Source organism: Cyprinus carpio, chromosome B14 (genome assembly GCF_018340385.1).
Source record: "Cyprinus carpio isolate SPL01 chromosome B14, ASM1834038v1, whole genome shotgun sequence".
In the NCBI taxonomy this organism is placed as follows: domain Eukaryota; kingdom Metazoa; phylum Chordata; class Actinopteri; order Cypriniformes; family Cyprinidae; genus Cyprinus; species Cyprinus carpio.
Window position 1 is genome coordinate 6,421,214 of NC_056610.1, and position 144,179 is coordinate 6,565,392.

The following is a 144,179-nucleotide window of genomic DNA, read 5'->3' on the forward strand; positions in this document are numbered from 1 at the left end:
TTTTTGGTTTAATTTTGCCACGAGTTTAATGCATAAACAAACCCGCGTGACCATAGCAACCTGAGATTATCAGAGATTGATCAAATATTTTTATCCATCCCACAGTACGTTGATCGTGTCTTTTTATGTAATATATGTGCATATAAGGCTTTTATCATTTTTATCATTATATATATATAATATATCCAAGTGGATGCTGCACACTGCTGGTGGTTGAGGAGAGACCCCCCACATGATCGTACAGCGAATTGGGTGTACAACAATACATTATAAAACGCTATATAAATGCATCATTCATTTATTCATATAGGCTAACCGTATATAATAATTGATAATAATATTATATTAAATAGGGCTATATTTTTATATTTATTGTTATGCTTATTTCCCCTTTTAATTCGTGTATTGCTTACCTAATTAACGTTCTTTGTTAAATTAGTGTTTTCATTTACAAATGAAACTAGCAAATTATTCATTTATAATTCTAGTATTTATTATTATAGGGTTATTGTTAAATTCATCCTCTAAAGTGCACTTTAATGAAAAAGTGTAATGAAAAGTAGCAATATTTTACATATGATTTACAGTTTTTTTTAATAATTATCAAAAAATATAAAAGTGTGTGCATTATAGTTGACACCTGGATGAACAGTTAACAGTTGTTTTCATGACTGTTAGTCATTCTCCTTGCATGCTATTGACGTTAGAGAAGTGTATAGTAGTTTCGCATGTAACTTTAGAGACGGTCCCCTAGATTTGCGAATATCGAACGTCCAACGTCAAGCCAACTTTATGCCAGTAAAAGAGTGCACATCGAGAGAAATAAACAACAGATGTGCATGGTAACAACTTCTTTAACTTGAGCAAACGCTGCTAATACACATATACATTTGTTAATAAAGTTAATAAAACGAAACCATGCATGTTTTAATGCTAGTGAATAAAAGGAAGCGATCCACTGGCATGCATCTGCTCATCATGACAGTACCTGGATCAGTGAGCTGCGTCTCGGGCCGATGACTTCACTTCCAGGGAGGCATGTTGTACACGCCCCTGCCCCTTGACTCCACCCCCACGTCAAAAACAGTTCACAAAGCGAGACGCGCAGAAAAATGAAGCGCACAGGAAAAACTGCAGCGCAAGCTCAAACTAGACTGAAGCGCAAAATAAAATCAGTGTTGCAAATAAAATTGTAGATATGACCATGTAAAATATGTATTGCAAAATCATTGCTTTCGCGCGGTATTCATTTATGTTTTGCAATTCTTTATTTTTGTTTGCAAAAAGCAAAATTATTTTCCTCAATACTTTAATTTTTGTTTGCAAAACTTTATTGGTGAAGAGTCATCATCACATTTCAAAAAGAGTGAACAATCCCCCACTAATAAAATTGAGCCAAGTTTCAAAGTGAGGGGGCACGTGCCCTCTCAGATTTTTGAGCCAAGTGGATTTTGAATGCAGCTTCCAAAAGACAAAAAAATAAAAATATATATATATATATATATATATATATATATAATATATATATAAAAACACAAAGGGCGTGAGAACAGCAAGTCATATTATCAGCTGCTAAATTCAGATCTGCGTTCGCTGCAGCGCCGGCGCTGTGGTGGGGCATTCGAGGGCCGTGCCCCCCCTAGCGGTCATTGATGCCCCTCCTAAAGGGCCATGGCGTGGCCCAAAAAAAAATATCCCTTTTAGTTATTATTTTAATATTCAATGTTCAAACTGTAACTTAAATTAAATAAAATAAAAAGAATGGGGAAAATGCATAATTTTGGTTGTTCATGGCACGTTACTAGCAGAGCCGGATTATCCATAAGGGCACTTGGGCCAGTGCCCAGGGGCACCAACCATTCACAACCACTAGGGGGGCACCACATGACACAAGCTTTAAAAATATTTTTCGTAAATTGTTTTATTATTAACTTGAAATTCTTGAAAGACCATACATAACTTGTTTATGAACACTAACTTAACAACAATAATAATAATAATAAATTATAAATAAATAAAGATTACATGACTACTATTTTTAACCTTAAATAATACTGCCAGCTGAAAGGGCTCTCTGTATGTTTACAGCATTAGGTGAGATTTATTTTTTTTCTTGAGAAAAATTAATGCCTATCTTGTGTACCTAATATTTATCCAAATGAGTAAATATTAAATCAAATCACAATAATTGAATTGAATTAAAATTGTGAAATTTGTGTCAAGCAATAATAAAAAAATTTAGCTTACCAGAAATTGTACCATGTGCAAGTTTGGAGCTGTAAATATCAATCAATGTATTTTTTCTCTGACTTCACATTCCGAATATATTTTGGATTGAGACATTTGAATATAGTGCTCACTGCTTATATGCCTGCATGTATGTAGTTGGACAAGTTAATAAATTACATTTGAGAAATCACCTTAATTATGTCTGATGGGGGCGGGGCTTTTGAGGTATAGTGCCCAGGGGCACCACACTGTCTTAATACGGCCCTGGTTACTAGGCTTCGTCATGGTGAATGCTTATTGTTCGCCGAGTAAACTTGTTACATTTTGATTTGCAGCACGCGTGCAAAATCCATTTCAAATTGAAGAACAGTTTGTCCGTCTATATTATAGACAGTTGTTGGCAGCTAATTTAAAAAAATTCTAAAAAAAAAAAAAAAAAAAAATGGATTTACGAAAATGGTTTAGACCTTCGCAGCCTCGTCAATCAGCAGACTTAGATACTCCGGCCACGACCACCAGTACCATTGGTCTATGAGAGCCGAGCTGGCGCTTCTTCTGCAAATGCTAGCTCCGGGCAACCGCCAAAAGATTTAATACGCAGACATTTGTGTGATGATGTCCAACTCGTTTTATGAAGAAAAAAAACCTTAAGTTTTCAGAAACATCTATACGAAAAAACTTTGTCTGATGGGGACATTTTTTTTGCCGGTGTTTCAAAGCTTCAAACTGATTCAGTGTTTTATTTTTGTCGTCGTAATTTGTTAATTATTTAAGTATAAAAATATATATTGCTATTTATTGTAGGCCTATTTTATGTTTTTTATTTAGCCTATATATTTATATTTATATTATTATTTTCTGTCCTGTTCTGTTGTTTAGGCTATCTGTTCTGGGCCGGGTTTCCCGATAACGATATAGCCTAGCCTATCTTAGCTCTTAAAAGCTCTCTCTACGTGCAAGATTATAAACATTAGCCGCAATTCCTCGCGCGTTTCCCAAAAATGTAGGCTACTGAACTTGTAGAACGCGAGAATAGGCTACTACGTGCTACTTGAGTCGCTGTCCATTCGCAAAGTGCTGAACTAGGCTATACTAACCTTATATGGAATCGTATTCTGAACGTTTTAACTAACAATCGTCATCTGTTGTGTATTAGGAATCAAGACAGGTAAAAATAAAAATAAAAAAAATTATACAATGACATTCTTGTAATAATAAAAAACTCAATAGTCACGGGAAGAAGGAGGCGGGAACCGGCGAACATTCAAATAAAATTTTAATAACCAAATAAAGATAAAACAGCGCGACAGCCCCTCACGGTTCGACTTGCCGCGCACAAACAAAAACCAAAACACAAAATAAAGCCCAGGCCTGGTCCTCTCTCGTCCTTCGCTGTCGTCGCTCCTCTTTTGTATCCTCCCAATCTCCTCCGTGGGACTCGAGACCGGTGAGTGGAGCAGGTGTCGCTCATTTCCCAATCACTCCACCGGCCTCGCTCCGTTCCCACGGCTCTCGGCCCCCGCCCCACTCGTCACAATTCTATATAGATAGATCATTGGAGCTAACATTCTAGGGTAGAATGTCATTCTATATAGATCATTGGAGCTAACTGACTCTTGCCGTATCCGGTCGACAAAACAGCAAATTTCAGCGCTGTCTTCTGTTCCTCTTTTAGATAAAAACCCAAGTCTAAATCGTTCATTGTCATTCTATATAGATATTTCAGATTTAGGTCTGGATTTCCATGCTACTATGATGTTGCCAATACGTCAAAAAATATTTATCAAACGACAGTGCCCCCCCGCCGATGATCCAATGCCCCTCCAGTAGATCTGCTCTGACGCCGACTCTGGTTCGCTGGCTGGCACTGAGCCAGAGACAGAAGCGTTTTTACAGCACTGCGCATTATAACCAATAACACAAGATTTCTGTTGAGCTTATGAATGCAATGACCAATCAAAGGTGTTCCGATGAGTCATCGCTAAAATCCCGGTGCTTTCACTCGCTCGCGGACTGAATAGGCCTACATCTTTCTGGAGAATTATCTCGTAAGAAACAAAGTGCAGATGTGTGTACGAATCTGTAAATAAGATACTGATTTCACAGTGTTAACAGTTTCAGTGATTTCAATGGGAGTTTTTGAAGGTGATTGCACTCTAGACTGTCAGTGTAAATGTTATTTGATAATGTAAATGTTATTTGCTCTCTTTCTGTAAAATGAAAGATTAGTAGCCTAACTTACAACCTTTTTATATCACATTAACTTTCAATGTTATATTCACATTTAATATAAAGATATGAAATATAAAAATATGTTATGGCATGACACCCATATCTGTTACTTAAGTAAACAGACAGGTTTTTATGCATGGTTAATAGATTACATTATTAGGCTACTTTGACCATCGCATATATTATCTAACATAATCTATGAAGGTGAGAATCAGATATTTCATGATATAGTTCATGTGTCTGGGAATGTTTCTAATAAAAAATACAAAAAATAAATAATGCTTAATAATAATATTGCTGTTGTGGCTGCTGTGTGTCACATGAAGACCCCCCCCCCCCCCAGAAATAATGAGTGCATGACTCCCCTGCTTATACATTAAATAAAATATTATTTTTACATTTAATAAGCCATCACAGAGTATGAAATAAATATCCTTTGATGAATAGAAAGCTAAAGAGAACATCACTGATAGTAGATCAACATATTGGAATGATTTCTGAAGGATTATGTGACACTAAAGACTGTAGTAAAGGCTGGTGAAAACAAAATTAAATTAGAAACATCGAAACTTTTCAGAACGGAGCAAGTGCGCCGCTGGTCATGCACATCCTTTCCCTTAACAAAATTGAAAGCTAAGCCAAAATGGAGAAACAGCTGATCATAGCTGTACAAGGATAGCCATTTTTTAAAATGAATTTATTAGCAGAGCTACTGCAAAGGAATTTTTAGTGCTGGAAATCCATTTATTTTTTGCTGAAACTTCTGCGTCTTCATGGAGAGCAGGTAATGGTTTCTTAGCAGCAGCAGACGCCACTGGAGCACAAGCATAGAGCGCAGGCTACAGAGTGCTTTGGAAAAAAGGAGAAAGCGGCACGCCTAGTGTTTTCCACATGTTTTCAGGCGCGACATGCAAATGTGGTTTTGTTTTGAAGGAGAATTTATTTTATTTTATTTTTATTTTTTTTGCTGGACTCGGTCGAGACCAACGAGAACATTTGGCGAGTCCAATGAAGTCCGACTGCAAACACCAACGAGTCCGAGACAAGTCCGAGACGATAGAAAAATGTCTCGAGTCCGGACTCGAGTACTACAGCCCTACTTAAATCTCACTAAATACTCAAAACAACTGACTAAAGTTAACTCAATAAGTTATTATCGATTGTGAAGTCGATTGACGGTACTTAAATTACAAAAATATTAAAAATGTATTGTCAGCGGAGAGCTCAGAAAAATATGACTACTCCATGATCTGCGCACGTGCGCCCCCCCTTTACTGACGTTCATGACCACTGTTTCTTACTGGTGGAATGACCTGCCCAACTCGATCCGAACAGCTGAGTTTTAAGCCATCTTCAAGAAACCGCTAAAAAAAATCTCTCTATCTTTAACCCTTTAAGGCCGGGCATACACTGTGCGATTTCCGTGTGATTTCAGCAAGGTACCAACTCACACTCTTTGAGTAGATCGCATGTGATGTAAAGCCAAAGCTAACGATTTATGTGCTCACACAATGTGAAATACACAGATTGCGCAAACGATGACACCGTGTATGGCACCACGCAGACAGTACCGTCGTGTTTCCTGTAGATGGCAGTTAAAACACAGAGAGTTAGGTCAAATGCTTCACTGATCCCAACTCCAAACGTTCAGTTTGATGAAACCTTATACATTTTCCTGTAGATGGCAATATAAACTCAGAAATTTAATTAATTGCTTTTTAAACCTAATCGTAAACGAGACATATATTTTGATGACGTGTCGATGGCGTTTCTCACGGTTTTTCTTTTCTTTTTCTTCGTCTGCTTAGATGTAAGCCCACTATGTATTTTTTGAATTATGCTTGACAAAAGAAATTGAATTTATCTATACGAACCTTCTTTTGTGATGATGTAAAACTGTACACATTGCATTCCACATGTATGATTGTTTTCTTAGTTCTCACATTAGTTAAAATTGTATACGATGTTCTGTAACCATCTTTCTCACAATGTTAATGGACATTAAAATAATATCAAAGTAAAATAATATTATGTTCCGAAGTAGAATTCAATAACGGGCAGTGAAATATAATGCACTAAAATAATAACAAAAAATATTGCATGAAAATGATCCTGTTGTATTAGATTTAGGGTGTTTATTTGGACAATTTCAATATTCAAGCATAAATGTGTAACACATTCACCATACATATGTAAAAATATTTAAACAGATTTTAATAAAAGGAGTGCAAGTGAGCTTGAATAAAAAGATATACACAAATAAATAAAATAAAATATAAATAAAGTATACATAAAAACTAAAAATATACAGAGCATAAACAAAATAAACATGATACAAATATGCATAAAATGACGAGAAATGCAGTCTTTGCTTGTTTTTAAGGACTGATTGATGATCACAAAAAAAAAAAAAAAAAAAAAAAAAAAACTTTATTGCATTAGACATTGGATCTGTGTCTGTAATTATTTAAAGTATAACATGCTAAATGTGGCTCAATTTTACCTCATATGACAAGTCTGTCTGTGATAATGGCCATCATTGCATTTATTAAAACAAGTACTAATACTACTGCAATTAATATTATGTATATAGCATTCAAAACATCCTTTTTCTGCTCCAGAAAGATACCATTTGGATTCAATTTCTTAGCACGACTTCACTTTAATCTCTCTATCATTCTTTTATTTCAAATTAATTAAAAATAGCATTGACGTGTAAAATGACGTTATGAGAGACTATTTTGAGAGGCAATATCAAGTAAATTCTCAAAGGTAAGATGCATGTCCCCACTGCAACACATCTGACCATACAGTGTTAGGAAGAAAGAGGCGACTCTGGACTGTTAGCTTGGTTTGGTTGTTGTCACTGCAAGTTCAGTTTCCCACTGGACTCCTGCCAGCACTTTAGTGCTGGGAATGATGGATTCAGGCCTGTCCTGCACTTCTGGTCGGTTAAAATGTCTCAAGAGGGTATAGAATTCTTAGAGCCTGGTGGGTATGGTAGGATGAACTCAAAGTTTTTACAGAAGAGAGCCTATCAGGCTTCACCACCAACAACTCCTGGTTACCAATATCCAGGGGTGCTTTAAGATATCCAGAGGCCCCGGGCTACAGCATCACGTTTTTTTTTTTTTTGTTTCCTTACAATTACATATGTCAAAATGTGAGTTTACAGGTATGATTTAAACACCATAAATTACACAAAATATTCATTATTCAGCATCAGTAGATTGAAACAAAAGTTGGCATATATGTGTGCTATTTGATGATTGCTAATTTTGAAACATGCCGTGCTCATGTTTGATTAATTAAATCATAGCCATTTAAAGTATAATGATCACATTTAAGCAATACGTTTTTTCCATCCCCAGATTTAAAATTGAGACTTTGAAGCAGCACCTCTGAAGGAACACAGACTGAACCTAAAACCTTCAGCTGACACAGAGATTATATCCACACATTTGTAAATTACTGAAGTCGCACTGTATGATGTTACAGAAAGTTGTCCGGTCCAGTTTCTTTCACACAGCACTGTTGAGTTACTTGTTAACCTGCACATTATAGAGCCCGGCCGTGTCCGAAAACTCAACAGAATCACCTACCAAAACAATTCACCCCCACACCCAATGGCAAAAAAAATATTATACTACTGTTTCAGCTGTTAAAATAGTTCAGTTTTGTATGTAATGGCAAAGTGATTATATTTCGTTTAATTTTTTTAATTAAGTTAATTTAGAAAAAACGTTTGGAGCATTTTTTTTGTTCGTTAAATATACATTTTTGTTTTTTAAAGTATAACCACCAAGCGGCCAGTGTTAGACAGTGAGCCTATGTTTGATCAATTTAGCCTTCTCAAATCATCACGACTTGCCTAAAATAAAATCTATAGATACAAAAAAGTTCAAGCATATAACAATGTTTAAACGTTAAACCTAGATAAATGTGCGCTATATCCAATATTGTGCAGAGAGTGGAAGCTAAAGTGTGCTTTGCAGGACATGGAGGCCAGCGGAATCACTTGCATTTTTTTCAGTGGATACGCCGTCATTTTTGCTCATAAAGGTAAGGGTAATACACTCATTGTAACTGAAAAGGGTCTACTTTTATTTGTGTGCAATCACAATATCAACAAAATGTTGTGCTTTTATAAAATAAAGAAAACAAACATGATGCGCTTTCTGACGTCTTGTCTTGAACAGGAGCTCTACACAAAAATAAACCGAAACTCAGCGAATACATGCCTCACAGACATGATAAATATATCTATAGAAAGCTTCAAATTGCTGCTTAACGAAATAAAACAAATCAAAAATAAAAACTCTTTCATTATAATAATAATCCGTAAAGATGCACTTCTCTCTAAAGGCACGTCTAATGAAGAGGTGGCGAGTCAGGATCGGCAACTTCATCATTTTTTCACAGACTCAGAAAACACTATTTGTTAGTAAATAATTCAAATATCTCCTTACTATTTCCCCCTGACACATTTATGGTAATTACTTTTGCCAATGCTTTGCGGCAAGCATTAGCCTATTGCATGCATTTGAACGCAGAACACTTCTGCTGCTGTGGGACACTAAAAACCATCGAGCCGCTCTTGACAGTCGTGGTAGCAAGGTCTCATGTGGTTTCTACTGGTGTGTTAATTTTTTTCATCACTAATTGATGGATGTCTAAAATAGAAAAATAAGGAGAAGCCTTAAATAGGCCCGAGGCCCAGCCCGCGTCTGAACTATGGCATGAAAATTTGCCCGAAGCCCGGCCCGAGGGGCGTAAAAAAGTCAGGGCCCGTCGGGCCTGGCTGGAATGCAGGACTCTAGCACGTTAACATAGAGACATGCACACAGAATAGTGCTCATACTAGGCTTCTAACTAGCGCTTTGTGCATTCCACACTTACAGCATATCGGTGGAACATACCAACTGTATAAACTGTGTGGGGGAAACCTAAACTGAACCATTCACTACAAACACTACAAGCAGGGAGTGTGTAAGTTTGTTTACAGAATGCTGCTTTCACTGCTGCAAACTCCCATATATACAAATAATTATTCGAAAAATATAATTTTCCAGTAGCCAGTGGGCCCCTCCCAAGTGTAGGCCCCTGGGCTTCAGCCCCTCATAGCCTCTGCCAATATCATACTGTGGTGGGATGACCTAAAGAGGTCAGTAGTAACCAGGCAAAAGGGGCCATGAGGTGACTTTGATAAACAGGCACATTTTTATTCAGACAGGTCAAAAGTATTAAAACATCACATCACCAATCTTTGATGCAAATACCCACATGAAAACAAAATCAAAATAAATAAGAAACCATAAAAAGAAAACCAACTATAGATGGCCACAGGTTACCCAGAAAGTGAAGACAGAAGTGGCACGAGCAAAAGTGTTCTCACAGCAGTCAAGCTCACAGCAATCACACTGCAAACCTACAGAAAAAAAAACAAAGATAAAGTGATCAAACCACCACACAATCCCAGCCACCTCACCATCGCCATCCACACAGTGAGAACAACTCAGTGGCCACCATTGGCTTAAGAAACCAAAACTGAACCTACAAAAGAAAAGAATAAACAACTTAATTAACAGTGGGCAATGCAGGTGATACAAACACAAGTCGGCATTGTAACACAATCACTATTAACCCAGTTTCTTTGGGGCCTAATCTCTCCTCTGACACTCTGGGTCCCAAAGAACATCACAGAACAAAAGAAAAAAAAAAACAATAACAAAAGTATTAAATCTAAAGTAAACGGTAACCGTGCATCCCTAAAAGGGAAAACACAGTCTATTACAACAAAGGAACATAAAGATTTAAAAACACATCAATTAAAAAAAATGCACTCACTATAAATACTACAAGTAATTTATAAACATAAAAAGCTCCCTTTATATTAAACAATACTTCTAACATCCACTATTTTCGACTGGGACAGTCAAGCAACCATCAGTCAGGCAATAATCCAGCCACAAGACTAAAACAGAGAAGAATAATATCATTAAAACAAACTCCTAAAAACTAGGTCATCAATATTACAAAACTACTACCTCCTTAATCGGTACATAATATGTTCAGTTCTCAATGAAGCTGTATTTAATGTAACTGCTTATCTGCTGCCATTCTTTTGAAGTGCTATATCTGAATGGATGGTTCAAGGGGACTGCCGTTGAACCATCCATAATTTGAAGCAGCAGACTCAGGTAAAGTTTGAGCTCATCCACGCATCTCTACACTGATCTGGGTCACCAGTAGCAAACAATGGAGCGCGGACAAACTAAGTAATTAAAATATTTAGAAGCATTTCATCTGTGTCATATGTTCTGTAAAAATGTTCATATTGGCGGCATATTTGCTGATATCGATATATCTGCGGCAGGCTCATATTGGCCAATAATATCGACAAAACAATATATCGGTCGGGCTCTAAATTAGGTTTTATTAACAAAGTTCGGGAGGAGCACGTTCAGACAATTAACACAGGTGGAGAGCACTCAGCAATCAATGGTAAGAGGTATATATACAGCAGTCTCACCTCAATTAATTTGACAGTCTCGCAGCAGTTTAGTAGCTTCTTAGGTCTCAACGACTAAACTCTTCATCCGATGAGGAAGTAAACATCACCAGGGATGCACCTTTGCATTCTGCCGGTCCCACGACCATCCCTCCTACGCTGGACGTCGCACCTGAGCCCCAGGCTTCTTCACGCGGCCGCCCACCGGCCTGAACAGCCCTACGCTCACCAAGACGCCGAGGCCAGTCTTCACCGCCCCCCGCAAGGCTTCCACCTTCTTCCCCGGCCTCCTCCTACCACTCGGCCGTCCTGACGATCCCACCTATCGGGAAATGGACCGTAGCTGGATTAAGGGAAGCGCTGGGCAACTCAGACATACAGGCTTCACGAAAAATTAACAAAGCGGAGCCGTATGATCTGTACGTTTCCTTACAGTCAACTCCCAAAACGACCCACAGGCAGAGCAAAACCCACAGGGCCCAAAATTCGCCTGCCCTGCCCAGCCAAAATTCGTGTTCCCGCACAGGATCCAGCCACGCCCCAGATTCCGCCATGGCAGGTCCACACCCACCTCTCGATGAGGCCCAGCCCTCCACCACGGTTTCTGCTGCTGCAGTGCCGCATGCAGCCGGGCCCAGCAGCCTCCCCACAGCCACTCAGTTTTATACTCCCGCTGTTCATAACCCTTTTCCTTTTCAGTGGCCTACAGCCCCCGTTGCAGACACTAGCTCGAGGCCATCGCTGCTAGCAGCACAGGCCCATGCATATCAACAATTCTATCCACCAGGTTATAACCCCGCCCACTTCCAGTGGCCTGCAGCTCCAGTAGCTCAAACAAGCGCAGGCCCGCCTCCGCTTGCAGCTCAAGCCCACACTTCATCATATAATCCTTCAAATTAAATCACCATATTCTTTCTTCACAGCAACTCCGATGCCCATTCCATCCAACGCAGTCGCCATGGAACCACCACCAGTATCCCAAAGTATCCGCGCACAGATCCTCTCAGGTGCGGATGTAGACCTTTCCTCTCTTCTCCCTCTACTCCCAGCAGCGGAACCAGACCACCAAATAGATTACGGTGATTTCTCAGTTACCCTGAAAAACACAAACACTCACTTATCTCGTGTTCTTTCATTTTCTTAATTTTCAATTGCTTTTTCCCGTTTCACTGAAATCATCTGTTCAGCTTTCCCCCACAGGCGGCGCAAACTGAATGATTATCAAGCAATCATAGCCGACGCACATCTGTAGCTTCTGTGGCGGCGCTCATGCCCGCATCGTATGTCCAGTTTACAAATCTGTGAATAAAAAAATCTAAAAATTATTTGGCGACTCCTGTAAATATTTTGCAAATGCACTTCGAACTAGCTCATCACCCGGACGCTGAATTTACTCATTATCTGCTGTCAGGCCTAAAAGATGGCTATAAACCCGGCTTAGAATGCCCGCTCTCCCAAAACATCACATGTAATAATCTTCAATCCGCCCTCGTAGAACCTGGAGTTGTAAACAAACTGATCAAAAAAGAAGTTGAGTCAGGCTTCATGATCGCCCCGTTTGACAATCCTCCATTTGATCTGTTTCGTATTAGCCCCATTGGAGTGGCTATAAGAAAATTCTCGGGTAAAAAACGCCTAATAATCGACCTGTCAGCCCCGCACAATTCCCCGTTCCCAAGCATAAACAGCTTGATCCCTCTCAATGAAACCAATCCCAAACACCACTACACAAATAAAAAAATCAACAAAATCAAAATCGCAGGTCGGGGTGCTTGGCTTGCAAAAATTGACATTACATCTGCTTTCAAAGTAATGCCCATCCATCCAGATTCATGGCACCTATTTGGAGTTCACTGGCTCGGGAAATATTATTTCACAGTGTGTTTAACTTTCGGATGCAAAAGCAGCCCTAAAATTTTTGCCATGCTAACAGAAGCCGTCTGCTGGATTTTGGCGAACAACTACGCCATTCCCCACCTCATTCACCTGCTAGACGATTTTTTAATAATCTCGCCTCCCAATGCCATCCCAGCCGGGCACATCCTCACAGTCCAAAATGTTTTTTCTGAGCTAGGAATTCCTATCGAAGAGGAAAAACTATGGGCCCTGCAACATCCATTGAGTTCCTAGGAATTAATTTGGATTCAGACAAATTCCAAGCATCCCTGCCCAAAGAGAAAATTGACCGAATAATTCTCGTCTCTTCTACTCTCCTTGAAAAATCAAATTGTTCAAGACGCGAACTCCTGTCCCTGCTCGGACATTTAAACTTCGCAATGCGCATCATTCCGCAGGGCCACCCCTTCATATCGCATCTCCTCTCACTCAGTTCCTCCGTTCACTCGCTAGAGGACCTCATTTCCATAACTCAAGCATGTCGCGACAAACTCAGGCTATGGTTAACATTTCTAAACCAGTGGAACGGCCTATCCTTTTTCTATAACAACTTGGATTTCAGCTTGCGACCAATTCATCATAATTACTAAACACATCCCTGGGTCAGAAAACCAAATCGCTGACTCCCTGTCTCGTTTTCTGTTTCAGAAATTCAGGACGCTGGCTCCAGAGGTGGATCAATTCCCAACTCCAGTACCTCGCTATTCAGAACTAATATTCCCGTAAATCATCCTTTAAAATCCCTGCTTGATGCATCGCTCGACACTATCCTCCAAGCAGTTTCTCCCAGGACCCTCCAATCCTACATGACTGCTTGGAGATGTTTTAAAACATTCCATGTCTCTTATAACATGGCTTTCCCTGATTTTTCTCTTCTTTCAGTCACCTCTTTTATTTCCTACCTTAATAGCATTAAGGGCCTTCAAGTCGGGTCCATCAAAGGTTACTTGAGCGGCATCCAGTTTTTCCATAAATTGATGTACGGCGCTCCTTCCCCTGAGATAAACAACTCACAAACCTCCCTCAAAGGGATTCAAAGATCCCAGCCCACCTGTCCCGACGCTAGACAACCCATAATGCTAGACATTCTCACCAAATGTATTCACGTCCTCTGCACAGGCTACCAGCCCATCAGTACCGCTCGCACACTCAACACTATGTTTATCCTAGCCTTTTTTAGTTTTCTCAGATGCTCGGAACTAGCCATCACTTCCAAATTCGACCCAAAAATCCACCCCACCATCTCAGACTTATCAGTACTAGATGGTGAATCAATTTCATATTTGATTAAACAAAGTAAGACCGACCAAACCAAAAAAGGTCATTTCATCTACATTTTTAATCTCTCATCGCCAGAAACACCTCAAATCTGTTCTCCAACAGTCAGGCATTCCAGTAAAGAATTTTTCAAGTCACTCATTCTGTTACACTGGAGAGTCAGAGACGTTCGGATCCAATTGCAGTCTTTATTAACAGAATGGTCAGACAGGTGGAAATCAGGAATGGCGTCAGGTATGTCAGGGATAACCAGAATCGAAACCAGAAACAAGCAGAGATCGGGGCAGGCAGCAGAGAATCAGAGTCAGAATACACAATCCAAGAGTCAGACACAGAAGAACAAACAAAGGGAAACCGCTCGGAAATGTTAGACAGGGCTAAACAAGACTTCGCAGTGTGATGGTGTGAGTGTGCTGCTTATATGGGTGTGTGTGTATTAGCTGCAGGTGTGTGTGTGGAATTAGGTGCAGGTGTGTGTGTGCAATCAGTCCCAGGAGTGAGGCAGGATGGGAAATGGAGTTCTGAATGAATCCTGAGTGGAGTGCCCTTATGTTACTGTTGCCATTACCCCATATAAATATCGTGACACATTCCGTATTGGGGCACCAACTTCAGCAGCCCAAAAAGGCCTCTCCCAACAGCAGATCCAAGCCCTTGGGAGATGGTCCTCAGATGCTTTCCATAGCTATATCAGGACCAACCGATTCCACATTAAAAAAGCTCACCAAACCCTTATTGAATGAGAAAAAAACAAAAACAAAAAAAAACAGCATTTGGTCTCGCAGCGAGAACATTCCCGGTAGAGCACTTATGTTTTCTCTTTCATCCAGTGAGCGTTGGGTCTCACAGCGGACACAGTGTGAGAAAATCTCCCGGTTAAGCTCTCATTTTCCTCTTTCCTGTTTTCTCTTTCTGTCCAGCGAGCATTTGGTCTCACAGCAGATGCAGCGAGAAATTTCCCAGTAGAGCACTTACGCTTTCTCTTTCGTCCAGCGAGCATTTGGTCTCACAGCGGACGCAGTGTGAGAAAATCTCCAGGTCAAGCTCTCATTTTCCTCTTTCCTGTTTTCTCTTTCTGTCCAGCGAGCATTGGTCTCACAGCGGAGAAGGTGCAAATTCGCCTGATCGGTCGCTCCAAATTACAACTGCTCCCCGTTGCAGGCCAGCAGGGCCCGTCAGTCCAGGTGCAGTGAGCAGCCATCACGGGCCCCCTGGCCAAACATCCAGACCCTTTCTCGAGATGCCAGCCCGCCAAACTCGGCACTCATTTGGGGGGGTCTTTAGTTCAGCGGCTGTCCTCTGCTCTTTAGCTTTTGGGGGGAGTACTCTGGGTCCGGGCCGAACTCCGAGCTCGGAGCCCTCCCTCCGGACAGCATGCCAAATATGCATTAAACTTTACCCCCTCAATTGTATGTAAGTGTGAACTCGTGAAATTAGGTTTTATAAACAAAGTTCGGGAGGAGCACGTTCAGATAATTAACACAGGTGGAGAGCACTCAGCAATCAATGGTAAGAGGTATATATACAGCAGTCTCACCTCAATTCATTTGACAGTCTCGCAGCATCCCCCCACCACCCCTTCTCCACACTTCTAGTCCTAAACCATTTACATAGGGGGGAGTACTCTGGATTTGGGCCGAACTCCGAGCTCGGAGCCCTCCCTCCGGACAACACGCCAAATATGCATTAAACTTTACCCCCTCAATTGTATGTAAGTGTGAACTCGTGAAATGACAGTCTGCAAAACCAGAAGGATGGGCAAACAAAGAGGCTGAGATGACTCAAAGCTTGTAGTCTTTACTTGATCTTAGTCTTCAAATAGAAATAAGAGAGTAAGCCAAGCTTCCACAAATAAACAAAGAGGGGCAAATGGCAACAGAGAAATAATGCTAAACTCTTGAATTTAATTTTTTTTTTTTTTTTGCCCAGTTGTCACTAGGCTCTCTGATTTGTTTTGTTTTATTGCTAGATGCTGCCTCAGAGGTTTTTCTAAACCTCTGTATTTGAATGCTGCCTGTAAACCCTAGTGAAAAATATATAGGCCTATACTAAAATGTATTTGAATTTATTTATTTTAAGCTAAGTATAATTATAAAGTATAATTCTAATTTTTATATCAGTATGTGTCAAAATCTGTTCCATGTTTTGTCTTTGTTTTGCTCTTCATATCTTCCCAGTGCTCTGAGTGGATTACCACGTCATCCAGATAAGTCAGAGCGTAGGACTGGTGCAAGATATTCATCATGCGCTGGAACGTGGCGGGAGCCCCGTGCAGCCCGAAGGGAAGGGTCTGGTATTGCAAGTGCCCATTGGGGTTCTAAAGGCTGTTGTAGCAGGTGAGCTCAGAATGTGAAAAAGCTTACATTCAGTGAATAGAAAAATTGCTGTTACATTGATTTTGTGAGGAGATAAGATGATCTGTTGTGTAAGTTGCATTACTTTACTCTGACGTTACATGGCTTGCCCTCATCCCTCTGATCCTGATATAATAAACTGTATAAAATATTTTTAGAAAATTAAACACTTTCTTACCAACTTATACGATTTCTTTTGACTAAATACATCATGGAATATAATCGTATATGGCTAAAACAGAGAAATTATAGCTACAAATAGCTTCAAGCTACACATGACAATTAATGAGGTAAATACAACACTTTTACTTAAACGTTACTCTTAATCACCATTGAGTGTCCTTAATAACTTCTGACTGTGATCCAATGTGGATTTGAAATGAAATGATAAGGCAGAAATATATTGTTAGTAATATTTTGGAAGAGTATTATGGGGAAGATATGTAACTTATGTGAGGCATGAAAGAAAAGTAGTGCAACTAATTACTGTTGCTAGAAATTAATAAGTAATAATATTATGTTTGAAAGGAGTAATTAATGAATAATATTACATTTTTTGAGTAACTAACCCAACACTGGTACTGATGTGCACATGCATATATTAGTGGAACATACAAAGTGATTTAAGGTTAAATGCCAAAATGGGGATTAATGAAGCTCCGATACCACATTATATTTGTTAATAGTGGTAACTTACTAAGCTTACCAATCTCTCTGGACAATGATTAATAGATGAGTTTTCTTGCACAAGCTATTTCCATCCCTGAGGCCGAGTGCATGAGTGTGGTCTATATTTGACACCCGAGTGTTTGGTTCAGCCGTTTACTGTGGAGTCAGCTGTGTGCGATGGACAGACTGTAATGTGAGATGCACCTTATACCTACACAGACGACCTGCAGTCAAGCTAGTCAGTCTCTTCACCACTAGCCCAGTCTGAGTTCCTAAAGCTTCTTTTACTGGGCAGAAGACGTCCAGGCAAGAGGGGGGCAAACAAGACGTGCAGTGCACTCTCTTTGAGAGGGAAAGAGTGCAACAAGCTGGTCTTCCTCACTTCTTCAGCCTTGCTGCTTCAGCCCAGGGGAATTAGTTGTCCCTCCACACTAAGAGGATACACTGGTAAGGCTCAGGGCTGTGAAACAGGTGCACTGGTGGGACTGAGAGGTGGCAGACTAGTTGCTTTGACGTATGGTATTGTTGTGTTCAGCCTATAGGCTGTTCTGCTGTAATTATAGATATCTATGCTGACTTGCTGCAAGAGGAACTTCATGTTTAGACATTACATGGCTGTGCCAAAAATATATCTGGCTTTAATGCTAATAGTGAAACATCTGCTCATAGGTGTTACACTTTCATTCCACTCTTCTAAAAGTTATATCCTAGATGCATTTTTTTTTTTTTTTTGAGAAAATAAATAGTGATCCAGTACTAAAAAGACAAGGTGTATTTGAATGCAAACTTTGATGTCAATCATATGCAGTTTAAGCAGGTTTTCTTGCTCTTATCTGTCTGTATGGGTTACGGAGTTGCTACTGTATATGGTTCTTTGGAGTTCTTGATGTTTCATCACATTTGTGTCCCTGGACCACAAAACCAGTCTTAAGTCTCTGGGGTATATTTGTAGCAATAGCCTAAAAAACATTGTATGGGTCAAAATTATCGATTTTTCTTTTATGCCAAAAATCATTAGGATATTAAGTAAAGATCATGTTCCATGAAGATATTTTGTAAATTTCCTACCATAAATATATCAAAACTTAAAATTACATCACTAATACACATTTATAAGAACTTCATTTGAACAACTTTAAAGATGATTTTCTCAATATTTTGATTTTTTTGCACCCTCAGATTCCATATTTTCTAATAGTTGTATCTCAGACAAATATTGTCCTCCAAACAAAAAATACAAAAAATGAAAGATTATTTATGCAGCTTTCAGATGATGTTCGAAAAATTGAGACTTCAGACTGGTTGGGTCACATATTTGCTTTTGGATTATTTACCGCACCATTACAACACACTTCCTAAAAATCAGAATTAAATAAACCATCTATTAAACAATTCATAAAATTCATTATTTATTTCTATGACATCAGGCTGAAAATGCTTTTTTATCTGGACTTGAACCTTTATTTTTAAGTTATGCCTGACCGTAGAAGGACTCTACAGTGAAAGCACTTTACAAACACAAGGTGATTCCTGATCAATATGACTTCAAACTGTTACAGTAATGAGGAATATTTCTGCTTATTTGTTTAATAATAATAAAACAGCTCTTTATATTTTATTATTTGAGATGGCACTTTCCAGTCCAATGCAGGGTGAAAGATTTATCCTACACCATGTGTTTCTAAATGCAACACACTGAAGGCAGAACCAATTTAGCCCCCGGGAGCTGCTCAGGTTTCACGCTTCAGGAGGGGAAGACTCAGTACACTGCAATGGATAAAGTCAACAATCTGTTTACAAATCTTGCTCTTGAATAATTAAAGCAGAAGAGTTTGAAAATGCAGAAAAGAGAAACTTCAGATTCAGTGGTGCTCATTTCCAACTTTAGTGTAACTCTTGCCCTCAGATTTTATTATAACGGTATTAAAGGTGTGTGAGACTTTAAGAACAGATACGACAGATTTCACCACTACCGCAAACTGTTATAAACCCATTAAGACTAAATTTATACGTAAAACAAATGTGTGACCCCAGCTGAAGTCATTTTTTGTGATTTACTGTTTTCTACATAAAATCATCCTTCGGTAAAGAACACTCTGTGAAAATATATAACCTTGATATCTTTAATACTAACCGAGTGAGGTCTTGTCAAATTTGAAAACATAATGGAATTAATGTTTGAAAGCAATCTTTGATGCTTAATATCTCATAATTAGATTTTGAGACTTTAGCCTGGATTTCACAGACAGGGTCACATTTATTTAAAGAAATGAACATAATGAAGCACTCATGCCCATCTGTTGTCATTAACTCAGTATTTTTATGTTTTCTTGAATTTTCTAGTGCCTTCTACTGGGCTCACCAACACTCTTCTGAGATCAGGCAAACATGGCACAGTAAGAGACACTCCGTGCTTTCATTATTATTTAATTCTGAAAGCTTCAGCAGATCTCGGAAAATAGCGAGCAGCACAGTTTCAGTTACAGACCAGAAGTTCTTCTTTTGTGTATGAAATGACACGTAAATGTGCCACTGAATAGCAGTGCCATTTATTACAAATTCAATGAAATTAGTTAAATAATGCAGTTGTGTTCTAACTCTTTCAGGATTCAGAAAAAAACCTCAACTATGTCCCTAACGATATCATCGTGCTCCCGAGACACATCCTCCTCCTCTTCATCTTCCTCATCCTCGACTTCAGTACAGCAGAGGCACTCCAGTTCAGCACAGCCTGTCTGCATCAGCCCTCAGATGGTAAGAACAAAGAATAGATACGTCTTTCATCAGGATCAGAAAAATATGCAAGTTTTACAACATAGAACATGTGCCTTCAAATCACAAACCATTTTACGTGCATCCTCATGAACACACTCCACATTACATTTCTTGTCATTTATGTTACTCAGCTATTCTTCCTGTCGTGTTGGAGCTAAAATAAGTAGTACTCAGTAGTAAACAACTTTACTTCACTACATTCCAAAGTGTGATGTCATACTTTATACTGCACTACATTTCATTCATTAAAGTTGTTTGTTTTACCTTTAAAACTTAAGAACATTAAACATTTAGCACTTTCTTGTACTCAAGTAAATCTTTGAATTACTTTTGCTTGAGTAAAAGTAAGAAAGTAATATGAATAATATGTCAAGTTTAATATGAAACGTAGAGCAGTAAAAAGTACAATGTTATGCTTTGGAATGTTAAAAAAGTAGTAATGTAGTAAAGTTTTCTAAAGAAAAACACTGATGAAGTACAGACACTGGAAAAGTAGCAAAGTAAAAATGAACATGAATACCTAGGTACAAATATTTCATATGTTTTTATTTTTGTTTATGTGGATTTTTATCATGCAGTGTAATGCTGATCAGTGTATGTGTCTTTATCTGACTGTGCAAGTATGAATTACAGTAGATTATTTTTTTTTACCGCATTCAAGCATTAAACTTGAGTGACGTGTAGGTATTTAAAAAGTGATTGATCTGTGTGTTTGTTCAGGTTCAGAACACAAACCAAGGTTCAGCGAACACTGGAGTGTCTCCAACCTTTGTCAAGGTAAAGCAACAAATCCATGCTGTATACCTTAAAGTGAGTGGCCAGTGGCAGGCTGTTATTGGTGTGGTCGTGTCTTCACAGGGTCTTCATGACGTGAGTACAGTGAAGGGGCAGCTGGTGGTTCTGGAGTGCAGGATCAGAGGAACGCCTCCGCTGCAGATCTCCTGGTTCAGAGAGAACGAGCAGATCATCGACTCCGCAGACTTCCGGATTCTTAGAAAGAGTGAGTGAGAGCTCAGACTGATTACAGCAGTACTTTACATTTCCTTTAAAGGAATAGCTCAACCCAAAATGAAAATGTGGCTGAATGGACTATGACTTCAGCACTATATTCCAAGTCATCTAAAGCCATACAATAGTTTTATTTGAAGATTTGCATTTTAGAATTAAAAAAAAGATGACAAAACTGATGTATTGGTATCAGTGACATTTATGCTTTTTTTAATGGATACAAAATATGCAAAAATCACCAGCATATAGGTTCAAATTTTCAAGAAATTTAATTTGAACCATTTCTATAAAAACAAGAATCAACATAAGACCACCTTACAAGTTTCATACAACAGTTTCTTACTGTATTTTTTTGGCTTTTTCAGAGGCAAGTTCAGCTTCTGTTCCTGGTGAGTAAACATTCATCTCAAAAGATGGTAAATGAAGGGATGGACTTACTAGACATTTAACACTTCTTTGTTTTATTAAAGAGGAATTGTGCACCCTCGTGATCACAGAGGCGTATCCAGAAGATTCTGGGATATTTAAATGCACAGCATCAAATCAGTTTGGAACAGTAACATGCAGTGCCATGCTTGAAGTATACACAGGTAACTTTATTCTTTGATTCTATGCATGCTTACATGGCACAAATAAATCTAAATTCATGTATGTGTGTCTTAAGTTATTCATTTTACATTACTTTTGTCATAAGTCCTGTTATTTTATAAAAAGATGCATAGCCTTTTCCCTGCCTTTTGCGTGTTTGTACATTAAATATTTCAGCCAATTTGATGATACTTTCCATCTCCAATAATATTTGTAATACAGAAACAGAAAGCAGCAGATTCCTACCAATGAACTAATCTTTACTTCTTTTTATCTAGAATTTTTGCTGTCACCATTTTGCAAACAAATACTAGGGTAAAGGATAGAAAAATAATACAATATTTAATCATATGCTTTTGTTCTTTGAGACTTAGAGGAGGTGTTGGGAGAGGAGGATGAGCCTTCGTCTCTAAGCTCAGCTGGACTAGAGCCGGATGACCAGCCTGATGACCAGGATGACACACTAATTCCTCCTCCAGAATGGCCTGACAGCTCTGAGGAAGAGACTGCCGCCCCTGTAGCACGGTAGGACATTTTTCAGTTTTTTTTCAGTGTTGCCAAAATGTTAAGATGTTCAAGTCAACATGTAGTCCAAAGATCAGAGTTAAAATCTATAGGTTGAAATTCACAGAAAGCTCACAAACACACAGTATAGTAATGCTCCAAAGACATCTACAAAAGAGAAACTAAGCTGCCCAGGTGCAGATGACGATTTTGCTTGGTGACTTGCTGCCAGACAGAAAATACAGGAAGCCAAAAAGGCCAGAAGAAAAAAGTATGCTAACTAAACTGCATAAGTGCACAGCTGCACTTCTGATGCAGAAAAAAATAAGGCAGAAGCAGAGGGCAGAAGCTAAATGTGTGGAGAAAGCCATTTGATTGCATTCTAATGAATGATGAATAACTGCAGTGTACGTGATTGTTTTATTATCATTTCATAGAAGCAGAATAATGGGAGCCAAATCAATCACTGTTGAACTACTCGAATGCTTCCTTATAAAAGAGCTCAATAGGAGAGGCAATGCAAATTCAAAGACATGAAAAAAGTAATCATGGCTGATACGTTTAAAAGGAGAGTGGCTTGATCAAGTGGAAACAACAGATTATTTGTGCAGCACAGTGGCAATCGTTTTGTTTTGTTTTGTGTGTGTTGGTGTAATGGATGTTTATGACTATAACTTGTTAATATTGATAACATTTAATACTGTTTAAATATGTTCATTTGATTATATCATATTAGCTATATTAACATTTCATTTGCAAGTGAACTTTCTTGTTTTTAATATATTTACATGCATTCATGAATACTGTAACAACTATAATGTTGTAAATTGAATAACAGGTACAGGTTCATCAAAAGTGTTAGTGATCAAAAAATGTCAAGTCAAAAATAAATCAAGTTAAATTAAACATTGTGCTTGCACACAGATAAATTGTGTTATATAATGACACCAAGACACTAAGAACAAACAACTGATAACAAGATATAAGGAAAATAAAATAGGGCCCAATACAGGACCTTGAGGTACCCCACAGGCAATGGATTTAGGCAAATAGGAGCTGTTCCCTATTCTAGCAGTTCTTTTCTGTTTGTAATGCAGGAACCACAGAAATACAGAGCCAATAAGTAATATAACAGATTTACTGAGGATAAAAGGGGTCCAGCAATGTCTCTGAAGTTTCAGGAATACAGATTGCTTCAAAGACCTAAGGTTGGTAATCAGAATAGGAACAGAGGATAATGATTACAACCAAAGCAACTAATATGTGGGTAGACAGATATCTCTGGTAAACTTGGCAACCACTGGATGCTGAAGAAGATGAAAGAAAATATAACTTGCAACAAGCAAAACTATCATATAGCTGATTGACAGTTGGCTGTTGAGGCATGCAACATTCACCTTTAGTCTTGACAACAAGAACAAATCAAGTTAACAGATTTATTCACTTTTGCTCAGATGTTCTCATTATTCGGTGTGCATACATTGTCCGTGGGTTGAATGGGTGGTTCCTCAAGAATGGTGGGGGCGTGAGTCTTCTGCTCATGACTCACATAGCTTTCTATAGATAAACAGCTCAACAGTATCTCATTGAGAGAACAGATGCCAGAGAATCGCTCTACACCTTCAACCTTTCAAACCAACTTTACATACAGTTGATCTTTCTGGCTAGCAAACTCATTTTAAAGAGCAGGTAAGCAAGATTTGTAATCTGGATTATAATCTGTTACACTTGCAATCAGAGTGACCCAAGAAGCAATACATCTGCGATTTTGATCTGTTTAATCATTTTATTAATGCTTGATCAGTCCTTTCACATTTTGTGTTCAGTAGGTAAATTTAAACATGTTCTTTGCTTTATAAAATTCTAGATTCTGTAAATTTGACCCCTGTAGGTCATACTTTTTTCACCCTTCACTCGCTGCTGTGTGTTTGTATAGGATGCAATCGCTGGTTTTGAAACTATTTAATATGTTGTGTTAATGATCTGGTCCTGGTGTTGTGATAAAGAAAGACTTTTTTAATATCATTTACAAGGCTAAAAAATTAAAATTGAATGTAAACTTGCAAAAAAATCAAACTTTTGACTGCGAACTCCTTTGTACAGACAGTCAGACGTTTTTGCTTCCACTGAAGCACAAGTTGCTCTTCTATATATTCTTAAATTATGCTGCAGATCATGATCAGATGTGTTCATACACATCAAGTGCTGTGGTCAGTGAAGTAAAAGTGACATTTCAAATATTAGGATATTCTAAAATGTATTCTCATATTAAAGTTGGTATACTGATAATTTAATTTATTATTTTTTTTAATCCATTTTTGGACACCAGGTTATGGTGCTAACATTATAAACGGTTATCACAATCAAACACTTTCTGACTGTAGCTGCTATTTTAAAGAATTTTTTTGTTCCATTCCTGTTTTATTTCATGAACACTTTGCTTGCATACTATTACATATTTATATCCTGTTTAATTATAAAATAATATAAATATCAATATTCACCTGCTTTTATGTTGAGCATTGCTTTTACCATCAAATATATACATTGTTATATGCTACAGAACTGTTACTGAAGTGAATGACATTTAGTGAGCTCGGCCTTTATTCACAATGACCTCCAAACAGGGTAAGTGAGTGCCAGCGTGGCTGTAAATGAACTGCACCTGCCACGTCTGTCAGTCAGGCCTCATGACACTTTTTTTAGCCACATGGCTCTCACAGAAACACCAGCAGTATGCAGTTATGAACCCCTGCCATGTTCATTAAAGGGTAAAAAAGATCATTTACTCGTTGAATGTGTTTCCAAATGTTAAATGTGTACTTGGTAGTTTTCTTTACGTTAAGTAAGTAATGATTTCAGAAATTAAAGATGGCTCTTAGGTTGCTTGTGTGTGTGGTGCTATGCATATATGATCATTGGTCATTTACATAAGAGGCGTTTGTAGACACACACAAAGGCAAACATATGTATTTTATAAATGTATGTGTTAGTGTTCTAACTACTGTGTTATTTAGCCTTGTTTCCCATCCTTGAGGGATGGAGTAGTTGAGAGCAGCCTTACAATAACATTGCTTGTTTGTTCGAGCTGCCTAACCAGCATGACACAGCAACACAGAGTTGACCAATGGCGTGAGTTTGGGGCGGAGCTATGTGTTTGGGGCTAAATCAGTTATTTAGTTTTGCATCCATCCAATGCAGAAACGTACTAATTCTGTCAGGATTTACTAAAGCTACGCTGTGAGCAATTAGTGATGAAAAGGCATGGACAGTTAATTTTGCGGCTTGTATATGCACTTGTAGCAGTTTCCCTCTCAGAAGCAACATTTATATGAGGAGAGTATTTAAATGCATCGTGCGATGTGATTTACTAAGATTTATGTTTGTCAGTTTACTGGTATTTGCACCATTAATTGATGCCAAAAAGCGAGTCTTAACCCAGTTTGAGCTTTGCAAATTAATTTCGCACTGCTTTTGTAAGATTGTGTTGGTCATTATGGAAATCTTGCTGCGTCTGTGCTCTTTAGTTTGCTTATTGTCAGTAAATCAGCTGCAAACCTTTCCACTCCCACTGGCCATTCTGGTCTGTCTCATGATATTTTAGTAAATCTGGCCCTTAATGTTTGTCATGCAAAGTGTTACTTATTGGGCTTATATTAATTTCTTTGGTTCCAGTTTGTGTAGTAGAGGCCAGTTAGTAACAGATAGCACAGGTAAACTTACATCACTTACATTCTAAAGCAGGGAGGTCCAGTCCTGCTAGAGCAGTAATCAAGTACACTCCTAAAAATAAAGGTTCTTGATTTGGCAATGGTTCCACAAAGAACCTTTACCATCAGTGGACTCTTTTTCATTCCACAAAAGGTTCTTTGCAGTGGAAAAAGTTCTTTAGATTAATAAAAGGTTCTTCACACTAACAAAAAGTGTTTTTTTAAGGACTGTTCACTGAAAGGGTTCTTTGGGGAACCAAAACTGGTTCTTCTATGGCATCGCTGTGAAAACCCCTTTTTGGAACCTTTATTTTTGAAGCTTGTAATCAAGATACTCAAGATCTTCCAGGCATGTATGGTGGGACAAACTGGAGCTAAACTCTGCAGGACCAGGATTGGCCTAATATCTACATTCCTTTTGTTTAAATTCATTCACTTGACTGCAGATCATCAGTGTGAACTGCCGAATCAAATTTTTCCAACAGGGTGCCGGAGTCTCCGGTGGACACGGAGAGCAAACAGGTGACTGAAGCTGCAGAGCTCTCCTCCATGAGCAAACCTGATCCTCCAGCAGAGGGGGTGAAAAACAGTGTCCCACATCCATTCCTTCCCACCAGCAAGCTGAGTAAACCAGCGGAGCCCAGAGGCAGTGCCATGAACATGGCTGACCTGCCCACCTTCTCGCCATCGCTGTACCCCCCCAGTGCCTTTAACTATGAGCGCCCTCGCCATTTCATCCAGTCCCTGCCCAGTTTCCACACACCTGACAGTAAGATCAGCAAACCCAACAACCTCAGTCCCCCGGCTTCGACGGCTGCTCCGTTACTGAGTCCTCCTCAGCCTCGGACCTCCATGAGTTCAAGCATGACTTTGATTCCTAAACCACGGAGCTCTCCAAACAATGAGAAACTATCATCAGCAGCTTTCCTCTCATCTGTCCTGCCTTCCCTGCCGAGCTCCCAGGCCAAAAGCATGTCCACACCTCAGTCTCCATCTCCACGGCGCTCCCCTAGATCCCCCAGCCCAACACCGAGAGCCCAGGAGCAGCCTCTGTCTCCTCCGAGTCACGCTCCTGCAGCTGTCCCACCACGGATATCTCCAGATACTCCAAAAACAAGCCCTCCACCTCCACAGCCCCCACCTGTGTCTCACATGAGCTTCACACCCAACACGTGAGTGTGTTACGGCTGACGTTTATCTGAAACACTGTAATGCATGGTTATATCCTCCTACGGGAAAGAAGACTCAGAAATTAGACCTTTTTAATGTCTTAGTTGTTTATTCTAAAAAGACAATGAGATTTTTACTTAAGCCATAGATCTTAATTTAATAAAGTTAATACTTTGAAATATGAAAAATGACTAAAATCGCTTCAGAGCTTAAAAGGGAACAGTTCACCAAAAAATTAAAGTTTGCTGAAATTGTGCTCACCCTCAGTTCATCTGAGAGTTTGTTTCTTCATCAGGTTTGTAGAAATGTAGCATTGCATCAGTGTCTCAGCAATGGATGCTCTTCAGTGAATGGGTGCCGTCAGAATTAGAGTCCAAACAGCTGATAAAAACATCACAATAATCACAAGTAATCCACAGCACTCCAGTCCATCAGTGAACATCTGGAGAAGACAAAAGCTGAAACTAATCCAGCATTAAGATGAGTCCATGATAGAGTCTACAATCCAGTGAAAGTTATCTCTCACATCAAAATCCAGACACATAGAGCTGTTTTGGGCTGTTTTGGTAATCAGTGCTTGATCTGTGCAGATTTCTCTCCTGATTTACACCAGAACACTTTTTCACTGGAGGAAGTGTTATTATGGATTATAGACTCTATGTATTTGAGTTAAAAACATCTTAATGCTGGATGTGTTTCATCTTTTGTCTTCTCCAGATGTTCACTGCTGGACTGGAGTGCTGTGGATTACTTGTGGATTATTGTGATGTTTTTATCAGCTGTTTGGACTCTCATTCTGACGGCACCCATTCACTACAGAGCATCCATTGATGAGACACTGATGCAAGGCTACATTTCTACAAACCTTTAAAAGAAAAATGCTTCAAAAAGTAATATTTTCCCATGGACTGTTTTCACAGCTTGCCAAGGCCGATCTTGAAGAAGACTGTTTCCCGACCAGTGTCTCGCTCCACAGATGAAGAGATCCAGGGCTCTAAAGACGCTCTCATGCAAGACCTTGAAAAGAAGCTACGGAACAAAGCTCCTCAACAGAGGACCATGCAGAAGATGTCTTACGAGGAGCGGATGGCGAGAAGATTGCTGGGAGCAGATAATGCCGCCTCAGTGTTTGATCTTGAAAATTCATTCAGTTCACAGCCTGCACAGGTATTGTCATTTGAATTTATTGGATGTCTAATGCAACTGCAGAATACCTTTTAAAGCTTGAGTCACTAATGTTAGAGCTTGTCCAGAAGAAACACGTGCGATCACGGCTTTATAGCCAGGTGCTCGTGATCTGCCATGTGTGCAAACAAGCTAAAGTTTCCTACAGAGAATCCCTGTTACATGATATTATATTAGTAGCACCACAAGTAATGCTAAAACATCAATCAAGACACAAGAGTGTCAGTTTATGCAGTGCAGCTATACTTTATTAGCATTGGTTGCCATCACTCTAGTTGCCAGGAATTTTCGAGGCCAGACCAAACAGATAACAGTGTGTCCATGGGCCTAAAATAGCACGAGCAAAAGCCATGAGCTCCGCAGCTATCCTATTCATCATGATGCTATTATTATAATGACACCACATGTTTGTCTGACTGTCTATCTATCATATTTTGTAATGTTATTCAAGCAAATGTTATGCACTGTTCTAACAGCCAGACTCTCCAGAAGGTCTCCAGCCTGGAGGAATATGGTAAATGTCTCTTTGCATTAGGAGCATCAGTTTGGAGTTTGTCTCTGAAGAGCTTGCATCTTATTCTCGTGCATCTACACCTAACACTTCTGACACATTCTAGAGTTGATGAATGAACACTGGCTGACATTAGTGAATGTGACACAATCTAAGACACACTTTGTGCTTGTTGTGGGTGATCATCAGTGCTCTGAGCCCTGCCTGTGTTGATTATTGAGTTTGTTTTAATGAATTTCTGTCCCATTCAGTTCATTTCCATCTTTTCTTGCACAGGTCCAGAAAGAATCGTCCCGGAGGAGACGGTACAGATGCCTCGACCATCCAAGAGAAGTGTTTTGCTCCTCGTTTTATACAAGTGCCACAAGATCTTTCTGTTGAAGAGGGACGATTCTGCAGGATTGATTTTAAGGCAGTTATCATTTATTGATATAATAAAACATGCTGCATGCATTTGTTTTACATATTACTCCAACGCTTCTGGCCTTCTTAAGATGAAATATAAACTGAATATAATATAATTTTAATTTAGTAGTCTAGAATTTATGAATTTTTTTTAAAGAAAACAGTTGTAGTAGTATCTTTACAAACCAACATTTTTTTGCTTTTCTTTCTTTCCTGCAGGTTGTAGGTTTGCCAACGCCTGATATTTCTTGGTATCTGGATGGGAAACTCATCCGCCCTGATGATTACCATAAGATGCTGGTGTGTGAGAAAAGCGTGCACTCCTTCATCATTGAGATCGTGACCATTCATCACGCAGGGGTTTATGAATGTGTAGCAAAGAACCGTGCCGGAGAGAGCCACTTCTCCCTGCGTCTGGATGTGATCGGTGAGCAGTCTTGTGTTACATGGATAACGTTAAAAATAAAGTTTACTTTTGGTTGCATTTTTTTTTCATGCCTTTTTATTTTTCCCACATTTTGTCCTGTTGCAACCTTGTGCTAAAATGCTTAAAAAAATCACATCAATCTACAACCCTATTTCTAAAAAAGTTGTCCAAAAAAGGACACTGTGTAAAATGTAAATAAATCAGAGTGCAATGATCTGCAAATCTCATGAAGCCATATTTTATTCACAATAGAACACAGAAAACATATCAAATGTTCACATTGAGAAAATGTACCATTTTAAGGAAAATAGCTCATTTTGAATTTGATAGCTGCAACACATCTCAACAAAGTTGGGACGGGGCAACAAAAGGCTGGAGAAGGAAAAAAGAAAACAACTGGAGGAGCATTTTGCAACTAATTAGGCTGATTAAAAACACCACAAAAACAACACTGTATAAAAAAGTATCATATAAAAAACACCACCATTAAAAAAAACATCAACAAAAAATCGAACAACCATCACAGAACAGTGTTCCTCAGCATAAAACTGCAAAGAATTTCTTTATCTACAGAACATGGACAGGTGTGTGGCTTTCCAAGTCCAATCAAACTCCAAACTTCTCCAAGATGATCCAGAGAAAACGGCTTTGGTTAAAAGCTGCTTGAATATATTTTAAGCGTCATAGATAAAGGTTTGAATGCTTAAGCAATGTAGTTATGCCTTTTCATTTTAATAAATTTAAGCTATCGCTAATCACTAGTTTTTTGTTTGTCACTAGCATCGAGTGAAGTGTAGATTAATGTTAAAATAATTTAAAACAGTTTAGCATAAGGTTGCAACATGACAAAATGTGAAAAAAAAAATGAAGAAGCACGAGTACTTTGGCATTGCAAACTGTCATCCATTATATTATGTTTTAATCATTTTGATCATGATCTGTTATTTTCACATGAGTACTAAACAATAACCACCGTATGTAACCTAATGCATGTCTGAAGCTGGCACCACCAGCAGCATCAGTGGAGCTTGACGTCTTGTGGACGTGGTGCAGAATCCAGCGAGGAGTGCATGATGCTCCCGAGTTAAAAAACATTTTATTAAAGTCATCTCTGAACAGGCTAGCTTTGAGTTAAATGAGAGAGTAACCACATTTAAATGTTTAGATGGAAAAAGACGCGTTTCTGTAATACTCTCTACATATTAGAGTTACTAGTTACTGGTGACATGTAGCAGAATTACAAAATAAATGTAACTGTAATCTGTTACAGGTACTGAGAAAATAGGTTACACTTTATTTTAAGGTGTGCTTGTTACAGTGTAATTATTCATTGAAGTACTGAGTAATGTTAATTAACTACATGTACTTACTATATGGTTAGAGTTAGGATAAAAAATGGCTGTCAATTTAACAGTAAAAGACTGTAAAAATGCTACAGTAAAAACCTGTTTAATGGTAAACGGTAGGTTCCCTGACTATATACTGTGAAAACTGTATTTGACATGTAATATTACAGTAGTATACCATTTTTGGAAGTGAAAAAGAACATATAATTTACAGCGAATAACCGTAAATTCACATCCCCAGAATTTCCTGCGTTACATTTCAAATGTGTGTACATTAGGGTGGCATGTTACATCTAATGTTGCTAAATTAATGTTTATTGCATTATTTGAGTTTGATGTGTGTTATCATGATGGTGTTTATTGTTTGTGTGAAGGACACTGTGCCCCTTCTATTTATGTTAATATTTAATAGCTGCTTGTGATTGGCTGTGGTTCATCATGTGACTTTCTCATCAGCACCTACTTTTGGTGCAGTGTATTACAAGTATTACATAGTTAAAACGGTAAAACCTAAATGCTGCTACCGTATTTTTTACGGTAAAATTCTGGCAACCACAGCCGCCGTTTTTACTGTGAATTTGACTGATTTTTTGTTGTAGGGTTTGGTTTAGGGTAACTTGCATGTATTTATGCATAATTTATTGTTATTATAATAGTAATGTAACATGTAACAAGGACAATCTGTGGCCTTCATTCCATCCCTCCTGCATGATAAGATTGTTTAGAAACTGATTTTAGTGGGTTAAGTGGTATTTTGTGAATTGTTTTGTAGACCACAATAGATGCACTTTTCAAAAAATAAAAATAAAAAATGATTCACGAGATCCGCTCCGTGCGGAGTGTGCGAGTATTTCAGGTTTCTAGAAAGCTTCTGAAGTAAAGTCCTTTGAGTTCCTTCATACAGTGACTGTGAGGTGAATGTGGTTGCTGTGGTGTCTCCTCAGCTCAGGAGCAGCTCTGTCCTCCCTCGTTTGTGGTGAAGATGAGGAACTCGCGGGTTCTGGAGGGCGACGGCGTGCGGCTCGAGTGTAAGGTGACGGCGTCTCCAGCAGCGCAGCTCTACTGGAAGAAAGACAAGGAGATGCTGCGCATCGACCCCAGGAGGATGAGGTCTGGCCTGACACTGTGGTCCCAAACGTTTTATTCTATTCACAGACTATACATATATTACATTTACATTAAGTCATTTAGCAGATGCTTTGATCCATATTTAATGACATGAGGAAAATTAATTCTAAAATGCTTATTTCACAGATCTTCACACATTTTCTCTATGAAATTGTGCGGTTCAGCATTCAGAGACTACAAACTTGTCTCTCATCCAGACCACTACAAACATGACAAACACCGTTTCTGAAGAACTGAGCTTTAGAAACACATTCTACCTGCAGAAATGTTCACGGCCGTAATGCAATTCTCCCTTGAGCTTTTAAAACAGACGCATCGTTGTCTCGGGCGGTTGATTTACAGTGCACCTTCTCTTCTGTAAGCTTCATTACTGTGGTCTCTGTAGTTGTGTGATGTCTGTGTGTTTGGTGTGTCAGTCTCTCTCAGGACGCTTCAGGGAAGCAGTGTCTGGTGATTGATCCGGTGATAAAGTCTGACGCAGGCTGGTACACGGTGTCTGCCATTAATGAAGCAGGCATGTCCACGTGCAACGCCAGGCTAGACGTGGCCAGTGAGTGCACTCACTTCATCTTTAAGACTTGTTTGAAAGTTTGTTTGCTTAGACTTTTGCTGAAAACTCTTTATAAACTTACATTTAGATGCACTGACATTATAAAACTTAATATTTTTGTATTCATAAAGTTAACCCTCTGGTGCGGTTTGGTCATTTTTGACTGATTTTTTTTTTTTTTTAAGGTTATAAGACACACACAAACACAAACACAAGCAAAAAACAAAAAACAAAAACCAAAACAGTTGATCTTAAAAGAAATAGGACCAATCTTTCGCAGTCCATATTGTTCGCAGTCAAAAATGACCACCGTAGGAAATTAATTAGAAGTGAATTTCATCTAGTGGAAATGTTTGTTACAATGCCCAAACAAAAGCTGACTGAAAGCACATTTTTTTGCAGAATCAACCTCAAATTTCAAACAAAACTTGTTTAGATTTATGCCTTTGATTTCCGTGCAGTTTTACAGAGAGAGAGAGAGAGAGAGAGAAAAAAAACATTTTGGAAAATATATATTTCTTATAAAATTTTCTTTTTAACCAAAGCATTCACTGTTTAAGTTGGAAATTTAATTTTTAGTTCTAAACGTAAAAAGTGCTTAACAGGAAATTTTTTATTATTTATCACATTTTTACATAGCCCTGTTTGACAAATTAATTTATGAATCATGATTTCATAAAACCGAATGTATAATAATGCACAAATAAGTTTAAAATATCTTGATATGCATGTCATACTACAGGACACTTTTGTCACTAATGAACACTGGGCCACTCCACTTTATTACACAGAACTTAATTTCTGAACTTATTTGTTTGTTTTCTTTGTATGTATGGATTACTTGGATTATTATCGACATCTGGTGAAAATTTCAAGTCAACAGCACCATTAGAAATATATTTACCGAGAAAAATACATTACTTATTTTACCGGCTGTATTGATTATTGTCTTTGTTGAGTCTCTCATTGTTAAATGTGTTTTCCTGCAGCTCGGCTGAATAAGTCTGCTCCGGCTGTCAGGACACTGAAGACTCTTCCCATCTTCTCCACACTGAGCGCCGAGCCGGCTCCTCATCACACCGCGCCGCTCTACGAGAGCGAAGAGCTGTAGACGCTCACATCTGATGTCCTCATGCCCTTCTGAAGACACGCTTCAGCCTGAGGAATGACTGGACGAGGGTTCATCATCGTCCCTGCACAAGCTGTTTGGTGGGACATGGATTACTAGTTTCATCAAGCTGCATATTTAAGACACCCAATACAGAAAAAATAATGTATCTGATGATTGTTTGTTAGACTAATGTTTGATTGCTGTATGTCTCTCCACTGTGTGCAGTGCAGTCACTGATACACTCACAACTACATTATGATCGTATATATATATATATGATATTTGTTGGAATTTTTGTTACTAGTACAAAGGATTTACGGTCCTCAACACAGATATCATTTGTGTTATATATGATGTGAGATGAACATTTGAGTAAATATCTTTGTGCAAATACTATACAATTGTCTCTGAGGTGTTTTTTATCTCCTGCCATGACATACTTTCAGATGAGAAAACACATAATACAATATATTTATGTGCTGTCAAATGAATAATCACAATTAATTGCATCCAAAATAAGTTGTTTTTTTCACGTTATATGTGTGTACTGTGCATATATATACATACAGCATATATTTTGAAAATATTCACATATTTATATTCACAGAATTTATATAATACAAAGTATATTTAATAAACTTGACATATTTTTCTTAAATACATGCATGTGTTGTATTTATATATACATAATAAATATACACACTACACACACAGATTATGTAAACAAAAACTTATTTTGGATGCGATTGTTTATATATATATATATATATATATATATATACATACATACATACATACATATAAAAAAATATATATAATGTGTTATAATAAGAAGTTAAGAAGTTAGAAAGGCTCTTTTCCAAAAGATTTATTACAGAAACATTTTATAAACAAATTATGAAAAGGTCAAGAAAAAATATTCTGTTAATCATAACCACTTGGATACAGGAAATACAGTATGACATGATCTCAGTACAGATGCAGTATTAATACTCTAGAGCTGGGCTTTGATGAACAGAAAACACTGCTGTGACAATAACAGCTTCAGACACCGAAGGTTCATCCGCTCAGCTGTACGGCTGAAGGCCAGAGGTGATCTTCAGATCTCCACGTCACTCTCTTTATCATTATCATGGTCACCATCGTAAAACTCGTTCGCTGCTTCGGGCCTGCGATCAAACAGAAGACGGTCAGAAGATCAGGACCTTCAACATTCAGTCCAGCAGCTCACATCATATCTTCTGCGTCAGCACAGTACAATAACAATAGATACAAACAAGCTGTTTCTGAAAGACATTCATACTTTTAGCAAAGATGCGCTGAATGTATCAAAAGTGATGGTGAAGACATTTATAATGTTACAAAATATTTCAGATAAAACCCCTTAACTGTCACCGTCCCACCTGTGGGACGCTTGGCGCTCTTTTTTTGTTGTCCTTTTTCTCTATAAAACCTTTTAGTAATCATCATAAATGTATCATTTGAAAGCTTAGAAGCCCAAGATTCATCCTGTGAAAACGATTTTGAAATCGGACATTGCGTTACCATGGAAATGGTACTTTAAAATCTTATCGGACTCCTCCCCCTTGGACAGTGGACAGTGTCATATTACAAACTGCATTACGGTCTTTTAGAATCAAAACTTTTTATAATCTTGGCAACAAACATATCATTGGAAAGGTCTGAGTCTCAGGATTCCATATTTGGTGGTTATTTTGAGTATTGAAGTAAAATTGACAGAAATCTTGGGAAAAATTCATTAAAATTCAAAGGAGTTTTGGTGGCTCCCGGTGGCTGTTTGTGGTATGACGCCCTAAATAAAATCTCACAGGAACCTCAATTTTTTTCATATCAACTTCAAATTTGGAACATAACTTATTTAGACACAAGGCTTTAATTTTATACCAATATTAGAGTAAAACCTGTTACGTAAAATACTTATAATAAATAAAAAATTAATATAGTGCATTTTATTTACAGTACATTTAAACTTCTATAACTTTTTGATACTTTAATTTTTTGAAAAAATTCCACTTTTGCCAAACTCTGCTAATTTTCTTCTTTAAAAAGAGACCAACCTCAGGTCTATATTCCAAAGTGTAAATAAAACACAACAATTTAAGTTCGGATAGTGCACTTTAATGCCTATTTTAAAAAATGGGGGGTGACAGTTAAAGGGTTAAAGAATCCTGTCTCAGAGTTTCCACAAAAATATTGTGCAGCACAAGTGTGTTCAACATTGATAATAATCAGCAGCAATTCATCATATTAGAATGATTTCTGAAGATCATGTGACACTGAAGACTGGAGTAATGATGCTGAAAATACAGCTGCACATCACAGAAATAAATTACATTTTAACAGAGATTCACACAGAAAACAGCTAGTTTAAATTATAATAATTTCACTGTTTTTCTCTTGATCATAAATCAAGCAGATGGGGTGTTGGAGGGCAGACGGGGCGTCAGGGCAGGTGTTAAACACCAGTGTTAGTGTGCGGTCACCTGGAGAAGTTGTCTTCTGACCCGCGCTCGTCAGGGTCAGCCTCGTCTGGACGCTCGTAGCTCAGCAAATCTGAGGGAACGTCGTGGATCTGAACGCTTGGGGCGTGATTCAACATCTTCAGGTTCTCAAACACTGTTTGACGAATCTGCTCCAAATACTAGAAAACACAGAACACCACACTGCTCACTGCTGAAGACACACGCTCCAACCTTAATAATACAGCACACTATAATACCCTTCAACTAATCCTAAGTGTTACATTTTGATACGGTTTTATTTATTCTTTCACTTTTTTGCATTATTATAATTTAATACAAAATGAAAAGTTCAATTAAAAAAACAAACAATGCACATGGGTTTGATATCATCTTAGTACTTATCTGACATGAAGTGAACCTCCAGAGAGCATCTGATTTCTCATTATGCAACACTTACTGTTTTTTCTCAACTTGTTTATTTCCAGGTTTAAAATGCACTCTCAATGTAAAGACAGACACATAACATACGTGAGGGAAATAACTCATACTTGTCTAGAATTTTGGTTTTCTATCCTTGTGCTGACATCTGGGTGAAGTGTGAAGTCTGGAGCAAAATATTCAAAGTATTCTGCGCAGAGGACAAACACAACAACAGAAGTCACATGAGGCTGACTGAAGACAGACACGCGCTCTTCTCCAGAGACACAGTCACTCTCTCACCACTGTACGGCAGCTCATCACTGATCGACTCCTCAACCAGCAAAGACGTCTCATAGGTCCTGCAAGAGAACATGCACAGGGACAAGTGAAGACTCACACATTAGCAGCATTCACTGAAATCAAGCAGCTTAGAAACTGACAGTCTGAGACTCAACAGAGCGGAGAATAAATCGTAGGATAGTGAGTTAATCACAACAGTGGAAATGAACAGTAAACTGCAGTGAAAACTATTTTATTTATTAGTGGACACTGGCATTTTTAGCCGGTTTCTTTCTTTCTGAGAGTAAGTGCCTCTCATAAAGTATTAATGGAGATATGACCGGCTGCTGCAGGGGACGATGCTGTGGGCATAAGCCGAGACAAACGTTAATAAGAGATTTAGATGATGCTTGGTTTTGTTCTGAGAGAAGTGTGCATCTCAAAAAGCATTCGTGAAGATCAGAGGTTCTCTTGTGAAAAATAGACATCTGTCAAAAGAGTGTGACGTGTGTTTAACACGTTCCAACTTTAGCAGCTTTTTAAGTTAAGAAATATTTTGAATTGAAATATTCACAGCTTAAATATACAACTAAGTTGGGTTTGAGCCAACAAAAATTCAAGCCATATAAATAAAATTCATCATTTATTCAAATACAACATTCCAACATGCTTTTTTGTTTCAGACATTTGTCATTATTTTTCTTCCATATATGGTATGTGTATTTGCAATGTGTATCTTTGTTCTTATTTTTAAATATTTAAGATAAAATAGATCTTTGGCCCACTTTGGCCTAAATATCCACCTATCTTTTTTATATTTTGTTTCCCTGAAATGCTTTGTCTTTATAACAGGGGGATTAGTTTGGTCTTATTGTAGTTTAAAGAGGAAGCTGCTCTGAAGGTTCAGCTGCATCTAATACAACGTGTTTGCATTTTCATTTTGATAATTCAGACATCTCAACAAGGCTATTATTGAAGGACAGGAAGTTACACATTTACTTGACTTGACAGCAAACCTGTGTGTTAGTGATGAAGACACCTGCGCTCATGGCACAGAAGCAAAAACACTTCGGTGAACAAAATCATATGATACTCATTTGATTTGATATGACTCCTTTAAAGGTTACTTCATAACTCTCTAGTGAGTCGTGAACGTACCAACATCTGGCGACGTTTCGGACCGTGTATCCTCCTCCACCCAGAACGAGCAGCGGGATCTTGAAGCTCTTCACAAACTCCACACAATCTCTACAGACACGAGGAGCTTGAGCCGAGATGAGGATTTCAGATCAGTGTGTCGTGTGAGAGAAGAGGTCTTACCCGTGTCCTCGTATGCTGAGATTGAAGCATCCTAACCGGTCACAGCCCAGAGAATCAGCTCCACACTGCAGAGCGATCACAGAGATGAGCACAGCACAGCAGCACGACTGACAGAGAGAGAGAGAGAGAGAGAGGCCTCACCTGGAGAACGATGCACGTGGGCTGGTAGAAGTCCACCACCTGCTTGATGACCGGCTGAAACAGGTGTCTGTAGCCTGGGAACATCAACACAAACATCTCTCTGATCAACACAAGAGTAAAAGGAAACGTTTCCACACACCACTGACATACGTGTTCTTGTTTTAAGCATAACCTCGACTTTGTTCAATGTTTCAAGACTTGCATCTAAAGTAAACATATGCTGATTTAGGCATGTTTAGATATTTGTAATAGAAAATAAAAATACTGAGAAAGATATATATATTTTTTTTTTTGTGCAGTGCATGAAAACTTTAATGCCTTGACTTTCTGCTCTGACCCTTTCAAACCTCAAATTGTGAAAAGGGCAAATCAAAGGCTAAAGCTACTTAATACTCCCGCAGATACTCTCTCAACATACTGGTGCATCCTGGGAAGTTTTTATTTTACAGTAACGGTAATGTTTGCCATAAAGCTGTTTTTCTCTAGTATCTGCCCAGTGCAGTACCAGCAGGTAACTTGATGTGGTTAAACTGATTTTGCACATTTCTAAGTGTAATTGCATGAAGACTCTTATAATTAAGGACTATAAGAACGAAGAGGATGAATCATCTCACTCTGGTCATCGATCCCGTCTCGCAGGGGCACGTTCAGACAGTAGTAGCGGCCGCTCTCAGCTCCCACCTCATACATGTCACCTCACACGAACACAACAGACACATTAGAGTGCGTTCTCATTGTACTAGGAGCAACTTGTATCAGGCAGTATAAGAACCACATACCAGTTCCTGGGAAAAAGTAGTTCCCGTATTTGTGGAAGGATACGGTCATGACTCTGTCTGTGAGATAAAACGCTTCCTGAACACCATCCCCGTGATGAATATCAATGTCAATGTAGAGCACGCGCGGATGATACCTATCAGACACACACAAGCTGTAGCTGACGTGTCCTGGTGATTGTGCAGCTATGGAAGCAGCTTTCAGGAGGTCATGTTTAAAGCGTGTCATCAACAAACAAAACAATTGCAAAAAAATAAAATAACACCCACAATACTAGTTAATACCAAAACAGCTAAAAAAAAAGTAATTTAAAATGGTAAGTTCCCACATACATTCATGAATGTTATTTCTATATCATTTTGAATGATGCATTTTATAAAAAGAGTGTGGCAGGGTACCACCTCTGTCAACCTTGTTAAATTTCCAGTTCTACTGGCGGACAAATATGGACATTGATTCCGGTTAGAGAATCAGGCATGGTCGATGTGAATCCTTTCAAGCTTTTCTTTAATAGTACTTTCAGGTAATCAGAGATATCCATTACAACATCATCTGAAGATGTGATGGATCAAATGGCAGTATTTGACACAGGTTATTGCGTTGTGGTCTGTGAAACAGATAAAGAATACAATATGAATACAAAATCTGTATATATTCACTGCAAATTAACTCACAAAATATCAATAACTTATTAAATCACTCATCACAAACGAATACTCAACTATCAGATAATATATGAATATTATATAACAAAGTAAACTCCAATACACGGCATGACGCAGCATGAAATACAACAACACGTGTGAGTTCAATGTGATCAGACTAACGCGGCTTATGGAATTAGCGCCTATCCGCGATCACATCGCGATCGTCATTACACGTCTCAAAACATTCCACAGATCGCCAGACATTCACAATTATAACTACAAAGTGTTAATGAAATATTTACATGATTACTCACATTTGTTTGCATAAACGCACAACACTGAACAATAATGGAGAGCGCACGTCTGTATCTGGCTATTGCATCAGTCTACTGGAAGTAGCAACTACAATATCAGTCCGTCAGAAACCGTTTCTTAATTTCGGAGCATAGAAACATATTACAATTGCCGCCCCCCAATTACCGGCAGGCTAATTGTAGCCCTTAAGAAAGGCCATCCAAAGTGTCTTTATCCTCATCCCTCTTTGGAGGAAGTGGAATCAGTTTCACAACAGGACGCAGATACATTTTGTCCTTGACTTTGACTTTAGCTGTCCGAATCCTCTTGTCTGCTTCTGCATAGGTCTCTGTCACAGTACCCACAGGCCATAGTGCTCGTGGGAGTTGATGGTCAATTAGGAGCACCACTTGTCCTACTGCCAACCCTTTGCCATCCGATGTCCATTTCTGTCTGCCCTGTAGTTCTGGTAGATAGCTGCGTATGAAAGCAGTCCAGAACTGATCAGCCAATACCTGGCTATGTCGCCACCTGCGTTTGCCCAAGAGCTCGTTGGAGTCATAAAGGACTTGTGGTAAGGAGGCATCACGGCGTCCCATGAGTAACATGTTCGGGGTCACAGGGTCCGGGTCTGCAATGTCCGATGAAACATAGCCAAGTGACTTGGAATTAAGTGTGCCCTCTACTTCCACTAGTAATGTTTGCAGCACAGATTCAGGCACGGATTGTTCCCGTAAAATGACTCGCAAAGCAGTCTTAACTGACTTCACCTCTCGCTCCCATGTACCGCCAAAATGAGGGGCGCTCGGTGGGATATAGCGAAACTGGATCTGCTGTTTAGCCAGTTGTGTCTGAAGTTCAGGTGTCATTTGACTAAAGTATTCTCTTAACTCATGATCGCCTCCAGTGAAGTTGGTGCCGTTGTCACATAGTATCTCAAAGGGCTTCCCTCTGCGGGCTATAAAGCGTCGTAAAGACAGGAGAAAGGCGTCTGTGTCTAGGTGTTCAAGGAGATCATCTGGTTGTCAAGCACTTATATAAGATCCCCCATCTCTTTTCTTGACGTCGACCTATCTTCACCTGAAAGGGCCCGAAGCAGTCTACGCCAGTGGAGAAGAATGGTGGCTTGAACAGACGTAGCCTGCAGGGTGGAAGGTCAGCCATCTTTGGGTTCTGTGGCTTAGAGCGCCAAAATTGGCAATCCTGACAGAAATGTTGGTGTCTGCGCACAGCTTCCCGGCCTCTAAGCACCCAGTATCGACGGCGTAGCTCTGCTAGTACTCGTTCTGCACCAGGATGATTGAGCTGTTGATCTATGTCTTGGATGAGCAACTTTGTGACCTGATGTTGAGGGTCTAGGACGATAGGGTGAATGACATCAGGAGGCAGGGTTTCAATACGACGAAGTCGTCCTCCCACTCTGATAAGACCGGTATCTTTGTCATATTCTGGGGCGAGAGACCTCAATCGGCTGTCTGTCGAGATGAATTGTCTAGCTTTCAAAGCCCGCAATTCTTCTGGAAATGAATCAAGCTGTGCCTGTGCTAAGAGGAGCTTCTCTGCCTGTATATACCTTGAGGCTTCAGAAGAGTTGTCAGAGTTGGCCGCCCCATCACAGGACTCCACAGTTGCTTGAAGTAGCTCCTTCCAGGTTCTGAATTGACTGAAGTCTAAAGGCACTGGACTGGGAACAACTGTGATTGCTCCAACAAAGGATGCTCTTTTTATCTCGCTCAGGTCTGGTTCAGACTCTGCACTGGGTAATGCTGGCCACTTATTCTGTGGTTGAGTCAGGAAGGAAGGACCGGATCTCCATTGGTGAGGGCAAGCTAGTTCCACTAAGGTAAGACCCCTGGTGATGTGGTCAGCGGGATTTCTAGCAGAGTCAACATACCTCCATCTGGAAACGTCTGTCAAAGTCTGGATCTCGGCTACTCTGGACCCTACAAAGACTTTGTATCGGCAAGATTCTGATTTTAACCAATGCAGCACTGTGGTTGAATCAGTCCAGTATGTGACTTGGTGTATGGGAATGGTAAGTTCAGTCTGTATGACTTTAGCCATCTGAGCTCCAGAGAGCGCCGCGCACAACTCCAGGCAGGGCATAGATAGACATTTCCGAGGGGCCACTCTAGATCGAGCTAGGACAAAGGTGACATGGACTTCATCACTCTCGTCGGTGACCTGAAGGTAGGCGACAGATCCATATACCCTCTCCGAGGCGTCGCAAAAGACATGTAACTCTCTGACAGTGGACGGTGTGTCAGACTTGCCAGGAGCATAAGGTCGAGGGAATTGTAGTTTGGTGATACTGGAAAGCTCTGCAATCCATGTGGACCATTTCTCACGCAGATGTAAGGGTTCAATAGGGTCATCCCAGCTTAGGTTGTGTTTCCAGAGATCCTGGATCAGAGTCTTTGCCCTCGTGGTGAAGGGTAGGATGAACCCCAAGGGGTCATATTGGCTTGCCAAAGTCTTATACAGGTTCCTCATAGTGGGCTGAGCAGGCTCTGCTACACCTTTTGTATACCCAAGGGTGTCGTCGAGGCAATTCCATTGTAAGCTGAGTGTAAGTTCTTGCAGGTCAGTGCTACTCTGAGACAACCAGCACTCACTACTAGCTGATCTGGCTTCCGATGGGAGGTGCCTGAGAATGGATGGCACATTGGATGCCCATTGTCGGATTTCAAAGCCTCCCTGTAGCAAGGACTGACGCAATCCATCTATTATGGCCTTGGCCTCACCTTGATCAGAGGTACTGTGAAGGCAGTTATCAACATAGAATGAGGTCTCCACAATGTCAACTAGTCCAGCCATGGTATGTCGGTATTCTTGGGCATGATACTGAAGAGCATAAGTGGCGCAGCATGGGCTGCAGGTCGTACCAAAGGGAAGTACCTGCCACTCGTAAATGTCTGGGTGAGCTTCCTGGTTCATGTTCCTCCAGATGAATCGCAGGACCGATTTGTCACCAGGTAATAAACGTACTTGGTGGAACATGCCTTTTATGTCCCCGCTCACTGCAACTGCATGTTGCCGGAACCTCAATATCACGCCCAACAGAGATGTCCCAAGTGTTGGCCCTGTAAGGAGTTGTTCATTCAAGCTCTGACCATGGTACTGAAAGGAACAGTTGTAGACTATTCGATCCTTTCCATTGTGGTGCACTATGTGGTGGGGAATGAACCACGACTCTGTGGACTTGTCTACCTCATCTGGTGCTATCTTAGCAATGTAGCCTGCTGATTCAAGCTTTTGAATCTCAGAACAGTAAACTTGTGCTTGCTCAGGATTCTTGGCCAGTTTTCTCTCAATGTTTCTTAAGCTGGGGAGCACAGACTCCATACCTGCGTTAAGCAAAGTGATAGGAGTGCGCCTCAGCAGTGGAGTAGCATACCGCAGGACACCATCCACGTTCACTCTGACAGTGGCAGTCTGCAAAAGGTTATAGCACTGTTGGTCTTGTTTCGATCTTGTTATCACCTTTTCATTGTATGGAACAGTGTCAACTTGCCACAAGCGCTCAACATGCTGATACAGCTCGTCACGTGTTGGGGCTGTCATAATATGCAAACATTGTTGCAGACCTTTAGGGGGCTGAATTGGACACATTGGGCCTTGCAGTACCCAACCAAGCTTGGTACATATGGCAATGGGGCTGCTCTCTGCTCCTCTTCGCACTTGCTGAACTGGCGTCAGGAGGTGTGGCATATCAGACCCTATGAGGAGTAAGGGTTTGACGTTGTCAACTGGCTGTAAGGGTAGACCTCTCAAGTGGCGATATGCTTTCTGGAGTGTTGCCACAGGGTAAGTATGTTCAGCAAGGCTTAAACCAGAGGCAGTAAAGGCGTTTCGAATGACATACCTCTCTGTAGGTTTGGTGAGAGAAGACACCTCAAAAGTTACTGTGGACCCCATCAAGTTTGGTATGGCTCTGGTGGATTGTCTGCAAGGGAAGAACTTCTGGAGCTCCATCTAGCCTGAGCTGTCGAACCACTTGGGGAAGGACGATAGTTCTTTCAGAGCCGTCATCTAAGACAGCGTGAGCTTCCATTGTTTGGCCACCATTGTGCAAGAGAACTCTGACAACTTTTAGCATGACTTTCTGTGAGCGGTTGGGTCTATCTAGATAGATCTGTGTCGATGGTAGGCTCACCATAAGCACTGCTCTGGAGGTGTCATTAATCGAGTCATGCAGCACGGTAAGGTGAAGCTCCTTGCAGACTTTACACGGTCGCTTGAGGTTACAGGAGTCAGCTGAATGATTCCGACCACACTTCCAACAACGTTTGCCCTCTGCGATCCAGGTGATGATCTGTGCAGTGGTCAGCCTTTTGAATTTATCACAGGAGTTGAGATAGTGATCTTGGTTGTCGCAATGAGGACAATAGGGCTTTGGCTTGGAGATGACTTTTACCTGTGCCAGTGCAGAAGGCTTGACAGATTTCTCTGATGTCAGAAGTATAGGTGTTGAACGCTCTCGATGATATGGAGTGTATTTACTCTTCCCAGATGACTTTGTAGTGTCGGACTGAAATACAGCGGCTGCTCGGCTTGAGATACGTTTAGCTTGTGACTTCGTTTGTAACCAGGATGCGAAGTCAGGGAGAGTATAGGTTCTGTCTGTACCGGTTTGTAGAATTCCATGGCTCAGGCAGTATTCTACAAAGCCGTCTCGGTAAGCAGGTGGCAGTTTACTCAGAAGGCGGTCTACGTGAGAACCACACATGAGCTCATACCCATTTTGACCTTCCAGTGTTCTCAGCATGCCTACTAGGGATTGGACAGATAAGGCGAATGAGTCAAATGCATTGGAATCACCCATATTAAGGGGTGGTGTACTCATGATTGCACCTAACTCAGATTGCACAAGCTGCCTGGGCTGGCCATACTTCTCCTGCAAAGCTTGCAAGGCTGTGGTGTATGGCTGTGGGTGGTGCATATATGCTTTAGCCAGTTGTTGGGCACTAGCAAATTTCAGGTGACTCAGCAACACTTGATATTTGTACTGCTCGCTGATGTGGGTATGGTGACTTAAGAGATTATCTAAGGCCAACTTCAACAAGGCAAAGTCACTTTCAGTGCCACTCTCAAACACTGGTAGTGTGGGGCGAGGAATGCCATAGGCTGCTGCCATCAGAAGTTCTGTCCCGGGTTGGGGTATGTAACCAGCTTGAGGAACAGGTAGAGGTGAATATGGCTGAGGGCAGATGGGTGTGTTAGATAAGAGAGGTGCTCTATGATGAGTGGTTGGAATAGGCTGAGTCTGACTCGTAAGAGGGGCTGACTGCCTTGGTAATGGAGTATTCACATGTGAGGTTGATGCAATGGGTGCAACAGGAGGTTTAGTCTGTGATATCAGAACACTACCTGTGTATGGTGTCGCAAGCTGAGTCGCTGCTTGTTGCACAGGGCTGAATGGAGGTAGTGGTATTGAGACTGGGCTTGGCTGCTGCAAGACATGTGACATATTCTCCTCATAATGTGCTACTTGTGATCTTCCTTGGGTTTGAGTGACTGTACATGCGGACAACTGTGCGGTGTAAGCTGGAACTTGTAATGGCATAGTTGCTTGTAATGTCAATGGAGGATTTTTGAGTGACTGATCTATGCTCTGTGCCTCTGATACAGTCTGCGTGGCTTGGATCATGGATGATACGGGGCAGGGAAATTGCTGAGGTACAGGAGACTGGACTGGGCTGGCATGAAGTAACTGCGATGGTGGCACGGTTGTGTCTGGAGATCCTTCAGGACCTGCATCGTCCACACTCAAGTCTTGGCTGAGCAAAGAATTCACCAGTTTGGCCACTTCTAGGTCAGTCTCTGCCTTTTTCAGCTTACGTCGTCGTTCTAATTGGTTAGTTAGTGCTTCCTTTGCCACGAGAGCCTCTTCCTGAACACGTTGAGCCTCTGTAGCTTGTGTTTGCAGTTTCTGATATTCTATTTCTGCCAGCGTGTCCTCCTCTATCTGCTGAAGTAGGTTGTCATACTGCCTCTGCTTGATTCTCTCATCCACCATGGCTGCCTGACTGCTTGTGAGTGCAGAAGTAGCTTGCACACCAGAGATAATGGAATGACCACTGGATCTGGAATGAGAGCTGGCTTTACTGTGGGACGTTTTCCTCGATTGGCTCTTATGTTGGCTGTGACAGCGAGAAGAAGAGATTGGAGGAGGGTCCACTGGGGGTATGTAGCCAACCTCATAGTCACTCAGATGTGAAGGTGGTTTACTTTGTCTCTTGGGTCTGACCACAGGCTCCGCTGCATCACTAGCTGCAGTGTCCATATTGTTTGCTGTTGCCAGGTTCCGGCTCGAAGGACCAATTTGTGGCAGGGTACCACCTCTGTCAACCTTGTTAAATTTCCAGTTCTACTGCCGGACAAATATGGACATTGATTCCGGTTAGAGAATCAGGCATGGTCGATGTGAATCCTTTCAAGCTTTTCTTTAATAGTACTTTCAGGTAATCAGTGATATCCATTACAACATCATCTGAAGATGTGATGGATCAAATGGCAGTATTTGACACAGGTTATTGCGTTGTGGTCTGTGAAAACAGATAAAGAATACAATATGAATACAAAATCTGTATATATTCACTGCAAATTAACTCACAAAATATCAATAACTTATTAAATCACTCATCACAAACGAATACTCAACTATCAGATAATATATGAATATTATATAACAAAGTAAACTCCAATACACGGCATGACACAGCATGAAATACAACAGCACGTGTGAGTTCAATGTGATCAGACTAACGCGGCTTATGGAATTAGCGCCTATCCGCGATCATATCGCGATCGTCATTACACATCTCAAAACATTCCACAGATCGCCAGACATTCACAATTATAACTACAAAGTGTTAATTAAATATTCACATGATTACTCACATTTGTTTGCATAAACGCACAACACTGAACAATAATACAGAGCGCACGTCTGTATCTGGCTATTGCATCAGTCTACTGGAAGTAGCAACTACAATATCAGTCCGTCAGAAACCGTTTCTTAATTTCCGTTCCGGTGGTCTTTCTGACAAAGAGTGATGTCACTTCCTGTCCATCTCTCACTTACTTCAAAAGTTCAAGAATACTGATGACAATATCATTCACGTAGCAAAATCCAGACGCCTGGAAACGGAAAATAAATTAATATAGAGGCTTTTTAGACACCTGATGTGCTTGATGCTGTTTTTCTTCATCTTTGTATTAATCTTAAAAAAAAAAAAGAGGCTTACCTCAAACTTTTTTGCGTGATGTAAACCTCCAGCCCAGTTTATGGCAATGTCACATATCTATGCAATCAACAAATTAATCATCGAAAACAACTCATGAATTCATTCAGAGTTTAAAACCTTTTCTATGTTTCAAGTTTTAGTTTCATTTTTATTTACAAATCTTATGTTTTAAGTTAAAATAGCCTAGTCTTTCACATACTGAATGCATTATTTTCAGGAAGCAAAAATTAATTTTCAGGTTCAGAATGGTATGCGGTATGATTCTGTGCAAAGCCTCTGACCTTGTGGTTTAACTGCGTCGCTCCCTGCAGAGAGGCACCTGTGTATCTGGAACAAAACTCAAACAGACCTGGAAAGACAGGACTGGGAACACAAGGACCAGCGATCAGAGAAACAGAACTATATATCAAACCAAAAACATCCGCTACTTTCATGAAAACATGACTTAAAATCTCTGATAGAGAGAAGGAAACTGACCAGTCGTCTCCCACGTTGAAGGCGTTGAGGCTCTTGGTGAAGCCCTGCATGTTGTTGGGACTGACCTTCTGCAGGAAGTCGATGTAGTCCTCCGAGTGGAAGCGGCACATGTCGTGCTGGGACGCCTTGTACGGCTTGAACACCTGCACAGAGAGCTCTGCTCGTCAGGACCTGGGGTCAGTCAAGTGACTGGACTAAACAGACCGAGCATACCATCATCTTCTTGTAGAGCCCGTAATGCAGCACAAGACTGTGTGTGAGGGACAGCCGGTGAGGCTTCATGGGGTGGCCAGCACCTGCAGGAAAACACCAAATAATATAAACGTTCAGATACCTGAGGATGCTGCTGAGCTGTGGTCTGCGGTCTGCTCTATTCAGATTCATCAGACTCTTTCATGAAGGTCATTTTTTTGAAACTGAGATTTATGCATAACAAGCTTTCCATTGATGTATGGTTTGTAAGGAGCACAATATTTGTCTGAGATACAACTATTTGAAAATCTGGAATCTGAGGGAGCAAAAAAATCTAAATATTGAGAAAATCATCTTTAAAGTTGTTCAAATGAAGTTCTTAGCAGCTATGCATATTACTAATCAAAAATTAAGTTTTGATATATTTACAGTAGGAGATTTACAAAATATCTTCATGGAACATGATCTTTACTTAATATCCTAATGATTTTTGGCATAAAAGAGAAATGTATAATTTTGACCCATACAATGTATTGTTGTTTATTGCTACAAATATACCTGTGCTGCTGATGACTGCTTCTGTGCTGCAGGGACACAGATATTCAATTTCCTACTAGACACTACAGTATACATCTTAACTTAAAAGAAATGAATTAAAATAAATAAAAAAACTCGTCCAAGGCTATATATAACGTTACAAAATGAACCCAAACCACTTTTTTTGTAATAATAATAAAAAAAAAACGTATTTCCGAAACCGACTCATCAGAAGTGCCCTCTGCGGGGTAGTTTTGAATGAGTCTGTCTCAGCAGCCGGTCATTTACACTCTGCTCGCACATATTTGTTACTGAAATGCTGATTCTGCTGTACAGTGCACACACGTGCTGAGTGTTGAGAGCAGTGTGTGCTGATGTGTGTGTGTGGGTTCTGACTGTAAACACCGATGATTATCCGCCGCTGCTGCTGACACACAGCGCACTCTTACCGTAGTGGAAGTTCCCCACGTCTGGGTCGTAGAAGTACGCCGTTCGGTTCATCATTTTGTCGCAGAGCCTGAATAAAAAGGGTTATTTTTGAAACAATGAGAGAAAAATGTTTTCATTTATTTACTCTTTGCATCGGTCGGCATCTTCATTTTAGAACCGGAAGTGCGTTCTTCCTCGCGGCTGCTGCTGCCTAGAGCTCGTGCTGCACAGCGCCACCTGACAACTACTACAGTAAACACACACTTCCATTTCTTACAGTGTGAAGCTCTGAAACCATTGCAAATCATTAGTTTCAAACCAGAGCAAAAGGGTCTGGCTGCAGACTTGCACTTGCACTCTCAGACTTGCATTCTCAGACTTGCACTCTCAGACACTTGCACTTCCGGTAGTGACATTACTTGCAGTCTTTATTTTATATTTTGTTCTATTTATTTATTATTTTTTGTTTGAATCTCTCAACATTTTACAACAGCAGCCAGGTATTGAAGACAAGAAAAAAGAAACTAAATTACGAAGTCACTTGCAATCACCACTTGCACTCTCAGCTACCTGCGACGTCACTTGCAATCAACAGAAATCGTGCATGTTGCCAATGGAGACAAAAACGCTGTGGTGATTAAACGATTAAAACTAATTTAGTACCGTCACGTACAGGGGTCCTGCAAGAAAAAAAACAAGACCCGCAAATCCGCGGCCACAGAACAGCAGAATATGAATGCAATGCGCAAAGTCTCTCATTAAGCATTTTCCTCCCGTAGAAAACATAAACACTTAATATGGCTTAATGTATTAAGATGCTATTCAAATATCAAATTCAATATAGTTTATTAATATAATGAATAATGTATAAAACATGGCAAAACATGGCATAATGTGGCATAATATCAGACTAAGAAGATAAAGAAGAAACTCAATATGCTCCTCTTCATTATTAAAATATACATAAATAATATGTAGGGGAGCGCGGGGCACAACGTAACACTTTTTGGATTTGGCCAAATAATTAACAAAGTAATGGGGTTAGACAAACCATATTTTTAAACCAACAACATGCAAGCCTCTCTTACAAATGAGCACTGTTTGTATGTTCGTCGGACCTACCATTCCTGTGCTGTATCGCCCAAAGCGGATAGAGTCAAATGTTACAATTTACCCCGTGGGCGGGGTTAGTTGTAACAGACAGAGGGTTAGTTGTAACGGTTGCTGGAAGAGTCAGATTTCACACAATAAACTGGTTCAATAATTATAATAATTTATTTTAATAATTTAATAATTTTCTTATTACAGCCAGCATATCAGATAAATACATTAATAAATAAATAAATACATTAATAAATAAATAAATAAACATGAAAAACATGTCACACTTAACATTTATGAAGACATTTCAACCTCTTCAACTGTGTGATTTAAGGGAGATTAGACAACAAATCATGTCAATTTCTTTTTATTTTACTTTTAAAACAGACCTGTATATAGGCCTTAGTTTCATGAACCGATAGGCTAACATTTTAAAAATCATGTAACTTTCTTTTTTTATCTTAAGACATTTTAAAATGTGCATAAACCATTTCATTTCAAAAGACATTTAAACATTTGCTTAAGCTTTTTCAAGGTAAAGATCTTTTCACACCGTTTCTGTATAACTGATATTTTGAATAAATTGAATAACTGATTATTTTGTATCCGTACTAAAAAATGATAAATCTAACAAATATTCATGACATAGTAAGTGGAAACATTTTCAACATACCACTGTATGACGTGTAGCCTAGAAACTTTACTCATTAAAGGGATGGTTCACCCAAAAATGAAAATTTCCCCATGATTAACTCACCCTTTAGTCATCCTAGGTGTATATGACATTCTTCTTTCAGACGAATATAATTTGAGTTATATTAAAAAATGTCCTGTCTCTTCCAAGCTTTATAATGGGAGTGAATGGGTGTATTTTCCATCACAGATGAATGTGCTCTGATGGACTTCCAAAAAAAAATACTCATTAACTCTCATTATAAAGCTTGAAAGAGTCAGAACATTTTTTAAATACAACTCGAATTGTATTAGTCTGAAAGAAGAATGTCATATACACTTAGGATGGCTTCAGGGTGAGTAAATCATTGGCTCCTTTTCATTTTTGAGTGAACTATCCCTTTAATACAACTTACTCTTCATCACAGACGTGACAAACATAATGTTCATTTCCCTCTGTGCATAACTCATGTGACCACCCATCACAAAAGACACATTTAACCCATTTCTCTCCAGGTGCAGATGATGTAAATTCCTCCCCGCACACAAGGCAGTCGACTGAGTTACTTGATTTACTTCGCTTTTTCACACCAAGGCTTCTGTTCTTGGGGGCTGTCTTTTTACTCTTTCGAACCTCTTCCTCTGCAACGGCTGGAGTGTCTGTGAGGATGGCACTTATCTTCTTTCTGGGCTTGGCAACTTCTTTTCTTGGAGGTGCCTTGGGAAAGGGCCTGACTAAAGCAGGAATGAATTCAGGCACAGAGGAGCCCTGGTGAAGAGAGGAGGAGCCCTGGTGGAGTGTGGAGGAGCCCTGGTGGAGTGTGGAGGAGCCCTGGTGGAGTGTGGAGGAGCCCTGCTGGAGTGTGGAGGAGCCCTGGTGGAGTGTGGAGGAGCCCTGCTGGAGTGTGGAGGAGCCCTGGTGAAGAGAGGAGGAGCCCTGGTGGAGTGTGGAGGAGCCCTGGTGGAGTGTGGAGGAGCCCTGCTGGAGTGTGGAGGAGCCCTGGTGAAGAGAGGAGGAGCCCTGGTGGAGTGTGGAGGAGCCCTGGTGGAGTGTGGAGGAGCCCTGGTGGAGTGTGGAGGAGCCCTGGTGGAGAGAGGAGGAGCCCTGGTGGAGAGAGGAGGAGCCCTGGTGGAGAGAGGAGGAGCCCTGGTGGAGTGTGGAGGAGCCCTGGTGGAGTGTGGAGGAGCCCTGGTGGAGTGTGGTGGAGCCCTGGTGGAGTGTGGAGGAGCCCTGGTGGAGTGTGGTGGAGCCCCTGGTGGAGTGTGGAGGAGCCCTGGTGGAGTGTGGAGCCCCTGGTGGAGTGTGGAGGAGCCCTGGTGGAGAGAGGAGGAGCCCTGGTGGAGAGAGGAGGAGCCCTGGTGGAGAGAGGAGGAGCCAGCTGGAGTGTGGTGGAGCCCTGGTGAAGAGAGGAGGAGCCCTGGTGGAGTGTGGAGGAGCCCTGGTGAAGAGAGGAGGAGCCCTGGTGAAGAGAAGAGGAGCCCTGGTGGAGTGTGGAGGAGCCCTGGTGGAGTGTGGAGGAGCCCTGGTGGAGTGTGGTGGAGCCCTGGTGGAGAGAGGAGGAGCCCTGGTGGAGAGAGGAGGAGCCCTGGTGAAGAGAGGAGGAGCCCTGGTGGAGTGTGGTGGAGCCCTGGTGGAGTGTGGTGGAGCCCTGGTGGAGTGTGGTGGAGCCCTGGTGGAGTGTGGAGGAGCCCTGGTGGAGTGTGGTGGAGCCCTGGTGGAGTGTGGAGGAGCCCTGGTGGAGTGTGGAGGAGCCCTGGTGGAGTGTGGAGGAGCCCTGGTGGAGTGTGGTGGAGCCCTGGTGGAGTGTGGAGGAGCCCTGGTGGAGTGTGGTGGAGCCCTGGTGGAGAGAGGAGGAGCCCTGGTGGAGAGAGGAGGAGCCCTGGTGAAGAGAGGAGGAGCCCTGGTGGAGTGAGGAGCCCTGGTGGAGTGTGGTGGAGCCCTGGTGGAGTGTGGTGGAGCCCTGGTGGAGTGTGGAGAGCCCTGGTGGAGTGTGGAGGAGCCCTGGTGGAGTGTGGAGCCCTGGTGGAGTGTGGAGGAGCCCTGGTGGAGTGTGGAGGAGCCCTGGTGGAGTGTGGTGGAGCCCTGGTGGAGAGAGGAGGAGCCCTGGTGGAGAGGAGGAGCCCTGGTGAAGAGAGGAGGAGCCCTGGTGGAGTGTGGTGGAGCCCTGGTGGAGTGTGGAGGATCCCTGGTGGAGTGTGGAGGAGCCCTGGTGGAGTGTGGAGGAGCCCTGGTGGAGTGTGGTGGAGCCCTGGTGGAGTGTGGAGGAGCCCTGGTGGAGTGTGGAGGAGCCCTGGTGGAGTGTGGAGGAGCCCTGGTGGAGTGTGGTGGAGCCCTGGTGGAGTGTGGAGGAGCCCTGGTGGAGTGTGGAGGAGCCCTGGTGGAGTGTGGAGTAACCATGGTGGAGTGTGGTGGAGCCCTGGGGGAGTGAGGAGGAGCCCTGGTGGAGTGTGGAGGAGCCCTGGTGGAGTGTGGTGGAGCCCTGGGGGAGTGTGGTGGAGCCCTGGTGGAGTGTGGAGGAGCCCTGGTGGAGTGTGGAGGAATCTGCAGAGGATGTCAAGGTAGTTGGCTCTGGTCGGTCGGTTGCATATGCAGGAGCGAAGTCATTTTCTCCAAACACATCAGGGCTGTAGGGCCAGATACCAGTGCACCTAGATAAATAGACAGATAATTTATTCATCCCAAAGGAAATTAAGAATTTTATTATTTTATATTTAATAGATAGATACCTGAAACCCGACATGATGTTCTCAGGTGTTGTTGCCTGTGGCAACGCTTTTGCAACAATCCCAGGGAGGTCGTATATTGTGGCGTTCTTGCCAGGGTGAGCTTTCATCCAGGCGTCCAGGTGCGTGTTGACCCTCCCTTTGAAAGATCGAAAAACTGTTCTGTCCAGGGGACAGAGCTTATGAGTGCAATGTGGTGGGAAAGTAAGTAAAACGATGCCTCTTTCTCTACAGAAATCCATGGCTGGCACAGACAGGTGGGACACATGATTGTCCAGCAAGAGAAGTACCTTCAATTCTAGCGAGGGCTTCGTATGGTTGGCAAAGTGGTGAAGGAACTGCAAAAATTCCTCTGCCTACATCCAACTAGACCCATTTGCTGCTCCAGCTGATGCAGGTGGCCCTTCGTTGATGAAGTGAGAGTAAACTCGTTTACGGAGAAAAACAAAAAAACGGAGGCATCAAATTCCCCAGGGCATTAATGGCCACTGCCACAGTCACAAGCGTACCCCTTTCTCCAGATGTCATTGCTCCGATCTGGCGCACTCCTTTTGTCGCAATTATTTTTTCTGGGGTGTGAACTGTGGTCACACCAGTCTCATCCATATTCCATATGTCATTTGGCCTAAAATGGTGAGTTTTGTATACAGTGTCTAAATTGTTAAAAAAAATTCCTACATTGTGAGAATTGAAACTAGTTGCTCTCGCCATACTGGTGGCTTGTGGTTTTCGTAATGAAAGAGACCTGTTCCTTTTGAGGAAGGATGTAAACCAGTCTTTGCCTGCCATTTGGGTTTTTGACCAGGATTCTGGGAATTTGCAGTGGAACTTGACTGCGCATTCGAATGCAAGTTTTCGAACCTAAAAAACACAAAAATATAAAAGGGGGGAAAAAAATAAGTCAACTACATGAATTGCTTTTACATACATCCCACAAGGCATCCTAAAATTGCTTATTCGTGTAAGTATATATGCATACTTGTATGCATGTGTGTAGCCTATGTATGTATTTATGTGTGTGTGTGTGTGTGTGTGTGTGTGTGTGTGAGAGAGAGAGAGAGAGAAAGTGTGTAGGCCTATGTATTAAATAATTTATTCTAAGCATTCAAACAAACGAACCTACCATTTATAACAGAAACAGGCACTTGAATGTGAACAGAATTCAACAGAACAGAGCAATAATTCCTAGCTTATCCTAGTTCAACCAGCCTACCTCCTTGGGGCTCAGCCCATAACACATTGCTGCCACACGACTCAAATACGCAGCAAGCTGCTCCTCCTGCTCTGAAGTAAACACCTTTTTGTGTGAAGAGTAACCCACTGGAGGTAGTGGTGATCTTACTCCCTGCTCCTGCAGTCTGTGTTTACGTGTTATGAATCGGTGTAGAGTAACATGGCAGATGCCATAGCTACCTGCCACGCTCTGCAAGGACCTGCCTCTCTCCACCTCTCCGGCTGCCAAACTAAAAACTTCCCTAGTAGTTTGTCCTCTAGTTGTTGACTTTCTACTATTTCTAACCCTGTGAATAAAAGAAATGCAACAAGTGTTTGTGCAAACTGTACTTACTATAATACAAATATAAATTAACAAATTTATATAAATAAAAAATAAAAAATCTACATGTGTGTGTCTGTGTACACACACACACAGCATTTATATTTAACGTTATAATCTATATATACATACATATGTATAATATGCATATGTATGTATAACGTTATATAGCTTATAAATGATATATGTGTTTGAGTGTGTACACAAACATAATTTATAAGCTATATATATATATATATATATATATATATATATATATATATATATATATATATATATATATATATATATATATATTTTATTTATTCGCTAAATGTACTTGATACAATCCGACATTGCCGATTATTATGTGCGGCTTAGTTGTAACACCGTGTTACAACTAACCCCGCTGTGTAGTGTTTACCTCAGGACTGTTTAGCAGTCACTATGCGTTTTTCACATCTTTCAAAATGGTAACATCTTTTAGCCAAGAAGACGGTAATCACATCAATATAAGGTTGGACTAACCTACTTTCATACATAATTTAAAAATCGAAAAAACAACTATTATAAAAAACAATACTTACATGCTGACGAAAGAGTTTCTCCTCAGTTCTCATCGGATATGTGACGAACTTTCTCGAAAGTTGGCGGGAAGACGTCTGCCGACAGTGCGGTGAAAAGCCCGGGAGAACGTCATAGTTAACCCTTTGCAACTATCTAAAATGTCTGTGTTACTTTTTACCCCGCGTTACTTTGTGCCCCGCGCTCCCCTACAGGCAAGCAGGTGAGCCCAGAATAAATGCAACATGCAAAGTTTCGCGTTGAGCGTTTTTCCATATAGAATAACTGTCTACAGCTCTTTTATTTCTTTGTCTTTGTACATTAAGCTATGTGTTTTATTTATAATGATTTTCTACGGGAGGAAATGAAACGCTTAACGAGAGACTTTGTGCATTGCGTTCATATTCTGCTGTTCTGTGGCCGCGGATTTGCGGGTCTTGTCTTTTTCTTGCAGGACGCTGTACGTTACGGTACTAAATTAGTTTTAATCGTTTAATCACCACAGCGTCTTGTCTCCATTGGCAACATGCACGATTTGTGTCTATTGCAAGTGACGTCGCAGGTAGCTGAGAGTGCAAGTGGAGATTGCAAGTGACATTGTAATTTTGTTTCTTTTTTCTTGTCTTCACCACCTGGCTACTGTTGTAAAATGATGAGAGATTCAAACAAAAAGTAATCAATAAATAGAACAAAATAAAAAAGACGGATGTCACGAATGGAAGCGCAAGTGTCTGAGAATGCAAGTCTGAGAATGCAAGTGAAAGTCTGCAGCCAGACCCTTCTCAACCAGAGACACACAGCATGCGTGAGACTGCCGAAGCGATATTTCAATATTGAAGCTTTCTTATATTATGCAAAATCCACTTTTAGATGGTGTTTGAACACAAGTGTGTGCTGCCCGTGTGAACACAACCACCCTACAATCACAAAACTCCAAACAATGCTTATTTTAATCCTCATTAAACCAAATCTCTGAAATGCTTTGAATGTCAATGGTTTGCTGCTGAACACATGAACCAGTGTAAAATATGTGTTTTTACCTGATCTTGTGCGTTTCATGCTTACAGATGTCATAGAAATGAGACGAGGCAATCTTGTGTTGACGTAGTGGTGTTTATTTGTTAGTACCGGACCGGCCAGGGCAGTCTGATATGATATATGCTGTAGAAAATGACTGGTTTGGCCCAGCAGTTACTGGTTGGTTTCCACAGGCACTACGTGGTGTGTGTGAGGAACAGAGCGGCGTTCACAGTCTGGTCTGATCCGTGTCCTCCTCCTCCTCTGATACAGAGGACTCTCTCTGGACGGCAGTGGCGCCCCCAGAAAAATTGTAATAGGGGTGGCCAGATGAGGCCACAGTAAATCTTGGGGTGGCACATCAAAAAATAAATAAATAAATAAAGGGTTTGCAATATTGACAAAAAAATGACATCTCTGTGATTTCTGGGATTTTATCGATAACGAAAATTAGACAATATTTTGCTGTGTGTGTTATTGTGCTGATATCTTATTTCTAAGTGTACTGACAGCTGAGGCTTTTTTTTTTTTTTACCTTTACGCCATGTTTTTTCTAAAACTGTGCACCCATCTTTTAAGTCAGACACTTGCATTTGGGCTGTTACCAAGCAAATGCAATCAGTATCAACAAAATTGATCTTTGCAATACAGAGAAAACAGAAACTGCATCTGAAGTGCCATTTAGATGTTTTTACACACTGTTTAATGGAGCTCTGTGGGACATGGGATACTTTAACCTGGAGTTACAAATTAATAAATAATGTTTTGATATTTTAAACATAAAACATTGAAAACTGATGTTTGAAATTGTTTAAAAAATGAAAAGGTACCTTAAATGTGAAATTAAAACAGCCAGTAGGTGTCAGCGAGTCACTGTTAATAAATGAGTCATTGCGATTGAACCGAATCATTTAAACGGTTGATTCATTCAGGAACGAAACACTATCATGTTGCACAGAGACGCAAAACAGTGGCTGTGTTTGGAATGATTTTTGTTTTTAGAAATAGAGCGCAAACAGTGAATATGTTGTCTAAAACGTAAAACTCTTGATATTAACTTCTTGTTTATTGAACTGTTGTATGAAATCAATGTCACATTTGCAATTATGCAGACTTCTGGAGAAAAACGTCACTCTTCGTGTGATAGTAACTATATTAAATTATATATAAATTATATAGATCTAAAATTAATAGATTTAAAATAGATTTAAAATTAATATTAGCCACTGCAAATCATCCTAGGGGTGGCCACAGGGGTGGCCAGAGTTTATACGGCCACCCCTGGCCACCCCTTGGGGGCGCCCCTGCTGGACGGTGGGCGTCTCTGCACCAGACTCGCTGTGGTTGGTTCTCCAGCCCCAGGGCTCTCACTCTCTGAGGCAGACTGGCTAACAGCTGCTGACCACACAAACACACCGATCACGATCTGACTTCGTCCACTGCTCGTCATCTGTTTGAGTCTCCTCACCTGCTGTTTCGTTCTGTCTTTGTTTTTCACAGCGATCAGCAGGCTTCTGGGGGAGCGCTTCAGCTCTGAGAACTTCTGTTTCTGGCTCTGCAGCTCTTTCTCAAGAAACTGCACTTCTTCATTCTGAGGAGACAAATCACACACATTTAAACAACCGCTCCACAATATTTCTGATCTTCTCCTTTTGACAATAAAGGAGTTAGTCTAAATAGAGCTGTGTCTGAAAGATTAATATAATGTGATGATAAGGTTTTAAAGGCAATACGGATTACATAACCTGATAATATTTGTTTTCAATTTGAACTGGTTCAATTGAAAGTAGAATTTCATTCTCAATAGATGTTTTTCATGTCTGTAAGGTAAATATACACAGTTTCTGAAGTTCACAGAGACCGAGATGGCAGAAAGCGCATCCTGTTGGATTTCAGTATTTTACAAAAGCGTAATGTTTTGTTGTTATTGTGAGCGCACACAAATACAGTACAGTCTTTACAGATTCAAAAGATGTATTACTCTGGTCTGTATGACCAAAAATGGAGTATTTTATGAACAAGTAGCAGCGTCTCCATCTGTCCTGCAGTGAGCGCACTACTCTTCACACTTGAACAGTGCACATTTCTCTAGATTAACATTAGATTGAGCAGCCATGTAAAGTTGATAATACTTACATATATCAGATGATAAGCCACGTTTGAGGTTGATGAATGATAGACGAGTGTTTGGATGTCCTGCCCGATGTGCTATATTACCACAAAGACCAGCTGTTAACGATCTGTCCGTCACGGACTGCGTGAGTTCGCCTGTGGATTTCTTTTGTTTGTTTGTTTTGAATAATGGGCTAAAAACATTGGGTAGACCAAGCCTCTTCTGGTCGACTAACAGTTATATTGCGCGGGTCCCGCAGTCCCATGATTTAACACATACCAAGAATGATGGAGTTACATGAACAGGTGTTTACATAGTGTTTGGTCGTTCACCGATTACATTACTTGCCCACGGTGATACTGCCCCCAACTATAGTTTTGCTTTTTTATAGAAATAGAAATCATTTACTTCAGCTGGAAAATGTATGTTACATAAACTGAAAGTATCTGCTCCATACAGCAAGGTTTACCAAAACTAGCCCATGCCAGTCAAAAACAGCCCAAAGTAGCAATATTTCAATCCTTTAACCCACGAGGGGAAATCAACCCATGACATCAGTTTAAAAATTGTAAATTCAGCACCATTTAACTTGCGGTTATTAACACGGTACAACAGAGATGTATTTATAATAAATGTTACTATTATTACTTAAATATTATGTAATAGATAATTTCTTAAAGTGATAGTTCACCCAAAATAGAAAATTGTCATTTACTCAACATCGTGTCATTCCAAACCTGTATGAGTGTCTTTCTTCTGTGTAACATAAAATAATTCAAAAAATGGTTTCGTAACGTTCCACAAAAATGACATGAGGGTGAGGAAACGATGACAGAATTCATTAGCAATAAATTTCCCACATTCTAGCTCAAAATCAGTGCTTTACTGTCAGTAATATGAAACCTTCATGAAACCTTTTATGGTTTCACTGGCACGCCATGCTACATCACATGACTTCCCGATGGCCAATGAGATCGATGTGTTTTCACACATGCTTCATAAGAGCCTTATCCACCACTTGGCAGAATGATTACAAGTGGACTGAACACTCTTCTGGGCCTGGATGCAAGAAAACCATTAAGTCATTTAACTTAAGGGAACCTCTTTTTAAATAGTAATAAGCATGGGATCAGTGTGCTGGAGTGTGAAGTGCTAGATGGTTGGGTGGTTTTTCACCAAAACTGATCAGAACACCTATCAAATGATAAGTGAGCTATATGGACATCATTGTGTGCTTTATTAGGCATTAAAGTGAGAAGAAAACAAGTCATTTAGGTTTGGACTGCAACTGAAAGGAGAGCACCAATTACTTTTTTATTTCTTCTGAATCCTTCAGTGACCCAAACTTAGACAAATAGATTTTCTTATTTACGCAAGAAAAAAAACAACAACAATAAAAACAATTTGAAATCAGACACCTATTTTTTTTCCATAGGTTAAGTTTGGTATATATATTATCCAGAGATAATATGAGAAAAAGTCATCAAAATATTTTTTTTATTCATTTAAGTTTTTAAAAGTTATGAGTCCGTACCTTTTTTGGTGGTGATCCATTACCATCCACAGGGTGAAGTCTTTTAAATTTGACTATTTTGGTCAAATGTTCAGACCTCAATGATTGCCACATTCACTCAGAATGATCAAATGTAAAATACAGTGTTGTGTGTGATAAAGTGATTTTCACATCCATTCAAAGAGTCAGCGCAACACTGTAGCTATTCAAGCATTGTACCTCTCTAATGTCAGCTGTGCATCTTCCACTCTCAGATTTGACCGATTTTAATGTTTTATATCGATTAACTCAAAATGGATTCATTATGGAATTAGCCTGTTTACTTGACAAAGTAAATTACCTTATGACAGTGAATTCAACTCTAGGGAGCTCCACAGTCGCAAAAATACACACAACCGCATACAGTTGCATTAAGGGTAAATAATAGGTAAAAGAGTGACAGCATAGACTTTCCTCCCCAATCTTTCTCTTTAAATGTATTTTGCATCAAACAATAATTCTTGTTTAAAGTAATAAAAACATCAAGTTATGTGTCAGTAAGGTAGGATATGCTTAAAAAAAGAAAAGCCAGGTGGCAAAATGCTCTAAGAATGTAAACATCATTAAAAGAAGAAGAAGACACAAGACACGCTTGTTGTTAGCATGACTCCTGGACTCTGTCATCAGATCTTACACATCTGTAAAACCTTGGCCTTGTTTTAAAAAAGTAGAATCTAAATATGGCAGGGCTACAAATAAAAAAAAAAATTACTAGGAAGCTATTGATGCCTAAAATAAAACTTAGTTATTGTTGATAACTGTAGAACCACTCAAGAAAGTGCTTCAGTTCAGTGAGTGCATATCTTCCTACTTCAGCTTTTAACAACTCACTGGTATGTTAATGAATATGCACCTGTAATTACACAACAAATCAGTAAATATGATCATGTATGTATTACATTACAGTAATGTTTCCAGGTTCATTTCTGAATCAAACTCACAGTTCAGTGAAGGAGCCAGTCGTTGGTGACGTTGTGGTGAAGCTGAAGATTATAATGACGGTGATGGACTGGGAGTGTGGGAGGTTATATCTCAAGCTTGTTTGTTTGTAGCATGTGGACAATCAAAACTGACTGAGTGAATTCACATTATAAACAGTTTATTGTAGAGGTAGCTAATCTCTGCTCTAAACTGATGTGCTGCTACACTGCACGCACACACACAACACACAAGCTCACACACACATACAAACATTCAGGAGTGCAGAAACACTGTCCTGTGATTTATCATTTATTAGCTTTAAGTGAAAAATAGTAGGCTAATATTTATCCCTTAGTTTTAGAAAATACCCTGTGTTTGAGAATATATTGACTGTTTTCTGACAGTGGACAAGGTAATTTTGGTCTGTAAATACCACATTTATACATGCAAATGGAAGAAATGTAAACCCTCCTTTACTATATTTCATGATTTTGTGAGAATATTTCAAAGTTTGCTTACAAATACTAAGTAAAAAGATGGGAAACTGTTTTAGTGCTGTCCTGATTTATGTCTTCATTAGTCCATTATATTTCAAAGCTTGCTTTTCTGTCAGTGTGCTGTGCCAGCTATAATAATAAGAAGAAATGTTTTTTTGAGCAGCAATCAGCACGAGTATCAGGAGTAATGGAGCTTTAGCATGAGAGGAAAACAGAAAGAAAAGAAAGCAGTTCTTTCAAATTGTAGATGTACTGTTTACTGTTTTTTAATCAAATAAATGCAGTCTTACTGAGCAGAAGAAATTTGTTTTAAAAGCATTACAAATTTTTACTGACCTTTTTTTTTTTTTTGAATGGTAGTGTATATTATAGGCTGTATTATATTTGTAATATTAACATATTTTAAAAGCATGTATTTTATCCCAAATATAACAGCCTACAGTAGCCCATAAATAATTAAAAAAATATGTCATTGAATGCCACAACATTTGACTGGACTTGACATATCATTATCATTAGTTTCCAGAGGAGCAAAAATAAATAAAAAAGCCATGTGAATATAAATTATGCAATATTTATGAGCACTGAATAGGCCTAAACTCTTGAAATTTGGCATTCAAACCAACCGCAGGCAAGCAGCAAACAAAAAGCACCCCCCTTTCAAAAATATTGGTTCCAGCGCCCCCCGAATGCCCCGCTGAGAAACACTACAGTAACAGATCTGAGTAATGAAGTGTTTTCTCCAAACACTCGGACTAACATGATGGGTTACTACTATTGTGTGTTTATTGTCACATCCTGGACAGCGCATGGTGTAAAGGGAGATATGAGTAATAAAAGAGATAATCTACCCTAAAGTGAAAGTTCTGTCATCATCTACCCCCCTCATCTCATACCGAACTCATGACATTCTTTTGCGTTTTCTGCAGAAGAAATGCATACAGGTTCTTCATTATCTATTGATTCTCATGCAGCTCGTGACTCTCTGCTTACCCTGAACTCTTACCCTGAAGAGGTTTTGCATCTGCTCCATCTCAGTGGTCAACATGTCTCCATCATCATCATCTTCGTCAACGATTTCAATCTTCTAGAAGAAAGTTTCATGCTTGAGTCAGAGTTAGCATTAAACTAGTAAACGCTGATGAATGTGTGCTCATACCACATGTTTAGCAGGTGTGGAACCATCTGATTCATCGTTCACATCATCGTTTTCTGTCAGATATAAATCACTGGCTCCATCTTTAACAGAGGCAAATGTACAGTTACTAGACATAATGGCTTAAAGCAGTACTGTTTTCTGTGTTAATGATGTCATTAAACTCAACAGCATGAAAACCATCCCCACCGTCAGACAGACAGACACACGACGACGCTGTGTTCGCTGGCCTCTCCTCGCTCCGGAGTCTGACGCTCGTCTTCAAGCACGTGAGGGGAACGATCTGGGAATACGACCGGCCCTCCTTTAGGAGGAGGGATCTCAATCCCCATCAAACGGTACTTCCTTCTGCGGTTACCAATCCACGTCTGGCAGATGACTTCACATACAGACAATGGGTTCTGAGAATAATGTGAGATGCATGTAAAAAGGCATAATTTAATATGAATGAAGTCGTTTGATTGAGAAACAAGGTTATGTGATATCACGAGGAAAGGGATGGAGCTGAAGGTGAATGAGATCTGCTAGCTAATGATACAAGAATAGACATGAAACGGTTCTTTTAATTCTTTCAAATAAATAACAGATAACTACATCAATTATTCTGCTCACACTTTAGAGTATAATTCTCACTATTAACTTGAGTTTTGCCTCAATATACTCCTAATTACTGCTTATTAATTCTTAGTAAAGTAGTTGTTAAGTTTAAGAATTGGGTAGGATTAAGGATGTCTTGGAGAATAAGACATTAATATGTGTTTTTTAAAGTAATAATAAACTGACAATATCTAGTAATATTCATGTTAATTACTAACTAGTTAATAGAGAGAACTGGAAAGTGTTTAAAGTGATTTAAAGCATGCATTTTAAGGTTAGACTTTACATTTATTATGTTAAGCCCACTATTGTATTGTGTGTAAATGTTCTAATGTCTATAACAAACAACAAAAACAGCATGCTTTCTCAAAATTACTATTGGGAATATAATATTTCATCAGTGTTTTCAAAAGTTGCACTGCAAAAACTCACATTCTGAAGCAAACTGAAACATACGGTGCACTAAATATTTGTTTGAGATCATGATATGTTTTCCCTTAATATTCCCAAAATATGATTTTTGTGAAGAAATCATTAGACACATATACTTGTCATCAATGCACACGAAGCGTACCCTACATGACAGAATGACTCTTAGATCTAAAGCGGTCCTGTACGTGTGATGTGAGTGCAGACCCTGACCGTGATGATCTCAGTGTCCACTCGGAGCTCGCTGGCGGCCGCGGAGATCTTCTCTCTGCACAGAGAGCCCAGGCTGGTCATGCCGTGATCCCAGTAGCGCTTCAGCGTGTACACGTCTCTGTCGCTGAACTGCGTCCTGTCCTGCAGCTTAATACACACTACACCTGTTATTAAAGCCACCATCAGAAGCTGACAGTACAGTGATCTCTGATGTGTTAAAGAGCGGCAGCACGTCTCAGGCACTCACCGGTCTTTTCCGCGAGCTACTGTGAAGCCAGGGAGCCGACATGTCACTCATTACCTACACAAATACAAAGGAAAAACTCTTCTGTAGCTGTTCAGAGATTTGATTCTGTCAGTGATGTGCTCATCTCAGTGATTAAGGTCAGACATAAGGTGATTGATACTCTCATTAAATACTGAGACCAAATGTTTTAAAGCAACTCTATGTTTAAGGTTTTCTTTGAAATGTCAGTTTCAGAATCATTACAGATGTTAACTGACTTCTTATACGGTGTTTCTTTCCCTTCACTCACTCCAAATGTCTGTTCTGGGAATATTATCAGTTTGGTGAGCAGATATGAAATTCTGTGTAAAGGCAGCAGTAAATGCATGTGTACAGATAATCAGTGTAAGAAGTCTCTTCTGCTCATCAAGGCTGCATTTATTTGATCAAAAATACAGAAAAAAAAACTGTAATCTTGCAAAATGTTATTACGATATAAAATAATGGTTTCTGTTTTAATATCCTTTAAAATCTAATTTATTTCTGTGATCAAAGCTGAATTTCCATCATCATTACTCCAGTATAAAGTGTCACATGATCTTCAGAAATCATTCTAATATGATGATTTATTATCAGAATTATCAATGTTGTGCTGACAATTTTTTTTTTATTCTTTGATGAATAAAAAGTTCAAAAGAACACCACTTATTCAAAATAGAAATCTTTTCTAAGAATATAAATCTTTATCACTTCTTAACAATTTAACACATCCTTGCTGAATAAAAGTTTTAATTTCTTTAAAAAAAGAAAAGAAAAAAAAAGAATACAAATTTACTGACCACAAACTTATGAACTGTAGTGTATATTGTAAGAAAATATTTCTATTTTAAATAAACGCTCTTCTTTTTAACTTTTTATTCATCAAAGAATCCTGAAAAAAGTATGGCAGTTTCCAAAATAATCAGAACAGTTTCAGCACTGATAATAAATCATCATATTAGAATGATTTCTGAAGATCATGTGACACTGAAGACAGGAGTAATGATGCTGAAAATACAGCTGCACATCACAGAAATAAATTACAGTTTAATTTATATTAAAACAGAAAAATGTTATTTTACATCATAACAATATTTCACAATATTAAATTTTTTCCCTGTATTTTTGATCAAATAAATGCAAACTTGATGAGCAGAAGACACTCCTGTAAAAACATTTAAAATCGTTCTGATCCCAAACTTTAGACTGGTAGTGTATGTCACAGTGAATTAAACGCAAAAATACTAAACATGACTACATACAGTTGCTTTTCCGGCTGCACAATTAATCAAATTTCTAATCGTGATTACAATTATGGATGCCACAATTACGTAATCATTCAAAGCGGCAATTAACCGTTCAAAGTCCACTAATGTTATTCTGCATGCTTAAGATGCGGTTTTTTTTTTAATTTTGTTTTATGTTATCTTAAGGGTTTTCCCCAGTATTTTAAATTTTAATTCTTTCATCATCAAGTTTTCCAAACTTTCGTCTGTTGAACACAATAATGTTTAACAGTTGGTAGCCACTGACTTGTTTGAAAAATACTAGTAAACGAAGAACATCAACTAATTTGTTAACCAAATTTTTTTAAACTTAAACTTTTTTTTATTTATTTATTTTACTTTTTTAATCTTGTTTTGTGTTCAAAAGAAAAAAACAAACTCACACAGGTCTGGGTGAACTATCCCTTTAACTATTAGTAACATTACCAATTTATGGTTAAAAAATCATGTAAAATAAAATATATATATATATATATATATATATATATATATATATATATATATATATATATATATGCAAAATGAACTTTAAGTGGAGAAAATGAACTGACAGCCCTCATTCAAAAATATTAACAGACATTTTAACATCATAGTTTCAGGTGAACATTGTTTTAAGCTTACTTTAAGTTGTTGTAATTCTTTTTAATATTCTGAAATTGTTTATATATGGTGAAACAGATTTGTCGTTCAATTATACTGTACTGTTGAATGGCTATAATTACTAATTTTATCCCCATAAACTGAAAATAAATAAATAAATAAATAAATAAATTTAATAGGTGAATCAAGATCAGTGATTCTGTCCTTCATTCATAGTACTTAGTAAAATATGTTATTAAACAAATATTTAAAACATACAGTCTTAATGTTGTTTTCACATTTCACCTCCAAAGTGAAATGAACTCATATCATAATAACACATTTTATATGGAGGGGTTTATTAGTTATTTTTCTCTTAAATGATGGAGAGACCTGGTGTTGACCTCAAGGGTAAAGGTCAAATTAATTTCCATCAAACTATGAATTCTCCCTGTTTATGTATTAATGTAAAAGCCATTAATATCCAAACTAGCTCTGTACAACACCCACAGCAGCATACAGATGATCCTCACAAAGCCTGTCACGAAAAGTGCCTGTGTCTTGAAATAAACATGTAACGGTATGAACATTTCTTATCATGATTATAGTGACCAAAATTATTATGGTTATCAGTGTTATAAGGGTTTAGTTAAAATGTGCTGTGCAAACTCGGTTTTAATGATAATTTAAATATGAATCTCGTGATTTATCATCAAACCATTAATCGTTACATCCCTACTTTGAAACAATCACTACGTTTACATGCGCAAAAAATAATGTGATTATTTTTCAATAATCAGACTCAGGATTAATCAGGATGCTTACAAAGCTCTTCACTCCCGTTTACATGCAATTTTCATGATTCTTATTATTCGCTAAGAACTGTGGTTCATTTTTTACTGCCATTATTCACATACCCCACTGCACAGCACAGCCAGGTGTTACTGATCACTGTTCTCATTTATTTACATCTAATGCAAAACACTTCTGTATGGTTGTATTTCATGCTTTTTCGGCACCATAGAAATGTGATGGCAATTCGTTTGCATTATTTGGATCGAAGTATTGCGTTTACATGAGATAAAGTTTAATCGTAATATTGTCAAAATCTCATTATAATCAGTGCATGAAAACACTAGGGCTGCGACGATAAATCGATGCAGAATCGATTCGTGGATTGATTCTGAGATCTTCCGAATGCATCGCGATTCTCTCTGGAATCGATTCTGAGCTTAGATTTTAACAGCAGACGGCGCTCTACTCTAGTTTTCATCCTCACACTCAAACACTGATGAAGAAGAGCCGAAGAGCACTTGTGTGTTCGGCTGAGTCTGTAATTTCACCTCGGCTCAGAATGCTTTTATGACGCCAGATTAATGTAAACACAGCCCACTGTGAACACCCTTGTAACTTGCTCTATCTTTATGAATGATTGTTTTAGGTTCAAGCGTGTGTAAGGATTTGGAAACGAGCAGAGTACGGCTGTTTCTAAAGCATCTGCTGTTCAAAGAATCTCCATGCATTCAGCAAATCTCAGATTTGATTTGTTGTCCCAGTTCTAAAGCACTGAATCCCCGTGTAACTATGACACCTTACGAGTGTGAAGAACTGGAGCTGTTTCATCAGAGGAGGAGGATTTTTAAACAATGCTTTTTACTATACAACTAAAATTCATAGGCTCAAAATTTGAGAAGAGAGAACCATGAAAGTATAAGCCCTTATCATCAGCATACAGGCTTTGCGTGACACACAGATTTATACTTTCCGGAGCAGACACTATAAAATAACTCAAAAATGATATGTAACACATTTACAAGTGATGAATAGTTTTCACTTTACTAACCAATGTCTTTGCTACTGACCTTCAATGATCCAATTCAACCATACTAAGCGAAAATAACACATCTGTGTTTGATTTGTGTGATTGCTGAATAGTGTTGAACTTTCTTCTCCTGCGTCATATTCTTCATGTGATTAGTTTGAGCGGCGCCCTCTACTGTACAGACGTGTATTTACACTTCCTTCAGCCTTAAGCGGAGACATTTCACTTTTGGTGTGAAAGGGCTTTTACATTTGTTAAAGGAGAACTTTTTATATTAAAAACAAACAAGCAAGCCCTGCCAAGATTTAAAATGTACCTCAAAAGTAAACTAATGCATTACTTTCCATAAAAAGTAACTACTTAACGTAATTAGTTACTTTTTTAGGGAGTAACACAATATTGTAATGCATTTCTTTTAAAAGTAACTTCCTCAACACTGCTGACTAACCACGTAGTAATCAGGAGGACTTTACATCACCCCTTACACCTTATTCTGAAGTCACTGTTCTCTGCAAAATGAGACACTTGCACTAAAGAATTTAGTGATGCGAAGCTTATTTTTTTCAAGCACTTAGTGTTACACACAGAAAAAGTTAGTAAGCAATTTTATTCACAACCATTTTCAGGCTTTCAGTGAATAAAGATTTCAGATTCTCTGCGTTTTATTTTATGTTTGGCTATTTTGTATATATCTGTATTGTCCAATCACCACACTCACATTTTTCATTGATTTATCCTCCTGTCCTTTAGATATGGGCATCAGTCACTGATAAACACACTAAATACAACACAAACAGCTCAAACCGTCTGAAATGAAGTGTGGCATGAATGAAGGGAGCAGGCGTACTCTGACCACGCTGAAGTCGAGTTTGGTCTCCTGCGCACACTGCAGGATGAGCTGGAAGCAGCTCTTGCTCTGATTGGTCATGCCGCTCTCATAGTAGCGCTCCAGGATTCGCTGCTGCTCGGCGGTGAACACAGACCGCAGGTTCACCTGTAAGACAGGACCACGTCATGCACACTGGGAAACAGTCAAGAACTTCCAACGGGCAAAGCCATGTTATCATCTGTCTGCATTTGTGTTAAATGATTCAATAAAAACCTATACATTATTTGAGCTTGTAGTGGCTGGGATGATGAATGTTATACTATATATATTTCCAGTTTTGTCCCACTAGTCTCATCTTATCATAACATCATGTCCAATGTCTTGAAACCGTGGCTGGGTTTCCATCGAGCGTGTGTTTTCTGAATGTTTCTCCCACAGCTGTGTTCAAGGGAATATCAGGCAGTTCAGTCCTCGTTATCTGAGCTATTCACTCACTTGGCACCGTCTTCCAGCAGTATGTATTACACTATTTATAACCGCTTTAATACAGCATTGAGGTCATTCAGCTGCCCGGTGACAAACAAGGACAGCACACTTCATAACTTGCTTGATTTTATTCTCATTTTCATTGAAAACTATGAAACACAGAGATGACTCAAAACTGTATTCACTTGTAACATGTCAGATACCACTGATAGAGTTTAAAGCACTGAACCCTCAACAGTACTTCTGTGTAACTAACATCTGATCAGTTACACGTCTCCATTCGTAATAAAACCCCAGTGTGAGTAACATATTGTTGCAACATTTTACAAAAATCCAGATCGAATATATTTGGTCATAATCCCATGTTATAAAAGATGAAGTGCTATGCAGGATATTTAAGACAGTACCTGGCTGATTAGAGCTAAAATGCAAAATGCCCTCTCTCTCTCTTCACCGTTCCCACATCTCAGACCTCAAATACATGAAATATTAGCCTTTTTAGACAAAACTGCACTGAACTGCAGACTCACAGCGTGAATGCTCCTCTTTTCCAGCCATGTTTCCATCCCTCTGATGGATGTGCCGAGAGAGCCCAGGAATCAGGCTGAGCTGCGATTAATCTCAACATACAGCGAGACGCACACAAGCCTAGCGTCCAGCCATCGAGACACTTCGGGAGGATGACAGGAGCATACACGGCCTGCTCGCTCCAGGACAGACCCCTCAGATCTGACACAGACAGAACACAAACATTACTCTTCATTAAATTACTAACATTATTAGTAGTACATTCATCTTTTATCCATTCAATGATATGCATGAGCTCTGATTTAAACAGCACTTAGAGAAACATAATTATTTCAGTCCTACCTGAGCAATAGTGTCTGAAATACTAAAATAAAGGGTCACACTTTATTTTAAGGTGTCCTTGATACAGTGTGATTATACATTAAAGTACTGAGTAATATCATTCAACTAATGTACATGTAACATACTTACTATATGTTAGGGTTTGGTCTTGGGTTACTTGTGTGTAATTATTGCTGTTATAACAGTAAGTAAATGTGTAACGTGTAACAAGAACACCTTAAAATAAAGTGTTACCAAACTTAATACTCATTCAGATACACAGAATGAGTGAAAGTCCTGACAGTGTGTGAAGGAGACGTGACTTTCATCACGTGAATGTAGTGAAATCTCGTCAGAGATACAAGATGACAGCGTCGTTTAATTACAGGGACAGAGTTAGACACTGTGAACAGAGACACTGCAGTGTGTTGTGTGTGTGTCGCTGCTGACACGGTTTAGCTGCGGTGCTAGTCTCCATCACCCCGCACCACATCACAACACAAAAACACATAAACACATAACACACATACACACACACAGCTCAGCTCAGGACACACACACACACAGACACACACACACACACACACACACACAGCTCTGCTCAGGACACACACACACACACACACACACACACACACACACACACACACAGCTCAGCTCAGGACACACACAGACACACACACACACACACACACACACACACACACACACACACACACACACACACACACACACATACAGCTCAGCACACACACAGAGACACACACACACACACACACACACAGACAGACACACACACACAGAGACACACCACACACACACACACACACACACACACACACACACACACACAGCTCTGCTCTGGACACACACACACAGAGACACACACACATACAGCTCAGCACAGGACACACACACACACAGACACACACACACACACACACACACACACACACACACACACACACACACACAGCTCAGCTCAGGACACACACACAGACACACACACACACACACACAGCTCAGCTCAGGACACACACACAGACACACACACACACACACACACACACACACACACACAGACACCCCCCCCACACTGACGTCAGGGCTGACACGAGCCAATGGAGGCGCGGGATCCTCGCCGTGACGCGGTCGGCCCCGCCCACCGCCGCTAGAGGTTTCAGAAGAAGCACCACTGATGAGGATCTGAAACATAGTGATGAAGAGTAATGAAATACTGTGTTTTGTTTTTTAAGGAGCGAGTTTAAGATGTTTTGTTTTTAAATTAGGACGTCCTGAGCAGCTGAGGCTTGAAGACAGAATGGAAAACAAACAGGTTGAAGTGAAGTTTGTGTCCCATGCTCAGAATCTGTGCTCTGCATGTCACCCATAAAACTGAAGAGAGAGGAGTGAAGAAGAGACAGCATCCTTGAAGAAAGTGATTACCTCTTTATTTTATTACAAGTCACACTCCTCTTCCCTGCCATCTCGGACAGTCTTTAATGAAGTCTGACACTCAGTCTGTCTGCTCTCGGGAGTCAGTGATACAGTAAAAACAAATAACAACATTACACACAAACTTGTGCAAAATAGCACAAATACAATAGAAAAAAATAAATAAAATGTTTTCATGTAAGTTTATCTAACAGCACTGTCACGATCATCAGCTGGAGTGCCCATGAACTCCAGCAGAGGGCACTCCACGCAGGACTCTTGCATTTGGTGTCCATTTCCATTCCCAACTCCATTTCCCATAATCCTGTGCTTAGGTCTAATCACCACCAGGTGTTCCCATTACCACTCCCCTATATAAACTGTGTTTGGACTCTCAATGATTGCAAAGTCTTGTTTAGCCCCGTCTAGCATTTCCGAGTGTTTTCCCTGTGTTCCTTTCGTGTTTTGATATTGGATTGTTTATACCGACTGTGATTCTCTGCTGCCTGCCCCAACCTCTGCTTGTTTCTGTTGTTGATTTTGGATATCCCTGTACATACCTGACGCTGTTCCCCGATCATTGCCTGTTTGACCATTCTGATAATAAAGTACTGCAGATGGATCCGAACGTCTCTGACTCCACGTTACAAGCACATTATACAGTCTACTGCAGTAATTGTAATCAAATGTAAACATGGAATATTGCATTGTTTTACTGTATAAATGAAATATAAAACCTGTCCTGTTTGTTGAGATGCTTAATTAGAGATTTGATTTCTCCCCCATCATTCATTCATTCAGTTTGTCAGGGATATTTTGGGATGTGAAGAGGCAATAATTTGAACATTTAAATGTATTGCCTTTAATTTAAAATAACATATGTATTTATTTTTTATGGTTGTTAAAAACAGCATTTTTTTCATGCATGTCACACATTTAAAGAAGAATCTGCTTAATAAACACACACACAAGAGGAGTCCAGTAACATGTTAGTTCAGAGTCGGCGTCAGAGCAGATCTACTGGAGGGGCATTGGATCATCGGCGGGGGGGCACTGTCGTTTGATAAATATTTTTTTGACGCATTGGCAACATCATAGTAGCATGGAAATCCAGACCTAAATCTGAAAGATCTATATAGAATACAATGAAAGATTTACCCGTTCACACAAAGAACGATGACTATAAAGATAACGATATTAGCGTCCACACCAGCGAACGATATCTTCTGTTTATTCTAAGTCGTCTGGCGCTTTAAAATTCTCGAGCGCTTTACAACAGGATGGATTCTGATGTGGCTGTCAATTTTTTATCGTTCAAGCTGGAAAAAAAATCGTTTTGAAAGTGATTCCAACGATATCGTTTTTCTTTGTCTTTTATCGTTATAGTTGTGGTCTGGACGCGCTGTTCTTTAATACTGAAAACGATTTTTAGAACTATATCTTTATCGTTATCTTTTATAGTTACCGTCCTTGGTGTGAACGGGCCTTTAGACTTGGGGTTTTCTATCTAAAAGAGGAACGAAGACAGCGCTGAAATTTGCTGTTTTGCCGACCGGACATACGGTTCCCAATGATCTATATAGAATGACATTCTACGCTATATAATTAGCTCCAATGATCTTCTATATAGAAATGTCATTATTTCGATTTTTTTTTTTTTTTTTTTTTTTTTTTTTTTTTTTTTTTTTATACCTGTCTTGATTCCTAACACACAACAGATGACGATTGTTAGGTTAAACGTTCAGAATACGATTCAATATGGTTAGTATAGCCTAGTTCAGCACGTCAGCGAATGGACAGCGACTCATTCTCGCGTTCTATGAGTTCAGTAGCCTACATTTTTGGGAAAATTGTACATTTTTGGGGGGAAACGCGCGAGGAATTGCGGCTAACGTTTATAACCTTGCACGTAGAGAGCGCTTTTAGAGCTCAGCTAGGCTACATCGAGGGACACCCGGCCCAGAACAGATAGCCTAAACAACAGAACAGGACAGAAAATAATAATATAAATATAATATAGGCTAAATAAAAAACATAAAATTGGCCTACAATGAATAGCTATATATTTTTTATACTTAAATAATTTACAAATTACGACGACAAAAATAAAACACTGAATCAGTTTGAAGCTTTGAAAAACCGGCAAAAAAAAATGTCCCCCATCAGACAAAGTGTTTTCGTATAGATGTTTCTGAAACTTAAGGGTTTTTTTCTTAATAAAACGAGTTGGACATCATCACACAAATGTCTGCGTACTGGACCAACAGAGACTAAAATTCGCCTGCAGAGAATAAGGATGTCACAACAATAATGAGCCCACTCACACAGGGTATAAGGTTTAACTGATTTTGTAGTTTTTTGATTTGCGTAGAATGCAAATTCTGTAGAACTTGAGAAATAGATAAAAGAAAATAAAATACAGGAAATGGAAAAAATAAAATACAGAAAATACAAGTGTGCTTCAACAAATAAAATAATTTCTTTAAACACCGTTTTTTTCTTAGTTTTCAAGGACTTAAATACTCTAAAGGACTCATTTTCTAAACAAAATAAATAAAGGACAAAAATAAATGTATTGTCTGTTGCTATTACTTTATGCTAATACTTGGTTTTAACCTGGGTTACACACCTCCCAACAGGTTTATGCACGCACCAAGCAGAAATGACATAAGCCCGTATATCTTTACAGACAGCCAAGTATAAAACACAAAATGCAGTTAGAACCACAAACATTCATCAACAATCTCACCGGTTTTTTTTTTTATATTTTTTTTTAATTAGCTGCTAACAACTGTCTATAATATAGACGGACAAACTGTTTCTTCAACTTGAAATGGATTTTGCGCGCGCGCTGCAAATCAAATGTAACAAGTTTACTCGGCGACCAATAAGCATTCACCCATGACGAAGCCTAGTAACGTCCATGAGCAACCAAAATTATGCATTTTCACCCATTCTTTTTATTTTATTTACTTTAGTTACAGTTTGAACATTTAATATTAAAATATAACTAAAAGGGATTTTTTTTTTGGGCCACGCCAATGGCCTGTAGGAGGGGCATCAATGACCGCTAGGGGGGGCACGGCCCTCGAATGCCCCACCACAGCGCCGGCACTGTGTTAGTTAGTTACAAAGAATGCAATACCTGCTTTTGATCACCACATTAATATTTGTAGTGTTTTTATGAAAAACAAAGAGTTTCATCTCATCAACTTGTTGCTACAAGTTTTCAGCTATTTAAAAATGATACTCTTAAAGCAGCTAAAGAGAAGGAATGCATTAAAATGTGTTTCTTCATTCTGTTGTTCTTTACCGCGTCATCTAGCGCTGACCGCCGAGTCACGTGACGCCACTTGCGCAACTCCTCGCGAGACAGCAGCTGTCAGTCACGTGCCTGTCGTCAGCATACGCGAGCTGTGTTATAAACACCGATGGGGAGTTAATCGGTGTGTGATTATGTTCCAGAATCAGCTGTATTTACAGTAATCGACTGTTTCTGACTCTTCTGTCGTGTGTGGTAGAGCGCTCGTGTAGAGCTGAGCTGAGTTCAGCAGAGGAACACCAGCAGCGAGAGTCATCGCAGTATTTATCTGAGAGTCATTATCGGGAAGTGACGAACAAAAACAAGATCTTACAGACACTCGGCGACTGTCTGCCTTAGAGGTTTGTTTGGACGCTCGAGACACTCAAAAACACACGACTGTCTTCGAGCTGTACACAGGATCCAACGAAGTTAGCATGTAAGTTAGCATGAGCATTAGCACACATTTCACACGAACAAACTGGTTTGGGTTCAGATTAGAGAACAGTTTGAGGACAGAAGTGTTCTGGACCTTGTGAACGTTACAGGAGCACGTGACGATGATGATGATGAAGATTATGATGAAGATGAAATACACGTACACCAAGAGAAATCTGATTATATTGATCTGTCACTCCAATAGCTGAATACTCGAAATGTCTGTTTTGTTAGTTCGAGGAAAATCTCAAGAATCGTTTCTTTTCTAGTGTCTTGTTTTATATGGTACTGTGTGTGTGTCCGTGTGTGTGTGTGTGTGTGTCTGTGTGTGTGTCTGTGTGTCCGTGTGTGTGTCTGTGTGTGTGTGTGTGTGTGTCTGTGGTGTGTGTGGGTCTGTGTGTGTGTCTGTGTGTCTGTCCTGTCTGTGTGTGTGTGTGTGTGTGTGTGTGTGTGTGTGTCTGTGTGTGTCTGTGTGACCGTGTGTGTCCCGTCTGTGTGTGTGTGTCTGTGTGTGTGTGTGTCTGTGTGTGTCTGTGTCTGTGTGTGTCTGTGTCTCTGTGTGTGAGTGTGTGTCTGTCTGTGTCTGTGTCTGTGTGTGTGTGCGTCTGTGTCTGTGTCTGTCTGTCTGTCTGTGTCTGTCTGTGTTTGTGTGTCTGTGTGTGTGTGTGTGTGTGTGTGTGTGTGTCTGTCTGTGTGTGTGTCTGTGTGTGTCTGTGTGTGTGTGTGTCTGTCTCTGTGTGTCTGTGTGTGTCTGTCTGTCTGTCTGTCTGTGTGTGTGTGCGCGCGTGTCTGTTTCTGTGTGTGTGTGTGTGTGTGTGTGTGTGTGTGTCTGTTTCTGTGTCTGTCTGTGTGTCTGTGTCTGTCTGTGTGTGTTGTCTGTGTCTGTGTCTGTGTGTGTGTGTGTGTGTGTGAGTGTGTGTCAGCTCAAATGATGTCAGCACTGATAGATCCGTGTGTTCACTCTAGTATAGTTGTTGTGGATCATTCAGGTCAGGAGGGACAGAGCTCTGAACTGTATGTGCACTCAGACACTTCACACACTGTGTGGACACGAGAGTGCTGATGTGATGTGTCTCGTTGCAGCTGTGCATGACCGGCGGAGTACTGTGATCTACCCTGGTAAAGTGAAATGTCCAGCACAGCCATGAAGAAGAAGGTGAGTTTACCCTCGCTGTAGTACAGCACTGACGGTCAGTGTGCTTCCCTTTGTGTTACACAGCATTACAGACACACACACACAGATGCAAACTCACTGTTTTGAGATCACTTTGAGTGAGATTTGCTTGGATTTACTCTCCCGTCTGAAGAAGACGGTGCAGAATGACCCTCTGCTCTCTGCAGGTGCTGTTGATGGGGAAGAGCGGATCAGGAAAGACCAGCATGAGGTCCATCATATTTGCCAACTACATCGCCAGAGACACTCGCCGCCTCGGAGCCACAAGTATGACACTTCCAAGAAATAGTGCACCTAAAAACATAAATACCATAACCTCAAATTCAAACTAGCAAAAAAAACTAAATAAAAACTCAAGACAGAACAAAAAGCTCCAGTGAAACCAGACTCTTTTAACCAGAGCTTCAAGTTTGAATGAGCAAAAATAAGTACAAATGAGATTTGAGAGCTGCGGAGGAGGAGGGCAAGATCTCACAAAAATATACCAGTCATATGCTGTTTTGCTCAAAGAAAATCAATCCTATTTTTAGGAAAGTTTATTTACCGATATTTTCCCCGATATTTAAGCATTTTTTTTAAAACAATCTCCTCATGATATAATCAACTCATTCATCAACTATCTTCACAAAAATAACATAAGATATAAATCATTTTCCTGCTGTTATAGTTTACTCATTTGTGTATCATTTTCATGAGAGGAGCAGGTGTTACATCATCTTTCTTGACACACATTAGTGTCTGGAGGTTGATATCAGCGGTGTTGTCTCTCGTTTCAGTCGATGTGGAGCACTCTCACGTGAGGTTTCTGGGTAATCTGGTGCTGAACCTGTGGGACTGCGGCGGGTGAGTGTCTCCTGTGGGGATGTGTTTCCACTGAGGGCTTTTAGAGAGGCACTTTTCTTTTCTCATCTGTAAATGTGAATGGCACAGACAGGACACGTTCATGGAGAACTACTTCACGAGTCAGAGAGACAACATCTTTCGCAACGTGGAGGTGCTGATCTACGTGTTCGATGTGGAGAGCCGCGAGCTGGAGAAGGACATGCACTACTATCAGTCGTGTCTGGAAGCCATCCTGCAGAACTCTCCTGACGCCAAGATCTTCTGCCTGGTGCACAAGATGGACCTGGTGCAGGAGGACCAGAGAGACCTGGTGAGACACGGCCTCTGCTTGTGTGTGAAGCTCAGGAAACCTGCCTGCAACCACGTGCCCAAATCAAGTTCATCCTGAAAGCCATAAAACAAGAAAACAGTTGCTCTTCTGCTTTATTTGATCCAAAATACAGCACAAACAGTACAATTTTGAAATATTTTTACTATTTAAATAACCACTTTCTATTTGGATATATTTCAAAACTGTAATTTATTTCTGTGATGTGCTGCTGTATTTTCAGCATCATTACTCCAGTCTCCAGTGTCACATGATCTTCAGAAATCATTCTAATATGCTGCTCAAGAAACATTTATTAGTATTGTTGTTATGTTGAAAACAGGGGAGTAGAACTTTTTTTTCAGGTTTCTTTGATTAATAGAAAGTTCAGAAGAACAGCATTTATCTGAAATAGAAATCTTTATCCTCACTTTTGATTAATTTAATACATCCTTGCTAAATAAAAGTATTAATTGCTGTAAAAATTAATAAAAAAGTTATATAATATATTACAAAAGCTTATTATTTCAGATAAATGCTGTTCTTTGGATCTTTCTATTCATAAAAGAATCCTGAAAAAAAATTATTCAACTGTGTTCAAAATTGATGATAAACAGAAATGTTTCTTGAGCAGCAAATCAGAATATTAGAATGATTTCTGAAGGCTGGAGTAATGATACATAGCAAAACATTTCACAATATGACTGCTTTTGCTGTATTTCAGATCAAATAAATGCAGGCTTGGTGAAGAGACTTCTTTACAAAAACAGTAAACAAAAACTGTTCAAAAAGACTGGTAGTGTATTTATTTTGTAAATGAAAATCACGTTCCACCTTAAAATTCTCATTACTGAAATGAGTTCATAAAATCCCTGTCGCCTGTGATGTAGATCTTTAAAGAGCGTGAGGATCAGTGAAACCCATTAACAATCCTTCAGAACGTCTATTTGGGACGAGACGCGTGATGTAGATCTTTAAAGAGCGGGAGGATGATCTGAAGAGACTGTCTCGGCCGCTGGCCTGCACCTGCTTCAGAACGTCTATTTGGGACGAGACGCTGTATAAAGTAAGACCCAGTGATTGCTCTGCAGCTTTGACAGACGGTCAGAAGAGGAGCTTGAGTCTGGTGTGTGTTTGTGTCTGCAGGCCTGGTCCAGCATCGTCTATCAGCTCATTCCTAACGTGCAGCAGCTCGAGTGCAACCTGCGCAACTTCGCTCAGATCATTGAGGCAGACGAAGTCTTGCTTTTCGAAAGAGCTACTTTCCTGGTTCGTACAAAACCGAAACACCGTGCTTACACACACGTGACCGCTTGCAGATATTCAGATTAGCGCTGCACACTTTGGTCATGACCTCATATTGTGATTATGTTGCCATTTGATTTTTGTTCAGTTTTAAATGTATCTGTCTGCAATTTATGACGAGATAATTTTGACCCATACAGTGTATTGTTGTCTATTGCTACAAATATACCTGTGCTACTTATCACTTAATATTATCACCATTAACACATATGAAGCAGGTTTTAACAACCAGATGCATTTGCACTGGTCTAGTTTGGTCTGGATTGTGTCTCAGAGAGGTCTGAGCGATCGCTGACCTGATCTGTCCTGCCTCTCGTGTGCTGTCAGGTGATCTCTCATTATCAGTGTAAGGAGCAGCGAGATGCCCATCGCTTCGAGAAGATCAGTAACATCATCAAGCAGTTCAAGCTGAGCTGCAGGTCAGTCCCACTCCATTCGTGCGGTGTTCAGTGCTGAACAGCATCATGGGTAATTCTGACCTTTCTCTCTGTCCCACAGTAAGCTGGCCGCCTCTTTCCAGAGCATGGAAGTGCGCAACTCTAACTTCGCCGCCTTCATCGACGTGTTCACGTCCAACACCTACGTCATGGTGATCATGTCAGACCCGTCCATACGTAAGCATCAGGGGGGTTTGCTCTGAAGAGCTGGGAAACACATCTGTCCGGTGTTAGATCTTCAGGCTGCAGCAGTGATTATCAGGCTATATCATGAAGAAATGCACTGCTTTATTATTGAGACATTTTCATTGTTATTTCTTGACAAAACCTGTATTATGGCCAAATATTAGTTAAATTAGATTATTTTAGTTAACTTTGTTTTAGAGTGTGTAATGCTAGTCACGGGATAGTTCACCCAAAGAATGAAAATTTGGTCCCAGTTTATATTAAGTGGCCTTAACTACTATGTACTTGCATCAAAGAAAATAAGTACAATGTATTATTGTGTTCATATTGTTTTGTAAAACACTTCTGCTGCTAGAGGTGTGATATGGATAAGGTTCGGTGGTATGTGTTGGTTTAAAGGTGGGTTAAGGTGTAAGGGATGGGTCAACAGAGTAATTATAAATGTAATTACAGATGTGATTACATGCAGATATTTTTAAAATAGAAGTACAATGTAAAAACATGTATGTACACAATAAGTGCATTGTAGCAAATGATTAATTTAAATGAAACTATCCTTTCAAAACACCTCCAAGTTCTGTTTCCTCCATCTGCATCCAGTAACATTGAAGGAAAGCACATGTGGCTGAAGGTAAAGCCTCTTCCTCTCTTCCAGCGTCCGCCGCCACCCTCATCAACATCAGGAACGCCAGGAGACACTTCGAGAAGCTGGAGCGTGTGGATGGGCCCAAGCACAGTCTGCACATGCGCATGCGCTAGCCTCGCCGCGTACAGCGTGAGTCTGCACCAGACCTCAGATAGCATGATCTACAACAACAAAAAATATCTTAAGAAAAAAAAAAACAACTCCCAACAGAACGCTGGGAAAAAAATAAACATCTTAAAACTCTGCATTCTTGCTCTTCCAGTGCCTACAAAATGTATAAAACAAGTTAGTTATGTAGTGATTCGTGAATACTTCACTCTCATCATACACTGAAATTTTTTTTTAAGATAAGTGGTTGCAAACAATTTTTTAGCTACATTTAATTTTTTTTTATTTTTTTAAAAGTCAACTAAATTTATTTAAATGTAGCTAAAATAAATTGATTGCAACCACTTACCTTAAAAAAATAATCAGTAAATTCAATGAATCAGTGTTTTCCTTGTACAGTGACTTACTAGAGAATGTTTGGAAATGACATTTATGAATCCAAGACTTTATAACAGCGTACAGTATCGAGCTGTTTCTCTAGATCAGCAGGGTTAAAGATGAATTTGAATCTGTTTGCTGCTGTTTTACAGAGCTCTTGGTGGTTTTCTTGTTCTCAGGGTGGTGGAGGATCCAGAAGACTTCCTCCAGTCTTGCTGACTTCACTTGCGTCCAGTGTTTCTGCTGAGTCACCTTCTGTTAACATGTTTGATTTCCTCGCTGATGTCGCAAAGGAACAGTAGTTCTTAATCATAAACCACGGGTCGAGGGCTTGAATGTCATCTTGACTGCTTCATTTCTGATTTCTGTGCCATACGGTGACTGCTGAGTTATAGTCAGGAACGCTCTGTGTGTGTCTCTCATGTGAAGCATTATCAGCTTGCTGTACTGTGTCTGCAGATGTTGAAAATCTGTGACTAAAACTCATCTTTCTGAATTAACAACTTGATCTACAAATTATTCTATTATAATTATTCTTAATAAATACAGACTGTTCTGTAATGACTGTCTTTCTGTCTTTATTGAGATTATATAAAGTTAAAATGTCTTTAAGTGAATCTGGTTTATTTTGTGGGAAGAGTTAGAAAACCAGCTAGATGTCTAATGCAGGTCTTGTTGGTTTTTGTCAAATGTCTAAAGTTTTGGTATTGGATTAGTATGTTTTGATTGGTTTAGAGAGTAACATTAGTCCCCTTAATAACTCCGGAGTTTTTAAACATTTTATTTTATTAAACATTGATACTTTAACAGGTTACATTGCCCCAATTTATCATTGAGCACATCTCCAGTGGTGGGAAGTAAACTGGGTCCATATGTCTTACCAGGACTTACAATTAGAATAATTAAAAAAAAAAAAAGCCTAAAAGCCAATGATTTGCCCTCTCTCTGCATGAGGAATGACTTCAGCGATCATGTCCAGAGTCATAAACACTGAAGGATGTTACTGGCACAAGTGATGTCAGAAATGTCCATTTGGACTGCAATATAAAACAATTGCTAGCGCACATTTCTTTTCAGTATGTGAGGCCTTTAGAAAAGATTTTGAACATTCTATAAGTAACCCCTTTAACTGAAATGGGGGAGAAATCATGATTGAAATGCATGGACATACTGGGAAATCTAATTTATTCAAAATTGTATTAAGGTATGTGCAATAGAATGAATTTGTTTCATGACAAAGTTGATATTGCAAGCAAAAAAAGTTGCATCGATTTAAGAAAGTCCTGCAAAGAAAATGATTTCCCAATCTTACTAGAGCAGGACAGCGGGTCAGTTCTGTGTGATTGTGTGGCTCGTGAAAGGTGTGTTAGATAAAGCTGTGATTGCTAGTACAACTTTACATTGTGAGAACAAAGAAGCATTTACAGTCGAATCGTCTTTTTAACAAATTTGTGCTTGCAAAGATGAAGAAAATGCCCTTTAAACTTGTGTTAGATGTGACATCTAACTATAATAAAATTCTAACCAAAAGTCACAATCAATTTCAAATGCACAAGACGCTTTACTAAATATAAAGGTGCATTTTGATCAACTGTAAAGCCAGAAAATCATTGCAAATTTGTAGTTCAAACAAAAAATTTAAAAAAAGTTGTATTTTATCAGTGCAACATTGTTCAGGGGCAATCATATACTGCAAAGAAAAAAAACCTCAAAATATCAGTTATATCAACAAGTATGGGTGACAGGATATGATGTCATACTCTAGGGCTTCTGTTTTCATCCATCCATTTCTCCAAACAAACTTGTCTAATGGTTGAGGGTTTCTGTTTTCAATAAATAACTTTAAATAACATATACATTAAAAAGGTTAAAACATACCATCTACACTTTCCACACAGCAAGCCATGCCGGTTTCTATTTTTGTATTGAGACGAAAGGTCCATTTGTGATGTATAGACCCTCTATCTGTATGCACAGATATGTACTTCAGTGTAACTGTTTACAGTGTTTTAAAGGTGTTATTCCTCTGATCTTATCTGCTGTTTAGGACCAGATGGACACTTTTTTTTAAATGTGTAATATTTGACGGTTCTCCAGCATATTTCGCCCATGATCCCTCCTCACATGTAGAGGGCCTTTTAAACAATAATGACAATCGATTAATATGATTACAGACATCCACCTTCCATTAATGACTGATAGTTGGTAGAAACCTCCGTCTAGAAAGCAGAGCAGCGTTCGCTCTTATCCCCGGGAGGCTTTCGCCCAGTGTTGAATCTCGGCTTGAACGAATGCTCCGAGATCAGCTGATTTATTTCGTTCTGCTTGTAGGTCGCCAGTTTTTGAGCGAGCCAAGGCGCTTTGGGTTCACCCACTGCTCCATGAAAGTATTTCATACACACCTGGCCTATTAAATACACAACCTCTGCGATGTTCAACAAGACACAGACTCCAGACACGGCCAGCATGAAGACAGTGAAGATGGTCTTCTCTGTGGGACGCGACACGAAACAGTCCACTGTATTGGGACAGGGATAGGAGTCACACTTCACAAGACGCACCATCTTGATGTCTGGATAGATCAAGTAAAAAATGTACAAGAAAACCACCTCGAATACGATGCGGAAGACGATGCTGATGATGTAAGTCCACCACAGAGCACCGGTGATCTTGAACTTCTGGCTCTTGATGTTCTCCAAGTCCTTGGCGCTCCCTCGGCCGGAGATCTTGAGGATCTTCTTCTCGATGTGCCGGCGGTGAGCGACGTGCATGGCCACCAGCAGGGCCGGCGTGGACACCAGGATGAGCTGCAGAGCCCAGAGGCGGATGTGAGAGATGGGGAAGAACTGGTCGTAGCACACGCTGTCGCAGCCGGGCTGCTGGGTGTTGCAGGTGAAGCCAGACTTCTCGTCGCCCCACACGCTCTCGGCCGCCACCACCAGCACCATGATCCGGAAGATGAAGATGACCGACAGCCAGATGCGGCCGATGCCTGTCGAGTGCCTGTTCACACCGCTGATCACCGCGTAAAACGATGCCCAGTTCATGCTGGATTCGAGGTCTGCAGGGGAAGCACAGCACGAGGACTTTAATCTGAGGGTTCCTGACAAGTTCAACTCTGCATTAACTCTTATTAACCAGTCAGGCTTGTGTACAGTGTGCTTGTTACAGTGGAATTGTTCATTTAGGTACTAAGTAATATTAATTAACTACATGTACTTACTATATGTGACCCTGGACCACAAAACCAGCAATAAGGGTCAATTTTTCTAAATTGAGATTCATACACCATCTGAAAGCTGAATAAGTGTGCTTTCCATTGATGATGATAGGACAATATTTGGCTGAGATACAACTATTTGAAAATCTGAAATCAGAGGGTGAAAAAAAAAAATCATCAAAATATTGAGAAAATCACCTTTAAAGTTGCCCAAATGAAGTTATTAGTAATGCATATTACTAATCAAAAATTAAGTTTTGATATATTTATAGTAGGAAATGTACTAAATATCTTCATGGAACATGATCTTTACTTAATATCCTAATGATTTTTGGCATAAAAGAAAAATCGATAAATTTGACCTATACAATGTATTGTTAGCTATTGCTTCAAATATACCTGTGACACTTATGACTGCTTTTGTGCTCCAGGGACACATATGGTTAAGGTTAGGATTAGCGGTAGGATTAGGGTTACCTGCATGTAATTATGCATAGTTTATTTTTATTATAATAGTAAGTACATGTAATGTGTAACAAGGACACCAATTAAAAGGTTACCAATTATTTTAATAAAATGTTTAAAATGAGTTGTGCACAAATACATATTGTGCATGTTCCTGAAGAACATACATACAATTTCAAAAATGAAGCTTCTTTAAACATGCATTATTACTTAGTAATGAATTCATAGGCTACTTTTTCCTTGAAGAAGTAAAAGCAAAGTAAGGGATTACTCTTAATTTTAATAAAAGATTTTGTAACACTTTATTTTAAGGTGTTCTTGTTACACGTTACAAGTACTTACTATTATAATAACAATAAATTATGCATAATTACATGCAAGTAACCCTAATCCTAACCCTAACCATATAGTAGTTAATTAATATTACTCAGTATTTAAATGTATAAGTACACCGTAACAAGCACACCTTAAAATAAAGTGTAATTAAAAATTACTTACTCTTAATAATTACAGCTACTTCTGATGGAATTACATTAAATATTCTATAGTCTATAGAACAATTGGTAACACTTTAGTATAGGGACCATTCCACACTAGTAACTAGTAGCTTATTAGCATGCAGTTTATTAACATATTGGCTGTTTATTAGTACTTAAGAAGCACATATTCTGCATGATCATATTCTACATCTCTAATCACCTAAACGTAACTACCTTACTATTAATAAAGCAGCAGGTTAGGAGTTTATTGAGGCAAAACTCATAGTTACAGGTTTGTTAATAGCAAGAATTGGATCTTAAAATAAAGTGTGACTGAACAAATCTATATAAAAATATGGTGGATTTAACATTAAAATTTAACATCTAATGTTAAAATGTAACTGTATGTATTAAATGTAACCTTCTCCTTTAAATGCATTGGTCAGTTCAAGAATAACTTATGCAATTTTATATTATTTATTCAATATTCCAATAGCAGGCTCTCGGCTGGCCCACATATACACTAATACATGATCAGAGCTCAGAGCAGTTCAGTGCATCTGTATAAACTACAAGACCGACCTGAAGTCCCACTTGCAATAAGGATTTCAATTTTACAATGTGCTCTGAAAATAACTGAGCAGTCAAATGAACATTTCTAAGTTTGATTATGGTGAATGAAAAGAGCGATTTACCTTCAGCTGTGATAATAAAGAGGCATTTCCAGGAAACAGCTAATGGCCTCGCTACAGATCAGCATTTAGGGGTTTCTGCACTACTAGCACAACCCTGCACCATGGCGGTCATATGCACTTATATAACTCATTCATACACAATGCGGCTCTTTATGGAGGCTAACAAGACTCTTCAGAATTCAGATCAAATGCCTTGATTTCCACCCACCCGGGGCAGAAGAAAGAATCTGTGTGGACACAATGAGCAGCAACATTATTCATTGTGCCTGGCAGGGAGAGGAAATCAGGGGCGTTTCACTTCATCAAACACAGCACAATTCATCAAAGGAGGTCGAGCTGTCAAGAAATGACACTGTCAGGTTCTTGTCTAATATTTCCAGGTTCAGACTCAGATTCTGTGAACAGCGGTGTGTTTGAGAGTTCTGATCTGAAGATGAAACACTGATAAAACAGTTCTGTAAACACTTCTGCGTTTTGTTGAATGGCTCCAACGTTGGCAGGTGAGTTCAGTCAATCAGATCTTGCAGGAAAACAACCATTTCACAAGGTGTACAGATCATACAAAAATGCATGATTTTCAGAAAAAGGTAAGCATGAAGGATCCACCCCTAAACTGGGTTTCTTCAGAAAGTCTTAATTCAACCTTCCACAAATGAATGCCTTAAAAAGGTCTTAAATCAGAGCAGAAAGTCTTTAACTCATATAGTCATGCTTTCCAACACAAATATCTAAACATCCTTAAATCAAGATTTACTCACATTTACTTAAAGGGATACTCCACCCCAGAATGAAAATTTTGTCATTAATCACTTACCCCCATGTCGTTCCAAACCCATAAAAGCTTTGTTCATCTTCAGAACACAATTTAAGATATTTTGGATGAAAACCGGGAGGCTTGTGACTGTCCCATAGACTGCCAAATAAATAACAGTGTCAAGCTCCAGGAAAGGTATGAAAGTCATCATCAGAATACTCCATCTGTCATCAGATGTGCAATCTGGGTTATATGAAGCGATGGGAACACTTTTTGTAAGTGAAGAAAACAAAAACTTTATTCAATAATTCCTTTGTCAACAGTCTCCTCTGTGTCTCTCCATATCACCGTATGCTCTTCTGTATCATCTGCGTTTTATTTAAAATCAAAGCTAAATACACATAGAAACAGCCAATGTAGAACAAGTCAATTTTGCTTCTCAAGTGCATCTTATTTTTAAGATATATTTGCACTGGAAAACAAGAAAAACAGAGAGGAAGAGCATCACGTGTTTGCAGTGCGATCAGAAGGTACAGTTAAAGTTATTGTCTAGCTAAGTTTTTTTTGTAAAATTAATTAAAAAGTATTTTTTAATACAATTTATTTTCTGCTCCCTAAACATTTACTTTTACAGAACATATTCCCATTCATTTTTTCACTAAATTTTATATGCTTGGTTTTTTATTTTTTTAAATTTTTTAAAATAGTTTTTATATTAATTAATTGCCATCATGTTTGGCAGGAGTGTCATTCAAGTGATCGGTTTGACGAGCAGAACAACACTTGAGGCATAAAAAGAAAAAACTTTTAATTTTTTTTTTTTTTTTTAGAATACTATTTTTTAAACAGCCCAAAGCCATTGTAACATGTTCTGCAGAACACACAACACAACGACAAAGTAGCACCACAGTCTTTATTCAGAATTACAAACATTTAGAAAAAACATTTAGCAAACCACATAAACTGAAACAACATGAAAACTATGAGCTGAGGGCTTCAATACAGACCGAGTACAATCAACAGAAAACAGAACAGGTGTGCTGACTGACAACAAAGGAAACTAACGATGACTGTGAAATCAGGCTAGATTAAAATCAGAATCAAAATCAAAACAGACTATACACGTCAACAGACACCCAAATGCTGCAGTTCGAGACGGCAGATGCAATTTTAAACCTGGGTTTTCACATTTTGGCCCTTGAGATAGTTTATGGCTCCTCAAGTGTTAAAGTTTACTCTTTAAATTCAGTTTTCATAATGTTCCTCATCTCTAAACACAACTGTTTTTCCCAGCAATGCAACCTCAGGCGTCACTTCTCCACTCCACACATCAGCAGTCTGCTGGATATGAGCGAGAGAAAGGTCTGCGCATGACTCATGAACTGTAGAGGAGGAGGAGTACAGTAACAATGTGAATATGTCCCTTTTAACTGTCATCACGTGCACATTCACTCTCTGTGTGGAAAATACGAAGTGCACAGTCCACATTCCTGCAAAGACATCTGAGCACATTTACTGTAAATTGTTGTTCTTGTCTGAGTGTATTTACTGTGTAAAGGTTGAATATCTGCTGTCTATTTACATGGTCTGCTTTATGGTAGTTTAAAACCAAGCATTTAAATCCTGCGTGTGCTAAATCCTGGTTGTATTTGATTGTATCTACTTGTGCTTGCTCTTAAAGTGGTGTTTGTATTTGTTTAAAGGTTTTCCACCTGACTGATTGATCGATTGACCAAATGAACACTGCATCAAACTTTCATAATAAAAAAAGGGAAAAAGGAGAGCAAAAGTGTGGTCAATGAGTGAAATCTTCTTGTAGTGGGGTGTTTCAAGTGGGACAGTTCTGGACATTGACAACCTTGCAAAACAGTGAGGATACACTTCACAGTAACATGAAAATAACTATTAATAGTAACTAGATTTCTGAGTAACTTCCCCAACAATGCTCAGCACAGAGCAGTGTGTAACGTGTATAGACTACTATGAGTAACACAAAAATTATGTATACAAAAAAAAAAAAGTATACAAAAACTGTAGCCAAGGGTGCAATTGTATTGAACTATTTTAAAGACACGCATGTTTTTGTTGGCAGATCTGCAAAAGACGACGTGTCGTAAATCAAATATGCAGGTTTTCTAAACAGGCACTGAACAGAGAAGCCATTAAAAGATCTTTCAGCACTTCATGAACAGACAGTGTCTCTTAATCAGCACTTCAAGTGCATATTTACACGTTCATGTCAAGCGTTTTAAAAGTGTTAATGTGCTCCAGAGTAAAATTACAGTAAAGCTTGCCCAGCCAGAGTTAACTAACAAACAAAGAACAGTACATATTTCAGTATTTTTCCAAAGAACAACAGAACACACAAAGTAAACTCTAAAATTCTTAGAAACAAGACAAGCTTCTATTTTACAATTCCTGGTTATTTTTAATTATGAATTATCTAAACCAAAAAGAACACATTCCACAGCGACGAACATCATCAAATATTTTCTGTAATACAATCTATCTTGTAACAAATGTACAGTGTTCACAAACTGTACACCAAATACTCCAGACTATGAAATCTGCATAGTTACAGTAGATATTGTGAAGTGTGTATAAGGTTATGATGTAATGATGAATGACAAAAGCATGTGAGTTTTCTGATCACTGAACATTATTCTCTGTTGTGACTGTAACAGGAGATCAGATACTTCTCCCACTGTAACGACTGCTGTCTGGTTTGTTCTGGGACGTCACCTGAGAAATCACATCATACATGTTACTATAAAGAATTACTGTCCATTGTGTTATTATCTAATTATGCGTCACTCACTTCTTCTCTTCCGACCCCTGGGTTTGTTACATTCATGAATGGCAAATCTATTCTGAGCAAGTCTCACAGACAGAGAGTCTCCTCTCCGGAGAGAATCAAACACAAAGCACAGATATTATTATGAAAAACTGCTGAGACTGTGAATGTGAATCCAGACAAACACACATCATTACACACTTCTTTAAGTTCTGCCGGGTTCACACTCACGACTGTCTGGAGGATCATCTCGCTGCTGTTGTGTGTAAACTACACGACAGATCGCTGACGGGGAGCACACATTACACAACTTTTCAAGAGGAAGAATGCTCTACAAACATTTCAGAACTACATAAGCTCACACGAGACTGCACTTCTTCCTGTTAAGAAGCTTGTGATAAATGTTGTCTGTATGCATTTCCAGTCTGAACACATTTCACACTGCAGGACTGAGTCGCAGACAGCTGCGGATATTTAGCAAACATCTCACAGGCATCTGTGTGTCTTTAATAACATGCATGAACTAATGTTAATTATAAACTATTTACCATAGCATTTCTATCACCATTATAAAATGAGGGCAGCACATAGAGACTAATTCAGAGTGTGCACGTCAATAATATATATCTGCAGTAGGGCTGGGCGATATAGCAAAAAAATGTATCAAAGATATAATGTTTCATATTGTTCGGTATCGATAATTATTGACATTGTTCTATAACCTTTTTTTTTTTTAACAGAGCAATAGAAAAAAAGTGCTTAAATTTAACAACTGTATTTTTAATTTGCATAATTTATTAAGACAAACAACTAATTATTTTGTTTTTGTATTAAGTCAAACACAAAATAAAATTTAAACAAATATCTCCTTTTTTATGTTTTATATGAAGATTAAATAAGTCTTAAAGGTTCATGAACCCCAGACTGCTTTTTCTGAGATTTTAGCAGATGTGTTTGTGTTGCACATCATAGAACACAATGTTAGCATCCGATAATTTTAACTATTGGAGAAAACTGGTTCATTTTAAGCTATTTTGCACTATTTTCATCTTCCGGGTTTGAAATCTACACCATGCACCCACCATGCCCACTTTTTTAGCGTTTTTTCAAAACTGTGGTGAGAACTAACCAGTGCGGAAACGGGTTCTGTTTCATTCCGCATGACCGCCAGAGACGGTGCTAAGCACTAGTGGATAATTGCTGCGTCAGCTAGATAGGTAGAGAAAAAAAATAAAGTCACGTTGTGACGTCGACCGAGATGCGAGGATATAAACCACAGCAGCTCAAGGCCCAGCCTCTTTCGCTTTCTCGCTTATGATAGGTCGTTGTTTAGCGTGGTCCCATGCAGCTTACCGGACTTGAGAGGATTCGCCCTACCAAGCTGTGACAGCGCGCTCTGCACTATCATCAGGATGGATGTTTTTGGATTTTCTTATTCATTACGTGAGTACACATTATTGCATTTGATCGTTGTGGCGGCGAAACCCTGTGCTTCACAGTGCTACCTGATGGCTGGTTTCGACCGCACATAGGTAGCATTTCCCTGCTATTTATCATTGATTTCATCGCTTACTCACCGTCGTGCAAGCTCTTGTATGCCTGCGGTGCTATCCGAAGGCAGTTTTCTTCCCGATGATGGATGCGATCACTGCCCATCATGTTTAGGGATTCAGAATCTGAAAGAAGCATTGATTGATCCATTTTTTTTTTTGTGCCATGCTGCCACTGTCAGAAAGACAGCTGCGTCTTGCAGAACTAGATTCCAAGTCGTCTGCTAGCCTTGCACAACCGTATTTAGCGCCACGACACGCTCAAAAGCATTGCACATCAGTGGCTGCTGGTGCCCTGCCCACCAAGAAGAAATCTTTACAGAGGACAGAATATTCGCTATCGAAGACTGTTGCTTCTCTTTCTTCAGAGATGAAACGCCTTCTTTAGTCGTTACAACCCACGGAACCAGCGCAGTGATTTCCAACCTCCAAATATGATTGATTTAGACACTCTCTCCATGAGTGCATCTAATTCACATTTCTTTGAGTATTATACTATGGTATTTCAAGTGTGGTCGTACTGACACATTACTGAAAAAAGCATGAGTCTGTAGCCTACATAATCTGAGAGGAGAATACTATTTGCCAACTACTGACTGCCTGTAACACCACATTGGAGTCAGCGAATGTTGACCCCTCTTTACCCCAGTTCTTACAAACTGCCCTGTTGACTATAGGTCATGTGACGCGTGAACTTGGGACACTGTCGGCGACCCTTCTAACAGCATGACGCCAGGTATGGCTAGCTCAGGCAAGGTTGCCTGAAGATTGTAAGATGACATTGAGGGAACTACCAATTGTACCGGGACATCTCTTTGGCCACTACATTTCTGAACTACTAGAAAAGAGAATGAAGTTATCAGAGGCCACATGACAGTTAACTCAGGCCCCACGGGCTCCTTGTTTTAGGATGCCATTAACACCGGCTCACCCATGCTACTCAAACTCAGAGCAGCAGTTGCATCACCACAGCGGTCCACAACTTCAAATGCCACAGCGACATAGAGTGGCTGAAGAGACTCAGTCACGACGCCCTTTTCCCCACCACCATCAAGGAGGGCAACATCAGCATCCCCCCCCCACAGGTCTAAAGGGCAGAAACCCGAAACCCTGAAGTTCCTGGGCCGGCTATCGGCCGTTTCACTGCACAACACCTACATTACTGGGACAATTCAACATCCGACCCCTGGGTTCTGACGACTCTGTACAATGTACAGTCTGCAGTTCCGACACCGGCCTCCAAGGTTTTCAGGAATTCTTCAGACAGTCGTCAAAGATTCAACCAGTTTAATGGCCCTTTCCATGGAAATTTGTTCGCTGTTGTTGAAAGGAACCATAGAGAAAGTCCCCGGTCTCAGACAGAGAGACGGTTTTTACTCAACTTACTTCCTCTTTCCAAGAAAGGATGGAGGTTTTCGTCCAGTTTTGGATCTGCGACGCCTCAATGTGTTCCTAAAGTGTCTTCCCTTTCGGATGGTGCGCACAGTTGACGTTCTTCGATCTGTGATAAAAGGAAACTGGTTTGTGAGTGTAGACTTGAGGGATGGTTACTTCCATGTTCCCACTGCTCTCCACCACAGGAAGTTCCTAAGATTCAGCTTTTAGGGTCAGGTATATCAGTTCAGAGTCCTGCCATTCGGCTATATCTGGCTCTTCGTGTTTTTACGAGATGCATGACTGCGGCCCTGTCTCCTCTTTGGTCCAAGGGCATGAGGATTCTGCCCTATTTAGACGACTGGCTTCTCTGCGCCCCAACAAGATTGTTCTGGAGCACATACAGAAGCGGGGCCTTACTGTGAATGACACAAAAAGTCATTTGGTTTCAGAACAGACCATAACCTTCATAGGAATAATGCTCAATTCTGACACAATGTCTGCTACACTGTCTCACACTCAGACAGACAGTATTGTTAAGTTACTGACTCGTTTCTGCCTGAGAGCAAGGATACCTTATGGTGTCCTTCTACAACTAACGGGGTTGTTGGCTGCTGCAACATCTGTGATTCCCTTAGGGTTGCTACACCTCAGGCCCCTTCAGAGGTGGAGCAACAGCCTAGGGCTGAGCTCAACGAGACATCGTTGTCACATGATTGTTGTCTCTCCTGCCGTCCTCCTAACACCCAAACACCACAAACGGGAAACTTTTCTGAGGGCTGGAGTGCCACTAGGGGTGGTGCCTTCTCGTCAAGAAGTGATCACAACCAATGCTTTGCTAACAGGTTGGGGGGGGGGGTCTCTGGTCAGCAAAGGAGGCCTTAGAACATATCAACGTTCTAGAACTGAAGGCAGTGTATCTAGCACTACAACACTTCCTACCAGATCTGTTAGGCCGCCATGTGCTTGTCCGGTCCGACAACACATCAACAGTCTTTCATTTGAATCACCAGGGTGGCACCAGGTCTCAGATGGTGCAAGATCCGCAGATGGTCTCAGAGCCGACTGGCTTCATTAAAGGCAGTGTATATCCCAGGATCGGACAATCAAGTGGCAGATGCTCTGTCCGGAGATCTACTACTTCCCGGCGAATGGAGGCTTTACCCAGATGTGGTGCAGCTGATTTGGCAACAGTTTGGCAATGCAGAGGTTGATCTATTTGCCTCGGAGCTAACCACGCATTGTTGTCGGTGGTTTGCGAGGACCAAAACATCCAACACGTTGGGACAGGGTGCATTAGCTCATGAGTGGCCGAACTGCCTATTGTACACGTTCCCTCCTTTTAGCTCACGAGTGGCCGAACTCTCTATTGTACGCGTTCCCTCCTTTTCCACTTCTATGGGAAACCCTACATCGAATATTCCTGTCCAAACACAGGGTGCTTTAGTGGCACCTCGTTGGCCAGGCAGACCATGGTTTCCTCTTCTTCTGAGTCTGTTACAGGGAAAACTGTGGCAGCTTCACATCAGACGGGACCTGCTTTCTCAGCTGAATGGCCGTGTTTGGCACCCAGATCCAGCTCGTCTTCAGCTTTGGGTTTGGCCAGTGGGTCCACTTCTCAGTTAACTGATTGTGAGCCAGCAGTACTGAACACTATTGGTAATGCTAGGGCTCCTTCAACAAGACATCTTTATGCTGCTCAGTGGAGGATTTTCTCTTCTTGGTGTGGGGATCAAGGACTTAACACAGTTCATTGTACTGTGGCGAAAGTATTTAGTTTTTTGCAGCATCTGTTAGATGACAACAAGGCGGCATCTACCTTAAAGGTTTATGTTGCTGCCATATCTTCTTATCATGCCCCATTGATGGTCCATCCTTGGGGTCTCACAACCTTGTATGTAGTTTTCTGAAGGAAGCAAGACATCAAAACCCTGCTCGTTCTACTCCCTTTCCTGTTTGGGACTTGCCACTTATTCTGGAGTTTCTTTGCACACTGCAATTTGAACCATTGGATGTTGTGGATATTAAGTGGTTGTCCTTAAAGGTATCTTTCCTGTTAGCCATTGCTTCTGCTAAATGTGTTTGCAAGCTTCATGCCCTGTCAGTGAGTGTACCGTGCTTAAGCTGGTTACCAGAGGATTCTGGGGTCATTCTTCAGCCTAATCCAGTCTTCCTCCTTAAGGTATTGTTGCCACAATTTGTGAATCAGTCTATTCATTTGACTGCTTTTCAGCCTCCTCTTTCTCCTTCCGATGCAGGCAGGGGGAGGTCTCATCTGCTCTGTCCTTTAAAAGCTTTGAGGTGCTATGTTAAGTCTGCTCCTTTTAGACAGACAGATCAGTTATTTGTCTGTTATGATGAGGTACGCAAGTGCAACCCCTTGTCTAAGCAAAGATTATCACTTTGGATTACTGAGGTGACAAAGCTAGTATATGGTAATTCTAACCAGCCTTTACCAGTGGGTGTAACTTGTCACTCTACTAGGTCTGTCTCTTCATCTTGGGCTGCCTTACGGGGAGTTTCCTTGGCGCAAGTCTGTGCAGCTGCTACCTGGTCCTCTCCATGTACCTTTGTGTGGTTCTACATGGTCAACGTGGCTGCTTCCCATGATGTGAGTTCTGCAGTCATTCTGGAATATCCTAGATGTTTGCAGGTGGCTGGCATTCCTCATGACAGTGTTGGTATGCGTCATCCACTAGTGCTTAGCACTGCCTCTGGCAGTCAGGAGGAATGAAACAGAATGCTATTTACGTATGTAACTTTGGTTTTGTGAATTCCGGATGACCGCCAGAGTTCTTCGTCATTCGGAATGCGTGATAAAGCATTCCGAGGCTGGGCATCGAGCTGCTGTGGTTTATATCCTGGCATCTCGGTCGACATCATGACGTGACTTTGTTGTTATTTTTTCTCGACCTATCTAGCTGACGCAACGATTATAATAATAATTAATAATAATAATAATAATAATAATAATAATTCCTTACATGGGGAAGTCGTGGCCTAATGGTTAGAGAGTCGGACTCCCAATCGAAGGGTTGTGAGTTCGAGTCTCGAGCCGGCAGGAATTGTGGGTGGTGGGAGTGCATGTACAGTTCTCTCTCCACCTTCAATACCATGACTTAGGTGCCCTTGAGCAAGGCATCGAACCCCCAACTGCTCCCCGGGCGCCGCAGCACAAAAAGGCTGCCCACTGCTCCGGGTGTGTGTCCGTCTGTGTGTGTGTGTGTTCACTGCTCTGTGTGTGTGTGCACTTCGGATGGGTTAAATGCAGAGCACGAATTCTGAGTATGGGTCACCATACTTGGCTGAATGTCACGTCACTTTCATTTATATAGAGCTTTTCTGGGCACTCGAAGTGCTTTACATAGAAGGGGGTAATCTCCTCAACCACCACCAGTGTGCAGCATCCACCTGGATGATGCGACGGCAGCCATATTGCGCCAGAATGCCCACCACACACCAGCTTATTGGTGGAGAGGAGACAGAGTGATGAAGCCAATCAGTGTATAGGGATGGTTAAGAGGCCATGATAGTCAGATGCCAATGGTTGAATTTACCCCTACTCTTTTCGAAGGACATCCTGGGATTTTTAATGAACACAGAGAGTCAGGACCTCGGTTTAACGTCTCATCCGAAAGACGGTGCTTTTTGACAGTATAGTGTCCCCATCACTACACCAGGGCGTTAGGACCCACACAGACCACAGGGTGAGGACCCCCTGCTGGCCTCACTAACACCTCTTCCAACAGCAACCTAGTTTTCCCAGGAGGTCTCCCATCCAGGTACTGACCAGGCTCATCCCTGCTTAGCTTCAGTGGGCAACCAGTCTTGGGCTTAGCTTAGCCTCTGGCGGTCATCCAGAATTCACAGAACCACAGTTATATACGTAACTTGCGGATTCGTGACCCTTTAAGGAAACTTTTTGCTTGCCTCCCTAGGCCACAGGAGGGCGCAATGAGCAAAATAATGCACCTCATTAAATTGTCAATGCATATAACTGTCTATAAAAAAGTGCATTATGTCTAAATTAACATATATAAATCAAATATAATTTTGTAAACTGCATAAATAATTATGAACAAAACAGCATCATGTAGCCTATTTATGCATTGCTTAAAGGGGTCCTATTATGCTCTTTTACAAAGTCTTGATTTTGTTTTGGGGTTGTACTAGAACAGGCTATAATACTAGGTTGTTCGAAAAACACATTTTTCACATATTTTACATTATTCAGTCCCTCCAGGATTTCACGGAACTTTTTTCTGATTTTTGCGGCCTAAAATGACTGATTTTGCTGCGGCTTTTCTCAAAATTTGCAGTGATATTTGTGGCATTTCTTATTGTTTTTGCAATGAAAATATACCACAGACAACATTCTTCTAACATTATGACTTTTGTGGCTTTGAGAACCACTGTAAGTCTCCAGACTAACGTTTGAGGACACCAGCACTAGTGCCATTAAGTCCTACAGAAGGTGGACCCAGCACCTGACAGTAAAGCACTCACCCTAATCACACATGTACATCTCGGAGACATCTAATGTCTGCATTTAAATATGCAAGATGTATTTTTAAGAGTGCTTGTTCATCTGCAATACGTCTCTAAGATCTTTCCTGTCAGATGTCAAATAGACATTTATTAGAACGCATGTAAAACTGCTTCTGAGACATTTATCAGAGTACACAGCAGATGATTCCCAGATCTTTAGCAGACGTCTTACAGATGTAATAAATATATTTCATCTGATAAAGTGTACTTTTATTACTGTCATTCATAATGTCTAAATATAATTTAATGAATACAAAAATATATATATTAGGGAGTGGAAATGGCCTATAAAGTACTTCTCTGCAGCCAGCTACTAGTGGACATTTAATATCTTTTTTATTTTTAAATAATTGTTTGCTTTCCTACATTATGAAACTTTTAGTTTTATTCATGTGGGAAACCTACGAAGGATGAACAAATATAGTCACATTAAAAATAACTTTCAAATTCGGTAATACTTTTCGGTAATAATTTTTCAGCTTTGAAGAGCTGGGAAAAGTTGTGTGAAGCATTTAAAAACATTCGAAAACATTAGACCATTTCTGCCACAAGTTGTTCCTGTAGTTTTACTGTTAAATCAGTGGTGAACGGTGGTGGAGATTTGTGTTTATTGAACAATGTTTTTCCTGGTTTCCACATCAGTGGCGTTTGTTCTGATATCTGTAGCTTTAACAGAATTCTGCGCTGAATTTGAATGCTTCTCACAAGATTTCACAGAGATGTTATTAATTCTGTGGTGAATTCGACTGCTTTCTTCACACTGTATCTCCCAACACTGTTTATATCAGTGTCACGTGATCGAGATCAGCCCACGGCTCCGGCTCGAGCAGATAAATGGCTTGTGCAGCGCAGCCCAAACTATAGTAGCGCGGATTCGTTCCGCTTTCGGTTCGTTTATCCAATGTAGCTCTTGTAAATCGGTCATGATGAGAATATGCAAGGCTGTTCATTCCATTTTTGGAACTGAGAAACAACCTTTCTTTGACTGAATTCGCATTGCGATAACGTCAGGGGACGTCTAAGACCAAATTCTGCGGAAAATCTGCGGCAATTATGAAAATTTGCTATCTTTTTTGAAAATTGCGGAGTTTGCTTGATTTTGCAATAAATTCAGCGATCGCAAAATCGCAAAATCCTAAAGGACTGTAAATTATTACAACACTTCTCTCCCCAGTCTGGCATAAATGCCTCGGTGCCTGGTCGGGAAATGTCATGCCCCTTACCATAGCTGCCTGCTGTGAGCTTCAGTGTAAATATTGTGTCGAAATCAAAACAATTTGAGCACAATTTAAACCCAGATGATTGTAACCACTCTAAGTTCATCTGCTTGGGAAAGCTAGCGTGTCTCTGACATAGTGATAACACTCGTTGCCTTCTCTAGTGCAGCTCAACCAGGTCTCGTCCCATTCGTTGGTATTTGTGATATAACAAATGCCGGAAAATATGCGTTGAAGTCCAAACAAGTCGCTCGTTGTAGTTTTTGAAAAGTGATTACTGTCAAATAAAATATCTCCTTTTGAAGTTGACTTTGAGATTTGTAACTTTGCAGACTTTTTTTTTTTAATGCTCAAACAGCAACATTACAGACTAACTTAAGTTGAAAAAGGGAAAAAGCTTAATAGAACCAGACGCAGATGCAGTGAAATGAAATAAACCTTCACAAATTTGCATCGCGTTTTCTAAACGTTTAAACTGGCAAAATGGCATCTAAAAAATGTGCTGAATATGCATTCTGTGTGAATGGCTTGGTTTCGGTTTTAACCTTATCAAGATTTTCTACGCATTGAGCTAATATATTTCTCTAATATTTTGAACGAATAATGCAGCCATGGCGCGTTTCGTGGGCTATAGACTAACAAAACATTAAAATGCAACTTACGTCACTTACATCATCATTCACCGCATCTCGTGCACCGCTGATAACGCTCCCTGATGCACACCTAACATTCGATTGTACCATTTCTGCATTCAAATACAAATGTTTTTTAAATTTGACTAATATTCATTTTTTTTATTCACAATCTCCTCATCACAGGCAGGCATTACAGCATGTGTTTGTGTTGCTGTCTGTGTCACTCATAACACGTGTCTATATCCTGCGCTATATCTAATTTTTTTTCTATCGTTTTATCGATAAAGGTGTACCGTTGATAAATATTGATACCGTTTTATTGCCTAGGCCCTAATCTGCAGCAGTGTTTTTATAATAATTTCTGTAAAACTCAGTTTAAAACAAGCTAATCAAACACACACAGGACTTTAGATTTATATTAGATGAGCAAAACCTGTCTGAGAGCACAGCAGATTGCTGAAGCAGGAACATCAGTAACAGATTTAAAGTGAGATTAGCGAGAGTCAGATACCAATTTAACAAAAAACAGAACATTTTAGAGATTTCTGCAATGCTTCTGTAATGTGAACAATATTTAAGTGAGAATTAGGTCGTCCTTACCTCATAGCACCAATCTTTCCCTTCTCCATGAAGAGCTCAACCAAAACTTCTCCTTCTTCTGGGTAAAGCCTGGCATAAAGAGTCTTGTTCTGCACTTTACTCTTGAACCAGCTGATCGTTTCAAAAGACCATGTTTCTCCATTCACTGGCCTCACCTACAACACACAAGTTAAAATACAGCCTAATGCATTAAAACTAAATAAATAAACCCTACAGTAATATTACTAGAGTCACTCACGTTCACCAGAGAGACCTGCAGCGCTTGCACAGGTATGGATGCTGCTTCTCCACACAGTTCCTTAACATCCCAAAGAGAGACGCAAACAACATCTCCATAGTCAACCCTCCTGACCTCCACCTTAATGTCTGTGCAATCTCTGCTGCTGGGCCCTAAAATAATCATCATCATCAACATTTCATCACTGACATCAAAACCGTTACACAGAGTTACTGTTAAAATTACAAATAAACTGTTCACCTAAAAATGAGCTTTCAGTTCTCATGCAGTGACTCACTCATTCCTTGTCAAAAGCAGCAGGAAAGAAATAGTGTTTGACAGATGAAATCATGAAATAAAGTCTTAAATGACATGGGTCAAGAGTGAAGATAATGAAAGACTGATTTAAAACAGCTTTATCTGACCTTGACTCATCTGACAGATTCTGATGATCTGGCCACGGCTCCACGTCTCTTGCTTCAGAAACCAAACCATGACATAAACTCCAATGTTTGGGATGCGATTCATCTCCGCAAAAGATCTGCTGCTGTTCCTCCTTTAATCATAATGTAAACAGAAAGAGAAAGACATCAGTACTGGAACTGCACAGACACAGTAATAAAAAATAAAGATATCCCACATAGGGCTGCACGATGTGTCGTTTAAGCATCGATATCGCGATGTACGAATCCACGATAGTCACATCGTAGGATGTGCGATGTAGGCTGTCGTAGTTAACCCGTTATTCATTAACCGTACGGGCTGCTCCCCGGCCCTTGACGAATGTGATTCGCGGATTAATTGCACAGTTTAACCATCATAGAGTGAAAGTTTATCATTTGCATGTGTTTTTTAAGTCCTGTCAGTTTAACAGGGCGCATATAAGAACGAGCAGAGAGAGAGAGAGAGAGAGAGAGCGAGTGAGCGAGCGAGAGCGAGAGAGAGAGCGCGCCCAGGTCGCGCGCGCTCAACTTCACCGTCTTCAACACGAGCGCTGTCTTTCTCTCTCCCTCGCGCATATTAATCAAAATCAATTGACACGATGGTGTCGGAAAAAAAAAATAAAAAACCTATCCAGTGATGAAATGTTTTCTGTGTTGTCAAATCTTGTGCGATATCCTAAACTGCCGAGATAATTACACAACACGTGCCATACACGTCTGATTCGCGAACTAATGATTCCTTTGAACCGATTCAATTTAATGAAACTGACCTGTCCAACACTGAACTCACGAGACGTCTAAATTGGTGTATTAAAAAAAATCTGTAACACTTTACAATAATGTTCTATTTATTAAACTATTTAACTACATTATTTAACATTTACTATTACTAAACTGCACTTCTACAACATTGTTAATTTCAACATTTAGGCTATAGCCTTCATTGTTGAAATCAAAAGTATTTGTTAACATAATTAATGCACTGTGAAGTGACATTACCAAACAATGAACACCTGGGTTTTTATAAACTAAGATAAACAAAGATTAATAAATATAGTAACAAAAGTATTGCTCGTGGGTAAGTTCATGTTAGTTAATATGTTAACAATTCAAACCATATCCTAAAGTTACAAACAAATAATTTACTCTAATTTAAATAATACTCTGATGTTTAAATCATTTAAAATGAGAATGTAAGTGTGCTCACCCCATTTTTGTTTGTAAGAAAAAATTTAATTAGATTTCATATCCCAATATATATCGCAGAAAAATAAAATATCGCAATGTAATTTTTTCCCAATATCGTGCAGCCCTAATCCCACACTACTTCACCTAAAAATTTACATTTTCTGGAAACACACTCATCCTCAGACCATCTAACATGTAGAAGAGTTTGTTTCTTCATCAGATTTGATTTTTTAGACACTAATGGATGCTCTGCAGTGAATGGGTGCCGTCAGAATGAGAGAGAAATAGGCACAGATCAAGCATCATTTACAATCTAAAACAGCTCTAAACAAACATGTGGCTGGATTGTGAAGCGAGAGGATAACAGGGGATGGCCTTCACTGGAGGTACTGTTATGGATCATGGACTGTGTTTTGGTTTATAGATCAAACATATTGATGGATTTGTTTCTTGCAAACACACAGCTTTGACTGAAGTGGTGTGGATTATTGTGATGTTTTTATCAGCTGTTTGGACTCTCATTCTGACGGCACCCATTCACTGCAGAGCATCCATCGCTGAGACACTGATGCAATGCTACATTTCCACAAACCTGATGAAGAAACAAACTCATCTTGATCTTGGATGACCTGAGAGTGAGAACATTTCCAGCAAATTGTTTTATTTTTGGGTGAAGTACTCCTTTCACTACTTACAGCATGATTTCAGAGAGTTGACAGAGATTGGTGTCCTTGTGTTGGATGAAGAACTTGTTGGGGTTAACAATGTGGCTGATAACAACAGGCATCTCCTCAAATCTGCGACTCTGAAACTCTGAGATTGTGACATGTACAGCGTGGTCATCTTCAGTGTGGTCAGTCAGTGTGTCGGGGCTTTGACCAACCTTCAGACGCCACGATTCTTCTGCTGAGGGACACACGCTTCGGCTCCAGAGATCAGGAACTTTACAGTCAGCTTGGAAATTAAAATCTGTCATTTCATTTGAGAATGGCTCTGGCCAGGACTGATCTGTATCTGAGAAAATATCCCCAATGTCCCACAATTCAGTGTTTGTGGCAATCATCCAGTGGTAGGAAACATCAGCGCTGCTTTCTTTCTCTGCAAACATGAGTTCAGAAACGTTCTCCTAAGAAAAGATCTTATCCTCCCTGTTCTCCTCGGCAGCGGTCAAAGCCACGACTCTCTGATCCACAGACGCTGTTGCACTGATGTTTTGTTGCTGCATCAGACCAAATGAAGACTCGGTGATGTTCGGCCTGTATTTGACTTCATCAGCTGATGACAGAAGTTCAGACGCTGGTTTTCTGCTTGTTTTCAGAAAGTGAAGGAGTTGAGAGCAGGACAACTTCTGATGGTGGATTTGGTCGTTCTCAACATTTAGCTGAAGTACAGGTTTTGGATTTGGATGAATCTGATTTGGGTTGAAGAGCTGATTTTGACGACCTCTCGCAGGTTTTCTCTGATTCATGTTGATCTTCTGCAAACACTTCAAGCTGTTCTTGATCAAAAACATTCAACACGTGTCATAACAGTGCTGCTGCAGCTACTGTACTCTCAATTCAGATAAAAGTGCTTGATTTGTAGGATCATTTAAGCAATTATTTAATCATTAATTACAAATATTGTATACCATGAACCAGGTCCAGAAATGAACGAGGGATATGAATAAATGAAATAAATGAGATGCTCCAGATATTTAAAAGTAGGAACAAAAAAACTAATTCACTTTCTCAAAGGCAAGTGCAGCTGATTGTGAAGCTAACAGGAAGTCAGAATCTGTTTAATCTTATGTTGTGTGTTGTATAAGTTAAAAACAAGAGATTGTCTTCATCTCAAGGTTTTTAGTGTCACAGGTAGATGTTCCCTGCTGAAAAAACAACAGAAACCATCACAGAAATTCTAATGGTTTCACTACAAATACCATCACAAACATTACAAACCATCAACTACTAAACATTAAAACCATTAATATAGCACTATATAAATATAATGAATTATTATTATAATTAAAACTGATTTCCTGTAGTGTTTTGGGACATATTCCATTAGGATTTAGGTTTTTTTTTTTAACAACCCACCGATAGAAGATGAAATTCCCAGAGACTACTGTACAAACCAATACAATTCTCATTAAAACATTACAAATTCTGTGATGGTTTCATGTTTTGTTCTTCAGCAGGATTGTGAAGCAGTAATTGTCAGTTACCTTTGTTTTAGTAGAATGACACTTGTTGAATTTGTGCTGGACAGATGAAGTTTACTCCTGTTTACAAACAAACAAACAAGAGTTCTGACGCCCACATAAACCAATACTTATCATCAACAATAAACAAATCAATATCAATAAAATATCCACAATAATCGTATTGCTCAGTGAAAATGGCATTATCAGCTGATTAGCAGTAAAATATTGCAACGACTGGACATGATTTACTATAAAGAGTTAAAATAGCAAATACTTACATGTTAAAATACAAACATCTATCTTAAAATGCTGGATGTTTTACCTTCTCTGTGAGATTCTTCGTTTCTCTGGGCTGAGTTTGTTTTGTTGATGTTCGTTTACAGTAAATAAAAAAAAGAAACTCCTCATCACAAGATTAATCTCATCTTGAATTAACGTTAGTCGATATATTTGTCATAAATCGGTCATGTTGAGGTGATTAGAGTTACTGCTTCTGTAAATCATTAGATCAAGAAAAAGCTCATGAAGTGCTGCTGTTTGTTTTAATCAGTTTCTAGCAGAGACGAACTTAGCGCCACCAGCTGGAGGAGAAACACCACGTGTTGAGTTCAGATCTGTTTATTTATTGATTTATTTATTACAAAGGCGATAATCAGAAACTATTGCATATTAGATATATAATATATATATATATATATATATATATATATATATATATATATATATATATATATATATATATATATATATATATATATATATATAAAAAAAGGCAACGAGCGAAAAAGTCGTCCCATTATCAAATCTTCGATGTGGTATGCTAAATATATTCCAATCGTATTGCCATCTCTGCTGTATTATATATAAAATTAAATTAAACTATAAAATGTTGAGAAAAAGTAAACATGGCTACTGTGAATGTCAGTTTAGTTTAGAGAATTCTAGTCAAGGTTTACCAAATTCAAATTTAATTGTGTAACGGAAAGGGAATAATGATATATATATATATATACTATATATATATATATATATATATATATATATATATATATATATATATATATATATATTGGATAATATATAGTTTTTGTTTTGTAATATACATTACTTGCAAAAGTAAACTAGTAGTAATATAAAGCAAGGATCTGTTGGTTACACAACGCGCTGGATAGCTGGCCAATCAGAGCACACCTCGCTTTTATTGAAGATGAGATTTGTGAAAATCGACGTGTTTCAGAAGGCGGGGCATAGAGGAGAAACAATAATGTACAGTATGTGGAAAATAATGTGTTTTATGAACCTTAAACCACATAAACAGATTTCATTACACCAAATAATGTTCTTTTTAGCAGCATCATATGACCCCTTTAAGTCATTGAAATAAGGCCATAAAACACATACAAAATATTTGTTCACAATACTTTTGAGAACTGGATGTGGTAGAGTTTGTGCTACAAAATGTGAAAATTATCCTGTTCACTCGTTCACAGAAAACAATATATTGATTTAACATTTGTAAGACATGATTTGTGTTAGAAAGGTGTATGCGAGGGACAGGGGCGTCGGACTGGGGGGGTAAAGGGTACCGAGTACCCAGGGCCCGAGGCAGGGGGGGGCCCTTAGAAGTCAGTTTTCTATACATACATATACATGCACTAACATTTGTATAGCGTTTATATATACAAATAAAAAAGTTTCCTGTGCAAAACTAAACTTGTAGTTAGGCACTGGTTTGGTATAAAAAAAGTCATTTTCATGCTGTGCAGGGCCCCACCAACCCTCTCGAATCAATGTAAATGGTACGACCCGCAGGTCAGGTGCTTCTGCTGCGGACCTGCGGTGAATCAGTGAGTTAATGAGACAGGATCTGGAGTTAGCCGTGATATGAACTAGGAAGACAGGGGAAGAGTCATGTCAAAAGTTTGGACATGTAGCGGCTGTATGCAGAGGTAAACAAAGGGTGTGCGAGATGCGGTGGAGAGCATGAATATGGCAAATGCGAGCAAGGAGTTGATCCCAAGTGTTGTAATTGCGGAGGGGAGCATAGTGCGGGATATGGAGGATGTGAGGTGAGGAAAAATGCAGCTCAAGTGCAAAATGTAAGAATAAAGGAAGGATTGTCATATTCGGAGGCGGTGAAGAAAGTAGGAAATACTTTGGAAATCAGGGGATAAAGGTAAAGGAATTCCTCAACAAAAGATGAAACGGCTCAGGGAAAAACTAAAGAGAACTTTGGGATTAAGAATAATGTGGCATTTGTAACCTTTATAGCTGAAGTGGTGAATTGTTCTGCGCAAACAGCAGAAAGCCGGACTGAAAGAATCAGAATAATAATAAAAGCAGCTGAAAAATATCTAGAGAGTTGAGGGGATTTCTGTGGAAATGATTAGTGAAAAAATTAAAGATGCAGTTAACAAATACGCAAGCAGGATGTGGTGGTTCATAATGGTGCTTTTAATATTCCAGTGGAATGCGAGAAGCTTAATTGCTAATGGACAAGAGTTTAAAAAAATTCATCTCTGATCTGGATAAAAGACCAGATATTATATGTATACAGGAGACATGGTTTAAACCTCAGTTAAATTTTGTTTTGGAAGGGTATCAATTAATTAGGAAAGATAGGAAAAACTGTAATGGAGGTGGGGTAGCAATATTTTATAAAACAAGGGGTGGGATACAGGAATGTACAAGTGAGTGAGGATCAAGAGGCGTTGATGATGGAAGTATGGGAAGGGAATCAAAGTATAAAAATAATTAATTTTTATAATCCATGTGAAAAGCTATGTAAGAATGCAATGGAAAAAATAAGAGGTAATACTAGTCAGAAGGTATATGGTGTGGTGATTTTAACCGCACATAATACATTATGGGGGAGTGTTAAAACAGATTATAATGGGTTAATAGTGGAAGAAATGCTAGATTGGGGACGGTTAGTATGTATTAATAATGGAAATATAACAAGAATAGATGTGAGTAATGGGCGTAATTCAGCATTAGATATTACTCTAGTTTCAGAAGATCTAGCTAGAAAATGTGAATGGAGTGTAAGCAAGCAAGTTCAATGGGAAGTGATCACTATCCAATATGGTGTCAAATTGGTGTGGATATTGTACAAACTGTGGTGGAGAGAATGCCAAGATGGAAATTTAAGGGAGCTAATTGGGAGCTTTTTAAAGAACTGTGTAATAACAATATGAACGAAATGGGAGAAACCTGAAGAAATAGAAGAGTTAAGTATGAAAGTAATTAAAGTGTTAAGAAATACGGCAGAGGAAGTAATAGGAAAAACGAAAACTATAAGTAGAAGAAAAGCAGTCCCGTGGTGGAATGAAAAATGTAGTAAGGCAGTGAGGGAAAGAAATAAAGCAATGAAGAAAGCCAGAAAATCTGTATTGTTTACTGATTACATTATTTTTAAGAGAGCTCAGGCTATGGTTAGGAGAGAAATAAGAATAGCAAAAAGAATGTTCTGGAGAGAATATTGCAATAGAATAGGGGAAGACATTGAAATAAATGATGTTTGGAACATGATTAGGAAGATGGGAGGGATCCAGAGAAATATTAATATTCCAGTTTTAGTAGGACATGGGAAAATAGCGATAAAAGATAGTGATAAAGCAGAGATGTTAGTGGAAGCATTTGTAAAGGTGCATAGTAATGATAATATTACAGATAATATGAAGAAGTATAGGGAACAGAAAGTGAAAGAGAATGAGCATATATATGAAAAGAAGATTCCGTCAGGAAGTAGGTTAGACTCAACATTTACTTTATATGAGTTAAAGAGAGCACTTGTAGGGGTTAAAACATACTTCCCCAGGAAAGGATGAAATCTGTTATGAGATGATTAAGCAATTGTCAGATGGATCATTGAATATAATTTTAAGACTTTTTAAATAAAATTTGGGATTCAGGGAATATTCCTGTGAGTTGGAAACATGGAGTAATAGTGCCAATCGCTAACCTGGAAAAGACCATTCCCAGCCAGTTAGTTATAGACCCAATGCATTGACATCCAATTTATGCAAACTTATGGAACGGATGGTTATGAATAGGTTGACGTATGAAATGGAGAGTAAAGGTATGCTGTCAGCATGTCAAAGCGGATTTAGAAAGGGCGAAATACGATGGATTCAATTCTGAGTTTGGAGGCGGAAATTCGAAAAGCTCAAGTTAATAAAGAAATGTTGGTGGAGTCTTTTTTCGATGTTGAAAAAGGCTTATGATATGTTGTGGAAAGAAGGGCTGTTAATGAAATTGGAAAGTTTGGGAATTGAGGGAAAAATGTATAAATGGATTTCAAGTTTTTTGTTTGGAAGAACGATTCAAGTTAGAGTAGGGTCTGCATATTCTAGGATTCTCTCAATTGAGAATGGAAACTCCCCAGGGAAGTGTGAGCAGCCCTATTCTTTTCAACTTAATGATTAATGATATATTTAGAAATATTGAGACTGGAATAGGAAGATCATTGTATGCAGACGACGGGGCATTGTGGAAAAGGGGGCGTAATAAGCTGTTTGTAGAGAATAAAATGCAAAAAGCAGTGAAGGAGGTGGAGAAATGGTCAAATAGTTGGGGTTTCCGATTTTCTGTGGTAAAAACACAAGTAATTTGTTTTTCAAATAAGAAAAATAATCCTATGTTAAATATTAAATGTATGGTAATCAGCTGGAACAAGTCAATGTAGTGAGATTTCTGGGTATGTGGATGGATTATAAATTAAACTTTGGAGTTCATATTCAGAAATTGATAGAAAAGTGTAAAAAAGGAATAAATGTCTTAAGATGCTTGTCAGGTGCGGATTGGGGAGCAAGTTGCCAGTCACTGAAAAGAATTTAGTATGCAGTGATCAGGTCAAATATAGACTATGGAAGTATGGTATACAGTTCTGCGAATAAAACTTTACTTAAAAAAAATACAAGTAATACAAAACTCAGGCATTGCGAATTTGTTGTGGAGCATTTAGATCTTCTCCGGTAGTATCATTACAAGTTGAATTAGGAGAATTATAATTGGAACAACGCAGACTTCAATTGAGGATGAGATACTGGTCTGGTGTATGTGGACATCTGGAAAGTCATCCAGTAAAAATACTTTTGAAGGAATGTTGGGAGTATGAATACAAAGAATAGAAAGCTTTGGTTGGGTAGTAGGGAAGGAGGCAAATAGCTTGGGATTGAAAGAATATTTAATAGCCCCTTCTGTTCCAATACCAGCAAATTCCCCCTTGGATGTATCCTATGCCATTAATTGACTTACAATACATAAAGAAATAAATAATCAAATAAGCATACCAACTAAGTTAGTAGTTGAACAGTATGTAAATCGAGAATATTATTCAGTATTACAGGTATTTACAGATGGTCAAAGGAACCAGAGTCTTGTAGAACAGCAGCAGCAGTATTCATTCCTACATTTAATATAAAAATTGCAAAAGATTATCGGATCATGTGTCAGTATTTACTACTGAATTACTAGCTATCATATTAGCAATACAGTGGATTGAAGAAGTTCAACCATCAAGAATTGTGATATGTACGGATTCAATGGCTGCTCTCACTAGTCTTATGAGTGGAAAAATCGGAATCTCGACAAGATTTAATATTTGAAGTTTTGCAAGGTTTATTTAGAGCAAGGCAGTTAGGGGTATTGGTATTCTTCCTCTGGGTGCCAGCACATGTGGGTGTGGATGGTAATGAGGAGGTAGATAAGTGGCAAAGAAAGCATTAAAGCATCCACAAATAGAAATTAAGGTATCATTAAGTAAATCAGAAATCAAGAGGTTAATAGCAATTGAAATTAGTAAAAAAATGGCAAAAGATATGGAATAATGACTCTAAAGGAAGACATCTTTATCAAATTCAGGAACGGGTTGGAAATAGAGAGGAAAAGATATTGAAATAGGAAAAAAGATGTCATTATTACAAGTTTAAGAATTGGTCACACTGCATTAAATTATAGTCTTTATAAAATAGGGAAGCATGATACAGGAAACTGTGACAATTGCGGGGAGTTAGAAACAGTGGCAGCATATTCTTTTAGAATGTGCTGCATATGAAAGGGAGAGACAACAGTTAAGTCAAGAGTTAGGAAGGATGGGAGTTGATACAATTTCAATAAAAGTATTACTAGGAAATGGGATAAGACAATCAAGAATTCATGAATTATTATTTAAATATCTAAATAAAACAGGAATAGTAAATAGAATTTAATTTTTTTTTTTTTATTTATTTTTTTTTTATATTTTTTTTTTTTTTTTTTTTTTATTTTTTTTCAAAGCCAAGTACACTCCACACTCCAGATCAGTAGGTGGCGGAAATGCACCATTTATGTTGGTCTGCCAAACCGCCATTAAACACTAGAAGAAGAAGAAGAAGAAGAAGAGTCATGTCTTTCCTTAAGAAAGGAAAATCAGGGGCTCAAAAACGAAAAGAAAAGAAGATTAAAGAGAGAAAGGCAAATGAGGGCAAGCAGTTGCTCACTCGGTTTTTTGAAAAGAAAGGTGAGCTCCAAATGCATCATCGAGCATTGACATTGTTTTAACATAAATATCTACTCCAGGCAGAATAGCATACATTTCTGTTCGTACTCTATTTGAATAATATACCAATACTTTATAGTATCACACCCTACATAGCGAGCAAACAATATTTCTGGGTAAATAACAGGGAGTGAGAAGCAGACGGAGGCGGAGCTGGGAGCTGGGAGCTCAACACACTGCCACTCCAGGCAGCTGCGCAGCTGGTCTCCTCTTCTGCTGCAGTTCTCCCAAGAGTCAGAAGTTCACATGAAAACACTGTATATTTCCCTCCATTGTCAAAATCTAACACCCGCGAAAACACAGATCGTTAGCGCCTATTTTACCCGCATTGTTATGCAAATTAGCTCGCGCACGCTCTTACATTAAGTACAGATTCTCAGTTTAATGCACATCTTAATGATTGAAAATTACTTGGACTTATTTTAAAACGTAATTCAAAGACTGAATGTCTAGTTTGGCTGTTAGTGTACCCTGTGATTCTATAGTCTGCATTTATTTTAAACAGACAAATAATCAGCAATTAACTTGTACTTAGCCTACACTTTAAAACAGGTATTGTGACAAAGGATATTTTAGCAACCATTTGAAGCCATATATTTCAGTTTCAGACCCTGCAGCAGCAGGCCCCTCATCATGGCCAGGTGAACGCAGTGACATTGAGACAAGGTGAGCTTTTAGTGAAATAGGGCTTGGGCGCCGCGTTGCATTCTGGGACATGGCGGCCATGTTGATGGCGTCGTGAATGTAAACATACAGCAAGTCGAACGAGAAGAAACAGAGTTGGGAGAAAGAAAAAATATGTTAAAATCGCGAAAAGGTTGTGGGATTTACAGGGATACGCTAAGTAGGGATGCCAGGGATCGGTATGTGGACAAAATCGGCACTATTAACGGTTTGGGATCAATATGAAAATCCCAACAAAGAGTGGAGCATCGACGACGAGTTGCTGCCGCACTTTTGCATTACAGATATCTTCGGCTACCTTGTTTGTTTTGTGAGCGCCTACACTTCAGAACAGTTCCGAAGCTACAAGTCATTGGAGTCTCATGTGCAGTTCACAAATGGATGGGTTAAGGAGCTGCAGATCATAAAGCCGGCAAAACAGTATACAGTAATCCGGACAAAGGTAAAAAACTGCACTCCGCCTAGTTGCTAGTTTAGTAACCGTTAGTGCTAAAAACTATTCACATGTACTTTTAACTAACTTATGTGTTTCAAAAGTTTAGTTAGTAGCTGTCAACCCTCCCGTTTTTTTCCGGGGGTTTCTCATGTATTTGAGCTCTTTTTCCCGCTGTCTTCCCGTTGTAGTATTTTTCATGTAAAATATCCCGTTAGCCCTTCCATCGGGACCTGTCAGTCTCTGTGCTGTTGTCCTGTTGCTACAACAGACCATCGTTTTGCAAAACAGATATTTTCAAACCATCGTTTTGCTTAACGTTACTTGAAAGCAACCTTAGCGTGATATTGGCCTTTTTAAGATAACAGCGTGGTTGTTGTGAGAACACGATTTCACACCAATGTAAGCAAAGTCACGTTAGACATAGCTTCACAATCTCGCTTAGTTAATGCAGCAGTTTTGTAGTACGAATTTTTGCTGTCAGCAGAGGGACAGCAACAGAAAGATGAATGTAGAAATTTTCCGTTTTTTTTTTTGGATTAGTAGCCCAGGAAATTTCCCTTATTTTCAGTGTTTACTTAAGATATATAAATTAAAGATTCAGATATTATACCTCACTTGGTCTCCGTGGTCGCGCCTCCAAGCAGGAAAGCAGTGGCAAGTTAATCCATTTTTTTCAAAGGGCGATTATGTGTTGCGCTTATTACACCCCACAATACAGCAACGGTTTTACCATGGTTGAAATAGATTTTAATTAATCAAATAAGACACACGGCTGAGAGGGAGTATGTCTAAACAGTAGCAGGAAAGGAGGCCATCAGCATGGCGGCCACGCCAAGTAATGACGTCAACAAGCAAAAACCCCACTACCCCCAATAACACTTAGTAATTAGTAATTAAGTGTTAAGAGGAAATAAGCAATAAGAAACATAGCAAAATGTGTACCATTGTTATATGTACACATTTAAACTTTAACGGGATAGTTGACACCCAAAAATGAATATATCTGTTATCATTTACTCTCCCTCAAGTTGTTCCAAACCTGTATGATTTCCTTTCTTCTGCTAAACACAAAAGAGATATTTTAAAGAAGGTTGGAATTAACCATTTGCGGTCCCCATTGACTAACCCACAGCCTTGCCATACTCTCTGTAGAAAGTCAGTTGGCCAAAAAACTGGACTTTAAAGACCTGATCAGCAAATTTGACAATAAAACAAAAATATATTAATCAGAGTGTGGCTTATTTTGTTTCAATTTTAAGTGTTTTTATGATAAAAATGCAATACCCCACCCATTGGTATCACTATGGTATTTGGTACGGGGGCCCACCAAAGATTGTTTGTACCCAATAATGGGACATCAATACGAATGTGACAGTGACAATGGCCATGAATATTTGAGAGACAAAGGGCCTCCCATAATGGGACATCAATACGAATGTGACTGAGGCAGGCAAGAAAGAGTGTGAGGAGAGTAAAATAATGTGGGTTTTTGATTATTATTTGCATTTTATTTACAACACAGTATAATAAAAATATACACAGTGAAGGTGAAGGACACAGGATTGAACACACTGATCTGAACACTGAGACTTGAACAGTAACACATATTTGTGCCAAACATCCCTAGACTCTAATAACATTCATAGTGTTAACACTCATACTACTTTTATATCTGGAGTTGTGAGACATTTAGACAATGAAATGACATATTTCAAAATGTTTCACTTGATTTCATACATGTAGTCAGGAATTAAAGTTTGGGAAAATCTAACTAGTAAAATGTGCACAAGTTATGTCACAATAACAACAGATGCAAGTAATCTTAGGCTACTCATCAGAATGATATCCTCCAGTGGATCCAGCTGCACGACGTATCTTCTTCTGAGGTCAATTCTGGGTTATTCCTTTCAGCGCGTCTTCTTCTAGAAAAAAAAGTAGCCAGGATGAGCTTGTTTGTTCACGCAGAGGTGATGTGGGCGATAACATGTGCGTGGGTCTCACGTGGATGTTTAGAATCTGAAAAGTGCGATCAGCTCGTGGGTGTGATCGCATTAAATATGAGTTGAGACGGGGAAAACTGGACATCACGTTGGTTTCATACGGATTACTTTATCAGAGAATATTGGTTTTGGACGTGACTTACTTCATTTAAAAGTAGATATTTCAAGCTTTCTATAAATATATTTATCATGTCTTTGAGGCAAGTATTCGCTGAGATTCAGGTTGTTTTATTTACGTGTCTGTGAAGAGACGAGAAAGAGACTGAGATGGCACAGAGCGCACCCTGTTTATTTTCTTTATTTTACAAAAGTGCACTGTTTTGTTGTTATTATGACTATACACAAATTAAAAAAGTAGACCCCTTGCAGTTTCAAAGGATGCTTTATTCTTATCTGTACGATCAAAAATGACGGAGTATTTTTAGTTCTTTTCGTGGTCATCAAGAAAATACGAGACAGACCGCACCGGTGTGGGCTTTGACCCCAGGGGCTTAACTTCCACATAAGCTGTTTTTAACAGTGACTTTGTGTCTTTCCAAACCCTGTCGGGTGTTTTTTTCCAGCTGCTCTCAGTGCACAGCAGCTATCAGAGCTTCCTGAAGACTTGTAATTTCATTCGGTTTCTCTGTTCTGTCAGGATCCTTGTATCTGTCCAGTACCTTATCTCACTAAGCGGGGGTCAGTTCCCTTCGGAACTCTGTGAAATTAAGTTCATTTACATCCTGTCTGTGGACCCCGAGGGTGTGATGAGAAGATCCTGGTGGTTCAGGCTAGGTGTCAGGTGTCCACTTGTGTTGCCATCTCCAAGTCTCCTGATCCTGGTGGGACTATATTCATAATGTGGGACTATAATTAATCATAAATCACAAACCATTAATTCCTGAACTTTTTACCATCTATTACTGGAAATTAAATTAGGCTACTGGTTGATATGGCCCAATCTCAATAAAGTTTACGCACACTTTTGGTCCGTGAACTGGATCCCGCTCTGAACGTGCACTGTCTGTGGAGGTGAGGCCAGGCCTGGTTCCAGAATTAAATCACCAAGGGTTGGGGTGCTCCGATCAGGATTTTTGAGGCTGATTACTGATTGCCGATCACAGAAAGCAGTATCTGCTGATATGATCACCGATACCAATTTTTTTAAAGCCCTACTTTTTATCATTTATAACTATTTATGGTGATACTCCAGTCAGGATTTTTAGACATTTATTCAGGGCCTGAATTTCATTTTTGAAAGTGGGGGGAATTCCCCTATTAGGTGTCTCTAGTGAGAGAGGTTTTTTTTTTTTTAATTTGAGGGGTGCTTTTTTTTTCTCCAAAAAAATACATTTATCTCACCTTAATTTTTAATCATGTAGTGCATTTTTGTTTTTACAATTGTTGCACAATATACAGCACAAGCCTGATTTGGTGAGCTGTATGTGAGATTCACACATACTCCATTTGCAGTGTGCATGCAGTCCATGTGTGGTACAGAAGCGGTGCAGAAGCAGCTTTCACACAGGAGTCCACTACGAATCCCTGGCTCTTTACCACAAACACAACATTTATCCATTATTTTGATTTAAAAAACAAACATTGTTACTGAAAATGCTTTTTCAACATTGCCATTCTTTTTGTACATAGTACAGTAATGCAATCTTTCATAGACGTGTTTAAATGCAATAAATATAAGCAACACATTTTTCAATGCTTTTTACTTTTGTCTTTACTTCTAGATTTATATAAGAAGTTGTGGCAAAACATTTAAACTACTTCTCTTACATTATCACAAACATTCTAAATTAAAACTTACAATTGACAGAAATGGCTCTACTGCCTTTTCTTTTGCCTTTAAATCTTTATTACAAGCAATCCTGCAGTTCATAAAGATCTTTTTTTCCTACCTCCACGAGTCCAATCTATACTTTCCTTGTTTATCTAAAAGTGCTCTTTTCCTTATAGCAAAAATGCCGTATGTGTTGACTGTTAAACACAGTAGACTTTAATTATATGCACTGCTGTGTAATATGCATAAGAATACAATTACCCTGCCTCATTGTTTAATGTATTTAGTTAATATATTATGTCTAAGGGTGTATTCTTTTGTTTATTTCCTGGGAAGGCCTCATACAGGCAAATATGTAACTGCTGCATGTTGTAGAGGAAATTCAGCAACTGTCCTATTGCAAGTATGCCTTTACCTTTAAATACCTTTGTATTTTAACCAAATACAGTTGTTATTGGTATTGTTTTATTGAGAAGGTGGTTTATTAAGAAATACACCACACATTATATTGTATTTGTTTTATTGAGAAAGTGGTTTAAGTAAAACACCACACCAGTGTTATTTTCGTTAACGAAGATGACGACGAAAAATATTCGTTAACGAACATTTTTCTGTGACTAAGATGAGACGTTGACGAGCTAAAAATATTATCTGATGACGAAATTATGAAAAAATTTATGCCGCGCCTTCGTTAACTAGACGAGACTGGACTATAATGTTATTTGAGGACTACCGGACATTCAAAATGCATCCTATAGGCTATTGTCCTTCAAAATGTGCGTCCCTGTCATTGGATTGCGATCGGATAAGCAGCGTTTGCATATCTAGTCAGTATAGCAGCTGCAGTGGATGGATAGGCTAATAAAATGCGAACTAGCGATCTGAAACAATGGCCTCAGCACCCGAAGGGGTAGGGATAAGGTAATCAGACGTCCCGTTTTTCCCGGGAGTACGGTGTACATTTTAGGACATCCTCAGACCTCAGTCATTAAATGAAAAGGCGTCATGCCTCAGACTAAAAGGCTTCAGTCATTGGAAAAAACGGCATCTCGCCGCCTCAGACTGAAAACGCTTCAGATCTCAGGAAAAAGGACGTCAGGTGTCAGGTCTCATACAATTAGGCATCAGACGAAACGGACTCAGACAAAAAGGCATCAGACGAAACAGACTCAGGAAAAAAGGCATCAGACGAAATGGACTCAGACAAACTCAGGAAACTCAGGAAAAGACCTCAGAAACTCAAAAAAGGCATCAGACGAAACGGACTCAGGAAACTCAGGAAAAAAGGCATCAGACGAAATGGACTCAGACAAAAAGGCATCAGACGAAACGGACTCTCAGGAAAAAAGGCATCAGACGAAACAGACTCAGACAAAAAGGCATCAGACGAAACGGACTCAGGAAAAAAGGCATCAGACGAAACAGACTCAGACAAAAAGGCATCAGACGAAACGGACTCAGGAAAAAAGGCATCAGACGAAACAGACTCAGACAAAAAGGCATCAGACGAAACGGACTCAGACAAAAAGGCATCAGACGGAAACAAAAAGGCATCAGACGAAACGGACTCAGACAAAAAGGCATCAGACGAAACGGACTCAGACAAAAAGGCATCAGACGAAACGGACTCATCAAAAAGGCATCAGACGAAACGGACGTCAAAGAAAAAAATCAGACGCGAAACGGACTCAGACAAAAAGGCATCAGACGAAACGGACTCAGACAAAAAGGCATCAGACGAAACGGACTCAGAAAAAAAGGCATCAGACGAAACGGACTCAGACAAAAAGGCATCAGACGAAACGGACTCAGACAAAAAAGGCATCAGACGAAACGGACTCAGAAAAAAGGGCATCAGAAGAAACGGACTCAGGAAAAAAGGCATCAGACGAAACGGACTCAGAAAAAAAGGCATCAGACGAAACGGACTCAGACAAAAAGGCATCAGAAGAAACGGACTCAGGAAAAAAACAAGACGAAACGGACTCAGAAAAAAGGAACATCAGACGAAACGGACTCAGACAAAAAAGGCATCAGACGAAACGGACTCAGACAAAAAGGCATCAGACGAAACGGACTCAGACAAAAAGTGGCATCAGACGAAACGGACTCAGACAAAAAGGCATCAGACGAAACGGACTCAGACAAAAAGGCATCAGACGAAACGGACTCAGGAAAAAAGGCATCAGACGAAACGGACTCAGGTGGAGTATCGCGTTGCCCCGCCCCAGGTGACGTCACACGCACGCACGGTTCAGAGGAAGTGGTATATAAACGGTTGATTGATGGCAAAAGGAGGTAAGCAGCATCTGATATATTATATTTTAACATTTTTATTCAAATGTTACACTAATTAAGTTATATATACGGAAGAGAGACATGCATTTCGAGAGTCTTGTGTGCACGTTTTAAAATTTTAGTTAGCCATATTGCAACTAGCGAGCTTTTATTTTGGCAAAGTGTAGTAAAATTACCCTTACGAAAAATAACCATGGTTTTATTACCAAAAAAAAAAAACCCTGGTTGATATAGTTAAATCATGGTATCCGCAGATTAACCATGGTTTTGCTATACTAACCATAGTTTAACCATGGTGTTTGTAGTAAAACTGTGGTTATACAAATGGTAATCATTACACTAAAAAACATGTTACTACACTTTTACTATAATAAAACCATGGTCACTTTACGTCAAGGTAAAGCGAATTCTTTCGAGCTATTAGATTGAAATCTTAGTCTAATTATAATATACCTGTATGTGTCTAACACTAGTTGTTGAATTAAATGATTTTGCAAAAACAATGGTTCTGTCTTATAACTAAATATATATTTGTTTGTTTCAGTCAATCAAGTTATCGCTGACATTTTCGGGGTAAGCGTGGCTACGGTGAGCAAGACCATTATCACCTGGGCTAATTACCTGGGTTCAGTACCCATTTAGATGTCCAGGCAACAAAAAAGCTCCTCCATGCCAGAGAATTACCGTTTGTTCAATCCAAACCTGCATGTCATCCTGGACTGCACAGAAATCCGCTGTGAAAGCCCTGCATCGCTGATACTCCACTCTGAGATCTTCTCCAGTTACAAGAGTACTACCACATTCAAAGGTCTGGTTGGGGTAGCTCCATGTGGTGCAGTGACTTTTATCTCCCAGCTTCAATCTCCGGTTCAACACCGGTTCAATCTCTGACAAAGAAATCACGAAGAAGTCCGTCATTTTGGACCTGCTTGAGCCTGGAGATGTGGTCATGGCAGACAAGGGGTTCACTATTGAAGATATGCTCTCCAGTGTTGGTGCTAGACTGATCATTCCACCTTTCAAATGTGCCAAGCAGTTCAGCAAACAGGACTGTGAAAAAACACAGGCCATTGCACGCCTCAGAATTCTGGTGGAAAGGGTGATTAGAAGGGTCAAGGAAAACCACATATGGGATTCTGTTGTGCCACTCACCTTGTCAGGAAGTATTAATCAGATCTGCCATAATTGCTGTTTTATGGTTAATTATCAGGGACCAATGTTTCTTGAGCAGTGAATGTATATTAGTATATTACATTTTTTAGAATGACTGTGATTATTACAATAGTAGTGTTTTAGTGTTAACTTTTGGTAGTAGTTTTTTTTTTTAATACTTTTTTTGTTACTTTTTCAGTTAGTTGCAGTGCATACCTTTCATACTACTTACCATCATTAAATGTGTTTTTACTTATTTTTTTTACTTTTTATTGTAAAGAAAATTTTATCTTATGTATATTGAAATTATTTATATAAAATTTCCCTGAAAATAATTTGACAGACACAATGAAATAGTTGAAAATGAAAAGTCTTTTTATAATAATTCATGAAAAAAAAGTCCATTCTGGTGTTCATTGTTATTTCACATAATGTATCAAATGTAAATATATACAACTAGTAAATGTGTATGCATATCATATACATTACAGAAGATCTAATACAAAACAATGTATTCACCTTGGTATGTACATATTTACATCTAATTAATAGCAAGTACTATATATTTAATGTTATAATTTGTGATGTATCTAATATGTTACAAAAGATCTTCTACAAAATATGCTACATACTACTCAACTACATAAAGTATATACTTACTATTAATGTAAAAATAAATCTTAAGTTTATACTATAATATGAACAGAATCTGTCCATTCATACCACTGAAAGATACACATCCATGAAAACGTTATAATAGTACATGTGTAGCTTGTCTTTCATTGATGCTATGAAGGCATCATCTCGCCAGATCCTCTGTATTGTGAAATCTGATTTTGTGTCACTCACAAAGTCACACCAATGTAGAACAGTAACTGCAAGCTGACCTTGTACCTGCCAGTAGTACTTATGGGTCTCTTTAAGTTTGGCTAGTCCTCTTTGAATTTTCATAAATGGAACCTGAGCAATGTTGTCAGCAGATGTGCTTTTTACCTCCACTAGTCCAAACCGGAATGTTTCAGATGAATCGTGCACTCGTCCATCTGGAATAGCTCCCAGATGTGGTGCTTCTGGGTTGATAATAAAGCCACATGGTAGGACACTAACACTGGCTGTCTCAGAACATTTTCTCGAAATATCTGGCTCAAATTCAAGGCCACATTTCATAGCACTTGTCTGCCTTGTGCCCTTAATGATTCTTGCGGCCAACGACTGACTAGCTGAAACCCCAACCGTATGACAAACCTCCCGGAACCTGCTCGCAGTAACCCTTGATTGCCGAATTTGTCCCCAAGCAGTGCATTTTGACTGTAGTCTTGTGGCCTCTTCAATCTGGCAAACTGAACTATGGGTAACCTTTATAGACTCCAGATGAAGTGCTTGATGGTGTGTGGGCACAAATTTAAAATTACAGCCAAACTGATAACCAAGCACAGGTAGTGGGGGGAAATTAACATCAGAAACACCTGCAGCTATAGGGGGACATTGGTATGAAAGTGGACTGCTATGATGTACAGGACCGAATTGTGAGGGAACCAACTCTACTTTTGACATGCCCTCAAGTATGTGTGCCAGCAAATGCTTGGGATTAATCTGACTTAGTTTTACTACACCAGAAAGCCAAGACATCAGCAATTGGAAGGGGACCTAAAGAAATGAACCACAACTCCATGGTCATGAAGACATTAAGCTGATTTTATTATATAAAAAAAACAAAAACATTTTTTTATAGTAATAATTACCACCATTATAACACAACATTACTACAAAAAACACCATGGTTAAACTATGGTTAGTATAGCAAAACCATGGTTAATCTGCGGATACCATGATTTAAAGATATCAACCAGGTTTTTTTATTTTTTTTTGGTGTAAAACCATGGGTTATTTTTTGTAAGGGTGAATATTACTACACTTTGCCAAAATAAAAAAGCTTGCTAGTTGCAATATGGCTAACTACCATGAGTAACCGTGCACACAAGACTCTCGAAATGCATGTTCTCTTCCGTTATATAACTTAATTAGTGTAACATTGAATAAAACTGTTAAAATATAAATATATCAGACGCTGCTTACCTCTGATGCCATCAATCAACCGTTATATACCACTTCCCTCTGAACCGCGTGCGTGTGACGTCACCTGGGGCGGGGCAACGCGATACTCCACCTGAGTCCGTTTCGTCTGATGCCTTTTTTCCTGAGTCCGTTTCGTCTGATGCCTTTTTGTCTGAGTCCGTTTCGTCTGATGCCTTTTTTGTTCCTGAGTCCGTTTCGTCTGATGCCTTTTTGTCTGAGTCCGTTTCCATCTGATGCCTTTTTGTCTGAGTCTGTTTCGTCTGATGCCTTTTTTTCCTGAGTCCGTTTCGTCTGATGCCTGTTTTTCCTGAGTCCGTTTCGTCTGATGCCTTTTTTTCCGAGTCCTTTTCGTCTGATGCCTTTTTGTCTGAGTCCGTTTCGTCTGATGCCTTTTGTCTGATAGTCCGTTTCGTCTGATGCCTTTTTGTCTGCGAGTCCGTTTTCGTCTGATGCCTTTTTTCCTGAGTCCGTTTCGTTTCTGATGCCTTTTTGTCTGAGTCCGTTTCGTCTGATGCCTTTTTTTTCTGAGTCCGTTTCGTCTGATGCCTTTTTGTCTGAGTCCGTTTCGTCTGATGCCTTTTTGTCTGAGTCCGTTTCGTCTGATGCCTTTTTTCCTGAGAGTCCGTTTTGTCTGATGCCTTTTTTCCTGAGAGTCCGTTTCTTCTGATGCCTTTTTGTCCTGAGTCCGTTTCGTCTGATGCCTTTTTGTCTGAGTCCGTTTCTTCTGATGCCTTTTTGTCTGAGTCCCGTTTCGTCTGAATGCCTTTTTTGTCTGAGTCCGTTTCGTCCTGATGCCTTTTTGTCTGAGTCCGTTTCGTCTGATGCCTTTTTCCTGAGTCCGTTTCGTCTGATGCCTTTTTATGTCTGAGTCCGTTTCATCTGATGCCTTTTTGTCTGAGTCCGTTTCGTCTGATGCCTTTTTGTCTGAGTCCGTTTCGTCTGATGCCTTTTTTCCTGAGTTTCCTGAGTCCGTTTCGTCTGATGCCTTTTTGTCTGAGTCCGTTTCCTCTGATGCCTTTTTGTCTGAGTCCGTTTCGTCTGATGCCTTTTTTGTCTGAGTCCGTTTTCGTCTGATGCCTTTTTTGTCTGAGTCCCCCGCTTCGTCTGATGCCTTTTTTCCTGAGTCCGTTTCGTCTGATGCCTTTTTGTCTGAGTCCGTTTCGTCTGATGCCTTTTTTTCTGAGTCCGTTTCGTCTGATGCCTTTTTGTCTGAGTCCGTTTCGTCTGATGCCTTTTTGTCCTGAGTCCGTTTCGTCTGATGCCTTTTTTCCTGAGAGTCCGTTTTGTCTGATGCCTTTTTTCCTGAGAGTCCGTTTCTTCTGATGCCTTTTTTCCTGAGTCCGTTTCGTCTGATGCCTTTTTGTCTGAGTCCGTTTCGTCTGATGCTTTTTTGTCTGAGTCCGTTTCGTCTGATGCCTTTTTGTCTGAGTCCGTTTCGTCTGATGCCTTTTTGTCTGAGTCCGTTTCGTCTGATGCCTTTTTTCCTGAGAGTCCGTTTCATCTGATGCCTTTTTGTCTGAGTCCGTTTCGTCTGATGCCTTTTTTCCTGAGACCGTTTCGTCTGATGCCTTTTTTCCTGAGAGTCCGTTTCGTCTGATGCCTTTTTTCCTGAGTCCGTTTCTTCTGATGCCTTTTTGTCTGAGTCCGTTTCGTCTGATGCCTTTTTTTCTGAGTCCGTTTCGTCTGATGCCTTTTTTCCTGAGTCTGTTTTCGTCTGATGCCTTTTTGTCTGAGTCCGTTTCGTCTGATGCCTTTTTGTCTGAGTCCGTTTCGTCTGTTGCCTTTTTTCCTGAGTCCGTTTCGTCTGATGCCTTTTTGTCTGAGTCCGTTTCGTCTGATGCCTTTTTTCCTGAGAGTCTGTTTCGTCTGATGCCTTTTTGTCTGAGTCCGTTTCGTCTGATGCCTAATTGTATGAGACCTGACACCTGACGTCCTTTTTCCTGAGACCTGAAGCTTTTCAGTCTGAGGCGCGATGCGGACAGCATTCCAAATTAAATACCTATCTGTCATTAATGTTAACCAAAAAAAAATTAAAAACAAATGTATCTGAAAAATTAGTTTAATTTTTATCTCTATTTTATTTGTCTTATTGTGCTTCTTTTTTTTTTTTTTTTAAATAAATAAATAATAATAATAATAAAAAAAAAAAATAAAAAAATTTTTATAAGCTGCTCCTTTTTCACTACTGTTAAAGGGATAGTTCACCCAAAAATGAAAATTGTCATAATTTATTCAGGTTTTTCCAAATTCAGTCCTTGATTCAAATTTCTCATAAGCTTAATTGATTTGGTCTAAAGAGAGAAGAATTAATGATTATTTTAGTTTGAAGACTACATATAAAATAGCTACCAAAATAAATTTTGGTAACTACAGTTCGGCTAAAACTATTGACTAAAAGTAATGACTAAAAGTTGACAAAAATGTAATGACTTTTTGTCGACTAAAACTAGACTAAAACTATGAAAGACTCAAATGACTAAAATGTGACTATTAAGCATTTTCGTCTCAAGATAAAGACTAAGACTAAAATCAAAAATACCTGCCAAAATTAACACTGCACCACACTTGTTGTTTTAAGCATTTATTAAGAAAATGTTTGTAGCATGTATAAGCAAGAGCACAGCTAGAGATGACACGTGTTAGGAAGAGCGTTGAAGAAAAAAGAAGGTGGGCATTACCTCAGCGGGTGTGTTTCAGACGAAGTGTAAAAGACAGCAGTCTCTTTTTATTTCAGTACGTGCATCACAGCAAACTTGGTGCAGAAACGAAATAGTCTTTTTAGAACATCTTAACTGGCAACACTGACACTGTGGAACGTTTTTGCTTGAGTTAACTGCTTATCTAATTTTACTTTATTTTCTTTAAAATAAATGTAAGCTTCTGTAATGTTGTTTTAATTTCAGTTACATTACTGCTTGCTTTTAATTCACCAAAAGTGCCATAAATGTATTTTGAAAGAGACCATGACTAGGACTATAATCTAGCATTCACGAATTAAAATAATTTAAGTTTAAGTATGCCATTTTCCACTGTATGCACAAAATGGAAATTAAATGGGTATGCTAATTAGATTAACTAGCAAGCTTGCTGGCTAACACCTACAAATATATTACAATATGTAGCCTTTATTTTGCCTTTGTTGTCTGTTTTTTTTTTTTTGGTTTTTTTTGCATTCCATATTTCTCGTATTTCTCTTTGTTGTAATAAGTACTTGTCACTGTAGGCATAGTCGTGGGTTGCATTTCTCTGTTTATTTCAATTATTTTGTCTTTGCTATTCTGTTACAATTTATTTTTTATTTTTTTTCCTGCTTGTCCTATTTTGGCACAATCCCTAAATTGAACTTGAGTAATTTTACTAAGGGCAACAATCTCACATGAAATTGAACTGCTATGTCAAGCATTTTCTACCTGCGTTCCTGATATAAATTAAATTCAGCTGTAAAAGCAAAACAGTGATGTCATCATCCATTTCAGTTCTCATTCAATAGTGTCTGTTCAGTCAATTCAATAATATTGCTAAATATTAAGTGTCTCCAACTTAGGAAGCCAGAGACAATAGTGGCAAGGAACCCAAACTTCACTGGTGACAGAAACAGAGAGAGAGAGAGAGAGAGAGATCCTTCATCTCTCAGATCATTCACTGTTAGAGAACTATCCCCTCTGTCTGATCACAGTCAAATCACTGTGTATCTCAAAAAGACAGAAAATAACATTAACACAAAGCCCAGTAAACTGTACAACATCAGAAAACCATACAGATGGGCTGAAAACAGCTCTGAAGAATATCAGAAAGCACTTAGCAGCCAAAAAATACAAGCACTGATAGATAACTTTCTAAATAACACCTATGTTCACACTAATGAAGGTGTCAATCTTGCGGTCAAAGATTTAAATTACAAATTTGAAAAATAAGCAAAACTATCCAAATTGAAAAAAAAAATGGAAAAAATCAAATACCCAAAAATGACAAAAATTGGTTTGATCAGGACTGCCAAACTATTCACAAAAACCTGAGAACACTGTCAAATCAGAAACACAGAGATCCAAATAATGCAGAGATCCGTCTTCTTTACTGTGAAACACTAAAACAATACAAACATACACTCAGAACCAAAAAAGCACAATATATCCAAAAACAACTTACAATAATTGAGAAGTCAGTGAACACAAACCAGTTCTGGAATAATTGGAACAATCTGAAAAAAACTGATCGTGAAGAATTGGCAATCCAAAATGGAGAAATATGGGAAAGTCATTTCCAAACATTGTTTAATAAAGTACAAACAGACACAAACTGTAAACAAAATCAAACAATCAACCAATTGGGAAAACTAGAATTAGCAATCAAAGATAACCAAAACCCATTAGATTTCACAATAACTGATAAAGAACTTAAGGTGGAGGTCAGGAGGGTTGACTATGGAGATGTTGTTTGCGTCTCTCTTTGGGATGTTAAGGAACTGTGTGGAGAAGCAGCATCCATACCTGTGCAAGCGCTGCAGGTCTCTCTGGTGAACGTGAGTGACTCTAGTAATATTACTGTAGGGTTTATTTATTTAGTTTTAATGCATTAGGCTGTATTTTAACTTGTGTGTTGTAGGTGAGGCCAGTGAATGGAGAAACATGGTCTTTTTGAAACGATCAGCTGGTTCAAGAGTAAAGCGCAGAACAAGACTCTTTATGCCAGGCTTTACCCAGAAGAAGGAGAAGTTTTGGTTGAGCTCTTCATGGAGAAGGGAAAGATTGGTGCTATGAGGTAAGGACGACCTAATTCTCACTTAAATATTGTTCACATTACAGAAGCATTGCAGAAATCTCTAAAATGTTCTGTATTTTGTTTAATTGGTATCTGACTCTTGCTAATCTCACTTTAAATCTGTTACTGATGTTCCTGCTTCAGCAATCTGCTGTGCTCTCAGACAGGTTTTGCTCATCTAATATAAATCTAAAGTCCTGTGTGTGTTTGATTAGCTTGTTTTAAACTGAGTTTTACAGAAATTATTATAAAAACACTGCTGCAGATTAGGCCTGGGCGATAAAATGGTATCGATATTTATCAGCGGTACACCTTCATCGATAACAATAGAAAAAATGTTCGATATAGTGCAGGATATAGACACGTGTTATGAGTGACACAGACAGCACACACAAACACATGCTGTAATGCCTGCCTGTGATGAGGAGATTGTGAATAAAAAAATTAATATTAGTCAAATTTAAAATAAACATTTGCATTTGAATGAAGGGCCTGTTTAATTATGAACTAAACATAAAAACATCTGCTTACACTTTAGGGCTGTGGCTGTGATATTAAGCTAATTAAATTTTTTATTTCAATTTTAGCTTTTAAGGATTGTAAAAAAGACAATATGAGGTAAAACTATTAACAACTAGCCGTTAACTTCCCTTAACAGCGGTGCGCATTCATTCCTCCCTAAAACCCAAACTTAATGTCAGAATCAGATCAGTCGGTGATTGTTGTAAAAAACCGTCTTTACTGTTGCTAAATTGTGGGTCATGTTTGATAATAAAACGTTGGAAGCACAATAATCAGAGTAAGAGACACTGTTCCCCAGGCTGAAATGTGTGCACGCTTCAATACGGACCGCAACTAGACAAGCATATTACACTTTGAGCTTCGGGTGCACGTCCAAACAATCATATACACACAAAATATGTCAAAAAAATATGCTTGGAGAGTGTTCACTTAAACACAGTTTATGTCTTAAGTGGACGTGAACAGATGGGAGAAAATCCGATGTGTGTCAGTATATATAGTCTTAAAGTGACAGCAGTGACTGGCGCTTGGGCCATCAATGTTACTCAAACAACAAAATGCAAAGAGAAAATCACTCACAGCTCTAAATCTGAATAATGTTAGCTTTAATAAGCATTAATCTATCAATTCATACAGTGAAAACTATGCAGTGTTCATTTACATTTGATTACTTTATTCTTTTGTAGGCTATATTACTTTCCTGAGCAGTAATGTTAATAGACCTTCATGGAAAAGTTAAAGCACTATTTATTTCATTTGTATCTTTGTTTTACTTTATTTCTTTATTCATGTTCTTACTGTATCTTATGTATATGAAACACTAAAAATGCCAGAACACTGGTGCAATTACACATTGATGTTTTATTCATTTCATTAAATATTTCTTTTACATTTCAGAATATAAAGCCAGAGGTGGACAGGAACGAAGTACATTTACTTGAGTACTGTACTTGAGTACACTTTTTGAGTATCTGTACTTGACTTGAGTTATTTTTTCTGGAAACTTGCTTCTCAACTTCACTACATTTGAAAGACAAATAGCGTACTTTTTACTCTGCTATATTTATATCACGGTCCCCAAGTAGAAAGTTGTTATATGTAGCAGTTTTTCCAGTGTGTGCATTTTCAGATTCACTGAACCCTTTTTTTTTGCAAAGATCCCGCCTGCGATCTGCCAGGATCTTCCAGTGTTGCCAAGTCTTACAGTATTTCTAAGCCTGCAGTTTTCTGCATAGCTTTGAATGGATGTTTAGCTTATTTATTTTATGCAAATATGGCAACCTCTGGACCTTCCCCGCTAAACTAAACGTCTGCACTACTGCACAGCGTGCTCTTAAAAGGCAAATAAGATAATAAAAGACGGAAAAGGCACACAAATATAGTGTGGTGTGATCATCTGTGTGTTCACCACATTGATTTTAAAGAGACAACTGTATGTGATGCCTTACGTAGGCCGAGCGCTACGATCTTAGAAGATAATGATCGGCATACGGTAAATAAAAATTACCTACACCTTGATCTACATGACAAAGAAAATGTATAGTTTTAAGTCTGTGTGAACTCGCATGTGTATGTGTTAACCCATTAAAGTTCTTTGGAAAATTAACCTAACCATTTACTAAATAAACTAACTAAACTAACTAATTTAATTGAGGTAAAATCACAGTTTTCACAAATTTACTATTCTCTCACTATAGTAACCATAATTATGCTATTTGTAGTACAACTACAGTAACCACAAATTTAACATAGTTTCATTATAGTAACTATAGTTTAATATTTGTAGATAAACTATGGGAATACTGCTATTACCATATACAGTATAAAAAACCTTACTACTCCGGCTTACTGGTAAATTGCTGTTAAAAACTGGTCAAGGAAGTATATAAATGTGAACTAGTGTTGTCACGGTACTAGGGCTGTGCGATTAATCGAAATCGAATCGCAATCGCGATTTGAGACGTTGCGATTTGCTAATCGCAAAAGCCTGCGATGTGGACGCGATATTACTCTGTTCCAGAGCATATGCATGACTGCAGCCTTGAGTGACAGTCTTACTAACCAATAGAGTGAGCGCACCTCCGTTCTCCCCAATCAGCACAGCTCTAGCCAACTGCGTAAACGCCCACCATTAAAAAAAATAAATAAATACAGAAAGCGGGAGAGAGACAGAGTGGGATTATGGCGTCTACAGGGTCAGATCAATAGTTAGGCAAAAACGTTATGTAACTTAAGCTTCAAAACATCAGACAACGAAGAAAAGGTCATTTTCAAGAGCTGCGTCACAATCAAGAGCTCCCTTATCGGTTCTGTTTTGGAGAATAAAGATACATTCTTAGATGTTTTGTTAGTACATGAACGTTATCTTACACATTTTATCTCCCCGACAGATTAATTTGAAATAAGTTTATAATGCATGTGTAACAGGTAAAATAAAATTGTAATGAATTTTGCCAAAATGTTTGTTCATGTTGTAAAATAATTCTGAGATTCATTGAATATAATGTGTTAAGTGCATCTAAAAGAAAAGGATATGGGGACACCTACAGGCGAGTATGATAAAATATGAGTGAAGTCGGCCATATTCTCCTCAGTTTTATGAAGCTGGTGAGGAGAATGGTAGCGTTAGGTGGAAAATCTCTCTCCGGTCGAACAGAAATAAAATGTTGTCAGGCATGATTTTATTTATCTTTAAGGTCAAATTTGTACTTAAAGTGTTTTATTTCATATTTGAGTCATAAGAGACATAGAGTTGATGAATAATTGCAGTTATATCGAAACTCAATGTCGAGCACGTTAGGAGCACATGGTATTTCTATCTTTGTATTTTCTCGTTGGTTATATTTACATTTATATTTATTTTTGACAGTTACGTGACCGGATCTGTTTGGTGTCATTTCACATATTCTCAGACATTCTCGACATCTCAGTAAACGTGCGATTGATGAGCTCAGCCTTCGTCTCTGTGTGGTCCTTTCCGGGAGGGTCGGGAGAACGAACCAGTGAAGAGGGTTACAAATGTTCGCTATTCCCAATTCAGAAGAGCGCACACACAGCCTGTGTCTCTGAATGCTTCTCATACTCGCTCCTCTCTGCCCCACGCGGCGCGAATCCTGCGTCACGGACGAGCCGGTCACACTTGCTGCACTCACGCAGCCTGTTTCGTAACGCTCGGTTATATTCGCGCGCGGCCCAGCACCGCAAATCTCCACGAGCGCATCTGGCAGTATGGATGAGGCTCGACGCACGCACGCAACCTGCGTCCACTCGCGCCAGGCTCCGCGTTTAAAACGAGTGTAAATTCAGTCTAACTGCTTGCTAATTTCACTTGGATGAAATGAAACATTCAGCACATTTTTCACTTGTTCTTAAAATCCCAAATGCAATGTAACATATGTAATACTTTAATAATTGACTAAAGAAATACAGTTCTTTATTTATAAATATATATATATATATATATATATATATATATATATATATATATATATTATATATATATATCTATATATATATCTCCAGTGAAATTCAGTAATTAAGTTAATTCTGTAAAAGTAGTTATACGATTATAATCTTGTCTGCTGAAAGAAAAAGAAAAAGAAAAAAAAAATAGAACCCCTCCCAAAACACAATTGAAAATTGGATGGATTTCAGAGTTATAATGGGATTTGTATTGGTTTTAATGTAAACTATAATGGTGTCTATTTGATGGATTCGATTGGTGGGATGTAATCTGTCAGATGGCAACCAATAGAACAACAGTAATTCCTATTGGAATAATGGCCAAAAACAAAACTGTGAAGTTCACTGATTTATGAGCATTTTATGAACATTTTTTTTTCTTGCTTTTTTTTTTTTTTTCAGCAGGGTAATGATACTCATACTTTGCTGCACATTATTGACAATATTGAGCTGAAGCTTGACTAATTTAAAATCGCAAATCAAATCGCAATCGCAATATCTGTCAAAAAAATCGTGATTAGATATTTTCCCCATATCGCACAGCCCTACACGGTACCAAAATGTCAGTATTCGGTACCAATACCAGTGAAAATCCACGGTTCTCGGTACCAATTTTGGTACCAAAGCAAAACCCAAAAACATGCTAATTAAAAAATTTGACTATACTTTCATTTAATCCAAACTGTGTACATATTTACTTTTAAAGGGATTCTGAATTTTAAAGCCAAGAATAACATCTAAGTTAGCTTAAAAAAAAAAAAAAAAGCCCAGAACTGCTTTTCTGACTGATATGACACAAACAATGTTAATTTGTACATGCTCTAACACACATATTTTAGATTCACAATTCATTTTAAAGCCTCTGGTGTGTAAAAATACTAAATATTATCATGTCCTCCTGTTTTTTACCCTAATAAAAGTTATAGGAGCATTAAGTAGTTAATAAAGAAACTTTATTCTAATGCTCATTATATTAGCATTAGCCGCGCTTATGCTTACGATTAACTACTCTAATTCAATCCGACATTCAAATTAAAATATTGAATATTCATAACGCGGTGTTTCCCACAGCCTTGCACTCTATTGGTGGCGGCTCAAATAAGCACTGCGATTCTCTGCCAGCAGGAGGCGCTTGTAGAGCACGAAAGATGTAGGTTTCCCCAGTAACGGCTGTAATCAGATAAGCACTGCGCTCACAAACGCTGCTTTATCAGGCATTACAGGCAAGATGAAATGAAAATGACAGCCATAATTTTCTGAAGACAGTCAGTTTCCTTCAGAAATACAGTGATATAAAAACACCCGCATCGGGTTTTGTCTTTGACACGTACAGTGCTCATGTTTATTCAACGAAGTCAAAGCCTTTTGGAAAATCATTATGTGGTGGTCAGTTTTGATATTGTAGCGGCCGCAACAAATAAATCAATGTATGGGAAACACAATGAAACTTACCTGCTTGAACTTTCATTTGATCTGGATGACTGTCTTTAAACTGTTTTGTTAGTTTGGTGTGTTCCCTCCTTTTGATGTCACCACGTGTCAGTGCTTTTATGAAGAGAGCGCACCAGTAACCGAATAAACCTGGTACCGTAACATTAAACCTGGTACTGTAACATTTTCGTTTTTTTGGGTCTTTTGACAGCACTATGCTAAGCACTATGCTATAACACTAATCTGAACATTATTTTATTGTCAAAACTGCACATAAATACATATATTTTTTGCAAACCAATGATCGATAAGTAGATTAAATGATCACACAGGTCAAAATGTTTTACTTCACTTTTTTACAACTTTGGAATCTAAACTGGGAATCGATAAGAATTGAAATCAATAAGCAGAATCAGAATGGATAAAATTCAAACAATACCCCATATCCATCTAAATATGTGAAGTTCACTGATTTATGAGCATTTTATGAACACTGATCAGTTGGTGGAAAAATTCAAAAAGACGGTTCTTTGGCGCAGCGTGCATATCCATGGCCATACTGAGAGAATATGTTCCAGTTTTCTGAAAAGACTAAAGATTTGTTTTCTATTCAATGTTTGCTTTGTTTGCCTAAAATGAACCATATCATATCCTTTGTAACTTTTAAACAAGTATTGAAATGAGTTCAATGTAGCTGTAGGAGTGTTAAATAAAAAATAAATATGATTGTTCATTCAGTTGTTCCATTTCTATAGGTTTGGTAACATAAAAGCTCTTAATTCCAAAGATAATACAAGCGTATTCAGTAGGTTGCATTAGTGGCATAAGGTATTGAAAGTATACAACAAAGTGACAATAAAAAATGCATTTACTTTTTACTTTTGATACTTAAGTACTTTTTTTTTTATGAAAGCATGTACTTTCGTACTTAAAAACCTGTCTTTACAACTTTCACTTGTAATGGAGTACTAATTGACCAGTAGTATCTGTACTTTCACTCAAGTAATGAAGTTGTGTACTTGGTCCGCCGCTGTATAAAGCAATGTTAATTCAGCTCATAATATATATATATATATAACAAAAAGTACCGATAAGAATACAGTTAAAGTACCGAATCAATAAACAGTATCGGTAAGAGTAGTAATACCGTTAAAACCTTAATGATACCCATCCCTAGATGTAAGTGATGTTGTTGCATTTGAATGTTTTGTTAGTCTATAGCCCATGAGACGCACCGTTGCTGCATTATCCGTTCAAAATATTAGAGAAATATAGAAGCTCAATGCGTAGAAGATCTTGATTTGGTTCAAACCGAACCAAGCCATTCACACAGAACACATATTCAGTGCATCTTTTACACGGACGACTGCTGCACTCATGTCTCATGCAAGAGATGCAAAGAAAGCCATGCAAAGCTAAAACTAGTGCTGTCAAACAATTAATCGCATTCAAAATAAGTTCTTGTTAACATATGTATGTGTACTGTGTGTATTTATGTATTTATAAATATACAGTATATATTTTAAAAATATTTACATGTATATACATTTATATATTTATATTATTATATTTTATATTATATAATATATTTAATATATAAACATGTTTTTGTTAAATATATACATGCATGTGTTTGTATTTATTTATACATAATAAATATGCACAGTACACACTCATATGTTAACAAAAACTTTTATTTTGGATGCGATTAATCATTTGACAACACAAAACAGTTTAAACGTTTAAAAAACACGACGTGAATTTGTACATTTACATTTAGCAGACGCTTTTATCCAAAGCGACTTACAGTGCTTTCAGGCTATACATATTTTATCAGTAACGTATGTGTGTTCCCTGGGAATCGAACCCACAATCTTTTGCGCTGCTAATGCAATACACTAACACTTACAAAAAATAACACTTTGTGAAAGCTTATTTCATTTCACTGTGTCACATATGTTTTTAAATGCAATTTGTGTGATCGCTGATTTGGATCTTTGTATTAAGCAATGCATAAATAGGCTACATGATGCTGTTTTGTTCATAATTGTTTATGCAGTTTACAAAATTATATTTGATTTATATGTTAATTTAGATTTTATGCACATTTTTATAGACAGTTATTTCATTGCATTGACAATTTAATGCGCTGCATTGTTTTGGGAGACAAGCCAAAAGTTTCCTTAAGACTTATTTAATCTGCATATAAAACATAAAGGAGATATTTGTTTAAATTTTATTTTGTGTGTTATTAAAGACACACAGATGCCTGTGAGATGTTTGCTAAATATCCGCAGCTGTCTGCGACTCAGTCCTGCAGTGTGAAATGTGTTCAGACTGGAAATGCATACAGACAACATTTATCACAAGCTTCTTAACAGGAAGAAGTGCAGTCTCGTGTGAGCTTATGTAGTTCTGAAATGTTTGTAGAGCATTCTTCCTCTTGAAAAGTTGTGTAATGTGTGCTCCCCGTCAGCGATCTGTCGTGTAGTTTACACACAACAGCAGCGAGATGATCCTCCAGACAGTCGTGAGTGTGAACCCGGCAGAACTTAAAGAAGTGTGTAATGATGTGTGTTTGCCTGGATTCACATTCACAGTCTCAGCAGTTTTTCATCATAATATCTGTGCTTTGTGTTTGATTCTCAGGAGAGGAGACTCTCTGTCTGTGAGACTTGCTCAGAATAGATTTGCCATTCATGAATGTAACAAACCCAGGGGTCTGAAGAGAAGTGAGTGACGCATAATTAGATAATAACACAATGGACAGTAATTCTTTATAGTAACATGTATGATGTGATTTCTCAGGTGATGTCCCAGAACAAACCAGACAGCAGTCGTTACAGTGGGAGAAGTATCTGATCTCCTGTTACAGTCACAACAGAGAATAATGTTCAGTGATCAGAAAACTTTTGTCATTCATCATTACATCATAACCTTATACACACTTCACAATATCTACTGTAACTATGCAGATTTCATAGTCTGGAGTATTTGGTGTACAGTTTGTGAACACTGTACATTTGTTACAAGATAGATTGTATTACAGAAAATATTTGGTGATGTTCGTCGCCGTAGAATGTGTTCTTTTTGGTTTAGATAATTCATAATTAAAAATAACCAGGAATTGTAAAATAGAAGCTTGTCTTGTTTCTAAGAATTTTAGAGTTGACTTTGTGTGTTCTGTTGTTCTTTGGAAAAATACTGAAATATGTACTGTTCTTTGTTTTTTAGTTAACTCTGGCTGGGCAAACTTTACTGTAATTTTACTCTGGAGCACATTAACACTTTTAAAACGCTTGACATGAACGTGTAAATTTGCACTTGAAGGGCTGCTTAAGAGACAGACCCTGCATTCCATTTGGGAGGGCTTATCCCTATACCCTAATCCCTTCAAAGGGTTTACCCTCCAGAGTGAGAGCTTTGAAGGGATGAAGGGTGTAGGTGTCAAAAAAAGTGCACTTCTGCATCATCATAATGAGACGATCAAGGAGGCGCCTTTGACACACATTTTGTACACTAGTTGACCCCCAAAAAACACACTGAGAACGATGAGTAGATGCAGATGAGTAGTGCAAGCTGCACTTTTGTTTAATGTTTATTGATTGATTGATTGATTGATTAATTGATTGATTTTTGGTTTATTGCAACAAGGCTGGTTTTAAATGGATACATTTTGCCTATACATAATTCATGCCATGTAGTTCAAAATTATTTCTTTCTCATGCACATTTTGTCATGCATATTTAATAAACTTATTTGTTTTTTATTGGCCTAATGTATTCATTTCTTTTGCCAAGAGTCCGCCACATTTTTACCTTTCTGTATGTTTCTGTATGTAGTGGTGTTACCATTATCCTGGCTGAACAAGTCAAACAAATTTTAATGGTTTCCATTACAAATACCATTAAAATGATAGCAAAATTCTGTACTGCATTTTGGCTCATTCCAGTAGGCCTACTGGTGTTCTATGGTTCCTATCAGCCAGGTAATTTCCCACCAATGTACCATAATGTGTTGATCTGTACCAATACACACCAACACTTTATCAGGGAAGACCCACAGAGATCATTGCAGTTTACGTTAAAGGGGTCATATGATGCTGCTAAAAAGAACATTATTTGGTGTAATGAAATGTTTATGTGGTTTAAGGTTCAAAAAACACATTATTTTCCACATACTGTACATTATTGTTTTTCCTCTATGCCCCACCTTCTGAAACGCGTTGATTTTCACAAAGCTCATCGCTCTGAAAAGTGAGGTGTGCTGTGATTGGCCAGCTGTCCAGCGCGTTGTGATTGGCTTAATGCCTCAAGCGTGTGACGGAAATGTTACTCCCCTTAACATATTGTGATGCCTTGTCCGGCCGGAGCAACGAGACATTAACATAAAACCCATTATAAACGAGATATAAACATGATTTCTAGTGGTGTCTTCTTTTGGAAGGCAAAAACAAAGTAGTTTCGCTTTCTCAACGAAACAACATCACACACTGCGGCCTTGAGTGAGCAGAGGCGGGCGGCTTGAGAACGCTGCGGCTGGCGGATTCTATGAAGGAGCGTCTGTTGGGCTTGCGGCAACCACATGCAGGGCCGTGCACAGGGGGGTGGCCCGGAGGCTAGAGCCACTGCCCCTTTGCCCTCATCAGCTGAGGTGCCCCTCTCACCAATCCCCCCAGCGCAAAGCTGTTACCGCTTCGCTAAAGATCCGCTGATATTGCTAATCCACTCCGTGTTTCCCACCCGCCCCGCAGCATCACTCACAATCTGTGTACCCACTCTCTGGAGAGTGGAGACCACCTGAAGGTCGTTGCATTAACAGGTAGATGCATTACGATCCACATTATAGTCAGTGGTTGATCCGCTGAATTAGTAATTAGTTGGTAGTTTGTTTGTTTTTGTTTTTGTCGGTAATGACTCGGCCTTCTGAAATTGTTGTACAAAACATGTTCTTGGAATTAGAATGTCTAATCAAATTACTGTACCTGATCAGATCTAATATAGATAACACCAAATTTGCTGTTGTTGGCACACTTTGTAGACAAAAAAAAGTATTACTAGTAATCCATAACACATCATATTTTATTAAAACCATATTAATAGTAGGCTTATAAATAGTTAAAAATATAGTATAAATGTTCTAAATTAGTTGTTTATTAGTATATAATATAGATTTATGCTGTAAAATATTAAATTAAATGTATATTACTTATAGGGGAGAGTGGGGTAAGATTAGCCACTTTTTACTAATGTGGTCATCAAAATGACACAGAAGTACAATGAAAGCATCTATCCTATCCTAATGAAAGTATTCATATCATTTTAAATGATCAGAATGTATCTATGGCAAAGGGTTCTAAAAATATGGCTTCTTATTAAAAAGTGTTCCCATGGCTCAGTTTGCCGGGTTTGGGGTAAGTTGACCCGAGCTGAGTCAGTGGGTCAGATGCACCATCTGGGTGTAAAATGACCATCTGACCGAATCTGATTCAAACCCATGTGAAATAAATAGTAATTTAAAAACTAATTTAATAAATTCCTTTTACAGACAGTCATATTTATTTTCATAAAGTTAACTTTAACAACATAAAACCAACCAAATTAAGTTTACATTTCAATATTCAATTGTTTGCATTTCTGAAACAATATGTTGAACACCAAAGTTGTAGCCTTCCTAGAAACAGACTAAACAGAGTTTGTTGAATATTAGTGACTACTAGGGCTGGTCCGAATAACATTTTTTGAGCTTCGAAGCTTCGATAGTAATCAACACCGAATATTCGAAGCTTCGGAGGGAGGGGCTGAACATATTCTTCTCTCTAAAAAGGCAGGAATCTCTGTCTGTCTGTATGCATTTTTATTATATCGAGAACCGTTCATCCAATTGACTTCATGCATGGCGCGTGTGTTGCTGCGGACCCAAGGGAGTGCAGTGTCTCATTTGGTGCAATATGGACACGCGACACGTTCAGAATTAATAAACTTTTAATAACTACAGAACAGCGTGAGCCAGAAGCGGTGCGCCTCACGTGGACAGGGCTTATATGCTCCGAGAACAGACACTGCACTAGTGATACAAAACACACAGGTCTGTTAAGAGCAATACTTTTAATATAGACAAATTATTATTAGGCTGGGCTACTGTACGTTTTTTTTTTTATAGCTGCCATATTCTCAAGTATTTCCCAAGCAAATTAAGTGCACGTTTTTATCATGTGTAAAATTACAGATTAACATGGCGGATAAAAGCAGCTTGTTTTTTTACACCAACAATATACTATAGGCATACTACTTACAGAACTCAGGTGATTTTTCAAACTTGATGTGCTGTTGTGGTAGGCCAGTTTCAAATCGTATATCTGGCACACTGCCTTTGTCTTGTCCTCATGCAATTTAAAGTGCTCCCACACAGCAGGTATTCGGCATTTTTGTCTTCTCTTCCAGATGAACTGAATCATGACGTTCACTCATGGGCGATTCATAAACAGCTTAAACCATAAACATCGGGCCGAACGGTTCTCTTTGCTTAACCGTTCCATTCCGCGCCGATCCGGGCCAGTCAGCACAGATTCGGTTTCATTTTCCACTGTGAGGCTTATAATGGAGCTCTTTGGAATGTAATACAAATGCGCCAGTCCTTGCCTTGGTAACGCAAGTGTAATATAAACAGCAATATGGATGACGATCAGATATTTCTGTTTTTGGGACTCCTTTTTTATCTGATATTTACTTTGTTGAATAACAGAAAAAAAGACAACTCTCTACGTGAAAAATAAAATAAACAGAAGGCGACGACTGGTATAATATCAATAAGCGCAGATGTTTCCTCCTGTAATGTGGGTTTTGTTGTTTGGGCATCTGGAGCCGCCCTTAGAGGGGGGGAAATGTAATGTGGGTTTTGTTTCATGTTTTGGTTTTGTCATGTTCATGTTTTCATGTCTTTTATTTTGTTGTTGTTTGATTGCTGTTTGTGTCATGCTTTCCTTGCCCTCTTGTCTTCATGCTATTGGTTCCTCTTGTTCATTGTGTCATGTTCTGATTGGTTTATTGTCTTGTCATGTGATTATCAGTTCTGTTTGCTCATTGGTTTGTTCATGTCATGTGACCCTCATTGTCTGTTATAAGTACTCATGTTATTCCCTGTCGTGTATTAATGTTGTAACCTGCTGTCGGTGAGTCTAGTCTGTTCATGTCACGGCAAGTCTATTCATGCCTCATCAAGTCTGTTTAAGTCTAGTGTAGTCAAGTCTTTGTTTATTGTTTGGATTTCTGGATCACTTGTAAATAAATTGCACTTGGGTTCTCACTACGCTCGCCTTCAGTGGACTCTTTACAGAATACACGACCACTACCATGAACCCAGCAGTTTCACACCTCCTCTGCCTTCGTCAAGGTAACCGGGCTATAGAGGATTATGTGGCGGATTTTTGTGAGGTATGTCATATGGTGGACTTTAATGATGTTGCCCTTAAGGGAATTTTTTGTAAGGGACTCAAAGACTGTTTATCTGATCTGATGCCAGAAAAAACACATGCTCTACCACCCTTGAAGAATATATTGACCATGCTCTTTTTCTGGCTGGTTCACCTCTTACTGTGGGAGTTGTGGATGAGGAGCCCCGCAATTGTGCTGTACCCTCTGCGCCAGAGCATTCTCACATCCCGACTGTCATGTCAGGAGTTGTCCACGCCATGCCTGTAACCCCAAGGCCTGTTCACGTCACGTCTGCCAAGCCACAGCATTCTCACTTCATGTCTGCTATGCCAAGGCCTGCTAACATCATGCCCGCTACTCCAGGACCTGCTCACATGCCAGTTAAGTTTACAGTTTTCTCATACCATGTCTACCAAGCCTGCTCACATCACGTTTGCCAAGCCAGAGCCTGCTCACATCATGCCGGTCTCACAAGAGATTCTTCATAATATGGCAGCCATTCAAGAACTTCATCGCAAGATGGCCGCCACACAAGAGTCTCTTCGGAAAATGGCCGCCATTCTAGAGTCTCATCACATCTCAACTAATCATCCAGAGCCTCATCACGACATGGCCCCCATTCCAGAGCCTCGTCACGACATGGCCATTATTCCAGAGCCTCGTCACGACATGGCCGCCCTTCCAGAGCCTCGTCACGACATTTCTGAGGCTGCTTACGTCATGCCTGTCAAGCCAGAGCCTTCACACAAGATGGCCGCCACGCCTGAGTCCCCGGTCAAGATGGCCGCCACGCCTGAGTCCCCGGCCAAGCCTGAGTCTCGCCATGTCATGGCTGTCACAGAGACTGTTCCTGTGACCTCATTGCTTCCAGTAATGGCAGTCGCCATTTTGATCGTGTGGGCTGCACACTGAGCTCCTCAGATGTCTTCTGTCCACAAGTCTGCTCCTGAGGCTGCTCCTGACCATGAATTCACTCCAGTGCCCCCAGAGGCAGCGGTGTCCACTGCAGAACTCCAGAGGAGGCCGTCCAGGAACTCTCTGCCTGTCCTGTCACGGCCAAGTAGGCCGTCCAGGAACTCTCTGCGTGTCCTGTCACGGCCAAGGAGGCTGTCCACGAACTCTCTGCCTGTCCTGTCACGGCCAAGGAGGCCATCCACAAACTCTCCGTCTGCCCTGTCATGGCCAAGGAGGCTGTCCACAAACTCTCTGCCTGTCCTGTCACGGCCAAGGAGGCCATACACGAACTCACTGCCTGTCCTGTCACGGCCAAGGAGGCCGTCCACGAACTCTCTGCCTGTCCTGCCACGGCCAAGGAGGCCGTCCACGAACTCTCTGCCTGTCCTGCCACGGCCAAGGAGGCCGTCCACGAACTCTCTGCCTGTCCTGTCACGGCCAAGGAAGCCGTCCACGAACTCTCTGCCTGTCCTGCCACGGCCAAGAAGGCCTTGCACGAACTCACTGCCTGTCCTGCCATGGCCAAGGAGACCTTGCACGAACTCACTGCCTGTCCTGCCATGGCCAAGGAGGCCTTCCACGAACTCTCTGCCTGTCCTGCCACGGCCAAGAAGGCCTTGCACGAACTCTCTGCCTGTCCTGCCACGGCCAAGGAGGCCGTCCACGAACTCTCTGCCTGTCCTGCCACGGCCAAGGAGGCCTTCCACGAACTCTCTGCCTGTCCTGCCACGGCCAAGGAGGCCGTCCACGAACTCTCTGCCTGTCCTGTCACGGCCAAGGAAGCCGTCCACGAACTCTCTGCCTGTCCTGCCACGGCCAAGAAGGCCTTGCACGAACTCACTGCCTGTCCTGCCATGGCCAAGGAGACCTTGCACGAACTCACTGCCTGTCCCGTCACACCCAAGGAGGCTGCTTAAGAACTCACTGTCTGTCCTGTCACGACCAAGGAGGCTGCTTAAGAACTCACTGTCTGTCCTGTCACACCCAAGGAGGCTGCTTAAGAACTCACTGTCTGTCCTGTCACGACCAAGTGGTCTGTCCATGTCTCTGCTCCACCATGGCTTCCTGCTCTGCGGGTACCGCCTAGCCACCCCGCTAGGCCTGCTCCACCATAGCTCCATACTGCTCTGGATCTGCTCCACAGCCCAGGTCTCCCTCTGTTCCATTGTCTGTCACTGCTCCATGGCCCATCTGTCACTGCTCCAGGCTTCATTAGCCGCTTTTCCACTGTCGGGCCAGTGTGAGCCAGTGCTTTAAAGGAGCCGGGCGGGGCTAATAGCCTCGGACAAAAAGCACCAAATCCAAAATATCGCTCCAGATCACAACCAACTAACCAGAAGCTCCGCTGCGCTTCACTAAAACCCACCCTTTACACGCCTCTCAGGAACAACGTCATGCAAACCCATCATTTCACCAACAAACAGAAATGATCAGAAAACTAATAAGAAATAAGTCACTGGAACTAGCGCGATCACAAAACGAACACGATAAAAGCGGCCGTTTGTTTGCATGCTTTGTTAAATATTTAAATCCAAAAGCATCGATGTTTTACTATAATTGGCCTAAGTGATACACATCATAACAAATTAATTTATCAGGATTGAAAATTAGTCACGCAGAAATAAAGCGTTATGAACATAGCCTGCTTATTCAGTCGAGTCTGTTTCTGTTCATTTGTATTCACAGTAGCCTATATACATCACATTTAGAAATAATGATCATTTCTATATTTTTATAAAAGCTCCCGAACAAAAACCATTATTATATTTTTATGACATTTTTATGACAGAGCTAAACTCTCGAGACGAGACTTATGACAAATAAAATATGTAACTAAATAAATACACGATTGTGATATAGACAATAAGAAGTTAACGTCTGATTTCTTCAAGTGGTCACATTTACCATTTCAATCAGGACCACTTCCGTCAAGTATATTTATGACAATTATATTGCATACAGTTAGTGTTGGCGGTATGGTTATGTTCTGGGCAACACTCCACACGCCTGTCCATGCAGCCATGCTTGGACAGAGCAGGGAGAGCAGCAAGACAAACCCCACTGGGGTACAAAACAGAACCATTATATGCATACATAATTACAATTCACAATTACATGAGTTGTAAACGAAATGTGATAGACACTGCTTCCAATGAAGAGACTGTAAAGAAAGAACAAAGTTAGATTGGATTACAGGTTCAGTTGGTGGAGTTGGGGTTGGAGGAGGGAGTTAATTGCAAGCAGCGATGCGACGGAAGAGACGCTGAAGAATGGGAATTTAAATAGACCGCATGTGATAGGTGTCAAGACTGGATTGGTACACGTCAGGAACAGATGACTGTCGACTCATGCAAGCGTGACTAACGTGGCCTGACTGAACTAACGCGATGCTGAATTTCAATCAGAACCACTTCCGTCAAGTATATTTATGACAATTATATTGCATACAGTTAGTGTTGGCGGTATGGTTATGTTCCGGGCAACACTCCACATGCCTGTCCATGCAGCCATGCTTGGACAGAGCGGGGAGAGCAGCAAGACAAACCCCCAAAACAACCATATGCCAAACTCCCCAACACAACTGATGCAATTTGAATGACCAGCAATGAGAAATGTTGCTTGATACTATATTTATGGGGGAAGCATCACCCCAACTCAGAAAGGAAGCATACAACAAGCATGTTGCTTAAGCTGCTTATGCAAATATTTGAATGTACGGGGGAAGCATACACCCCTAGCAGCAGCAGCAGCAGCAGTCTAATACGACGGCAGTTTGTATATTATTCAATTTAAGTGTCTAACATGCTGTAAAAATCACATTAAGGGGGAAGCGTCACCCGAAGTTAAGCAATCGAAGATGTACAACAAGCATGTTCTTAAAATGCTTAAAGCAACTGTGTGGTTGTAAAGGGGGAAGCATACACCCCTAGCAGCAGCAGCAGCATTCTAATATGACGGCAGTTGTATATTATCCAATTTTAAGTGTCTAACAGGCTGTAAAAATCACATAAAGGGGGAAGAGTCACCCCAAGTTAAGCAATCGAGGATGTGCAACAATCATGTTTCTTAAAATGCTTAAAGGGTACATAACATACACAGTTTCACCTAATCTCATGTTAATCTTGAGTACCTATAGAGTAGTACTGCATCCTTATCTCCAAAAGTCTTTAGTTTTGTCATATTTGTAAAAGAAAAATACAGCATCCGATTCTCTCCGGAAAAACCGAGCTCCTGGAGGCATGCTGTGGGCGGAGCTATAATACTGATGTTTCGTGTTGTTCCCATTAACATATATTCACTTATGTGCTGATTTCCAACAAAAGACAGAAATCTGATGCAGTTGTACTTACCTGAATGGTTTTTTTTTTTTTTTTACCATGTTTTAATAGCAAACAATGTGCAAATCCAGCATCAACCTGGTCTTGTTTATAAAACATTCGTCACTGAAATGACGAGAACACGCAAACGCACTTGCTACACTCCATTGCTGCCCCGGAAAAGCAAACTGCATCCACGGTTCGTGTAACACTGGGTTCTTTGAGAAGCTGAACACGGTAAACTTTCCCCTCACATCCAAAACAAACTATTTGGAGACATTCTCGAACAAATCCTATGCAGCGCTGCCCACGATTTCCCGATGAAGCACGTTTATGGGCGAGGTCTCGCTATCCTCTGGTCGACGTGTGCGCGACGTGCTTTCCCGGGAGAAATGCTCATAAGGAGTTCCACCATCGTCTACGTCATTAGATCCATGATCGAAAAAACCTGCCGAAACTTGTACCACCCAGAAGTAAGATTTTCGGCACAGAAATTCTCCATTCATCCAAATTGGCCATGTTTAGCACGAGAATCCATCTCTTTAACACTGTGAACAACTCTGAATCCATGAAACACCATTGTAGCCCCCCTTTAAAGCAAATGTGTGTGATTGTAAAGGGGGAAGCATACGACCCCTTGCTGCGGCACGAGGAGCATGTAATATGCATTAATGCTGTAAATTGAATAATGAAGGGTGGTAGTCCAGCAGGGGAAGCATACACCCTTCGGAAACTTAGAATGACAGTCCAATCTGAATGAAAATGCTCCATATAAACACCTCAGTCGGAATAAAATTGCCAAAACCGAAATGGTAATCGGTTTGAGAGGGGTGGGATAACCTTCTATAAACCAAACTAAATTAAAATCCTTCCATGTAAACGTGTTAAACCAATTACTTTGTATCTATGTAATCACATCAATAGTCGTAGTCATCAGAATGGGAACGTGATGTCGGCAACGCTGTGCATTCTGTGATATGTAGACACTGACATTACAATAGAGACTGGGAAATAGTGGACGTAGAAGATAAAATTTAAATTATACAATTAACACACGTTAGAATGGAGAACACTTGCTGTGTTATGAACAGTCATATCTGCTCTCATGACCAGAGCAGAAAGCTGATGCACAATGTACTGCTTTTCAGCTTAGAAACAACACGATGATAGTGAATAGCTCAATGAAAACAACTTGACCAAAATTTGCCTTTGTCATTTGTATGAATTATTACAGATTCATAAAACCCATTTCTAAATGTTGTGTGATAGCTCGTTGCAAGCACTATCTGCGTTCATAAAGCCGCCCCCCCCCCCCATGATTCATTGTTTAGCAAACTTTGTGAGAAATTGTGTATTTTTCCATTTAAGTACAGATTTTTTTTTAAAAATTTTTTTAATCAGAATACAATTCATTTCAGAGCTGCATTACAGAGGGTCTTATGCTACAGTTATTTCCCCTTGCTGAATTGACATGTCTATGTAGGCCTGTTGCCGTTTTCCAGTTTACCTCTTCATGCAGTTAACATTATCGTGGATATTTTCAGCCAGCATCACTACAGAACCTTTAATGTTCTCATATATCACACGACACAACAATATCAATAATTCTGTGTCACATCTGAATGGATGAAGCGACTTGTGCGGTTTATCACTTTGTTGCGCAAACGCAGCGCTGTGTGGGAGACTCTAATCTTGCGCGCAGCTGGTGGATGCAGTGCGTAGCACCGCTTCACACTTTTTTGCAGTTTTTGCTTTTTGCAGTTTGGTGTAATTTAAAAACAGTGCCTAATGTGGGGGAGGTTCCCCTCGCTTCGGCGATCAGCTCTCACCTCAACCGGTCCAGAAATGTCCTGGTGCTCCCGATGGCAGTTGAGCGGAGCTCTCTCGCTGCAGCGGACACTCGCACTCAGTAGATGATGGGCGGGGAAAGGTAGAATGACAGAAGTGATAATGCACCAATTACAACAAAGAATCACGAGTTTCACACAACTGTATGGTACACCATTAAAGAGGAAACGATTCATGATAATAGATTAACGGACTTTGCGAAGCAACAAAACAAGTGGGTATACCGAAAGCACGAGCACATGTAAACACCATATCGGATTAGATAACGTCTCATGTAAACAGTCCACCGAATCTTTAAATCTGAATGACAAAATAAAATACATGTAAACGTGGCTATTGATATCACGTTCTTATAGGCCTATGTATAGAAGCAATAGAGCGATAAACGCATGCTTCTGATGCTGCGTGCATCTGAATCAACCGCACACTCACACAGCTAATGTTGCATCAACCTTAGAAATAAACAACCGTGACATTGAGATTGCGCCGCTAAATACAGGGAACCCCCGTTGAAACGCCTACACGAGAATGCTTGT

At 39.4% G+C, this 144,179-nt stretch overlaps 6 protein-coding genes, 1 long non-coding RNA gene and 1 pseudogene across 11 annotated transcripts; 2 read left to right on the top strand and 6 right to left on the bottom strand.

Moving 5' to 3' along the window:
- Nucleotides 1-17,364: 17,364 nt before the first annotated feature.
- LOC109110379 (myotilin-like) lies at nucleotides 17,365-33,983 on the top strand. Of its 3 annotated transcripts, none has more exons than XM_042737860.1 (16): nucleotides 17,370-17,616; nucleotides 19,513-19,565; nucleotides 19,776-19,923; nucleotides 20,665-20,721; nucleotides 20,803-20,944; nucleotides 21,318-21,341; nucleotides 21,423-21,542; nucleotides 21,909-22,065; nucleotides 26,240-26,926; nucleotides 27,845-28,091; nucleotides 28,586-28,623; nucleotides 28,897-29,032; nucleotides 29,245-29,452; nucleotides 31,743-31,908; nucleotides 32,343-32,476; nucleotides 33,466-33,983. In XM_042737860.1, exons 2-16 carry the CDS (start codon nucleotides 19,558-19,560, stop codon nucleotides 33,585-33,587), a joined length of 2,394 nt encoding a protein of 797 aa, XP_042593794.1. In that variant the 5' UTR covers nucleotides 17,370-17,616; nucleotides 19,513-19,557; the 3' UTR covers nucleotides 33,588-33,983. The 3 variants fall into 3 exon arrangements, with proteins under 3 accessions (XP_042593796.1, XP_042593794.1, XP_042593795.1); XM_042737861.1 differs by lacking the exon at nucleotides 17,370-17,616 and adding an exon at nucleotides 18,639-18,692; XM_042737862.1 differs by lacking the exons at nucleotides 32,343-32,476; nucleotides 33,466-33,983 and adding an exon at nucleotides 32,053-32,336 and having other exon boundaries at nucleotides 17,365-17,616.
- A 457-nt stretch (nucleotides 33,984-34,440) lies between these two features.
- On the bottom strand, nucleotides 34,441-49,066 carry LOC109064961 (histone deacetylase 3). Its single transcript, XM_042737863.1, has 15 exons — nucleotides 48,854-49,066; nucleotides 47,889-47,971; nucleotides 47,676-47,818; nucleotides 47,480-47,561; nucleotides 47,199-47,255; nucleotides 47,036-47,091; nucleotides 39,010-39,143; nucleotides 38,845-38,925; nucleotides 38,231-38,304; nucleotides 38,090-38,154; nucleotides 37,928-38,017; nucleotides 36,791-36,849; nucleotides 36,619-36,698; nucleotides 36,092-36,249; nucleotides 34,441-34,756 (listed from the first exon to the last, which is right to left on the bottom strand). Exons 1-15 carry the CDS (start codon nucleotides 48,906-48,908, stop codon nucleotides 34,687-34,689), a joined length of 1,287 nt encoding a protein of 428 aa, XP_042593797.1. The 5' UTR covers nucleotides 48,909-49,066; the 3' UTR covers nucleotides 34,441-34,686.
- Nucleotides 46,380-46,887, bottom strand: LOC109060989. Its single transcript, XR_006156407.1, has 2 exons — nucleotides 46,852-46,887; nucleotides 46,380-46,496 (listed from the first exon to the last, which is right to left on the bottom strand). It is a non-coding gene; the product is annotated as an uncharacterized LOC109060989 (long non-coding RNA).
- Nucleotides 49,067-50,490: 1,424 nt separating the features above from the next.
- On the bottom strand, nucleotides 50,491-53,566 carry LOC122139529 (annotated as a pseudogene).
- Nucleotides 53,567-56,223: 2,657 nt separating this feature from the next.
- LOC109064952 (highly divergent homeobox-like) lies at nucleotides 56,224-71,365 on the bottom strand. The gene is given in 13 exon segments (XM_042737711.1): nucleotides 56,224-56,728; nucleotides 57,759-57,791; nucleotides 57,793-57,843; nucleotides 57,914-58,036; nucleotides 62,529-62,615; nucleotides 62,688-62,806; nucleotides 62,890-63,052; nucleotides 63,924-64,070; nucleotides 64,171-64,224; nucleotides 66,971-66,974; nucleotides 68,655-68,869; nucleotides 69,721-69,919; nucleotides 71,141-71,365. Coding segments are annotated over 12 exon segments (1,086 nt in total). The 5' UTR covers nucleotides 69,757-69,919; nucleotides 71,141-71,365; the 3' UTR covers nucleotides 56,224-56,674.
- A 3,423-nt stretch (nucleotides 71,366-74,788) lies between these two features.
- Nucleotides 74,789-81,157, top strand: LOC109079092 (ras-related GTP-binding protein A). 3 transcript variants are annotated; one of them, XM_042737866.1, is made up of 12 exons: nucleotides 74,789-74,919; nucleotides 74,995-75,213; nucleotides 76,296-76,368; nucleotides 76,554-76,653; nucleotides 77,163-77,229; nucleotides 77,317-77,539; nucleotides 78,507-78,602; nucleotides 78,683-78,805; nucleotides 79,169-79,260; nucleotides 79,340-79,455; nucleotides 80,120-80,239; nucleotides 80,776-81,157. In XM_042737866.1, exons 3-11 carry the CDS (start codon nucleotides 76,342-76,344, stop codon nucleotides 80,221-80,223), a joined length of 948 nt encoding a protein of 315 aa, XP_042593800.1. In that variant the 5' UTR covers nucleotides 74,789-74,919; nucleotides 74,995-75,213; nucleotides 76,296-76,341; the 3' UTR covers nucleotides 80,224-80,239; nucleotides 80,776-81,157. The 3 variants fall into 3 exon arrangements, with proteins under 3 accessions (XP_042593800.1, XP_042593799.1, XP_042593798.1); XM_042737865.1 differs by having other exon boundaries at nucleotides 74,843-75,213; nucleotides 80,749-81,157; XM_042737864.1 differs by having other exon boundaries at nucleotides 74,844-75,213.
- A 1,658-nt stretch (nucleotides 81,158-82,815) lies between these two features.
- LOC109090877 (gap junction beta-1 protein-like) lies at nucleotides 82,816-85,637 on the bottom strand. The gene is made up of 2 exons (XM_042737868.1): nucleotides 85,456-85,637; nucleotides 82,816-83,657 (listed from the first exon to the last, which is right to left on the bottom strand). The coding sequence occupies exon 2, from the start codon at nucleotides 83,641-83,643 to the stop codon at nucleotides 82,816-82,818; it is 828 nt and encodes a 275-aa protein (XP_042593802.1). The 5' UTR covers nucleotides 83,644-83,657; nucleotides 85,456-85,637.
- Nucleotides 85,638-87,153: 1,516 nt separating this feature from the next.
- LOC122139582 (tudor domain-containing protein 1-like) lies at nucleotides 87,154-102,344 on the bottom strand. Its single transcript, XM_042737867.1, has 5 exons — nucleotides 101,471-102,344; nucleotides 99,570-99,700; nucleotides 99,166-99,317; nucleotides 98,928-99,082; nucleotides 87,154-88,951 (listed from the first exon to the last, which is right to left on the bottom strand). The coding sequence occupies exons 1-5, from the start codon at nucleotides 101,881-101,883 to the stop codon at nucleotides 88,948-88,950; spliced, it is 855 nt and encodes a 284-aa protein (XP_042593801.1). The 5' UTR covers nucleotides 101,884-102,344; the 3' UTR covers nucleotides 87,154-88,947.
- Nucleotides 102,345-144,179: the final 41,835 nt, after the last annotated feature.

Bases quoted from the DNA above. Each gene is read 5' to 3' on its own strand.
- LOC109064961 (XM_042737863.1), bottom strand. From the start codon at position 48,908: ATGATGAACCGAACGGCGTACTTCTACGACCCAGACGTGGGGAACTTC. The intron at 47,819-47,888 runs GTATGCTCGGTC...CTCTCTGTGCAG, and splicing joins GGCTCTACAAGAAGATGATG to GTGTTCAAGCCGTACAAGGC. The intron at 36,250-36,618 runs GTATGAGTTATT...TGTGTTTTCTAG, and splicing joins AAAACCAAAATTCTAGACAA to TATTTGGAGCAGATTCGTCA.
- LOC109110379 (XM_042737860.1), top strand. The intron at 20,722-20,802 runs GTAAAGCAACAA...GTGTCTTCACAG, and splicing joins TGTCTCCAACCTTTGTCAAG to GGTCTTCATGACGTGAGTAC. The intron at 26,927-27,844 runs GTGAGTGTGTTA...CTGTTTTCACAG, and splicing joins ATGAGCTTCACACCCAACAC to CTTGCCAAGGCCGATCTTGA.
- LOC109090877 (XM_042737868.1), bottom strand. From the start codon at position 83,643: ATGAACTGGGCATCGTTTTACGCGGTGATCAGCGGTGTGAACAGGCAC.
- LOC122139582 (XM_042737867.1), bottom strand. From the start codon at position 101,883: ATGTTTGCAGAGAAAGAAAGCAGCGCTGATGTTTCCTACCACTGGATG. The intron at 99,318-99,569 runs GTCAGATAAAGC...TGATTATTTTAG, and splicing joins AATCTGTCAGATGAGTCAAG to GGCCCAGCAGCAGAGATTGC. The intron at 99,083-99,165 runs GTGAGTGACTCT...TGTGTGTTGTAG, and splicing joins TGCAGGTCTCTCTGGTGAAC to GTGAGGCCAGTGAATGGAGA.
- LOC109079092 (XM_042737866.1), top strand. From the start codon at position 76,342: ATGTCCAGCACAGCCATGAAGAAGAAG. The intron at 76,654-77,162 runs GTATGACACTTC...CTCTCGTTTCAG, and splicing joins TCGCCGCCTCGGAGCCACAA to TCGATGTGGAGCACTCTCAC. The intron at 79,456-80,119 runs GTAAGCATCAGG...CCTCTCTTCCAG, and splicing joins CATGTCAGACCCGTCCATAC to CGTCCGCCGCCACCCTCATC.